The 123,979-nt window shown below is 56.6% G+C and overlaps 4 protein-coding genes across 10 annotated transcripts; 1 reads left to right on the top strand and 3 right to left on the bottom strand.

Annotated features, from left to right (window-relative positions):
- Nucleotides 1–4,318: 4,318 nt before the first annotated feature.
- CEP131 (centrosomal protein 131) lies at nucleotides 4,319–20,497 on the bottom strand. 2 transcript variants are annotated; one of them, XM_068977247.1, is made up of 26 exons: nucleotides 20,470–20,497; nucleotides 17,819–18,007; nucleotides 16,934–17,043; nucleotides 16,346–16,460; nucleotides 15,921–16,048; nucleotides 15,583–15,699; nucleotides 14,922–15,077; nucleotides 13,540–13,657; nucleotides 13,073–13,189; nucleotides 12,722–12,872; nucleotides 12,106–12,200; nucleotides 11,456–11,638; nucleotides 10,913–11,089; nucleotides 10,710–10,835; nucleotides 10,475–10,600; nucleotides 9,307–9,423; nucleotides 8,792–8,894; nucleotides 7,901–8,102; nucleotides 7,453–7,560; nucleotides 7,223–7,340; nucleotides 6,850–6,924; nucleotides 5,835–5,977; nucleotides 5,578–5,755; nucleotides 5,287–5,483; nucleotides 4,512–4,572; nucleotides 4,319–4,428 (listed from the first exon to the last, which is right to left on the bottom strand). In XM_068977247.1, exons 2-26 carry the CDS (start codon nucleotides 17,990–17,992, stop codon nucleotides 4,354–4,356), a joined length of 3,270 nt encoding a protein of 1,089 aa, XP_068833348.1. In that variant the 5' UTR covers nucleotides 17,993–18,007; nucleotides 20,470–20,497; the 3' UTR covers nucleotides 4,319–4,353. The 2 variants fall into 2 exon arrangements, with proteins under 2 accessions (XP_068833348.1, XP_068833349.1); XM_068977248.1 differs by lacking the exons at nucleotides 4,319–4,428; nucleotides 4,512–4,572; nucleotides 5,287–5,483; nucleotides 5,578–5,755; nucleotides 5,835–5,977 and adding an exon at nucleotides 6,376–6,500.
- Nucleotides 20,498–26,127: 5,630 nt separating this feature from the next.
- Nucleotides 26,128–36,994, bottom strand: TEPSIN (TEPSIN adaptor related protein complex 4 accessory protein). Of its 3 annotated transcripts, none has more exons than XM_068977769.1 (13): nucleotides 36,945–36,994; nucleotides 35,168–35,240; nucleotides 34,748–34,839; nucleotides 34,483–34,576; nucleotides 32,078–32,145; nucleotides 31,847–31,925; nucleotides 31,653–31,724; nucleotides 30,636–30,839; nucleotides 29,523–29,700; nucleotides 29,284–29,397; nucleotides 29,081–29,159; nucleotides 28,761–28,895; nucleotides 26,128–27,880 (listed from the first exon to the last, which is right to left on the bottom strand). In XM_068977769.1, exons 1-13 carry the CDS (start codon nucleotides 36,990–36,992, stop codon nucleotides 27,320–27,322), a joined length of 1,797 nt encoding a protein of 598 aa, XP_068833870.1. In that variant the 5' UTR covers nucleotides 36,993–36,994; the 3' UTR covers nucleotides 26,128–27,319. The 3 variants fall into 3 exon arrangements, with proteins under 3 accessions (XP_068833870.1, XP_068833871.1, XP_068833872.1); XM_068977770.1 differs by having other exon boundaries at nucleotides 29,523–29,697; XM_068977771.1 differs by lacking the exon at nucleotides 30,636–30,839.
- Nucleotides 36,995–37,163: 169 nt separating this feature from the next.
- Nucleotides 37,164–39,211, top strand: NDUFAF8 (NADH:ubiquinone oxidoreductase complex assembly factor 8). The gene is made up of 3 exons (XM_068978825.1): nucleotides 37,164–37,436; nucleotides 37,603–37,713; nucleotides 38,993–39,211. The coding sequence occupies exons 1-3, from the start codon at nucleotides 37,353–37,355 to the stop codon at nucleotides 39,020–39,022; spliced, it is 225 nt and encodes a 74-aa protein (XP_068834926.1). The 5' UTR covers nucleotides 37,164–37,352; the 3' UTR covers nucleotides 39,023–39,211.
- A 2,215-nt stretch (nucleotides 39,212–41,426) lies between these two features.
- SLC38A10 (solute carrier family 38 member 10) lies at nucleotides 41,427–81,669 on the bottom strand. 4 transcript variants are annotated; one of them, XM_068976081.1, is made up of 17 exons: nucleotides 81,277–81,669; nucleotides 78,406–78,523; nucleotides 73,834–73,879; nucleotides 72,929–73,022; nucleotides 72,568–72,711; nucleotides 71,574–71,698; nucleotides 68,891–68,993; nucleotides 67,897–68,079; nucleotides 65,553–65,664; nucleotides 64,609–64,715; nucleotides 53,787–53,943; nucleotides 48,471–48,638; nucleotides 47,824–48,282; nucleotides 47,171–47,290; nucleotides 44,141–44,302; nucleotides 43,729–43,743; nucleotides 41,427–43,511 (listed from the first exon to the last, which is right to left on the bottom strand). In XM_068976081.1, the coding sequence occupies exons 1-17, from the start codon at nucleotides 81,373–81,375 to the stop codon at nucleotides 42,466–42,468; spliced, it is 3,258 nt and encodes a 1,085-aa protein (XP_068832182.1). In that variant the 5' UTR covers nucleotides 81,376–81,669; the 3' UTR covers nucleotides 41,427–42,465. The 4 variants fall into 4 exon arrangements, with proteins under 4 accessions (XP_068832182.1, XP_068832180.1, XP_068832181.1 ...); XM_068976079.1 differs by lacking the exon at nucleotides 43,729–43,743 and having other exon boundaries at nucleotides 44,132–44,302; nucleotides 47,830–48,282; XM_068976080.1 differs by lacking the exon at nucleotides 43,729–43,743 and having other exon boundaries at nucleotides 44,132–44,299; nucleotides 47,830–48,282.
- Between the last annotated feature and the right edge of the window lie 42,310 nt (nucleotides 81,670–123,979).

The following is a 123,979-nucleotide window of genomic DNA, read 5'->3' as shown; positions in this document are numbered from 1 at the left end:
AAAGCTATGACAAACCTATACAACGTATTAAAAACCAGAGCCATCACTTTGCCAACAAAGGCCTGTGTAGTCAAAGCTATGATTTTCCCAGTAGTCATGTCTAGATGTGAGAGTCAGACCATAAAGAAGGCTGAGTGCCAAAGAATTGATGCTTTCAAACTGTGGTGCTGCAGAAGACTCTTGAGAGTCCCTTGGACAACAAGGAGATCAAACCAGTCAATCCTAAAGGAAATCAACCCTGAATATTCATTGGAAGGACTGACGCTAAAGCTGAAGCTCCAATACTTTGGCCACCTGACGTGAAGAGCCAACTCATTGGAAAAGACCCTGATTCGAGGAAACACTGAGGGCAGGAGGAGAAGGGGACAACAGAGGATGAGACGATGGCATCACTGATTCAATGGAAATGAGTCTGAGCAAACTCTGGGGATGGTGAAGGACAGGGAAGCCTGGCATGCTGCTGTTCATGGGGTCGTAGAGTCGGACACGACTGAGTGGCTGAACAACAGTGAGGGAAAGGCTGAGTGGCTGAGGAGAGTATCCAGTAGTCTCCTGGGTCTTCAATATCTACTAGAGAGGACGGTCTTTGCTTCTGGGTCCTATGGGGCTAGGAGTGAGGGGTGAGGACAGGGGTACCAGGTCAGTCCTCATGGAGATGAGCCCAGCCTCAGCCAGACCAGTCCCTGTCCTAACTGCTACCAGAGCAAAAGGAATTCCCCTGAACTGAGGTCCAAATTCAGCTCAATACAGACCACACCTGACCACACTTATTTGTCTGCATGTCTATGGCTGGTTTCATGCTATGCTTAACTAGAAGGTCACAGAAAGGCTTAAAAAAAAATCGCAAAGATACAACATGCAAATCCCATGTAGAGCAAGTTGGTGTGGCTGCTGCCATCAGATGAAGGATACTTTAAGGCAAGATGCACTGCTAGGCAAAGAGGGATGGTTTGTAAAGATAAAGGGTCAACAACTCACACACTGCTCTAAATTTGTATGGACCTGATAACATAGCGTCCGAATGCATAAAGCAAAAATGGACCAACTAATATGAAAAAGAGATGATGCAAAATCACTGTTGGCAAGTTTAGCATTCCTCTCTTAGGAACTGATAGAGCAAGTAGGAAAGAAACCAGTAAGGGTAAACACAATGAATTAACCAGAGGAGCTAGAAAGCCAAAGGGATTTTTCTTTGGAGGCTGGGGCCTAAGAGATGACCCCCCCGCCCAGGGTATAGTGCCACCCAGCCCACTATCCCTACCCCAGGGAACAGGAATGGCACCTCATTCCCCCTTCTTTGAGGCACATCTGAGCAGGTGGAACAGTCCCAGCAAGGCAGTCCCCCCACCCCACCCCCACCATTGTAGCCTCTCAGGGACACGTTTTCACCAGCTGGGATGTGTGGGATGCCACCACAAGGCCAATGGGCAGGTTATGGGCAGGACAGAGACCCTGGATGACACAAAGGCCCAAACCAGTTAATGTCAGGAACAAATTACTATGGGCAACAACAAAAACTTGAATAAAAGTAAAGTGAAGAGCTCAAATAATATTAGTTTGGTGCAATGTAATTGTGGTTTCAGACCATGAATTTTAAATTATAACTAGGCTCAAACACATCTTTATTAATCAAAATAGCAACCATTACAATCAACACATTTCTGCCAATGAGAAATAAGTTTGTTTATTCACATGGCATAAAAATCCGGGCTTCAGATTCGACGACCTCTTACAAAGCATTTTCTACCTCCTGTTGGTTGTGAAAGCATTCTCCCTGCAAAAAGTTGTCAAGACCCTTGAAGAAGTGGTGGTTGGTTGGTGAGAGATCAGGTGAATATGGTGGACGAGGCAAAACTTTGTAGCCCAATTCGTTCAACTTTTGGAGTGTTGGTTTTGTGACATGCAGTCAAGTGTTGTGCAGAAGAACTGAGACCTTTCTGTTGAGCAATGCCAGCTGCAGGCATTGTAGTTTTCAGTGCATCTCATCAATTTGCTGAGTATACTTCTCAGATGTAATGGTTTCACCAAGATTCAAAAAGCTGTAGTGGATAAGCTGGGCCACAAACTGCTAAACATTCACCGTGACCTTTTTTGGTCCAAGTTTGGCTTTGGGAAGTGCTTTGGAGCTTCTTCTCAGTCTAACCACTGAGCTGGTCATCACCAGTTGTCATATAAAACCCATTTTTTGTCGCACATCACAATCTGATCATGAAATGGTTCATTGTTGTTGGGTAGAGTAAGAGAAGATGACATTTCAAAACAACGATTTTTTTGATTTGTGGTCAGCTCGTGAGGCACCCACTTATCCAGCTTTCACCTTTCCAATTTGCTTCAAATGCTGAATGACCAGAGAATGGTTGACATTGAGTTCTTCGGCAACTTCTCATGTAGTTGTAAAAGGATCAGCTTCTATGATCCTCTCAATTGGTTGTTGTTAACTTCTGATGGCCAGCCCCTGCACGCCTCATCTTCAAGGCTCTCATCTCCTTTGCAAAACTTTTTAAACCACTTCTGCACTGTACATTTGTTAGGAATTCCTGGGCCAAATGCATTGTTGATGTTGCAAATTGTCTCTGCTGCTTTACAACTCATTTTGAAATCAAATAAGAAAATTGCTCAAATTTGCTCTCTAATACCACTTCCCTAGTCTAAAATAAATATAAAATAAATAGCAACTAATGTCATTAGCAAAAAAAAAAGTGAGAAATGTGCATTAAAATGATATATAACATAACTACATTTATTTAAGAATGTATTCCAATATCAAACAGCAACATTCAACAATGTAAAACCGCAATTACTTTTGCACCAACCTAATAGAAGCGGTAAGGGAATGTAAGATGCAGAAACCGGTACAGAAGGGCACCCAGCCTGCTCTCTGAACAGATAACTGAATGGATAAATGAATGGATGGATGGACGAACAAGTAAATGAACAGATGAATGAAAAGCTGCAAGTCAGGATGTGGGAAGTCAGGCACCATCCTCTTCATGGGAAAGCCACCACTGTCCATTTCCTGGCTGCCTCTCTGGCTGTCAAGAAAGCCATGCCCCTGTCCCACCAACTCTCTCTGAAAGCCACCCCCAAGTGTCTGTCTTCCTTTGTGTTGGAAACCTCGTCTGCAAAAATACTGTAGTTTAGTAATTTACAGCCGTTTCCCCCTAGCAACTCCCAAAAACAGCTTCAGCTAAAACTACATTTTGGGGGAGGATCAGAGGACCCAAAGGTGTGTCAGAACAGGCTGCTTCTCCCGGAGCTGGTCCCTGCCCAGTCCCCAGGGCCCCCGGCCTGGAGACCAGCAAGCAACCAGCTCCCTCTGCTTGTGTGGCCGCTTGTTGGGGAGGGGAGGCAGGCCCAGCATCTGAAGCCAGGAGGGCCCTGGCCCAGGGCGGCCCTGCTCTTTCACTGCTGCATCTGGCTCCAGCCCCAAGTTCTGCGAGCAATCAGCTCTGGCACAAAGGAAGGAAGCAGCCATCCTGTGCAGATGAGGAAACTGGGGCCCCGACACCCCAAGGCAGGGACAGGGGTGCCAGGAGGGCCCTCAGGTCAGCGCTCCTGTGAGCTGCTTCAGGCTCGTGGGAAGTCCGGCTCTGCCCTTGTGGCCATCGAGACTGAGAGTGACTGCTGCTGGAACCTATGCTAGTGAGAGTCCAACCCCCAGGACCTTCTGAGAGTGCAAGAGGGGCAACACCTCCACCAGGGCCAGCCCCTGCGACCCCATAAGTGCCAGCTCTCCCCAGTGGCCTGGCCTAGCACCCTCGGCCAGGGCAGTTGCGGTGACAGAGTGCCTGGTAGGCAGGTAGGGGAGGTGCCCTCTAGCTCCCTTGCCCGGTCCTTCCAGGATAGGTCTCTACCCTTCTCAGGGCAAGGCTGGTCCCAGGCCCATTTCTCGAGGGCTCCAGGCTGTCACACCCCCAGGGAGTGTCCTGACTCAGGGAAGGAAGGACAGGGCCTCAGGGAAGCTGGCTGGTTTCTAGCCATGTGCAGGGGTTGGGGAGGGGCTCAGAGGGCTTTCCCTGTGGGTGGGGGGGTTGCGGCAAGGGGGCACAAGGGTCACAGGGCTCGTCCAGGCTCAGGCCAGAACAGGGGGCCACTCCCTCTGCTTGGGGCCTAGGGCCCGAGCTGGGGAACTGCAGGGCCAGGCAGGAAATGTCGGGGTAGGGGGGCAGATCGAGAGCAAAGCTGGGTTGGGTACCCCACACCTGGGCTCGAGGAGCCTCCATCCCCACCACCCCAGGCCCCAGACCAGGAGAGACGAGTCAGGGTCACGCAAAGCAATAAAAGACGCCTCTTTACTGTCACCACACAGCCTCAGTGTCCCGCAGGGCAGCCGCAGCCTGCGGCAGTCGGTGGTCACTTGGCGCTCGGAAATGGCCGCCTGCACTGCTCCAGCAGCTCCTCCAGGTGGTCAGCCCGCTTCATCGCGGCCTGCAACACCCGGTGCACCCTGGTCAGGCCAGGGCCACCCCACCCCACCCCACCCCTCAGGCAGGCCAGCAGCGGGGACCCACCTGGTGCTGTTTCCGGAGGCTGCTCACAGCCTCCTCCTTCTTTGCCAGAGCCATCTTCACCCTGTGGGGGAGTGCACAGTGAGCTTCTGTGCAGGGTCCGAGCCAGACCCCCAGGCCAGCCTGCAGCTGAGTGCGTCAGGGTGGGTGGTGGGAGATCTCCATCCCCGCCCCGCTCCCTCCAAAGAGCAGGAGGAGCCACTGTCTGGCCCAGCCCATCCCAGTCCTGCTGACTGGGGCACTGCGCCACCTGGAGGAGCTGACAACAGGATCTGTAACCCCACAGCTGACCCCATGTGAAGCCATGCCCTTTGGGAAGGGCTCCCTGCTGAGAGGAGGCCAGGAAGCCCCCACCACATGCCTGCTTCAAAGAGCACCCACGGAGCAGGGGCGAGAGGCCAGAGACCTGGGAAGGACTAAGGGATCGCTGGCGGGGAGGGGAGGAGAGCGGTCAGCCTATTCGCACAGCACCCACTCCACCCGGTCCCCAGGGGCCAAGGGCCAGGGAGCTCCTCTCTGGACACCCACAGGTGGGGCACCTGCCCTGGTTTGGGATGGCTTCCTCCAAGGCCCTGGAGCCAGCATCACACAGAGAGGACAACCGAACCTCAAGCAGGGAGCCCCCGGCTGCAGCTGATGGACGCATTCCGCATCAGTGGGAAGGAGGGAGCGCAGCCGTTCACCGTCCTTGGCCCAGAATCCTCTTTGGAGCCACAGGGTCCTGCCTGCCTTCCCCAGCCCTCTGCTCCCCAGGAGCCCTGTCAACCCGGAAGCCCACCTCCCATGAACCTCCTCCAGCTCCGCTTGCTTCTCCCGCGTGAGCTGCTCCAGCTCCAGCCGCTGGCGGGCCCGCAGCTCAGCCAGCTCGGCCTTGATCTGCCGGTTCTCCTCCTCGGATGTTGCCAGCCGGTCGGCGAACTCCTGGCGAAGGACCTGGGCGAGGCTGCTGCGCTCGCCAGTCAGCTGCTCATTCACCTGGGGGACATAGGGGACGACAGGGACAGTGTGAGTGGATGGCGGGGGCTGGGGGCCAGGGGCCAGGGCTCAGGTGCCTGATCCGCCCGCTCACCGCTTTCACGTCCGCCAGCTCCTTCTCCTTCTGTCGCACCAGGCCCTGCAGACGCACGTTCTCCCCTTCGGCCTCCCCGAGGCGCCCCTTCAGCTCCGCACACCGCTCCTGGAGCTTCCGCTCTGACTGCTCCAGCTCCGAGAGCTCCGCCTCGTACTTATCCCGGAGGCGCTTGACCCTGGCAGCAGGAGGAGCCGGGTCAGGGGCAGCTCTGTGGTCCATCTCCGGGCCTTGCTCCGGGATTCTTGGGGCCTCACCGGTTCTCTGCGGCCCGTTCGCTCTCCTCCCTGGCCTGCGTCATGTCAGCCTCCAGCCGGTGGATGACCAGCTCAATCTCCTTGTCCCGGCCTTTCCGGATCTCCTCCTTTAGCTCCCGTTCTCGGTTCAGCAACCATGCTTCCTGCAGGGGAGGCAGAGGGGGGCTAGGGGAGCTGGCTGAGGGTAGCAGAGGAGGCTGAGGACCTCACCTGTCCTCACGGGGGAGGGCCATGCCCCGTCATCAGGACCCAGCACGGGACCCCAGCAGGGGCCTGAGTGGGAACTGTCAGCACAGCCTAGTTCTCCCACTCAGAGACGATGTCTGCTGCCAAACTGGTCCTGATAAAAGAAGGGACCTCATCTGGCTGCTGAGGGCAGGGTGGGCCACCCACACGGCCGGGGGCCCCCACCCGGGAATGAGAGCATCAACGGGGCAGCCTCTGGGAAAGCAACCTGGAAATCCCATCTAGCTGAAGACACCACGCCCTCTGACTCAGCCAAGTCTGGGAACATACCCCACAGATACGAGGACCCCTCCATGCGTGGCTGTGGGAAGTGGACAGGGTGGCCACTGGGCCACTACTCAGGCTTTGTCCCCTAGTTGATGGCTTGCGTGGCCCCTCTGTGCCTTTCTACCACCAAGAGAGCGTGGTGCCACAGCCTATCTGGAGAATGGCATGAGAGGATAAGGGGAGATCTGCTCCCAAGTGGGACCCTCACACTGGTTTCAGGTCAGCCTGTCAACTTTCAGAACAGTCAGCTGGGCGAGGGGAGGGGGAGGAACATCCACCACCATCCTCTGGGGTCCACTCCAGCCCCCCACTCTCTCCCATGCCCAGCTAGAAGTTCACTCAACTATGGCCAGAAGCACACTGCCAACCCCAGGCAGCCAGAACCCACACCCACCCAAGGGGAGGACACTGACGTAGGGCCTACAGGCCTGCTTTGAGGCTGGGCAGGAGGGGAGAGGGAAGGAAGCCCCCACCCTCTGTCCCGGCCTCACCCGCCTCCCACCTCCTTCTTGGCGGAGTTGGCTTCCCACATCTGTCTCTCCACCTCCAGCTGGTCCTTCAGGGCCTTCAGCTCCATCTGGGGACAGGCAACAGTGTGGCAGCAGCCTTGCCTGGCTGCTCCCCACCCAGAGCTGGGTCTGCCAGGGCCTGGACGGGCCTGAGGTCAACCTGAGGGTTTGTGGTGAGCTGGCTGGGGAGACCCCTAGTGTGAAACCAGGCTCAGCACAGTGCTTCAGGCAGCTGCTACCCTTGCAGGTGGGACGCTGGCACCGGCAGTTGCCCTCCTCCACCCCTGGCGGGTGCTTTCCTGCTAGACAGGCCCAGAGGGATGCAGTGGGGCCGGGGGCAGGGCCTGGGCCGGGGGCGGGGCTGACCTGGTGCCTGCGCTCCTGCTCCTCTTTCCCCTTCTCAAACTCGGCCCTCAGGGCCCGGCCCCCCGCCGAGCTGCTCTCCTCTAGCTGCCGCCTCAGCTCATCCAGCTCTGCCCGCTGCCTGCAGGTGAGCAGGAGTCAGTCCTGGGAGGCTAGATGAGGCTGGGCAGGGCAGGGCAGGGCAGGGCAGGGCTGGGCAGGGCTGGGCAGGGCTAGACCCCGCCCCGCAGTACCTGGCGGCCTGCTGACCCAGCCGCTCCTTCTCCTCCGCAACCTCGTTGTAGAGCCGCCGCCGCTGCTGCTGCAGAGCCCGCTGCTCCTGCTCCAGGTGCTGCTCGAAGCTGTGGACACAGGACTCACTGGCAGGGGTCGGGGGTGGGGCGGACACAGGAGGACCTCGCACCACAGGGGCCCAGGACAGGCGCAGCCAGGACAAGCTCAGAACCCAGCAGCGGCCCCCGCGCCGTCCATCCCAGCCGGCCCCCAGAGCGCATCCTAGGAACTGAACTGCCCGGTACAGCTACAGCTGTCCTGCCCCTTGGCGTCCTGCACTAACCACCTCCCCCACCCCAGATTTCTCTGGCCCTGGAGGGAGGCCGCCAGGGAGCAGGTACTGCTCACTCTGGGAGTCTGTGCACACACCAGGCCTCGCTCCCCTACCCGTGTCCCCAGGACCCCCACCGCTGCTGGGCTCGCTCCCACTCCTGCCGGCCCAGCGCCTCCTTCTCGCGCTCCAGGTGCTCGCGGAGCTCCTCCGCCTGCCGTCCGTAGTGCTGCGCCGCGCGCTCCTCTGCCTGCTGCAGCTCTGTCGCATGCAGACCCTTGAGCTTCTTTACCTCCTGCTTGTGCTTTGCGATCAGCTTCTGGATCTCAGGCTCCAGGCCTGGGGGTTGGGGGGAGTACTGTGCTGTGGGACCTCTATCCACCACTGCGCTGCAGGGGCCCTGGCCTGCGCCTGCCTGAACGGTAAGGACCACTGACCTCTGCCCATTGGGACACCAGGGCTGCAGACCAGCCAGGAGACCCCCTCCAGGGGCTCCAGCCCGAAGCACAGCTGAGCCCACCAGTGCCCACAGCGCCACTCCCTGCCTGCCGCACTGAGGCTCCCCCCTTGGTGCTCTGGCCTGCAGAGTCTCCCTGGAAGAAGGGGTCACTGAAGAGGAGGGTGTCCTGGGCAGGAGGGCCACGTGTGGGCAGGCACAGTTGGGGCTGTCCCACCAGTCCTTAGAGGGTTCCATGAGTGGGAGACGAGCAGCGATGCTGCTGGCAGCCATCCTCCCCTGACCAAGACCACCCCTCACCCCACCCCACTCACTCCCCTGGGAGCTGGAGGAGGCAAGAAGACCCGTCAAAGGGAGCCCGGGCCCCCAACCTGGACGGGGCCCTGTGTCAGGACACTGGTCTGTGGCCAAGCTCGTGTGCTGCCAGCCTCGAACCAGTGGGGCCCACCCCTGGGTCTCACTGCTTCCTAGGAAGTCTCTGTGCCACACATGCGACTGGAACTATTGTCCTTACTCGAGACCCCCATGACTGTCCCGCCCACGTGGTGACTCCCAGCACAACGGCCCCCACCTTTGACCGTGATCTCCTTGATCTTCCGGGTTTTCTCATTGATCCACTTCTCTCTGCGGACTTTCTCCGTGGCGCTCATGAGTTCTTTGAGTTTCTTAATCTCCTATCAACAAGGAAACAGAGGAGCTGTAGGAAGCGGGAGGATGCAAAGACACCCTGCTCCCGGCTGCCCCATGGGTCTCAGGAGGCGGTCTTTCAACAGTGACCATGGACAAAGCAGAAGGGACTGCCATCCTTGTCTGATGAAAGCTGGGAGGAGTCAGTGGGGTCCCTCTGATCAGGGACCAGCGCTGTAGTAGGTCCCCGGTCACCTCCTCTGAACTACACTTCCTTATCTGTGACACAGGAGGAGTCTCCAAAGTCCCTTGGCCCCCACCCCAGGGTCGGCCACTTGCCAAGCTTTAGGGAAGCAGCTCGGAGGCCGAGGAATGAGGCGCCGGGGGCCACCTGTCCTGGGGTCCCTCCCACAGGGCCTCCAGGCCTGGGCCAGGTGGTGGGAGGGCAAAGGGGTTCACCAGCTCATGCTGCTCCTGCAGCTGGGCCTCCCTGTCCTTGCGCCTCTGGTCCCCCAGCTTCAGCTCGGACACCAGGGCCTCGCACTTCTCACCCAGAGCCTTCTTGTCTTCGATCAGCTGCAACCAGGGGTGGAGGTGAGGCTGCTGCCCTGTGAGGCCAGAAGGCCCAGCCTCCCCTCACCCAGGAGCTCTGCACACCAAATCCTGAGCCTTGCTTCGCCCCCTGGTCTGAGGGAGGATCCTGGGTCCTGGGGAGCACACGTGTGGACAAGGGCGACAGCTGCCCAGGCGTCGATCCCCCTGGGACCTGGCTGGTGTCAGCAGCACTCGGACAGTGACGGTGCCTTGGCTACAAGGCCCTGACTATGGCCACACCAGAAGCTTCCTGGAACGGGGGTCATTCTGTCAACCCCGTCACTTGGCCTGTGGAGAAGGGCCTGCCCACTGCCTGCCAAGGTGTCTCCACAAAGCCCCCAAGACAGCCTTATCGAGGACTCCAGGCAGACCCCTGATTTGCAGACACCTATGGCCGCCAAGCAGAGTGTAGCTGGTGGTCACCGGAGGCCCCTCGGTTCCTCTGGGCTCTGTCCTCTCTCCACAGACCCCTCACACAGAGTTTTCCTCAGGAAAGGACCCGACAGGAGCTCAGCTGAGCACAGGGTGGGTGTGTAGCTTCCACCACCCTGTCAGGGGAGCTCTGGCTGCCCCGCCAGCCCCAGCAGACCAGGAGTGGCCTCCCCAGGAGAGTCCAAAAGTGCAGGAAAGTTCAGAGTCTGTCCTGCTGGGTGTGTCCTCAGGCCCCCAGAGGACCAACTGGTCCTGAGTGACCCCACAGGGCTGGACCCCACCTTGGACGTTCTCTGCCCACCCGCTCCTGCTGCCTGCCCACCCTGCTGGGTCGAGGAGCGTGGCCATGGGTCAGGGGAGGGTCATGGCTGTGGGGAGCATCATTGAGGAGGGTGGGGGGGCAGCACCGTGGGGCTGGTATGTGTTGGATCAGCCCCGGTCTCCACAGAGGGAGCTGCTATCTGTTTCTACAGAGGGAGAAGAAGGCCCACAGGGGAGGCCTGTGGGTCCAGAAACTCCCACCAAGCCTGAGCTGGTCTGGAACCCAGTCCCGTCCTCCTCCTGACCGCCTTGCCAAGCCCCGCCGGCCAGGCACCGCCACCTGGTCGATGAAGGACAGATGCCGCTGTATGGTGGCCTCGTAGTGCTCCTTCTGCTGCCGCAGCTGCCGACCCAGCTCCCTCTCCGTCTCTTTGACCCGCCGGAAGGTGAGGTCTCGCTGTTGTGCCTGTAGCGGGTGCGGGAGAAGCGACGGAGACGAGGCCCTCAAGGGTCAGGCTGGGGGCTTGCTCCGGCTGGGGCCCCGGGGACAGACGCAGTGCCGATGGGGACGTTACCAGCGCCCTCTGCAGCAGCACCATCGCCTGCTTCTTCTCCTCCACCTCCAGCTGTAGCCGCATCACTGATGTGCTGGCCTCAGACGCAGGCTCCAGGCGCCCCAGCCCCTCCTCCGGCATAGGGCCCTGCGAACGTGGCTGTGTCAGCAGGCCATGGTCGCCCGCTGACGACCTGCTGCCCCCCCTCAAGACCCCTTCCACACCTGAGGGGCTGAGGCCAGCTGGCCCTGCCCAGACTTCTCCATCTCATCCAAGAAGTTCATGATGCTCTGCAGCTTGGCCTCTGAAAGCAAGGTCCCAGCCTCAGGGGGGCCAGTGGCTGCACTCAGCTTCCCAAATTTCTCCAGGTTGTCCGCTGTCAGGGAGCTGGCATCGTCCTCCTGCGTGGGAGGGGTGCAGTGTTAGGGGCTGTTGGGACAGTTGAGGACTCTGGGTCGGCCTTCCAGAAGCTGCTCAGGGTCCCCTGGGGTAGAGGAAGGCCTGGTCTGGAGGGAGGGCCTCTCAAGCTCCCCAGACCCTGGCAGGGGGTACCAGTGGCAGAGAGATAGTACCTACCCCACCTCCACCCCTGGGTTCTTCCGAGGGTCCTAACCCTTAGTGAGCCCTGGGATAACTGGGGAGATTCAATCAGGTCCCATCTGGCCCTCCTTAGGGTGCTTACTAGAGCAGAGAGGAGACTGGTGGACTTCCCTGGCCCCCAAAGCACCCCTGGGACCTGAATGGGCAGTGCCAGGGCCCATGGTCACCTCATCGGTCCAGGCATATTTGTCCTTGTGGTAGGCCCGGGGGCAAGGCAGCGGTTCAGGTTCCTGCTCCAGCAGCTTCAGCGTGTCCAGCAGCTCGTCCAGGGTTGCCTTTGACTTGGCCCTGCTCCCAGCTGGGCCCATGCCCTCCAGGCCCTCACCAGGCACATCCTGGAGGCTGGCATCCTGCAGTAGATGGGCCATTAGAGGCAGAGACCACCAGAGAACAGAAGGGTGAAGCTTTCTCCACATGAGCACATGCCTGCCCAGCCACGTGGACTAAACTTGACCCGCCCCGCCCCGCGCCCCCGGCCCCTGACCCACCTCCAGGAAAACAAAAAGGGTGGCTTGGTGGGAGGGGTCTCTAGAGGCTGGAGGCTTTGGCGAATGCCTAACCTGAGCGTCCAGCTCTTTTCTATAGGCCTGTAGAGGTGCCACCCCAGCATCCATGAATACCCAGAGAGATTCCAGAGCAACCATTGAGACCTCATCCTTCCGCTGGATCGACAAGACCCATCCTGGGTGGCCTTTCCTGGTGTGAGTGACCCCACAGCCAGGGAGGGGCAGTGAAGGGGTAGGTACCAACCACCCCGGCACCGATGCTCCCCAGAGCCGAAGGCAGGCAGGCAGGGTGGAAAGGGCTGGGCCGAGACCTGAGGCTTGTCCTCTGAGAGCTGCCGGGGCTCTGGGGATGAGCTGAGGGCAGGCTGGCCGGCATCCTTCAAGTCTGCAGTGTGGAAGCTGGCCCCTGCACAACAGAACACAGCGTCAGCCCACCAGGGGGCTGCAGACATGGAGGAGCCCTTGGGAAGAAGCCAGGCAAAGGGGAGGCAGGCCTGGGACAGCACGTGCCATGGCGGACCTCATGGAGCAGTGGGGACACTGGGGAGCCCTGACCTTCTGGAGGGCGAGGTCACAGAGCTGGTGCAGCTGCTGCGAAAGAACCCTGTGTCCAGGCCCAGAGGAACTGGGACAGGAGTGGAGGAGCAGGGCCTGGTATCCGCTGATAGCAGCACTCCCAGTCATGAGTGGGAGCTGCCAACGGGGCAGTGGCAGAGGGCGCCAGGGGACGTTGGCAGAGGCTGCACCTTCTTAGCCAGGAGCCTCCCTGAGGCAGAGGGATGGGGAAGGATGCGGAGGTCTAGGCAGGGGGCATCTGCCTTTAGGGATAACTCCAGGGGAGTCACCATATCGGGGTGCCCGCACACAGAGCCAGAGGCGGTGGTAGGTGGACGGCAGGGTAGCCTCTGGCCTCTCAGCCCTGCTCACCAGTGTTATTGGCCTTGCGGGTCTGCTGAGAGGTGCTCCCTGGCCTCATGGCTGGCTCCTGGGTGGGCTGGGGCTTCTCCATCTCCCCCATCCCCTTCAGCGGCCCAAGGTCAGTGTTGCCTGATTTCTGGGCTCGCTTCTGTTGCAGTTCCTGTTGTGGGGAGCCCCTGTGAGCACCCGGGGCCAGGGGAGAGGGCCGCCCCTCATCCTCCCCGAGTCACACTTCCCAAGGCCCTGTGCCCAGGGTCTTGGAGAAGGGGGCAGTAGGGCCCCCAGGAACACAAGTGGTCTTGGCACAGAGGGTGCTCCCTCAGCGCCAGGCTCCCCACGCGGCTCAGGCCACCCCCTCACTTGGATGGCTGCCCTCCGGGCCTGGCGCGCCTTCTCCTCCCGGGCCTTCCTCCTGGCTGCCTCCTTCTGTTGGTGTTGGTCCAGGAGGGTCCCCTCTCCCAGCTGCTGCCGCTGCCCCTGCAGAAGCCAAGCCACAGTGGGTTTGACTGGAGAGACGGGGTGGCCCCATCCTGCCATTTCTCTGCCCCACAGAGGACAAGCCCCCTCTCTGAGGTGGTCAGCGGCTCCTGCAGATGGGAAATGTCTTTGCCTCTCAGCCAGAAACCCACCCCACGTTTCAGTAGGGGTGACCCGGCACCCAGGTCCTGTGACCGAGCAATTCGGGAGGGAGGAAGCTGACCCCCTAGATGAAGTGGACTCATGGGGCAATTCTAGGTTCAAGCCCACTGGTCAGAAATCTTGCCGTGCACAGCGGGAGCCCTGGGATTCACGCCCACCCCTTGGTTGGCTCGCACACCCACACTGACCTCTCGCTTGGACGCCAGCAGGCGCTCCAGGCGGGCGGCTCCAGCTCGGCGCAGCTGCACCTGGTGTCGGTACCAGCGCTGGATGGTGACAGCGGCCTGGTTTACCTGGTGGATGAACCTGCCAGAGAGGGGGGTCAGGGTGGAGGCGGCTGAGGCACAGCCTCCCTCCCCGGGTCTCCAGGAGGCCCGGCGGGCAGAGAAGCGGCGGTGCACGCGGCCCTTCTTCAAGTGCCAGCAGTCCCCAGGGAAATGGAAAAGCTCATCCCCAGACTACTTATGATCAATAGAAACTGAAAGGAACCCAGTGGCACACCACCACCTGTGGGCGAACACTGTGCTCCTGACGGTGCACTGCTCAGAGACAAAGAGCAACAAGTTAGAGGCCCTGCAGGCCGAGCACAGGGGCCACATGCCGGGGCTCCAGGCACAGCCCACCAGGGAAAGCAAACTAGAGGGCACAGGCTGGTGTGGCCAGGATTTTGGCCAGGAGGGGCTGGGTGAGGGGCACGTGAGGGGATCCCGGCGTAGAGGGTGATGTTGTTCTGACTACACACGCATTGAATTCATAAACCTGTGCCCTAAGAGGGGCATCCTGTTGCGTGTACATTTTACTCAGTAAGGCAGGTTAAACCCAAAGCCTTCATCTGGGCTCCCGGGACTGCTTGTCAATTCACTTGGCAAAGGTGCTAATGGACCATACAGGATGTCAGTGGTCACCGGCCGTGGGACATGCACCCAGAGGGGTGTCCCAGTGGGGACACCTGAGCCTTGCCCAGCTCCTCCCGCTCGCCCATTTCCAGGGCCCGGTTCTGAGCTCTGTTGGGACAGCTGTGATGACTGCTCAGCCAGGTGAGGCTCTCAGAGCCCAGGCTCTGATCACTACGTGGTTCCTGACCAAGCACGTCACAGACCTGCGGCCACAGCAGAAGATCCCACCATGCCCACACCCTGCCCTCCCCCGGGGCGGCCGGATTCCAGGGGCAGCCCCATCAGTGTTCTGACCTTTGCAGTTTTATATCTTCCTTCTGTTTAATGTTTTTTTACTTAGCAGTTTACTGAAGTGATTACATACTTATAAAACTTACCCATTTGGAATATATCATTCAATGATTTTTAGTAAATTGAGAGAGCTGTATGACCACCAGCATGATCCAGTTCTAGAATGTTTCCACTGATCCTAAAAGACCCCCTCTGCACTCCTCTGGCCCCAGCCAGCCACTTCTCTACTTTCTGATTCTGTAGATTTGCTTTTTTTGATGCTTTGTATAAAGAGAACTATACAACGTGTGGCCTTTTCAGCCTGCATCATCTTAAAACAATTCTTAAGTGGAGATTTCTCTCCCTGGCACCGCAGGCCTCCTCCCAGCCCCGGGGGTGGTCACCTCTCAGCCTCCTCCTCGGTCACCTCCTTCCGTCTGAGCAGGCCGGTGGTACCCCCTGAGTTATTCTGGACCACGTGGTTGCTGCGGGCCACATTCTTCTGCGGCTTCCCAAGGCTGCTGCCTTCGCCCTCGTCCGTGGCTGCCTTAATGATGTTGCTGACCAGGAGGGTGGAGAAAGATTCATGGCCACCTAACATGGCCCCCCTCTCCCGGCTCCCAGGGGATGGCTATGTCTGTGGCTCGGAGAGCCGCCTTAGCCTTGTCCCAGGGCCTGAGGACCCCAGGAGCGGGTGAGGTCCTGTTCTGACATGCTGGTCATCCTCAGGGTCACCTACTCCCCCACCAGTCCTCATCTGGTGGCACCCAGGGTTAAAGGGCTCCACACTGAAAACAGCAGGATCCCAGAGCTGGATGGTGACTCGACACCCATAGGCCGTCCCTGACCTGAGCATGCTAGGCACTGGACATGCGGGTGAGGGACTAGGGGTGGGGCTGCTCTGCTCAGCCTGCTCAAGGTCCCCCTTGGCTATGGTCTCAGATGGGGACTGGAGACTTGGGGGGCAGCTGTGGTTTCCTCGGTGGAACCCCAGATCAAGATGAGCCTGGGCTTGCCTGTGCAGCCCAGGTCACGCACTGTGGGAGGCTGCAGCCAGGGCCTTACTTGAGGGAGGGAGCCGTGTGGTTGGAGCTCTTGGGGGGCGGCGGCACCTTTTCTGAGGGGGTGTAGTGGTTGTGCACCATGGTGGTGACGCAGTTGCCCACGGCACCCTTGTTGCTCCTGCCGGGAGAGATGGGGGTGGGAGTGGCTTCAGGCTCTGGAAAGGACCCCCGATTCACGTAGTTGGCGCCAGGGCTCACTGTGGCACTGTCCCAGTGTCCCTGCCGGGCCCCCTCCACAACCACCATGCCCGAAGGTGGGGCCCTTCTCAGGACCCAGGGAAGCTCCATCAGGGTGTTCGGCCAAGAGGAACCCAAGCTGTGAGGCTGCAGCCAACACACCGGTTGTTGGCGGTAAAGCTGGGGGCCAGAGGCACCGTGCACTCTCTCCTCCTCGGGCCCACTGGCACATCGAGGGCTCCAGGACTCTGGGCGTCGGATGGCAAGGTAAAGGCCCTGGGCCGGTCGTCCTGTCGGTACACACAAGCGACAGTCCATCACCCTGCTGCACACGCCTCTGACGTGGGGCCCCTGCCCTGCCCCCACCGCCTCACCCACACATGGGGAGCTGTGAGATGACCCAGGGGCCAGGACGGTCTTTGCTCCTCCTCACATTGACCGCTGTGGTCAAAGCTACTAACTAACACTGATGCCCCCTGCCCCCCACCAGCCCGTCCTGCAGGGCAGTGAGAACAAAGTCGGAACCAGGCGTCAGCCCCAGTGAAACAGCCTGATGGCCTGTCGACTCAGCTCAGCTGCATCCTCACCAGCACATTCCACGTGGCTCCCTTCTCACTGGAGGCTTTGCTCAGACTGGCTGGCCTTTTTCTCCCACTGGGGCTGCCCTCGAAGAGAGTCAGGAAGTCTGGGGGCTCCGCCGGCCTGAGTCACAGAGAGGATGGCAAGCAAGGTCAGTCACAGGGCGTGGGGAGCCCGGCTTTAGGAATCCAGATGAGAACTCGTCTTACAAGGGGCCAGGAGGGGCCAGGTCACTGATGGGGTCTCCTACTCCCAAGCTTGCGGCATGAAATATCACTTCTCAGCCCCGCTCTGACAACCACGCCTGGAAGAGACGCTCGCACCCTGTTCTGTGGCCACCGTGACAGCCCCAGGGAAAGTGCAACAAAGACAAGGGAGAGGGGCAGGCTGGGGGGGTGTGGGGGGGGGGTGCGGGGGGCGGTGGGCAGCCTTGAGGTTCACATCTCTGCATAGGAAATGACAGGTCAAGACTCATCCTGCCTACCTTGCCCCGCACTGGTCCCTCTGTTCAGCTGGCGCTCACGCCAGTGAGGCTGGGAGAAGGACTGACCAAGGCAGGAAAGCAGGACGGGAGTACCTGGGGGGTCAGAGGTTACCTGAAGGGGCTGGGCCATGCCTGGTTGGCTTGTGGCTGGTTGACCTGCGTGGCGCTGTTAGATCTGCGAAGGTTGTTGATGGCCCGGGAGCCTCCGGGCCCTGGGTTCTCCTGCAAAAAGGGGGGAAGCAACTGACCGTGTGGCAGAGGTTTCAGACGCTTGAGAGTCCACTCAGGGCCAGGCCAGGCTTGGACCCAGATTGAGTGAGAGGCTCTCCTGGGTCACACGTAGACAGGTGAGCAGGGGGAGCAGGTGACAGGTGGGCGGGGGAACACCCTGGGGGCCCTGGGTTTGCCTGGCTGAGGCGGGGCAGGTCCCCGGCCTCTCACATGAAATGGGAGCGCCTCACCCCTGGCAGGTGGAAGGTCCAAGGGGAGGCATGTGACTCCTGCCCAGGCACCACAGCAAAGGCTACCATCCTCCTCATCACCTTCTCACCAATGAGCCTGGCCGTTCACTCCCCATGGCAGCTCTTGTCCCAGAGTTCCTGTTGCCATCCAGCTGCCCACCTGCCGCCTACTGCCTGCCCTGCACAGTATCTCCAAGGCCACCAGGAGCCCCTCCTTCCCCACACATCAACCTCATTTATAGAGGAATCATACAAATCCAAATGTTGCTGGAACAGGAGGGATGAAGGGCTTGGTGCTGGCAGGATCTAGGCTCTATGTGGGGCCAGGTGACCCTCGCAGCAACCTATTGGGGAGTCAGCTCCCTAGTCTATCAGCCAGAGTACTTCCTGCCCCCGGATAGCCCCAGGGATGAATGGGATAATGGACATGAAGGTGCCTGTTGAGGTGTGCATCTCAGACGCCAGGAGTCAGACGCCACCCCAAGACAGGGGGCCCTGAATAGCCCCCAGACCTGACACCCAGCTCTGATACTCACCAGCATCTTCCTCCTTGGCTCACTGCCCGTGACCACGGAGATGGAGCGGGTGATGGGCTTGGTGGCGGAAGCACTATTGGGGCGCCGGTTCATGGGTGGAGGGAGGCCTGTCAGACTCAAGTCCACACCTTCCAGGCTGCCCTCAGGGAGGCTGAGGGCCCTGGAGCCTTTCATGGTGGACAGGTGGCCCTGAGAAGAGAATAAGGGAGGTGAGCAGGCGTCCTCCGAGGGCCCAGGCAGCACGCACACCCTCTCCAGCTCAGCCCCAACGACCCAGGGCTGAGGGTCCAAGTCTGCATGCCGCTCAGCTCCCCAGAGGCCTGCCGTGCCCACCACCCTTGTTGCTCAGTGGCTGTCTCCTTATCAGGAGCAGAAGCGAGTGGCAGAGCAGGAAGCTGAGCATTAACAGCAAAAGGAGGTTTCCTGGGGTCAAGATGACCCTCCCTGGAAGGGCACTGCAGGGGATGACCCTGGGCTGCTGAAAGTCATAGGTATGAGCCCTCGTCCCATGACAGGTACTCTACCTGCCTAGGCCCCATATTCCTCATCTGTAAAATGGGCCTTCAAAAGTGCCTCCTCACAGGGTATCATGAGGTTCAGACGAGGCGGCCACGAGGCTGGCCTGTGGTGAGCACCCCACAGGCGATATTCAAACTGGGATTTGTTAAAGCCCCTAAACTTACCTGGCCACGGAACTCTCCCTCTGTCTCCTTAGAGCCATCCAGAATACCCAAGAGCTCCTGGGAGGCAGCATCTACTCTCCTGTCCAGGTTCCCCTTCCTCCCCTCCTAGGGTGGCACTTCCACAGTGTATGTTGCTGGCCCTTCCCCATCCGACTGCTCAGCCCTGGGCCTCTTCCCTCCATCCTAGGGGACAGCCTCTGGCCTCCTGGCGTCAAACACCATCTCTGCATGGCCGGTTCCCACAGGCATATCTCTCACCACCCCCTTATGCCCTAGTTCCCAGCTTGGCTGACCATGGAGTACATGGCACCTCAGACCCAAACAGACTCCTGACTGCCACCTCCAGCTGCCCCTCCCCAGTGGGTGTTTTCTGAAACTGGCTCAGACCAAAGATTCAAGTCTCGTCCTGACCTCTTCCGCCTCTCACCTCCGCCCCTGCCCCCTCAGGCACCCGGCTGGTACCCCTTTCCCATCAGTCCCTTCCCTCCACAACCCCCGTCTGAGCCCCCATCTCTTCAAACTGAAAAACCATGGCAACCCCTCCTCTGGCCCTGCCTGACCAGCCTAGCCTCTCCCCACACAGCAGCCTCAGCTGATCTTTCTGAATCGGGTCTCAGATCAGGGTGGGAGGACACTCAGGCAGGGGGAATAAAGTCACCAGGCCTGGACTGAGAACAACGCCCCTCAGACCTGACCCTGCTCTCTGTGACCTCCTCACTGCCTCCCTTGCCCTCCTTCGATCTGCTTGAGCCTCCCCTGGGATGTCATGAGGCGCCCCCGCCCCTCCCACTCAGAGGACTGCCCGTCCCTGTCACTCCTCGCTCCCTCATCCTGCTTCACTTGTCTCCCTTGGCCACCTGCCCACACAGGTTGGTCTGTGCACTGCCTGATGCCCTTGTAAGAATGTAAGGTCCACGAGGGTGGGGACCCTGCAACTCCAGGATCTGGCATGTGGCACGTGCTCAGGTAACCAGAGGGGATGAGCTGGCACCAGGAGGGACCAGGAGGGAATGAGCATAGCCCTCCATGGCATGGAGGACTCTGGTGGGCCAGCGGGCACACACCATCGTCACCCAGGGTCAGCACTGCAGCCTCCATCAGCCCCAACAGCCACAGCAGAGGCTTTGGTGCCTATTCTCCAGAGTGAAGGCAGAGGCTGTCCCTGCCACTCACTAGGCCAGTGTCCTCGGGTATGTGTTTCCGGTAGTGTGAGTGAAATTTAACACCCTCCTCTCCTCCAGGCACCAGCCACACCCAGCCTAACTGGGCCCACTGGAGGGGCTGGCACCCTTGAGCAGCAAGGAGTGTGGGGGGCTCTGGGATGGTAAACAAAGCCTCTCCGTGGAACCCTCCAGACTAGATCTCATCTTGCATACAGAGGTGTCCCTCCCAGGATCTGAAGGTGGTGTCCAGAGCCTCCACCTGGACCTCTCAGGATGAGCTGTCCCAAAACCCAGGGAAGCTTCCCTGCAGGCAGCTCCCCATGCCCCTGGGGTTTGGCTCAAGGCAGGAAGAGCATCCTCCCAGGAAGGCGGTAGGAGCTCACGGACCCTGGGGCATGAGCCCCTCCTCACCTGTGTGGGGGCGCTGAGGGGCCCTTACCTGCACCTTCCCCCTCTCTGAGTACCCTCAACTGCACGAGAACCCCCCTCATCTGCACGAGAACCCCCCTCATCTGCATGGACCCCTTCACCTGTATGAGTGCCAGGCCCTCTCACCTGCGCTGGCCTCCCCGCCTAGGCGGGCCCAGGACCACCTCACCGGCGCGGGGACGCCCTCACCGGCACGAGCCCCCTCTCACTGGCACGAGGCCCACTCACCGGCACGTTCCACCTCATCTGCACAGCCCGGGATGCCCCTCCCTGCGCGGGCCAGGATCCCCTCATCTGCGTAGGCCAGCCCTTGTGCGCCGGTCCTGGAGATTCTTCACCTGCGGGGGCCACCCCAACTACACAGGGACCCTCTCACCTGCGTGAGGCGGGCCTGGAACTCGGGGCCTGTAGGACCGAACGGCGAGGGATGCGCGGGGCCCTCCAAGTGGAGACACGGGGAGCCTAGGCTTCGGGCCGACGACCTCGGGACCTCGCGCCCTCGCGCCCCCGGCCCCGGCGCCGACTACGAGGCCCGGTGACAATGAAGCGGTCGGGCGAGCGGCGGCAGCTAGCAACCAAACAGCCTGGCACCTCCTCCCCGTCCGTCACGGAGGCCCGCCTTTCCTGCCCGCGCCCCTTCTGGATTGGCCCTCCGGCCGCCCACTCCGGCGTCCCGGGAGTTCATTGGGTGGCTCGGCTGTCCTTCGAGAAGTTCAACCGTGGGAGGAGCCACAGGGAGCTGGGGTGGGGCCTGTGGTAGCGGCGGGCTGCCGATTGGATATGGCCACAGGAGGCGGGGTCTCGGCTGCGGTGGGGTGGGCCCTAGGCGGAGCCTCTGAGGAGGGGTGGGCGAGGAGGAGAAAGGGACTGCGCGTGGGGAGGGCCGTAGATCGCGCAGGGTAGCTCCGCGCTTCTTCTTACCGTGGGCCCAGCCAGCCTTCCGGGCTCCCACTCAGTCCCAGGCCGCGTCGTCCCCCTGGCTCCCATGCCGTCCCGCGGATCCCACACGGTCCCTGGGCTCTTGCGCGGTACTCGAGCTCCCTCCTTGCCCAGGCTCGTCTGGACACCTGGGTCCAGTTACCCTCTGAAAGCTCCGTTTTGGGATCTGGACCCGCGAGTCCCAGGGAGGCCCGCTGTGAAGCTGTCAATAGGGGCCCTTGCTCGGGCGACCCTGACACCTACCCTCACCCTTAATGCCCGCTCCCCTCCTTACACCCAAGACCGCGCGGTGGCGACGTTGTCCTTTTTTTTTTTTTCATGTCCTTTTCCTGTCTTGATAATGCCATCCTCCCCACCCCCCGTTTTTTTTTTTTTTTTTTTTGCCTCCTTCTCCGAAGTTTTAATCCACCACTTCCACTCCCCCCCGCACCCCCGCCCCCACGCCTGGAGGTTGTTTTCTATCGTTTCTCACGTCCAGACCACTGTCCCCGCTGGCTCTCCTCTTTGGCATCCTGCGTGTTTCCCTACCTGCACTGTGCGCCCTTCCCAGCGCGCAGGTGGACCCGGCACACCCAGCTCAGCGCTACCCAGTAGCTACCCTACGCCCCCAATCTGTGATCCCTTCACCAGGAAAGCCCCCTCTCTTCCACGAACTTTCTGGTCTCGCCAACATTTTTCCCTTCAAAATAACAAATAGCACATTGCTCATTTTTGTCCCGTTTTTATAAATCAAATACTATTTTTACTTCAAAAAATTCTAATTTATATCAATAAAAATCATATTTTTGGGTGTACAGCTGAGTTTTGACAATGCAGAGAGCTGTTTAGGTTTCCCTGGTGGCTCAGATGGAAAGAATCCCCCTGCAATGCCTTCAACTCAGGGTTCAATCCCTGGGTTGGGAAGATCCCTGGAGAAAGACATGGCAACTTGTATTCTTGCCTGGAGAATCCCCACAGACAGAGAAGCCTGGTCATCTACAGTCCATGGGGTCGCTGAGTCAGAATTGACTGAGCAACTAAGTACACACACAGAGAGCTGTTTTACCACCACCACAAACAAGGCACAGAACATTCACTCCCCTCTCCAAACCATGGGCTGCCTTTCTGTAGCCATATCCTCCCCACCCCTTGTCCCAGTCACTTCCAACCTGCCGTCTGTCAGTCTGTCACTATGGTTTTGCCTTTTCCAGAGCCTTGGAAATGCAGTCCTGTGCTGTGTACCATTTTGAGTCTGGTTTCCTTCACTTAGTCACATGAGTCTTCCCTATTCCTCTTTTCTTCATTGCTAACTAGTATTCCACGGTGTGGGTGAACCATCCTTTATTACACAGCAACCAAGGGCTTAAGGGTTGTTTCAGGTTCGGGGCAATTATGAATGGAACTGTTGTAAACATTCACTTTTAAACATTTGTGTGAACTTAAGTTTTCATGTCACTTCGGTAAATACTTAGGAAGGGACTGCTGAATTGTATGGTAGGTAGGTAGGTGTTTATCTTTCTAAGATACTGCCAAACTTTTCCCAAAGGCAATGTACCTTTTTATTATGCTGCATTCTCACCAGCAGCCTGTGAATTCCATTTGATCCCCCTTGGCCTTACACTTGGTATTACTGGATTTTTATTTTTAATTAATACTAATATTAATGGGTGTCAGGACTTCCCTGGTGGTCCAATGGTTAAGAATCCTCTTTGCAATGAAGGGGACACAGGTTTGATCCCTTGTCAAGGGAGATCCCACAGGCCTTGGAGCCAACTAAATCCACACACCGTATCAAAAGATCTTAACACAATGAAGAGACCGGATGCTGCAACTAAAATAAATATTCTTAAAAAATAATACTAACAGGTGTGTAGTGGTATTCCACATGGTCTTCAACGGCATTTCCCTAACAATGTTGAGAAACTATCTGTGTGCTTCTCTGTCCAATATCCATATACCTCCTTTGGCAAAGTGTCCGTCCACATCTTTCACCCACTTTGTACATCGAGTTTGGAGTGTTCCTTCTATGTTCTTGATATAAATCCTTCCTGAGAGTTATGATTTGCAAATGCCTCCAGTCTGTAGCTTGTCTTTTTGTTCTTGTCATTCAAAGTAAAGTTCTTCAACTTTGATGATGCCTAGTTTTTTCTACTAGTTTGTGCTTTTTCTCTCTCATAGAAGCCTTTGCCTAATCCATGGACAGAACATTTTCTGCTAGGTTTTCTTCTGGAAGTTTAACTTCTAGGTAGGGTTATGGCTAACTTTAAATACTGTGTAAGATATGAGAAGGAGCCAAGGTTCATTCTTTTCTTCCAGTTGTTTCAATACTATGTGTTGAAAGTCTATCCTTTCTCCATTGAATTACCTTGACACCTGTGGAAAACCAACTGACCATATCCATGTGGCTGTTTCTGAATTGTCTATACTGGCCCACTGATCTATGTCTAAACTTTCACACATCCCACAGTGTTGACTAGTGCTTCTTGACAGTATGTTTTCAAAGTAGGTACTGTGAGCCCTCTGTGTGCTTTTTCAAAATCACCTTAGCTATTCTAATTGCTTTGACTTTGGTTGTAGCTTTTAGGATCAGTTTGTTTCCATTTACCCCCCCAAAAAAAAAAATCTAGATGGGAATTATGTTAAACCTGCAGATCAATTTGGGAAAAATTGACATCTTAACAGTAAAACTCTTCCAATCTATAGTGTCTCTCTCCATTTACGTAGGTCTTCATTGTGTTCTTTCATCAGTCTTTTGTACTTTTCAGCATACAGATCCTATATATACACACAGTTAGATTTATACCTAACTATTTCAGTTTTGGGATGCTATCATAGAGTATCTATTTCGGGCCACACTGGGTCTTCGTTGCTGCGTGTGGGCTTTCTCTAGCTGTAGTGGGCAGGGGGTACTCTTCCTTGCGTTCTCATGGTGGCGGCCCCGCTTGCTGTGGAGCACAGGCTCCAGACGCGCAGGCTTCAGCTGCCGTGGCACGCGGGCCCTAGAGCATGGGGTCGGTAGCTGTGGCACAAGGGCTTAGCTGCTCCGAGGCATGTGGAATCCTCCTATACCAGGGACGCCCCAATAACAGATTTTACAATGTAAATGTCCAATCGTATATCGCTCGTATATGAAAATACAATTCAGTTTTACTCAACAGCCTGTGTTCTTGCCAAACAGTCATAGGATTTTTTGGTGTAATCTATGCGATTTTCGACATAAATAATCATGCTTTCTGTGGTTAGTTAAGTTTTATTTCTTCCTTTGTATTTGTCTTTTCCCCCATTGTTTCACTGAAGTGGCTGGCGCTTCCAGGACAATGCTAAACAAAAGTGGTGAGTGTGGACATTCCCGTCTTGTTCCCAATCTTGGAGGGAAATCACTCAGCCTTTTGACATTAAGTATGGTGTTGCAGAGTTGGACACGACTGAAGCAACTGTGTACACACACAAGCACTCAGTCCATCCCCTTTACTGGGTGAAAGAAATTCTTATATTTCTAGTTTGCTGAGTTTTTTTTTTTTTAATCATGAATGTTGAAATTTCTCTCTTGCTTTTTTCTGTATAAAATAATGAGATTTGTTCTTTAGTGTGTTAATATAGTGAATATGGATATGTTTTGCTAATAGTCTGTTGAGGACTTTTTTTTTAATCTATGTTCATGAAGGAGATTGGTGTGCAGTTCTCCAAATCAAGTGCGCATGGAACATTCACCAAGAGAGACTATATCCTGGGCCACTAAACAAACTTAAGTAAAAGCTTGAAATCTTTATAATGAAAGTCTTATATGTTCTCTTACAATATAAAGTACTAATAAAAAATGCATTTTATTTGATCCAGGGGTCAAGACTCCACATTTCCACTGCAGGAGGCACGGGTTTGATCTCTAGTTAGTCCAGGAGGTTTCACATTCTCCCTGGTGCTGTGACCCCCAATAAAAGTCAGACAAAAAGGAAGTCTTATGGGAAATTAGAAAATATTTTGAGCTGAATAAATACTAAAATGCTATCAGAGTTCATGGGATGTAGCTGAAAGTGTCTAGAGGAAAATGTACAGCATTAAAAACGTTTCCATTAGGACTTCCCTGGTCGTACAGCGGGTAAGAATCTACCTGCCAATGCAGGCAACATGGGCGTGATCCCTGATCTGGGAAGATTCCACATGCCACGGAGCAACTAATCCCACGAATCACAGCTACTGAGCCTGCGCTCTAGCACCCGCAAGCTGCTGCTACTGCGCCCACAAGCTGCAACCACTGAAGCCGCTGTGCCTAGAGCCTGTGCTCCACCATAAAAGAGGCCACCCCAATGAGAAGCCTGTGAACTGTGGTGGAGAGAAGCTCCCACTCTCTGCCACTAGAGAAAGCCTGCACGCAGCAAGACCTACTGCAACCAAAAATAAGATAAAAAATTTTAAATGCTTATATTAAAAAAAGAAAAAAGGTCTTAGATCAATAATCTAAGCGTTCACCTTTAAAAAGCTAGAAAAAGAAAAAAATCCACAGCAGGAAGAATGAAATAGTAAAGAGCAGAAGTCAATAAAATAGGAAACATAAAATCAGTAAGAAATATAAAACCAAAAGTTAGTTCTTTGAAAAGGTCAGTAATATCAATAAACTTCTAATCAGACTAGCCAAGAAAGGGGAAAAAACCATTAGTATCAGAAATGAAAGGTGGGACACTATAGAAATTGGAAGAACAAAGAAAGTAGGCTGAAAAAACTCTAGCCATATTCGCAACTGACCAATTCCTTGAAAGACACAAATTACTGAAACTCACAAGGAAATAGATAACCCAGATAGTCCTTAAATCTACTTAAGAAATTGAATTTCGTAGTTAGAAACTTTGCAATTAAGAAAATTACAGGACAAGATAGTTCCACTGGGGAGTCCTTCCAAACATCTAAGGAAGAACTGATACCTGTCCCTGCTTTCAGAAGGCTCTACCTGTGCCCCTTAGGGGCTCGGCCCCTGTGCCGTTTCCTCTCCTCTCTCTCACACACACACAGATAGAAAATGAAAAGGCGATCAGTGCAGCTTCCTGTGAACAGCAGTGTTTATGTGGGAAGTGTGACCCCAGGCTGTCCCCAGTTCTCCCCAGAGCAACCACAGCCCTAGCTCTGAGGTGGCTGCGCAGTCTGCAGGCAGAGGTCACGGCAGGGGGAGCTGACACAGGCCACACAGGGACCTGATGCTGCCCTAACCCTACCCAGACCCCAATCCTGATGGACGAGAAGCCAGGAGGCTGCTTAGGACTCCCCTCTCCCCCAGAGGGAGGGATCTGAGCTCAAAAACAAAGACCCAAGCAGTGGTTCCACGTCAACCTTGTTTCTGAGGGCCAGGAAGGCAGGGGTTTCCCCAGGGGACCCCGAGGTCAGTGCTTGCAAAGCTCTGTGCCTGCCTGCCTGCTGCTACAGGAATTCAAGTCCAAATGGCCAGTCTCTGGCCAAGGAGACAGCAGGGTGGGGCAGAGGAATGACTGAGGTGGCCCTGGGATCCTCCTCGCAGGATTGTCACCTGGAAACAGCAGAAGCTTGGCTGGAAGCTGGGTCTGGGCTCAGCCTGCAGGTGGGTTCTCTCCGTCTTCCCCTGGTGCCCTTCTTTGTGTGCCCATAAGGACCCGAGGGACTCGGGCCAGTTCCAAGGGGTGTGTGGTCTCCAAGCTCAGTCACCAAGTCTCCTCTCCCATGAGCTCCCCTCCAGTGCCCTCTGGGCAAGCCACGTTACGCTGTCTGCCCCACTGCCCTCCCTTCGTCCCTCTGGCAGATGGGAGAAACATCCCGCCAAAGCAGATGGCCATGAGGTGGGAGATCCGGCACCCCAGGGACCACCAGCTGCTCAGCTCCTCTTTCTGGGCCTGCCTTGCCCTCCCTGCAAGACCTGCAGGGTGCTCGGGGGCGCTGCTCCTGGGCCATCAAACCCAGGGGGCAGGCTGTAAGCTGGGGGTCCTGCCTCCCAGCAGAAAAACAGAGAACCCACCTTAGGGGCAAAGTTGGGGAGCAGCTCCCATGGGCACCTCATTACCACAGTGGTGGTCTGGCTCTGACTGGTGCATGGACTTCTAAAATATCCATGGGTTTTACTGGTGGCCATTCTCATCCCTGGGTGGGCCGTCCACTCTAAGCTTGCCTTGCTGCACGGCTGTCCACACCCAAGGCCTCAGTGGGTGAGGGGAAGAGGCCAGGCGAGGGCGAGGCCAACCACAGAAAGGGGAATTGCGGGCTGTGGGCATAGGGGACAGCACCAAGTCACAGGGTCCTGGGAGTCACGGGCTAGGGAGCACACAGACTGCATATGGCCCAGGCAGACAAGATCATGAGTTTAAGAATGCGAAAGCCGACGGCTCAGAGCCGCAAGGCTCTTTTGCTGCCAGCCTCTGTGACAACGTCCAGGGAGTCTGGTGGGCTGGGAGGGGCTCCTCTGCAGCAGTCCCGGCCCCCACCAGGCGGGGACAAGCCACCAGTTCCATGCCAGCAAATAAGGAGCTGCAGCTGTGGCTGGGGCCCAGGCTGATCTCTGGTCCTCCCTTTGGGGTGTCCATGCAGAGCGGGCCCTGCTCAGATGCAGCCGCCTGGTCTGTGGAACCTGCCAGCCTGGTCTCAGCCTCCCTGGCAGCCCCAGGGACGGGAAGCGGGCAGCTGTCCGGGGACACTGGGGGCACAGGGCTGGGCTGCATCCCTGATGGGGGTGTGCTGCCCTTGGGCAAAAACAGAGCTGAACTCAGAGGCTGCAGGAAGGCTGGGCCTCCGGTGAAAGGCAGGGCATCGGTCAACAGGTCTGATGGGCCCACATGGGCAGCTGCAGGGCCAGGCTCAGCTGGGGGCCTCCGGGCAGGGGGCCACTGTCGGCAGGAGGCTTCAAAGTGTCTCAGGATCTGAACAAGGGAAGAGGGGAAATGGTGAGGGCTTTTACACTCCTCCAGGAATCAGAGGACATGGTGCTCCCGGGCGCCCTCCTCAATGTCGCTGGCCAGAGCACGGGGCAGGACCACTGGCCGCTCACAATTCTGTCATCCCCCGGCAGCAGCACTGCCGCTCTCCACCAGCTGTCATACAGATGCTTTCCCCCACATCAAGCTGCCATGCGGCCTGCCAGAGTGGAAGAGCGCCCCCTCCCGGTCAAGTGCCACACAAGCACCTGACACACACACAGGGAACAGATGCGGCTGAAGCACCAAGTCCCACCCAGGTGTCATCCCTAATAGCTGGCCTCCTGGGTCCTTCTCAGGTTTTAGGGGACTAAGCATCTGAATTTTCAGCTGCCATACAGAAAACTGGAAGCTGAGGGAGGCCAACAGCGGGCCCCCAGAGAAGACTGCAGGTGGCCTCCCCACATTCATCAGTGGGAAGAGGACTCAGACAAACAACCATTTCTGCTTTCCCAGGGTGGGGCATATGGGAGCAGAGCGTAGACCCATGACACAGAGTACAGGAAGAGAGCCATCCAAACAGTCAAGGAGGGCTTCCCGCAGGAGGACGGCTTCCTGGAGGAGACAGCCACAAGGGAGAAGGCACTGCCCAAAGGGCAGATCTGCTGGGCAGAAGGTCAGGGAAACCAGGGGAAGGTTGGGGAAACCTGGGGGTCCCAAGTATGGGAAGAGGCCAGGCCACCAACTGCAGTTCTAAGGGGATGACTTGTGCCAGCCGCAGGAGCAGGAGGGGGCGTGTCTAGGGAAGGCAGCGGGGGATGGGGAGACGGTGTGGGACTGCAGGGGTATCCTGCACCCTCTCCTCTTGGCCCTGGAGGCTGCCCACCTTTGTGGCCTTGTTGGTCACGGGTCCAGGGCTGCCCTCACTGAGCTCCTGCAGCCGAGGCCGGGTGAGGAGCAGGACTCGCTCCTGGGAGAGCAGGTCGGTGCACCCGAGGGAGGCGATGGCACCCAGGGCTCTCTGTGGGGTGGGTGGGCTTGATGTCAGCTGGTTCCCCCTCCAAGGGAGGTCTGTGTGACCGGCTCCCTCCCTCCCTCCTCTCAGCACTCAGCAGACAATCGACTGGGCGACTGGGCGTCCTGTGCTTCTTCTCCCCACTCCCCATGCCTGGGCACACCCCCAGCCCCACCCACTCCCCTCCTCACCATCTGAACACGCTCACTGGTGGCACGCAGGTGGCCGATGAGCAGCTCCAGCACAGCCTCACAGTTGAGGAGGCCACACCTGCAGGAAGGGGGCACCGTGCAACAGGGCTGGGACGTGGGGCAAGGGGTGTGTCTGCAGAGGCAGGGCGAGGGATGGGGGCGGGGTGCGGGGGTGAGGGGGCCTGGAACAGGCCAGGGCTCACTCTTTGACGAAGTGCTGCACCTCCTCTCGGCTCAGGAAGGTGTGCTGCCCCTGGGTCACAGTCCGGACCAGGCTCAGCTCCTGCTGGCAGTCACTCAGGGTCACAGCCTCAACCCTGCCAGGTGCACACGGGTCAGGACAAAGGGTGGGCTCCCTTACGCCAGGAGGGGTGAGCCCCCTCCAAGTCACCTCTCGCCCATCAGGGTAGGGAGGGAGGGGAGCCCTGGGGTGCTGGATCACCTTTCTGCCAGGTCACTAGGTGCCCGGCTGGCCCCCGAGGGGCTGTCGCTGCCCGACCGACTACCCGAGTCCGAGGCCTTGCCCAGATCATCGTTCTCCTGGGAAGAATCCTGAGAGCTGGGACTGCTGTCCAGCTCATCCCAGCCGCCTCCGGCCTGCCCAGGCTGGTGTCTCGCTGCTGGAAGAAACACCGACTGAGGGGCAGACCCTTGGGGGCCTCAGATTGGCCCCACGTCTGTCTCCCCAGGAGCCCTGGACAGGGAGATCCAGGGAAGAGCCTATGGGCTGGGTTCTGGGATGTGGACACATAGCTGCCTGGGTTCCAGCTCCGGGAAACACCACCTGCGAGGAAATGGGGCAGAACAGGGCACACCCTCACTCAGGGCCAGGGTGGGGGGCCCGCACAGGACACGCCTGCCCAGAAAGCAGCGTCAGGCACCAGATGCCAGGGCAGTGGGGACAGCGCCCAGCACAGCAGCTCTCAAGTCCCGGCGAGCACTGACATCCTTCCTCCGAGCCAGGCAAATGGGGCAGCACTTCTGGGAGAGGTGGAGGTGGAGGGCGTGGGCAGCCGTCGCTCCCTCCTATATCACAGCGCACCGCTAGAACACACATGGCATGGAGCCTGGCCCCTGCGGAGGGATTCCCTGTTGCCCCTGGGCCCTGACGGGCTGCAAAGCTGCTTGAAGGCGCCGGATGAACACACGAGAGCTGGGGATGGCTGCTGTCCCAGCTCTAAGCTTCCACATCTGAGCAGCTGGGATCCTGGGCAGACCCCACCTCTCGTGGGGCCGTAATACCTGAGCTCCCACCCAGAGCAGACTGACAGAGAGCACTGGACGTGGAGGTCAAGGCAGGGTTGCCCTATGTGCACCGCCGCAGAGGCCGCAGGGAGTCTCGTGGGCGGCTGGCTCTGCGAGCTTGTCACGTGCTGGCTCTGGGAGGTGTCGCGGGACCGGCAGGGTGGGGCTCCAGCCCCCTGCCCCCACCAGGAGTGAGCTGCTTTCTTCCTCCTCCCTCGTCTGCTCCCGCCCAGCCCCAGCAGGTGACTAGAAGCCCAGGGCCCCCAGGAGGGGGAAGCCAGCATCCCAAGGGAGGAGTCCAGCTCAATACCTCGGGCTCCTGGGCTGGCCGCAGGGAGAGAGCTCCCGGAGGCAGGGGTGCCGAGGCTGGTTGAAGGTGTCACAGCCGGCTGGTAGGCGTCACCCCGCGGAAGGGACCTCTGGCAGCTGGGGCTCTCAGGCCCAGGGCGCACGGCGCTGGCCACCACCTCTGCGGCTTTCTGGATGGTGGACAGGAAGGCTTCACCTGCAGAGCCTGCAGCAGAGAGAGGGGAGACGGCACAGCCCCCTCAGTCCCACCCTGTGTTCCCAGGATGAGGTGCCCATGGCTGCTGCTCACCCAGGACCCAAGAGGTTGGGACACAAGATGCAGTCACAGAGCAGAGGCCCTGTGGAGGAACAGGGCCCGCCCAGAAGCTTCTGCGGTGAATTCACTTCAATGCATCTGGCCCCGTGGAGCTTGGATGAGCGGCAGTTCACAGCAAAGCTGTACCGCTCGCCCTCCTGGGTCCCCACCTCAGAGTAGGGGGCCACCTAAGGTGGTTATCCTGAGAACCACAATCTCCCTGGCCACTTAAGGAGTGCTCACATCCTGCGCTAGGGGCTTTCCCACGGAGTGCCCCATGGAGAGTGATCTGGCAGTCACCCCTAGGTTAGGAACAGGTGGGCTCTAAGGCCGACCCACTTTAGGAATCACAAGGGCCAGGGAACTAGGAGCCACGGCTGGAGTGGTCAGCACATCAGCTGGACCTGGCCCAGAGCCCTCGAGAGGCTCGCGTGGCCCTGGGGGGCTTCAGGCTCTCCCAGCAAGCAGGGCTGGCACGGTGCCAGCTCCAAGTCACCTCTATCACAGACAGGACCACTGCCCTCTGCGCTCGGCTCCCTGAAGGAGCCCAGGGCCGATGGCCCAAGTGTGGGGTTGACCGTCAGCCTGGCTTCTCACCAGCCAGGTAAGGAGAGCCGACTGCACCTCCCCAGCAGCCCCGGGGTGGGACAGAAGTCAGTGAGGGGCACACAGGTCCCATCCGCCCCTCACCCTCAGCCTGGGCCCCAGTCCCACAGCACTCACCTGTGTGACCCCGCTCCTTGCTGTAGCCGAAGCCCTGCAGGGCGCTCTGGGGCCTGGACTGGGAGCCCATGCCTGCGGGGAGGCGCACGTCAGCAGCAGTGGGGACCCGACCCTCAACCCTGGACGTTTGTGGGAGGAGAGGCTTCGGGCCCGCCCAGAGTAACCCGGTGACAGGGCTGGGCATACTTGCATACCTGCTGGGGGCAGGGTCCTGGGAGGCTGGGAGGGAGGTGGAGGTGACAAGGCGTCGGAGTACAAGGCAGCTCCCAAGTCCTAGACGAGGCAAAGGGCACTCAGCGCCGCAAGCCCACGGTTCCCCCACCCCTCCTTCTTCCCTGAGGACCACTCAGGGGCTCTGTCCTGCAGAGAGTGGAGCCAGGGCCCTGGGCAGGGAGAGCAGGGAGTGACCTGGGTCCTGGGCTCACCTGGGCGGCCGCCCGCACCTTCTGGTACAGGCTGTTCCCGTGGAGAGGATCCGGGGGCCCTGCGAAAACTGCGCGACAGATGGGAGGAGAGTTGAGCTGGGCAACGCCAACCAACAAGCCTCAAAGCCCACACCCAACACAGGCGGTGAGCCCTGGCCTTGCCTGGCACCCCCTGAAGCCCCCAGCTCAGCCCCCTCAACCAAGTGCCTCGGGGCTTCCTAAAGCACAGATGCACCACCATCCCCAGGCCTGGGGTGGCTGTGCCCTCACAGCCCCTTGGCGTCCCCTGGCCCACACCCCCAGCCGTGAGGCTGCAACTCAACCTCCAGAACACCAGGGCCACTCCCCAACCCAAGGCTGCCCCTCACCCGACCCTCTGCAACAGCAGCCTCGCTGCCTCCCCCTCAACACCATCTCCACCCAGAGGAGACCGGAGGAGGCCCTCAGTGCGGGGGTGGAACCCAGGTCTCCCACACTGCAGGCGGATTCTTTACCAGCTGAGCCACCAGGGAAGCCCAAGAATACTGGAATGGGTAGCCTACCCCTTCTCCAGCGGATCTTCCCGACCTAGGAATCGAACCAGGGTCTCCTGCATTGCAGGTGGATTCTTTACCAATTGAGCTATCAGGGAAGCCCGAGGAGGCTCTAGTCCAGCTGAAGAGCTTCCAAAGGCCTGACCATAATGCAGGTTCCTTATCACAGCCTGACAGGGCTCCTGCTCATAGAGCTCCAGCTGTGGCCCATCAGATAAGCTTGTGTGCACCAAGTCCCTTCAGTCATGTCTGACTGTGACCCCATGGACTACAGCCCAGCAGGCTCCTCTGTCCGTGGAAGAATATTGGAGTGGGTTGCCATGCCCTCCTCCAGGAGATCTTCCCAACCCAGGGATCAAATCCGTCTCCAGCGTCTCCTGAATTGGCAGGTGGGCTCTTTACCACCAGCACCACCTAGGAAGCTTGCGTGCGTGCACGCATGTCCGACTCTCTGCAACACTATGGACCATGGCCTGCCAGGCTCCTCTGTTCATGGGATTCTCCAGGCGAGGAACTGGGTGGGTTGCCATTTCCTTCTCCAACCTGGGAAGCTTATGTCTCATTAAACCTCGCTGGCTCCTCCTGCCTTAGGGTGCTGAGACCAGCCAGGGTGGGGTACCTCCCCGCCGTCCTGCCACAGCTCCCACCCTCCCTGTGGGAGTCACAGGGAACCCCCCCCGCCAGGCCCCCAAAGTTGGGCCAAGCTTTGTGTGCCCCCCACCCCCGCCTCCAGGATTAGCTCCTCTCACAGCCCCATCTATCTGGGCACTCGTCCTCTGGGGACAGTGCTCAGAGCTTGAGAGACGGTGGTGCTAATAGAGAACCACAGTCAGCTGCCCCCCTCTGCTTCCTCTGCCCTCTTCGGAGACCAGGACAGAGGCGAGGCCCAGCGCTGGCCACAGCTGTGTGAGCCGAGCAGCGGGACAGGCCCGTTCTGACCCTTCGGCTGGTGAGAATGAACCAGCCATGCTGCTTCAGTGCACAAACTCCAGGGAGCTGGGCTGTGACGAGTGCGCCCCCAGCCCCCTGGGCGCCTCTAGGAATCTGCCAAGTAATGGTCTGCACCCCCTCCAAGGCCACTCACTGTCTCCAAGGCGCCTGCATGGACCCCAGGGCCCACAGGCAGCCCAGCCCCAGCCTGGCCTCAGTGCGCCTGAAGTAAAGGGAAGACAGTGGATTGGGGGTGCAGCGGCAGGGCACACTAAAGAGTCTCCAACAAGCAAGCGGTGCCCGGAGGACTCAATCTCTCCGTGGCACTGCCCTCTCGGGGACAGCTTGGCGGGGTGGGTTCTGGCCTGAAGGCCATGGCCTTCCTATTCAGTTCTCCCCACCCAAGGAGAAGACCTCAGGCCACGACCCTCCACCAGTTCCTGTTAACAAGAGACTCATGAACACCTCTGGCCTGGGGGCAGGTGAGGGACGGGGCTCTACCCCAGACCCACCTGTCACCTGGATCCCCACAGGCCAGGGCCCCACTTTTCACTATAGCCTCATTAGTCCCGTCCCCCACCCTCCCAGCCCTTCTGAGAATGGAGGGCTTCCTAGGGTCCAGAGGAGCAGCTCTGGGGAGAAGAGGGAACCCAAGGCAGGGACAGACAGGAAAGGTCCAGGCTGCAAAGGCCCAGCAGAGCTCACGGACAGACACCAGCGATTCCACGCAATGTGCTGGCCTGGCCTGGTGGGGAGGAGGGGAGGAGCTGACACAGAGGGAAGGGAAGGGAGGAGGTGGCAGTGAAGGACAGTGTGGACGGAGCACAGACTGGGGAGCACGGGTATGAGACAGGGAGGCAGGGGCTCGGGTTAAGGGATCTGGCAGAGACCTGCCCTGGCCACCTTCCTCCCACGCCTCCTGTAGGCAGTGCTGGCCCGTACCCGCGGCTTCCTGGATGAAGGCAGGGTTGCGCTTCAGGATGAGCAGAAAGGAAGAGGAGCCATGACCACACAGGTGCAGCAGGATCTTCAGCACCTGGGGCAGCAGGGATAGGGGGGTGGGCAGAGCTGGGTCCACAGAAGGGTGCCCCACCCGACACAGCCCCCCATGCCCCCAGCTCATCCCTCCCCTCCAGCCTCACCACCAGGGGCAGGACAGGGCCCTGACTTAACCCCCGGGCAGGCATCTGGAGCCACTCGGACTCACCTTGAGCTTCACGCGGCCAGAGCCGCTGTGCAGACGGTTCAGCAGGTACTCCAGGAGACACTGGCTGCTGCCCAGGGATTCATGGGAGATCTCTGGGAGGCACTCAGTTAGGGAAGGGGAGAGCTAACCCTGGGCCACACAATGCTCTGGCCAGGGAGAGAAGCCGGGCCTTCTTGCCATCGAACTCCTCAGTGTGGCCCCCTCTACCACAGGCATCCACCCCAGGCCCTGGTTTCAGGAACACCCGGCTTCCAGGGCCTCCTAAGCCTCCAGTCATCAGTTAGGTGACTTTCAGAGCCACACACCTAGCTGCTATGGGAAAGGTGCCAGGGCCCCCTCAGGGTAGGAGAAGCCCGGGACCTTGGGAGATGGGGCAGCAGAGGCTACAGGGGCCCCAGAGGTATCCACAAGGAAGGATACTGGCAATCTCCTCAAACAGGTAGCCCGGACACGGGACATCATCATCCGACGTTCCCTTCAGGAGAATCGGGAGCTGAAAGGGAGCGAGAGCCCAGCCCACAGTGAGTGGCCACAGGAGCCCTCATTCTTGGGGATCCCAGTTTCAGAAGCTTATAGTTGGCGTGACACAGGGTCAGGGGACCCAAAGAGAAGAGCAACGGTCCCACTGGCCACAGGGAGCCTGCAGAAGCCTCCCTTCTGGAGGCCAGGATGAACGCCTGGGAAGAGGAAATGGGTGGTGGTCTCCATGGTGACAGGCCCTAAAGGTCACGATTCAGCAGGGCCCCCCAGGCCCTTACACCTACAGCCACACAACTTAAAAGTGCCTTTAGTATACCAACTTACAGACTGGCAAAAAAAAAATACTCCTCAGGTGAACCCCTGTGACACAATCATTCACCCTGACAGACCTACAGCGCCACTTCCAGGAAGGGATCCCACAGAAACAACTCAAAACAAGAACAACCGACTCAGCTGTGTGTCTCACGCTTATGTGTCAGCACAAAGGTGTTTACACTGAGTTGACTCAGCACAAAGATGTACAATTTCTAGGGATAAAAACCAGAAACACCCATTCCACCTCATGGCACATCTGGAGGGTATGAGCCTAGTGTAGACAGGACAAGAAACCTCAGGTGCAGTTTCTGAGGTGCTGGCCACAGACACAGTTGACCTGAATGTTGCAAGAGGCTGTTCACGCTATTTGTCCACCAAGACCCAGAGGGAAGCTGGAAAGGTCTGCAGGACCATAGCATGTTCGGCACATAGGGAAACCTCTGCTCAAAGAGAACTGACCTGTCTTTCAGCAGCATGAGGGTGAACCCGTCACCCCCCTCACCCCTGCCGCCTGCCTGTGGAAGCTCATAGTGCCAGAATTCACTGTTCATTCTGGCCTATTTCTGGTGACAGACTCCAACCTCCTTTTCTTGACCCTGGACTTTTGGACTGGTTCAGGCTCACTTCAGGAGCATTTTCTACAATTGGGAACCCAGACCTCCTACAACTTAGGAGAGTCTTTCTCAAGGAACTGAAGGCCACTCCTTGAAATCTAACCACCAGGAGGGACAGGGTCTGTCCCCCAGTTCCTACCATACGATGGGATCTTAGCTTCTGTAACCACCAGTTATCAGCACAGCAGCCGTATCCCACCGAAGCCGCCCAAACGCCTGCCATTTTTCACTTGAACTCCACCCTTCTGTCCTGTCCTGAAAACGCCCAGTCCTCTCCGCACAATTTGAACTGGAATTCAGGGCTTCCCCCACTGCCTGGACCACTTAATAAAAGGTTTTCTGCCGCTCTTCGAATCAGCGCCTGGTTATCTCGGCCAGAGTTCGGGGGATCACTGTTTCTTTTTCTGTAAAGCTACTTTAAGCTGGGTAAGAAAACAGAAAAACTTGGGATTTTGTTCAAGGGGGTCACTCTTCCCCGTGGACCTGATACAGGGATGGCCTGACTTGCCGCCCCCCAAGGCTGTGGGGTCCCCCAGCCTCGGGAGGGGCCGAAGGGTAGGATTTGAGATGAGCAGTGTTCTAGGATGTTGAAGCGGCCGGAAAACAGGGAAAGAGGCGAGAGGGGACGGAGGGGGACGAAGGGGACGCCAAGCCTGCCAGCAGCCGGAGGGCACGGGGCGCGGGGATCCCGCGGGGGCAGTGCGCAGCCAGGGAGGCGGTCGGCCTGGGCCGGGGGTGAGGCCAGGAGGCGGCGCGTGGTGGGACCAGGGCCGCCAGCACTCACTCACCCGGTGCAGAAAGCTCAGGCGGTCCCGCAGCGGCGGCGTGGCCGCCATGGTGCCGGCCACCTTCCGGCCCCGCCCCGCTTCCGCCAGGCCCGGGCCCCCGCCAATCACTGCGTGAGCCTGACCCCGCGGGCCAATTACCCGAGTGAGGAGGGCCTTGCGGCCGACTTCGGGAAACAGTTTGCGCGTGAACCAATACAAAGTCCAAGGACAGCGACCGACAACGAGCCAACTGCAGGGCTCTGGGAGACTGAGAGCGGTTCCGGAGAGGCAAAGGCGAGGGCTAAGCCTGACCAAGTGACAAAGCGCAAGAAAGATTGTGGGCGGAAGTGCCTGCCGGTTAAGCTGTTGGGCGCCGGAAGAGGCCGGACCTAAGATGGCGGCGCCCACAGGTGCCGGGAGGAGCCGCTCATGTCGGGGAACGGAGCTGTGTGGGGTCGCGTGCGAAGCCGCCTCCGCGCTTTTCCCGAGTGTCTAGCTGCCTGTGGGGCCGAGGTGCGGAGTCTTCAGGCCGGGCAGGAAGGGCCGCGCGAGGCGGGGTGCAGGCTGGCGGGGGGCGGGTAGTGGTGACCCGGGAGCGGCGGCGGCGGCGGGGTCCGCCCCGGGTAATCAGCGGGCGCGGGGACCGTGGCGACCCTCGCCCGTCTCCGTCCGCCCCCAGGCCGCGGCCTACGGCAGGTGCGTGCAGGCGTCCACGGCCCCGGGCGGCTGCTTGAAGAAGGATCTGTGCGCGCAGGAGTTCGAGGCTTTGCGGAGCTGCTTCGCTGCTGCGGTAAGTGAACGCCAGCCTCGCCCGGGGGTGGGACCCTAGGGGGCGGGGACCCACGTTACCCGCTTGGGAAACGGGCTTCCTTTTCTTCTGTATTCGATGATGGGCTCCAACAGGTGCTTCAACGGGGCACAGCCCCACACCAGCCGGCGCGACCCCCGCCGCCACGGAGGCTGCCTGTAATGAGGCTAGCACAAGGTTTTGAGCTGGTGCCCAAGATGTCAAGGTCCTGGGTTCCCTCGACTCGGTGGGTCTGGGGTGGGCCACGATCCCCACAGTCAGTTCTGTTCACCAGAGCTGCTGGTGCTGAGTACTGGACCTGAGAGGGGGCAGTTGGGTCAGCTCACCAGAATTTAGGGAATCCAAGGAACCCCTATGATCCAGGGTGGAGAATGCATGGGCCACACTTCATTTCCCGGAGGGCTCAAAGAACCCCTTGCATCTTCCTAGCAATCATTGTGGCTGGGATATGCAGCTTCCGCCCTTGTCACCAATCTCCAATCTGACATGTTTCATCCAAGATGCACGTGTCGCTTGGACTTGCTTCCTGGCTCTTGGCAGCTTCCCTGCTTTACTCAGAGCACTCCCTCGGGGAGGTACAAACCTTCATCCTGTGGTCAGTGGTTGGAAGGATTCACATGTAAAATAAAGATCACACACTCCTGGCCAAACCAGGCTTTTCCCTACCGCCTGTGGTTATTACTCAGGATCACAGGTATCCTGTGAATCCTCTCTGGACGGAATCCTCTCTGATTCCTTACGCTCCTTTGCCCCTGTCATGTTGTCTTGCCCCCCGGGAGCGTGTGGCTGCCTCTCCTGCTGTTTTCCATTGAGGGCAACCTAACCATAGGCCCCAGGCACTGGAAGTTCAGAACAGGGAACCTGGGGATTTCTCATTTAAAGACACAAGCCATTTTGTCTACTCTGCCTGCACCCTGAGGCTCTGTGGGGGTGCATGAGGAGGCAGGAGGGGAGCCTGTGTTTCAACATCTCTGACTTAGAGATTCCTTTATAGAAGGGGGAGGACTAAATGGGACTCGTTGGTGGCACAGTGCCTGGCAGGGTGGGAGAGGCCACAGAGCAGGTTGAGCCCAGCCCCAGGCTCCCCAGTGCCCCAACCAGCCTGGCCCCATGCTGCACACTCGTGGCCAAGCTCTTTGTCACTTATTTGCCAGGAGGTGGCTTCTGGGGTGGTAGTTTTCTTAACTTTGAAACCATGTCTAACTTGTCTAACCATGTCTAACTAAAGCAACCCATTCAGACACAGCCCTTTGTCTTCCAGGCCAAGAAGACCCTGACAGGAGGCCATTAGGAAGGACTGCAAGCTCCAGTGCACGTCCCTGGGTGCCTGGCACTGATGGCCTCAAGGGGCAAGCGTCTAAAACCTTAAAAGCTCTTGGGGCTAAAAGGACTGGAAACACATTAGGCATGCATGAGCAGGAGAATGGGTTTTCCAGCCTTACACACCTAAGGATTTGGGGAGAATAAGATGCAGTGAACCCACAATAAAGATCAGATCAGATACTGTAAGATTTGTTTTGTCATCTGCAGAATGAGTGCATGGGCTGTGAACAACCTGCCTTGCGAGTCTCGTTCTTTAAAGAATTCTCACCAAGGCACGTCATCTGAGTCTGGCGAAGCATCCAGAAGTAACTACCAGGTTACAGCACAGACCAAAGAAAAAACAGTGACACCGTGAGGGAAAAGTCCGAGCTGTAGGAACCTGATACTGATGGGGTTTTTTTCTTAGAAAAAAAAAGGTGGGGGTTGCTCTTCAGACAAAGGGGTGAAGAACCCAGGGAAGATCTGGTTTTAGGAACCCAGTGCCTGTGAGACTTGCTCCATGGGGTTGCCCCACCCTCCTTTCCACAGCCTCTGGAGTCTGAGCCCAGGTCCATCCTGGCCAGGCTCCTGCTCACTCTGGTCCCACCCCTCATCCTGATTCGGTAAGGCTGCAGCAGCACACATGCTGGAGCTCCAGGGAGACCCAGTGGGACCCAGGAAGATTTCAGCATCCTGAGTGCTGCCTGCTGGGCGTGTCATCCCAGAGCCTCCTTCCCCAGGGTATGGAGGTCACATTGTCCTCTGGCTCCACCGAGGCCCTGCTGTCCCAGAGCACCCGTGCCCTGAGGCCTGGAGCTGTTCCCTCTTATAAAGGCTCCTCCACTTCCCCCACAAAGTGCTGAAACCCCTTATTTCCGAGCTATCATCCCAGTGAAACGCAGTTCCCTGGGCAGCCTTGGAGGGGAGCCATACGCCACTCAAGGGCTTTAGAACTGTTCAAAGACTGGCTGGCTAAGCAGTCATGTTTCACAGTCACCACTGGAATGCAGGACCAGACATCACTGACGTGACCCCCATCCCGGCCAGGGGTGATGGCCCCTCAGATTGGCTGAGGGCAGGAGGGAGGAGTGGGCCAGGAAAACAGACTTGCTGAGAATGCCGCCCCCTTCCCTGTCTGCCGAGACAGTGTGCGCACCCAGCAGGTGCCTCCTGCCTGAGGATGGCCTCTTTCTGACCCTCTGTGCTCTCTGCACTTTGGCAGCCTGCTGGCTAGAGCTTCTGGCATCTCTGCTGTGCACAGGCGCTCTGGTCGCTTCCAGAACTGTCCCACCCAGTGCTCTCCTAACATCCTTTCAGATTCCAGTTCACGGAGGCAGATGAGGCCACAAGCCACATCTCAGGTCCAGGGCTGCGGACGTGATCCACTGGCTAGGCCAGGCCACTTACCACACACTGAAGTCAGCTCACGGACCTCCCTGGCTCCCCTCCCCAAACTCAACCTGTCTTCAAAACTGTTTATGGGAGGGAGTTCAACCGAGTTGTGTCAGGATGCAGGAAAAATGGTTCCTTCTGCTTCTTCAGCTGTGTCACCAGGAGGCAGTCACCCTGTGTGGCGCCACCTGTCTTGGCCTCGGACTCAGGGCTCAGCTGCACCATGGGAGGCCATACCCAGCCTCGACCTTGGCCTCTTCCCACCCCGGGCTGGGCTTGGGGGCCCCATTCCAGAACGGGAGTACAGACAGGGCCCTGTCCCAGTCACCTCGGCCATCCAGGCCTTGTGTCTGCCAAGTGTATCGGCCAGCACAGAGGGTCACTCCTGGCGGCCCGGTGTGCTGCACTGGCCACATCTACCAGCCAAGGGACCCAGCTGGAGGGATGGCCTGTGGTCAGAAAGCAAGGCACTGTCTCCCGGACCCTCATGGCTCCCTGCAGTACTGGTCATGGTGACCCCACCCAGAGGTCTGCCCCGAGCTTTCCCGAAGGAGAGGACTGGAGAGGCGAGTGGAGCGGAGAACCCGGAGAAGACAAGCACTAACTGGGACAGAGGACCCTGAGTGCCCGGAGGTGCAGGAATGGCAGGCGATGGCAGAGGCTGAACTGCCGCTCTCAGACGGCTGTGGCCCCTGCTCTGAGGAGGAAGCTATCTTTGCAGAAATCCAGAGGCTAGAACACTGGGTCAAGGTGAGAGATTCAGGTAGAGAGGGCTGGACACGCAATCCCACCCCAAAACAACAAACGGTATTCCAACCTGAGGGAAACTTCCAGCCGGTACAGTTTGCTTGGAATTGTTTTTAGTTAAGAATGGAGGGACCCGGATGCTTTTTACTGAGCTCCCCTCTGTGTGAGCAGTGCCCAGGGTTCGTGGGGAATCAGCTTGGCTTCCAGAGGATTCCACTCCTTTTATTATTCATTTTGAGGCTTCAAGATGACATAGAAATCACAGTAAACAATAAAACCATTTCAAAAGGCACAGGGGAGAGGTGAGCGGAGACCAAGGCTGGAGCTGTCACGTGGCCTGGGCAGCCCTGGCTAGCGGTCAGTGACTGGCTCCCCACCATGGACCCCTTGGGGCAGGGTCTGGAGCGGCCCCCACCCCCAGCAGGGACGAGGCACACAGCCCAAAGCACAAAGCAGGTGAAGGCCCCAGGCTCTTGAGGGCACAGCCAAGCATGTCAGGCCACCTGCTGACTAGCCCAGGTTGGGGATGACCACTGGCCTCTCTGCCCCTTGAAACAAAGTACAACAAAAAACACCACAAAAACCCTCCCAACAGATGAGTCCCGAGGGTGTAAACCCAGAGGAGACGCTGCCCTGGAAGAAGTGAGAAGCGGTGAGAAGTGAGGTCGTGCACCCCTCCCTACTGGGCCTGGAACCCAGGTTTCATGGTCAGGGCCTCGGTCTGTGGCGTGGGAGCCTTTGGGTGATTCACCATGGCACCAACCAGACAGCAGTGGTCTGTTTTACTTTTTAAATCTCACAGCCACTCGATGGGCAGACCGAAGCATGCAGAGCAGAGCGCCAGGGCGGAGGCGGCTGGACCCACAGGCCTGTCCAGCCTCTCAGACGACGCAGCATTTGCTGTGAGACGGGGTGAAGCCAGAAACATTTTCAGGCTTTGTACTGACAGTCACAGAGAACATCAATAAGGAATTAAAGTTTGGGATAACGCTGCCTCTCATGGCAGCCAGGCGGCCAGGGCTGCAGTCAGCACTCAGAGCCCCAACATCTCCACCTGAACCCCAGTGGCTCCCACGGCCACACGGGAGGTGGCAGGTCGTGTTTCCTGGTCTCAGGGAGTGGCTGTTTTTCCTCCTCAAGGCTGCAGGAAGGGAGCTGAATCATGAAAGAGTCAGCCTGGAAGTGGCCGCAGCTGCAGAGCCGTCACTCCACCCTGGGCCTGACTTCTGGGGCTTGGCACCCACCGTGGTCCAGGTTCACCAGCTGACTGGAGCACCCTGGCCTTACTGGGGCTCAGGGCTCCTCCAGGGCCCCAGGTAGCTGTTTGATCTGGCGGCCTGGGACCACCCGCAGGGCGCCTCCAGCAGCCTGGTGCAGCTGGGTCTCCAGGGCGCTGCGGAGGTCATTGACCTGCACGTCGGGCAGTGAATTGAAGCTGATGATGACCCCGTCCTTCGGGGCCGGCCCTGCCTCTGCCAGAGGAGCTACGTCCCGCCGTCTCCTCCGAAGGTCGGAGCCGGCCTGGACTTTCAAGTCCCGGTTGGGTTTGGCGTTGTCCAGCTTCTGATCTCCAGGTATGGCAGGTTTGGGCCCAAGCTCAGGGTCTGGCCTCTGCTCGGGCTCCTGGCCGGCGGTGCCCTCCCGGGGAGCAGGCACGTGCTCCCTGCCGGGGGCCTCCTTCCTCATCTCCGCATGACCACCCTGCCACCCGCCCTGTCCTCCAGCAGGGTCGGCCTGGTGTTCTGGCTGATGTAACACAACCTGGGCCTGGGGGGCTGCTACCCCCAACCTGCCTCCAGGTGCCCGGTCTCGGCTCGCTTGCTGGGACTTTACCTGAGGGGCCCCAACCGCTGCCCCCACCCCCGGCACATCTGCCTCCTGAGCGTCCGCACCAGCAGCTGCTGCCTCCTTCCCGGGTTTCTTCTTCTCATGGGTGCCTCCACCAAAAACATCCCGACTCTGCCCGGGGACACCCCCAGCTCCATGCTGCTCTGGGCTCCCGGGCACCCTGGCAGCCTCCAGCACAGGGAGCCGCTCTTGCACGCCAGCACCCTCAGCCTCAGGCGCAGCGCCCTGCCGGCCTTCCCTTGGCTCAGCCGGAGCTGCCCAGGGCTGCGGGTCAGCACCGCCGGGAGGTGCAGCTGGGGCTCTGCCCGCTGCCCCCTCAGGTTCCTCCAAGGAGCGCTGGCTGTGCCCCTGCGGAGGAGCGGGGGGATGCCCAGGAGCGCCGGGCAGGACTTCCACAGGCTGCGGCGGGGGACGCTCCGCCATCCCTGCGTCGTGGACCTCCTGCTCCTTACCTCTGGGTGCGGCCACCCCCAACTCAGGCTGTGCGTCCGCTGCAAATGAAGTCAGGCACCTGTTTAGCTACAGAGATGAGCAGAAGCTACCGACGCAGTGACTAAGTGAAGCCAGCTTGCCAGCAATCAAGGAATACAAACACCTGCTTAAGTTCGCCCAGCAGGACTCTAGACCACAGAGCCACAGATCCAGCGGGGATGGGGGGCAGGAGGAGGCGGTGGGGCAGGAGACCCTGGCTTTCATGCATTAAGGGACAACCCCTGGGCTTCCCTGGTGGCTCAGTGGTAAAGAATCTGTCTGCCAATGCAGGAGACATGGGTTTGATCCCTGATCTAGGAAGATCCCATGTGACGTGGAACCACCAAGCCCATCCACCACAAGCACTGAGCCTATGCTCTTGAGCTCAGGAGCCACGACTGAGCCCACGTGCTGCCGCCACTGCCTAGAGCCCGTGCTCTGCAACAGGAGAGGCCAGCATGCCACCATGGGAGAGCAGCCCCGCTCTCTGCAGCTAGGAAAAGCCCGTGCAGCAATGAGGGCCCAGCACAGCCACAGATAAACACACACATACATAAACAAGCACAATTCTTTTCAAAAAGTGACAACCCCTCTTCCCTGAGCGGGGGCAGCAACCTCCCCCGCCCTCCCCCAGACTTGCCGTCCTCGCCTTCCTGGCCGTCCTGCCTCTGCTGGTGGATCTCCTTATGCTGCTCTTCGATCACCGCGAGCAGCTTCTCCTGCTGGTCCAGGAGGCGCTTCTGCTGCACCTGCTGTTCCTTGATCACTTGCAGTAGCACGGCGTGGTCCAGCATCTCCGCCCGGCCGGCTGCTGGTGCAGAAAACACAGGCGGTCAGAGCCTGGGGGCTACAAAGGCGCTTGGCTGGGCTGAGGGCAGTATGATGCGTGCGGGGAGCCCAAGGTGGCCTGTGGGCCCCTCCCTTGGACACCTCCTGGGCACTCCCCTGTACCCGGCGGAGCCAGCACCCACATGCTGTAACCACAAATGGCAGTGATCTGGGCTGGTGACTCGAACTATCAACTATTCTAAAAAAGAATATTGGTTTTTTAAGAAAGTTTCTTCCAAGGTGAGAATTTTAAAGACAAACAGAACCATCTTCCCCTTCAGCAGCGACAAGAGCTGGGACCTCAGTGAGAAGGCTACGCCAGTGCTCCCGCCGGCCTCGCCTCCCCCAGGAAGCTGGCTGCAGCTGGCAGGGAAGGAGCGCCAGGTGAGCTGGGAGCAGGCCAGCTGCAGCAGGTGTGTGTAGGAAGGGCCCCCACAGACTGTGGACCGAGAAGAGGCCCCAAGGCTGAATACCTTGGGTGTGGAAAGCTCATAACGCACTGCAAACACGTCAGCACTGGGTCAGCTCTGTAGAGCCAGCAGTCCGGGCTTAAGGAACTTTTATAACACGTGTCTTTAAACAGGAAGCTTTGAAAGATGATGTAACTGTACAGGTTGTCAGATGGAAAAGCTTGAATCCGAAGAAAGGAGAACATTTTGGGAGTGGCGAGAGCTAACATCCCAGCGAGGGGCCCCCATGCTGGGCACATGCAGGTGTGCTGGCCTGTCCTCCCCAGCAGTGACCTGTGACCCCCCAGAACAGGGCAAGGTTGGCCTTCTCCCAGGGACTGCCATGGCTCCCCCCCAGAGGCCAGTGCCCATGAAGAACATGCTGAGGCTAAGCACGGAGGATGGGTCCCTTGGCCAGCCCGGGTGATCCAGGCCCCTGCTCTCCACCAGACACACATCCAGACATCCTAAGGTGACCAAGACGCCTGCCTGAGAAAGCCTACATCCCGTGGATCATCTCGGGGCTCCCCATACCCCCTTTAGACAAGGGAAGTGCACAGCGCCATCCCAGAGTTCCAGACCAGCTCCCTCGCCCATGACCATGCTCCCAATACCACCTGTCCCCAAGGGAGGGTTCCTAAAGAGCAGCCCCCCCCAACTCACTGGCTCCTCGGAGGACTAGCCCTAGCCCAAGGCTGGGGTCGGGGGGAAGTGTGCCATGTCCAGCCAGAAGCAACATGGGACAGATGGGAAGCAGAATGGAGGTGATAAACTGAGCCCCCAGTTGGAGCTCCGTGTACAACTGCTCGGCCCACCAGGACCACAGGGATCAGACTCATGGATGGGATGAGCGCTGCACAGATATTCACACACGTGCAGAGCACAATAATACCAGGCCATGCACACGGCGGAAGTCACACGCAGGCTCCGCCCTGTCTCTGGGAGTGCCCGGGTGCTTACAGGCTGCACCTGGCTGTCCTGTGGTGGCGCCCCACGGCGGAGCCCCAGTGGGGCTAAGGGGCACCAGGGCATGTGGACTAGAAGCGAGCGGGTTGGGGCATCAGGGGGGACCCCACCTGAGGGGCTGTGGCTGAGCCCAGTTGGGGGACAGACCACTTGTGGATCCCGGGCTCTGACCCCATGCAAGGCACTACCGGGCTCAGTGTTCACACTGTCTGCTGTCTCGTCTTTAAACCCCCACAGAAACCTTCACTGTGATGCTCCTCCCGACGCCTACCTGCCACCATCTTTCTGATTTCAGCTGTGCATCCCATTGAGAGGCGTTTGGAGAAAGGCAGAATAGGAAACCATCAAAGTTCTTTTCAGAAAAGAAAAAGTCAAAGAATCAAACAGGATTAGGTAACAGATTGTAAGAACCAGGACCAGTAAACAGACTGAAACCAAAGACAGCAACATGCAGAACTCCATGGCATCTGAGCTATCGGAAACCCCAGGACCTTCAGCTCTGCCTTCCTGGCCTCTGAGTGCAGAGGCTCGGCTGGCTTCCCGGGCCTGGTGCTCTGGGCCGGCTATCTCAAGGCTGCAGGACCTTCTGGGAAGCAGCTCGTGGGGCAGCAAGGCATGAGCATCCCATGAACCCACCTGAGTGCAGAACCATGATCCCCATGTACAGACCCAGATTCTCAGAGCACACAGTGAAACACCAGGGGGCTGCTCTGTGGACACTGCTAGCAAATAGGGTGACCCCACAGGGTCTCAGGTGGGGACCAAAGAAACAAGAAGAGTGATCATTTGCTGGGAGAGCTGCCACCACCTCCTTTAGTGCAGGGCAGTGCCTGACCAGGTGGGGCTGTGAGGAGGGGGGCATCAAAAGCAGAGAGCGAGAAGCATCCCAAAATGGGCATGAAGGTCTGGAGGAGGGTGCAGAGCAAATTATGTTCACTGGAGAGAAAAGATTAAACGAGCTTTCGCTTTGGGACAGGTGCTAGGTCTTCACCACAGCTGGGTACAAAGGTCCCCACCTAGCCCCAGCTAAGACGGGGCGGGAGCTGCTGCCACAGTGGCCGGGGAGCTAAGATAGCAGTGAGTCACCAGCCCTCCCACCCTCGCTAATGCCCCCTACACCTGGCCAGCTTGTTGGAAATATTAACGTGTCTATTTCGAAATGAGATACAAACGGGAATACAAAGTCACGTGACAGTGACAGGTTTGTTGTTTTTTTCTAAAGGGGGAGAAAAGAAGATAAAAACATTCCTAGGGAAGTGAAAAGGGAGGAGAGAAGGCTGTTGGTTGGCAGGGGAGCTATTTAAGATCTTTCCTCAACAGGAAACTGGCAAGACTACGGGCTCCTGTGTCTCCTCCTGGGCCACATTCCACTTCCAGAAGGAAGCAGCAGTATCTCCAGGCCTTGGGAGGACGCAGGGAGAAAGCAAAGGCCTTACCCTCCAGCTTGCTGCCAGCATGCTCCCCTCCCTGTCCCTCCTCGGTCCTCTGCTCTCGAGGCTCTGCCTGCGGCGCTGCCCCCGGGCCTGGCTTCTCCTCCGGGAGGGGAGCCTTCGCATCTGCACACAAGGCAAAGACTCAGGAGGCTTGCAGGAAAACTCAGAAGAAGGTAGAGTGGGGACAAGAGGAGGAGGCCGATATTTCCTAAAATCACCCTCCACGTTGGCCCTCCCTCCCTGGTACTGTATATTCAACCTGAGGAGTACCAGGGAGGTAATAAAAAAATAATATTTAACATCTCACAGTCTGGTGGCAGGGAGCCAGTGTCAACTACCTTCGTCAATTAGCATGCGGGGACCGTCGTCAGTAGCTCTGAGATGGCACTTAACAGGGAGCTACCCGTCAGGCCCGCGCCGTGCCCCGTGTGCGCCCAGACATGCAGGAGCAGCTCAGCACCTGGCACTTATGGGTCTGGCGAACAAGTGTGTGACAAATGCCAGAGGAGCTGCCAAGCCCCGACAGCTGCACCAGGGCTGCTACACAGACAAGCTCATCTCGCAAGAAAAGAAAGGCCGTGCGACCGAAGGGAGGATGGTCAGTGTCTCCTGCCCTGTCCCCAGCCTCTCCCGGGCCCCGCAAGGATGGAGCCTACACCCACCAGGCTCTTTCTTCTCCTCCGGCTTGCCCATGGCCCCCACGGCATGGCCAAGCAGCAAGGCACCGTCTGCTCTGGCCCCTGCGCCTGCCACCAGGACGTCCTGCCCCTCAGGGAGCACTGCCTGGGGCCCTGGATGCACGCCCCTGTCGCCCAGCCCCAGGTCCTCCTTCACAGGCTCAATGGCTGGCTGACCATTTTCTTCTGGAACCTTCTGGGAATCTTTGGGAAGACCGCCCGCTGCCTCCAAAGCCTGGTCCTGTCTGAGTCTCTCTCGTCCTGAATCCAGCAGGGGTGGTACCATTTGACCCTTGCCCCCCAGGGCCCTTTCATCCATGTGTTTGGATGGCCGCTCCTTCTCCAGTCCTTCTTGGTCTTGACCTTCATCCACTACCACCTCGTCGTGAGGCACAGGGGGTTCATGACGGTGGGCCTCGCCCAGAGGTACTGCAACTCCTGGAAGGAGACGGATGATGTTGGGGAGTGGGGATGGGGATGGGGGAGGGGGGTGACTCAGCCTTCCCTCCCAGGGCGGCTTTCCCTCTTCAGGTCTGTGAACCAACCAACCACATGACTGATGTCCAGCTGAGGTCCCGCCCCCATGGACACAGCCCCCCACACCCCCACCCAGGCAGTCGTAGCACCTTGACCAGGGCGATCCAGCTGTGCCGCCTCCTGCTTCTCCTTGGCCTCTTCCCTTGGGGGCACATTCACGGGGCCCTTAATCTGGGCCTGCTCCATCTCATCTTTCTCATTTGGCAGCTTCGGCTTATCTCGGCCGTCCTCAGCCACGTCCACAATTGGATTCTGGCCTGTAAGCACGGCACAGATAATTGAGCGGTGTTTCCACATGGCTACACCGCCAATCAGCATGGCAACTGGGCGGTTTTCCCTGGATTGTAATCACATTTCCCAGTCGAATGGCAGAGCCTAAGCAGTTATTTTTTTTTCCTGTTCAATCATTAGCAGCTAAGTAGCATAGAAAACTGTCATTTTTCATGTGTATTCATAACAAAAATATGTCAAAATGCAATTTACACCTAACTGGGTGCAGAAGAACGATACCCCACATAAAGCTGGCCGTCACCACCAGGTGGCAGCACGAACCCACCATTTGAAGTCTGGGAACAGGAAGTGCCCAACATCATCCCTCCTGGGGACAATCACCCTCCCTAAGCCCGGCCAACCCCTCGCTGCAGGCCAAGGGGGAAGGGGAGGAGAGAAATGCTTAAGGAAAATGCCTATGGGAGGTTGATTTGCAATTCTGTCAACTTCTTGCTGCAGAAGTAAAAATTCCTATCAAAAGGAAGGTGAGAAAGAGGCACCGCCCACAAAGCTGGCCTCCTACACACACCTGTATCCCACGGGCCTCCTCATCCTCCCGGAAACCCAGTAGCTCAGTCATGGCGGGCCCTCGGGCAGAGGGCCACGAGGGTGGCCCAAGTGGAGCCCCTTAGGAAACTCTCTCCATGAACAAAACCACTCTCTACCTGTTAGGCAAAAGTGGCAGAAACTAAAACACGATCTGGCGGGGAAGAAAAGCTTTAAAAAGAGCCATTTCATCCCAGTGGCCCGAAGCAACCGCTTTCCGCCTTCAGGGCACAAGCTGCCTGCAAGAGGGGAGGCAGAAGCCCCCGAAGTCGTGGGACCCCCAAAGGGGCTCTGGGGGGATTCACGACAGTCCTGTTCAGGCGGGCTTGCTCCTTCCCCCAGAGGAGAAGGGACCTGGGCTGACCTGCCATGCTCGCCGGTGGTCACCTGCAGCAGCTGAGGTTTAGTATCCAAAGCAAAGTAGAGGGGAGATGGCGCTGGGCAGGAGCGGGACGCAGGACTCCACAGTTCAATCAAGCGACTGATTCGCGTGAGTGTGTGGTGTCTGCTCCACACCACAGGTAACACCCCTGTCTCCAGCCCCCAGAGGCCCCTGGAGGTCAAAATCAAGAGGTGCTGTCTAGTGGAGGACCAAGTTAAGACAGAGGGCCAGGAAGGGAAGGAAAATTACAACAGAACAAATATGGCCGTCATGTTGCAGGACCAACTTGAAATCTATCCATCATCAGTCAAAGGAATGACCAGGGGACTCGGGTGAGCAAGGGGCACGGGTCCACAACGTGGCCACCCTGCCCACAGTGGCCGGGCCTCGGGCACTTCACAGCTGTTCTCGGCACTGGACACAGTGCTTTCTAAAACGAACCAGAGCTTCTCGTGAGGACAGTTTGCCAGCAATGCCTCTGGGCCACAGTAAAACTAACACCAAACTTCCTAATTAGCAACTGAAGAACAGCCCACACTCACCCAGGGTGGTCACCCCAGGGAAGGATGAAGGCCAGGCAGGGGCTTGGCCTGTTTCGCCTTCCAGAGGCAGCAGCAAATCAGAGGGAGTGGCCAGCAGAGGGCGCCGCGGCCTGGAAGGGCCTCCTCTCAGCCTCAAGGTTGTGGCCTCCACTCTTCAAAGTGGGCACCACGCAGGGAAATTCCATGTTTGCTTCAGTTCTGCTGGGCGGGGAGCTTTCTAAACTGCCTGGCCCCATCCACACTCAGACCCTCCTGATGGTGCTTCTACCAGGAGCTCCTGGGAAGACTGTTGGCCAACAGTCACTCGTCTAGTGTGGACACCAGGTGGTTCTGTGACTGACTCAGGGAGACACAGGACCCAAGTTCAGTTCAGCTGCTCAATCGTGTGCAACTCTTTGCAACCCCATAGACTGCTGCGCACTAGGCCTCTCTGTCCACCAACTCCCTGAGTTTACTCAAACTCATGACCATCAAGTCGGTGACGCCATCCAACCATCTCATCCTCTGTCGTCCCCTTCTCCTCCTGCCTTCAATCTTTCCCAGCAACAGGATCTTTTCAAATGAGTCGGTTCTTTGCCTCAGGTGGCCAAAGTATTGGAGTTTCAGCTTCAGCATCAGTCCTTCCAATGAATATTCAGGACTGATTTCCTTTAGGATGGACTGGTTGGATCTCTTTGCAGTCCAAGGGACTCTCAAGAGTCTTCTCCGACACCAGAGTTCAAAAGCATGAATTCTTCAGTGCTCAGACAACCACAGGTCTGAAACCTGGGAACATGCGGCCGTTTGGGGGTGCAACATCCAGAACAGGCCTGTCCACAGCAACGAGAATCTGCCTTCGAGACTACTTCCACCTCAGAAGACAGGGTCTGGGCCAGGGGCTCCTCTTCCTCGACTCTCCCCTGCAGGACCCCATTCTGAGTCTGGAGGCATCTCTCTGTATCCTGTGATCAGTGAAGATGGAAGCAGTCCTCTGACTGCCAAGCACAAAAGTAAAGTGTCTCTTAAAATCACACCTGAGTTCCACAAATGGAATCCTGTTGATTGGACGTAAACCCCAAATTCAGGAGATGTAAGGGACCCCAGGGCCATGCAGAGAGCAGGAGCAGCCACCAACAGTCCTTTAAAAAGGCCAGGTGCTGCTTCTGAGTACCTTTCCTGACAACCTTCGAAGTGCCTCCCTCACTGCCTCTGTGGGAAAGTCCACTTGGGAACCCCTGCTCTTCTTGACTTAGGCAGCAAGGGAAACCCTGTCTAGCACACTCTACTGGATGTGCAGGAATCCCAATGGGTCCCTGGACCCAAAGCCCCAGCTGGGTGGCTGGGTGGCCCCATCTGGCTCACTCATCACACTCTCCTGCAGATGGGCACATCTGCCCACGGGCAGCAGGTGGAGGAGCCATGGGCCGGTCCCTCAGGGCTGGACACGGGAGGCAGCATCCCTCCTTCCCCTGAGGAGTCCTTCCAGATTCGGCTGCGGCTGGCATGGTTATCTTAGCACCGGTGAGACAAGCTCACAGCCGCGTCTGACACACAGGCAGAAAAACTGAGAAGTCACGTGGCACAGGGGTGTTAACTGCTCCTTCTTGGCGGGGACCAAGTAGGGAGGCAGGCCTGTAGCCGGGCACACTGCCCCTCCCCACAGGCACGCTGGCATCGGTCGCAGGCGGTCAGACGCTTTCCTGCCCGTGTGCACCAGCGCCCGGCACAGCAGCACAAGGGACGCGTACTCAGAAGAGAAACTTAGGAAGGAGATAGGGGAGGGTGAGCTCCCACTCAGGCCTGTGACCACTCTCTGCCAGCTATGTCCCTGCACCAGCGTGCTGCTGCCCACAGGCCCCATCTGGGCCCTTCCCATTCTTTCCCACCCAGCAGAAGCAGGGCCAGGTCCCCGATGGGGGACAGACAAGCTGTACAAGGTGTGTGGCCAAGGCGGCTCCTGACACCGAGAGAAGCCACGGGCTGGGGGAGAGAGGAAGAAACGGGATGAGGCCACGCTCAGAGGAGGAGCTGAAAAGCACGAACTCCAAACCCACTCACCAGACCCGCGAGGGGGCTGCCAGCCTTATAGTGAGTGGCCTCCTAGCCTTTCCTGAAGGCCTGCCCACCTCTTCTGTCCACACCAGGCATGTCACAGGCCCTGCACTTGCTGAGAGCGCCAGGCTGGGGGTGGCCAGGCCCGTGTGTCCCCAGGAGGGCAGGACTCCCCCAGTCCGAAGCTCAGCTCGGGCTCTGGGGAAAGTTGGTACTGTTTTGGCCTCTTCAACATCAAAGAGAACAATAAACCTGCCTCACACACTGATGGGCGGACGGCTGCGGGGCACGCGGCCCAGGCCCCACGGGCCCAACTCTGCTTCAACGAGGCAACCCATCAATGACGGGGAGGCCAGGGGCGAGAAACACGGAGACTTGAGTTAAACAAACGGCATGTGGTTCCGAGAGGGGCCGTGTGTTTGTTACAGACTCGTGGAAGAAATGGAAACCAGATGTGGCCGCAGCGGCTCCAGGTGAGCCCGGGGCCCACCTCCCCGACAGGATGCAGCTGCTCGCGCCGGCAGTGGGCTGGAGGCCGCCCAGCGCTGTGGGGACAGGCAGCCCGGTGCCGGCTGCGTCAGTTGATGCCGAGAAGCCCACTACCGGGCGGGCCGGCAGCCAGCTGAGACGTGAAACCAGTGTCCGAGTTGTGTTTTGCTGGGGGCGTCCCCAAAGCACCAGAGGCCAGGACCCCCGGGGGTGAGGGACCTGGTGGGGCTGCCTAACAGGGGTGGAGGGGCGACATCTCCCTCCCTCCTCCAGGAAGCTTTTTTCCATCCAAGTTACTAAATCCGTGCAACCACTGTGGCGACACCCAAGCTGTTTCTGACCACTCCAATTAATATTTCTGCTGAGCGCCGTTATCCCCAGGGGTCCTCTCTGCAGGGGACTCCCAAAGGGGGCGTCTTCTTGCTGGCCCTCACCATCCGAGGAAGGCAGAAGAGAGCATGCCCCATTACTCTGGCCTCAGGGCTCCCCTAAAAGAGCCCCAGGAGAGACTGGTCTTCTGCAGGAAGTTGGTGTGGGGTGCTATAACTGCAGAGGCTCTCTGAGCACAGACAGGTAAGTCTGGAACAGAGACGGCAACACGTCTGAGAGGCCCGAGCCTCTAACCACAGGCGGCCCAGCCCCGCAAGCACCTCCGTGGACACACCTGCCTCCCTGGACAGCCCTTGGGAGCTTTCCTTCTGTCGCTCACAGTAGGCAGGGAGACCAGTACTCCCACCTGGGCTTATCAGTCATCACCACCCACAGGGACCTGGAATCGACCAGCAGAAGGCCGGGCAGGCAGCAGGGAACAAAGCTGAGGGGCATCACTGACTCGGTCCAAGAAAATCTGGCTTAAAATTTACATCCTTACTACAGGCAAACGTTGAGTGACACCCGCAAGCTCACTTACCTGCTGGTGCTCTGAATGGGGGTGGGGGAGGGGTTGAGACCTCCGCCCTGCTGTCTTCAGCCTGTCCCCGCACGCAGGCGGCACATGCACGTGGCTGCACACAGCAGCCCCCAGAAGCCCCCCTGCCCCCTCCATCACCCGGATAGGCCGGAGGCAGCTGGGCAGGTGCATCCCCACGACCCACGGTGACGCTGAGAAGGCTGCGGGCCCGTGTGCGTACCTGGGAGCCACGTACCTGGGAGCTGGGCTGCCTCTACCTTCACTGCGCCTGCGGCCGCTCCAAGCCTGCCACCCTCAGCCTCCTTTGCCAAGTCCATGGGGGTCTCCTGGCTCACGGACAGGGTGGTGTGCGTGCTGATCACCAGGATGCCCAGGCCGACCCAGAGCACCACCTGGATGAGACAAATACCCCAAGAGCTAAAGGAGTCAAGCAGTCCCGGGGCCCCTGCCCTTCCTGTGGGTGGGGTACAGCCCACAGAGGCCCCAACCACACTGACCACTGGTCACTAACTCATCAGTGTGACAGAATCGTGGGCCACATCCGCAGGAGCCACTCGGCAATGGGGCTGGGGAGCGGGGCAGGGCGTGAGGGAGCCTGAAGGCAGCAGGGGCATGAGTGTGACGGGGAGGGGCCTGCTGGCCAGAGAGACTCCGGCCCACCAACCAGGCAGCCTGGAGAGCCTGGCAGCCATATATGCCCACACCTACTGCTGCAGAGATTGGGCCCCTTGATGGTTCTCACCAGAAGAGCAAGAATCTCAAGGCCTCAACCCGGCTTAAAGTGGGCTCTTGCTTGTCCCACTCCCTCACCCAGAAGAGGGCGCAGGCCACTGGGTGCCTGGCTACCAATGACTAGTCCCAACATCACCCATCAGGCTAGACACGCCTGCAGCTGCAGGGCACAGACGGGACGGCTGTGAGGAGGTGGCTCCTCGCCCCCTCTGGCAGTCGGTGCCCATCGGTGCTACCCAGCAAGCTGAGCTGGATGCACTGCTGCTCACTGAGGGGGCTTGTCCCCACCCCATCCCTCCTGTGATGGCCCTGAGGCTGATCATAAATAAGTGCTGCCCTCAGCGACTCAGGACGGGAACCACGTGGGGCCCACCGATGCTCTCCATGTGACTTCCGCTGTGACGGCAGTGGGCGCAGCTCGTTCTGCCCTTCCCAGCCTGGCCCACCGGCTCTCCCCAGGGAGCAGTAACTCCTGGTTCCTCGGAGAAGAGCCACAAGGCAGCCTGCCCGAGGAGCTGGGGATCCTCACCACCCACCTCCATGCACTCTCAGAGCCAGAACTCAAACCTTTCCTGAAAGGCACGTTGACTCTTTAAAAAAATATCAGTTCAAAAGAACCAGTGAGACTTTCCCAGGCTCAATACAACTGCAGAAGAAAGATTTTTGACAGAAAGAAAGGCCCTGTGCTCCTGAAGGTGGATGCCAACCAACGTGGAGAACCTCAGAGAGAAAGTCTATTTTCTCCACTGTCACTCTGGAAACACTGAGCTGGTTTGGGGCTCACAGAGGCAAAATGCTGGCCATGCTCCAGGGTCCGTGATGCTTCAGAGAGGCCTGGTCAGTGCCCCTCCAGTACTGACCACCAGCCAGCCTCAGTCAGGTACACTTGGGGATGTTTTTGGGTTTGAGCCCCTGGTGTCTGAGCAGCACTGAACACTGAGCACAGTGTGGGGTCAAGAGCTCCCGACTCTTGTCCCCCACTTCAAATAATTTTCTTGAAAACATGTGGATGCCAGCTTCAGCTGTGAGTTCAAAGAGCAGCACATTACACCCGCTCACCACAAAGGGAAGGTTCGAGAAGCAACAGCAGACACCACCAAAGTAGCTTTTTAAACATAAAAAAGAAACTTTAAATCCCTTGCATCTTGTATTTCTTTAGCTGACAGCTGAGAAAATAACAAAAAGAACTTCACGTCCCACCTTGGACCCTGTGGCACCGACAGGACGAGGGCAAGACCGAGTGAGCGCCCTACTGAAGCACTCAAACGGCCGAAGTGGCTCTGCCTGCAAGGCTGGCCAGAGCGGGAGGGGAGCTCCAGCACGGCCCCCAGGACAGAGCCAGGTGAGCCTGGGCTTCACCAACAGAAGCCCGTCCCCTCTAGGCCCTGATTTGGGCGGCCCCTAAAATGGTTTTGACATAGAGATGAAGATAGCTGGTTGGTCGTTTCTGTGTTGGGTTATTTTTACAGGGACATCACTGAACATTCCACAGGAGACCGACAAGCCAAAGGCAACATTTCATCCATGGCTTTGAATGATTTATTTCAACCCTCGGCTTTTTGGCCTTAAAGAAACAAATCGCACACAAAATAAAAAACGTTAACTCCATCAATGCTGGAAGACAGCAAGCTAAAAAAGGCCATGAAAGTGTCAACTTACAAGTTCAACTTACAAAGAAGAGCCTGCACCGTGCCAGGAAGCACTGCATGGCGCCACACACACACCTGTCTCTGCCTCCAGCCCAGACATCTCATGACCCCACCAGCAAAGTGTGTTTCCTGTCTCCACCTTGTCCATGAAGACACCCACCTCTGCTCCCCTACTCAGCAGCTGTCTCCACCCCACCCTTTGCTGGGAACCCCCTCGTCCCCTGACACACCTGGCATTTGAGCTGCCCAGGGTTCTGTGGGGTACTCATCAGCCGACCACTGTCTTAAGCATGAGCAGCCTGCTGGCCCCTCCAGAGCAGTTATAACAGATCCCAGCTCTCCACTCTAACCCTTTCTTTTAAAGAAACGCCACAGGTCCATGAAAACCCCCAGGCAGGGGAGCCAAAGCCACCCCAGCTTGAAGAGGGCAGAGGATTAATGCCAGGCCGGCATCAGTGAGGACGTGGGAGCGCCATGCCAGACACCGAGGGGGTCTGGGTCCACGGGCGGTGCTGCTGCAGTGACCAGATCACAGTCTGCCGGCAGGCACGTGTTGGGAGGCGACAGTCCGCACCAGGGCAGGAACACGGCCCCCACGGCAGATGCTCCAGGCGGGCCGGACTTTGTTTAGTCGCTAAGTCATATCTGCCTCTTTTGTGACCCTGTGTACTGCAGACCACCAGGCTCCTCTGTCCACAGGATTTCCCAGGCAAGAATACTGAAGTGGTTGCCATTTCCTCTTCCAGAGGATCTTCCCCATTCAGGGATCAAACCTGGGTCTCCTGCATTGCAGGGGGATTCTTTACCTCTGAGCCTCCAGTGAAGTCCTTTGGGCCCAACTTTGCAAAGGGTACAGATGTTGGCCAAGTCCCTGGGGGCAGCATGACCAGTATGCACTGACCACAGACCCCCAGCCCCACCAAAGGCCTGAGGCATCCGGTAGGCCCCAAGGTCATAAGAGGCCAGAACTCTTGGGTCGCCGCTCTGCCATGAAGTGTGGAAGGCTGGGGCCACATGTGTGTGAACAGGGATGACCACCCATCCCCCAAAATTTCTGCAAGAAAGAGACGCTGCTCCCAGAAGAAGGATCCACAGCCGAGGTCTGCACCACGCCAAACAGCCGTGCTGGAGTGACACAGCGGAAGCCAGCAGGGGTACCGGGCTGCGACAGCCTCAGGACAGGGGCAGGAGGGGCTCATGCCTGCAAAACCCATCTTTTAGGTACAACTTCTGCAAATCCAAGAGCTCCTTCAAAATGGGACAAGATGGGTGAGTGAACCCGGGGCACTAGACATCTGATCATGCAGCCCTGACTTCTGTTCTTCTTAACCAGGTACAGAGCTGCCAGGAGGAGAAATGCAAATACATCCTGACGTCTCAGCCCCAGTATTTATGACAAAACCACGCACTTGTCCTGGGGACCATGTGTGACACCCCAGGGCCCCCAGTCTGCTGGGATCCCCAACTCAGAACAAGAGAGAGGCACCAGCCCAGAGTGAAGGTGTCCCCTTTCACTGCTCACACCTGAGCCTGAAGACGTACATGTTCAAACACGGCTCATACCTCGAGGCAGGGGATCCGGAGTCTGCTGCGTGCACCCCATTCCAGGTCTTCAGTGCAGTGGGATCAGGGCATGGCAGGCACCCCAGCCCTGAGGCGGAGGCGTCACATTCTGGGCGAGGTCCCAGTGGGCATCTACATCCCTGTGTCAGGAGCACAGTAGTGCCTTCCGACCCTCCTGTGGAGGCTGGCACAGCTCTGGCTCAGGGCTCCACTGCCTCCCACCAGCCACCAGTTCCAGGCGGCCCTGCTCCCCCTGCTGGCTCCCAGCCACGGTGTCAGTTCTGGGTGGCAAACCCACCCCTCTAACTCAGCCCTACTGAAGAGCTTCTCCAGGTTCCTGAATTTTCAACATAAAGGATGAACTGGTGGTGACAGGTAGGGTTTCTTTTCACCTAGCTGAGGGCCAGTAGTGTTTCCACGGCCACTGCTTATTCTTCTGAGGATGTTTCTCAGAACACTCTTTGGTGCCTTTCTCCAGCACAGCTACAATTGGCCCATAACCTGCACCCCCCTACCTTCCCTGCCTCTTCTGGAGGGCCAGGGCCAGGAACAAGCACCTCAGTGCTGGCAACACTCAGGCAAGTGGGGCAAGTGGACTCGGGCTGACACCAGGTCTGTGCCATCCAGGAAAGCAGCAGCCAGGCTCCCGGGACAGCAGGGATGCACCCCAAGCAGGTGCCCTCCAGGCCCGAGGTCTGCACACCAGACTCCAGCCACATTTCTGAGTGTGCCCCTTGCAAACCTCATTTTTCTCAAAACATGAAAACTCCACATTCAGAAGTAAAACAGCAACACATACAAACGGTATGCCACAGTCAGATGGTCCACCCCAGGACTGATCCACAACGCACCTCACCAGAACACTAAGTCCAGTGGGGAAACCTACCATCTTCTCTGCACATGGTCGGAAGGCAGTTAATATGATTCAATGTGCTTTCCAGTTTCAACAATCCATATTAAAACAGGCACGGAGAGATGCCACTTTAACGTGATTCTAAGTGTGTTCACGTCTACAGAAATGTGGGGGCGTTTGAATGCGCATGTTCATTTCTGTACATGAAGCCAAAGCCAGCATTACATGTGACGATTCGACACCACAAGCTGTCCCAGTTCAGCTGGGAAGATAACGAGCTGGCCCCTCACCCCCAAGTGCCACGGAGAGAGGCACAAGAGGACACAGACGAGAAACAACCAGAAAGAGGAGGTGAAATTACCAAGAGGGGCCGTAAGGTCAGTGGGTAAAACTTCGATAAATGCGAATCTACAGCCTGCCTACGTACAAACAGTTGGAAAAGCCAGAGGAAAGGGAGGTCCCAGTACCCCCGGCATACGTAGCAGACAGAAGCTGGTCCAGCAGATGGAGATGGGGAAGGTGGGCTGAGAGCAGCCGTGACAACTGAGCGCCACTCCCCATTATCACACTGGGAGGCTCACAAATATACTCCGCAGATCAGCCGGAGTGTCAAGGGAATGATTCTTCCTAAATTCATCCACAGCTTCAACGAATTCCAAGTAGACCAAAACCAAAAACGTGGATTTATTTTTGTTAAGAGTCAGATCGGCTGATTGGAACATTCACATAGAAAGTAAACAGGGAGTTCCCTGGTGGCCTAGTGGTTAGGATTCTGGGTTTTCACTGCCATGACCTGAGTTCAGTTTCTGCGTAGGGAACTGAGATCCCGGAAGCCGTGTGGCACAGCCAAAAAAAAAAAAAAAAAGAAATAAAGTCATCAAGAACAACCAGAAACATCATTAATGAAAGAAGAGAGATTAGAATTAAAACATTTTCAGAGCCACACGACAAGGCAAGGGAGTAACCATCGCAAGGCTGGGTAATTACAACAGTACAGATGGCCACATCACTGGACAGAACAGGAGGGAAATTGAGATGCAAGTCCCAAACAAGCCCAGATACATACAGGGATTTAATACACAGAAGCAGTAACATTTCATACCAGTGACGGACTCACAGTGTTCTTACAACTAGGCAGTCAGCTAGAAAAAACTGAGGATACCTATTTTGTTTCTTACACCAAAATAGAATATAGATGAGTCAAAGATTAAATGGGGGACTTCCCTGGTGGCCCAGGGGTAACGACTCGCCACTCCCACTACAGGGAGCAGAGGTTCAATCCCTGGTCTGGCAACTAAGATCCCATGCGCCATGTGGCACAGGAAAAAAAAGTAAAAGATTTAAATGGAAAAATGAAGTTCTGGAATTACTACAGGAACTGATGAAAAAGCTCCTTAAAATAACACTGCCGTAGGAGGGTCATTTTAATAATGACTTTTTTCTCTCCTAAAAAGAGTCTGATAGACTAAAACACTGGGACTTCACAAACTGGGAAAAACATTTGCCATTTGGCAGGTAATGAACTAACTGCCTCATATTATAAGGAGCTCCTAAAAGTCACTAAAATCTTCAATTGAAGGCACGGGTGAACCACTTCGGCAGCTGAGACTTGAGGAGTGAGAATCCAGAGAACAGAGACAAGCACCACCCACCAGGGCAGGCTTTTCCTGGCCAGCAGTGCTGCGCACCGGGACAGCAGAGCAGGAGCCTGGAGCTGGCAGACACACGGGGCGAGCCCCGGGCTCCCCACAGCCAGAACTGGATCCTGTAGAAGAGGAACCCTCCAGGAGGCACCCACGTTCTGTGAGCAGCTCTCCCCAAGGCACATGCCAGCCACCAGCTGCGCCGAGTCGTGCAGAGAGCAGCTGCCAAGAGGATGAAAGCTAAGCAGAGAATTTAGCAACCTGACTCAGGAAGGGCTACACCCTTGCCTGTGTCAAGGCAAACCTGACACAGATTGCTTGCAAGTGGACACAGGCCTTCTGCCCGTCCTCTGTCTGCTGGACACAGGACATCACCATCCAGGGATGATTTCTCATACTCACCTCCATAAACTACCAAGCATACCAGGGGATGGGACCAGGCCCCAGAAAACCAAGAGGGTGCAAAGGACCAAAATAAACAAACATCAACTATCTGAAAAACAGAAACAATGTCTCGTAATGTTTAAAATACACATAAAATTAAAACACATAAAAACAATAGCACTGAAGGCCGAAGACAAAGATAAATGGAGTTAAAATATTGTTGGATGATTACTTCATCTGGGAATTAGTAAAAGAAAAACAACTAATTTATGGTCAACTCTAATAAACCAAGGTTTCATATTAAACTGCCTCATATAACCACTAGCAGAACAGAAATGTACAACACCAGCTAAGAGAATAGAGAACAAATACTTTAAAATGCTTGATTTATCCAAAAGGCAGCAAGAAAGAAATACACAGAAAAAAGAACAGATGGAACAAATAAAAAACAGAGTACGACGGAGGCTTTAATCCCCACCCCCCAAATCGGTATTAACTGTAAACAGTCTTAAATACTCCTATTAACAGATTGGATCAAAACAAAACAAAAGCAAACTATATGCTCTTACCCAAGACATAACCTTAAATATAAAGGTACAGAGACATCAAATGAGAAAGGATAACAAAAACGATATTGTGCAAATATAAACCCAGAACAAACCTGGATTAGCTACACTGTATCAGACAAGGCTGCCTTTAAGGAGAAAAGCATCTCCAAAGACAAAAAGGGACATTTCATCCAGAAAAGGGTCAGTTTAATAAGATATAACCATCTTAAAACTCTAAGCTCCTAGTAACATAGCTTCAGGACAAAAAGCAAAGCTTGACAGAACTAAACGACACATGAACCTTTAAGTAATTCAAATGGAAACTGTCATATCTTTCTCATAACTGATACACAAGGAGATTAAAAAAATCAGTAAGAATACATAAAAATCTAAAAAAATCACAGTTAGCAAACTCAACCCAACCACACACGGGATGCGCTCAGCATGCAACAACTGCAGACGGCCAGACAGCTGAACATCCATCGGAATCAACCACCTGCTGGGCCCCAGCAAACGTCCGAGGACTGAAGTTCTTCAGCTCAGTTCTCTAACCACACTGGAACTGTGCTTGAAATCAATCAAAAAGAGTACTAGGAAAGCCCCCAAAGTTTGGAAATCTAGAGAAACCACTGGTGAATATCAGATGGAGTCCCCAGAGGGCTACAGACGGAGGGGCTTCCAATAAGGAAAGGTCTGAGACCTGCCTCAAGAGAAGCAGGGCAGTCAAGAGCAAAGCTGGTTACCTAATATGTAGGACCACTGAAAAATAAAGACGTGGGGTCTTTGATCCAAAAATCAGGTAAACAGTACCATTAAAAGTACTAAGATCTTTTCCCTTTTTTCTGTGGTTTCTCCCCCAACTTATTACAGTGTTTTTTGTTACTTAATGCTTTTCTAGGAAAAATTAAAGTTTTAGTGTTAAATAAGCCACTGGTGAAAGGAGAAATAAGGATGGAAATTAGGAAAAGTCGCAAAGTGAATGATGATGTCAAGTCTTCAATCAACAGTTTGATGTAACCCCAGTCAAACACCAACAGCTGAGAAGCCACTTCTAAAACTGAGTTGGGGGACTCTCCTGGCAGCCCAGTGGTTAAAGACTCCTGGCTTCCACTGCAGGGAGCATGGGTTCAATCCCTGGTTGGGGAATTAAGATCCCACGTGTTTCACGGTGCAGCCAAAAAAGATTTTTTTTTTAATTAAAAAAAAAATTGAGTTGGAAATGCAAAGGACTAATAATAGGTAAAACCACCCTGAAGAAGAATAAAGCTGCCAGCATCAAGACTCATTAAAAAGCCTCCGCAATCAACACAGGTAGCGCTAGTGTGGGAGAGACGGACAGACCAGGGACAGGAGCTCCCACTCTCACACATACACAGGTGACTGACCACAATGGTGCCGGAGCAAAAGGGTGCTGCTCAACTGGACAGCCACCCAGAACATGACCCCTGACCCTGCCACACACCAGGCACTCCAGATGGGCATGGCTCTAAATGTGAAAGAGAAAACAAAAAGCTTCTACAATATGACAGAGCACACTGTCTTCAGGACCTGGGGATAAGCAAAAATTTCTTAAATAGTACATCAAAAGCACACAGCAAGGGACTTCCCTGGTAATCCAGTGGCTAAGATTCTGTGCTATTACAGAAGGCCCAGGTTTGATCCCTGGTCAGGGAACTAGATCCCATGTGCTGCAAATAAGACCTGGTACAGTCAAATAAAAAATTTTTTAAGCACAAAGCAAATGAAAAACTCAAAAAACTGAACTACACTAAAATTAAGAATATCTGTTGACCAGAAGAAAGTGAAAAGGCAGCCAAGAGTGAGAGAAAACATTTGTAATACACATGTCTGAAAAAAGTCTTGTATCTCAAATCTTTAACAAACCTCCACAAATCAATAAGAAAAAGACAACTCATAGATAAAAAATGGGCAAGACTTGAAAGGCACAAAAGAAGAAACCCACACAGCTAACAAGAGCATGAAAAGGTGTTCAATGTCATCAGTCACCTGAAAATCACAAATTAAAACCCAAACGAGGGACCGCTATACATCCAGTGGAAGGGCTAGAGACTGAAAAAGGGAACGTAGATGTCAATGTAATTAAAATTCCAATATGGTGCCCGAGGACCACTTTGGAAAAATCTACCAAAACTGGACAGACATAACCCCGGGACCCAACAATTCCACACCTAAGAGAACTGCCAACCAAAGTGCACACGGGCTGCACCAGAAGAAACAGGCAGAGCAGCCCATCCAGGACACTCAGCTCTGGGTGACCGTAGACTCCTACGTGGAGAAGCATATGGCAGGGAGGATAGGCAGACCACCCCTGGCCACCCAGCAGTAACTTGGGAACTCGGGCGTGAAGCTAAGGAAGGAGGCCAGACACTCACCAATACTTCCTGTCAGGCTCCATTTTTACCAACTTGAAAGGCAGGCAAAATTATTCCAAAACATAAGAAGACAGGCAGTAATCTCTGTGGAGGAAAGACTAGGGCGCCCCAGGGAAGCTTTGCCTGCTGGAATGTTTTGTATCTGCCCTTGAGGTGGTTCTGACTGTGTTCACTTAGCCACACCCTCTGGTGCCTCAGATGGAAAACAATCTGCCTGCAATCTGAGAGACCTGGGTTCGACCCCTGGGTTGGGAAGATCCCCTGGCAGAGGGAATAGCTACCCACTCCAGTATTCTTGCCTGGAGAATTCCATGGACAGAGGAGCCTGGCGGGCTACAGTCCATGAGGTCCTGAAGAGTCAGACATGACTGAGCAGCTAACACTCACATTTTTCATTTCACTTAGCCCACATATATCAAGCTGTATGTGAGATTTATGCTTTGCCTTACGTATACTATGTTCCCAAAGAATTTACCAAAAGCTCAACAACTCCATAAAAGGTGAGCAAAAAGCACAGACAGTTCATGGAAAGAGAAATGCCCACCTTCACTCCAGGGAAGCCAAGACTTGCCATCACCCTCGGGCCAATGGAGAGGAGAGGCCGAGCTCAGCTGCGGAGCTACAGCGCTGACCCGCACATGGGTCCTTGAGGAGCAGCTCCTGCTCTCTGATACAGGGATCCCAGACCCAGGTAGCTTCCTACAGTACTTTCTCAAATGCATAGAAATGCTTGTGTACACACATATTCACTGTGGCTTTGTCCGTAACAATGAAAGCCTGGAGAGACGACACCAACAAGACAGTCCCCAAGGACTTCCTGGTGGTCCAGCAGTTAAGACTCCACACTCCCAGTGCAGGGGGGGCCTGGCTTTGATCCCTGATCGTGCACGCTGCAACTAAAGATCCCACATGTCAGATAACTAAGACCCGGGTCAGCCTAATAAATTTAAAAAAAAAACCCAGAGTCCCAGCAAGACAGTTGTGGGTGACCTCAGCAGAGGATGGCGTCAGGGTCGTGGAACACGAGAGGCACACGCGGATAATCCAGTCACCAGACAGACAGGCAGGGAAAAGCTGTTCAGTACTTAACGCTCAGATAAGCCTGGCTCAGTTCGGTGGCCCTGGGGTACAAGGCTGCTCACCGTGGCGTGGACCCACGTCTCCCAGACCTGTGGGACCACAGTCCTTTTGTGTAAGGAATACAACTAGTTCCCAGTGGCCATCAGGGAACATGCCCTCCTGCTCTGCCCGACCCAGCCCCGCCAGGGGTGGGGTGACAACGCCGCACGCACCTGGGAGGAAAGTGAGTTCTTGTGGGTCTTCTTGTAGATCAGCGTCGGGCAGATGAAGCAGATGAGGCTTCCCATGGTGGCTCCCGTGAGCCCCAGGATTGTCTCCACTGGCAGGAGAGTGACAGGGAGGGGTGAGCTTCCAGCGAGCAGGGTGAGGAGCCATCTTCCCACGAGGACCCTTCGGCGCGTGCTGCTGGACAGCAGCAGGGAGCAGGGCACAGCCTGCTGTGCTCACAAAGACAGCGGGGCTGTCCACCCTGACACCGTGATGAAGGGCTGCATGGGGCCAGCCTCCGGCGGGCCCTCCCTCTCTGAACCTCGGCTTCCCTGCCAGCGAGGTGAGCTTAACAGCACCTCCTGCCCCATGCTAGGCCCACATCACTGCTCCTGCTCCTTGTAGAGTGTCCGGGCACCCAGCGGGGGTCTCTGGGCCAGCTCATTTTACATCACCCCACCTGGTGCCCAGCGAGTGACCCAGCAGAGCCTGTCCTGGTTTGTGGGGAAGCCAGGAGTGTGGGGGGCCTCGGGGTTGCTGCCTGGAGGGCATGTGGGGCCCACTGGATGTCTGAGGACAATAAGCTTTATCTGTGCTGGAGCAGGGCCCTGCCCTTTTCCCTCAGTGACGTGTCAACAAAATCAGGAGTCAGAAGTAAGGAAGGAACTGCTTGGTAACTGCTAACTCACACATCAGGCCTGGCAGCTCCACCCACGTGTTTGTGGTCCCATCAAGCTGCAGCGTTTTCTCCCTAGCCTTTCTCAGGGCGTCAAAGAAAAGAGAACCCAAGAGTCTCTGGACCTGTTTTTTTGACCAGAGAGGATGGTGGCAAGACTCTGAGTGTCTTGGTTGAACACCAAAGAGGCAGGGGCGCACAACAGCAGGACGGGGTCAGGGAGGGTGGGGTAAGCCGGTGGGAGGCTGGTCCTGGAGCAGCCCCCCGCCTTACCGTTTGGGATCATCATTCCACCAACCATGGTTCCGAACACAACCGAGAGGGTGAGGGCTTTAAACCGCAGGGGCGGCATGTAGCCTCCAGCGGCGAAGGTCCCGTCTTTTTGCTATATGAAAGAAAATAAAAACAAGATTTAGAAATGACCAATTTCCTCTCCACTCTCCTGTAAGCACGTCCCTAAAGGGCTCTGCCAACACCCCAGGTGGGTCGGCCTGGGAGGCGGTGGGTGAGCACTCCCAGCACAGGCAGCTGAGCCTGAATGTGAACCTGCAACCAGAAGCTTGGAGCCCCAGAAGGCCCAGGCTGCTCCTCACAGCAGCTATGGGGGTAACTTCGTTCTGAGAAACTCGGAACAAACCCTTCCGTCCTCCTTTTAGAGCAGTGCTGTGACAGAGATTTTTTAAAGCACCGCCTGGCACAGGAGGCAGAGCACAGCCCCACTCACAGTAACACATAGCAGTTTCAGGGTGCGGTGGGCCCCCCATGTGCACAGACAGGCTCAGCTTTGCCATCCTTGCCTCCAGCAGGTGAGTCCAGGAAGAAGACAAGGGGAGAAGTCACAACATGCTACAGTCAAGCCCAAGAGACCATCTCTGGCCTCGGCCTCTGCACCCAAAGGCACAGGGGCACCGGAAGCATCTCATCAGGCTGTGGTGGGAGGTGATGGGAGAGAAGCTTCTAGAACAGTGCTGTGCACACAGGAAGGGCCGACCGTGATTACTCTTGCTGGGCTAGGAAAACACCACTCAAGTGAAGCTTCAACCCTTCTCGAACTACAGTTTGGAGGCACCCAACATCCAGAATTGACTTGCAGTGGTGGCTTTCTCAGAACGGACTAGAGAGGGTGGGTGTTAGGTCTATACCTTCTGGCTCAGCATCCTGCAGAAATTTCCCCAGGAAACACTCTAAAAGGAGGAGAAACAAGCAGCTACGTGCATCAAGGGGTCACAGGAGTTATCTGCGAAAGGTCAAGGGTGACCAGGAGACATCGAGCAACGACTAGGAGGTGAGAGCAAAGGTGCAGTGATGCTGGGGGTTTCTATGGATACACGTGGACTGGAGACAGGAGAAAATGCAGCGAGAGGAAATCTGCAGAGATGCACACAGACACTGAGGGGAGCAGAGGTCATTCGCGTGAGGATGGAGACATGCAGGTAAGCTTCCCACTCGAGTTAACATTGCCTTTATCATCGGTACTGATTTTGTAATTTTAAAAATGATAAAAATGGGTTACATACAGAGACACAAATGCTTCTCAGATATGAAGCACACATGTGCATCAAATGAGGACCCCAGGGCTCCATGAGCTAGCCTGCTGTGCCCCCCAAGGGGACAGAGCCTCGTGTGGTGCCCAGGCGCCTGGACAGCCAATCGGGGCGGGGGTCGGCAGCCAGCTTTTCAGGGCAGGGGCTCTGCCTCAAGGTGCTGGCCTTGGTGGCAGAATCCGAGGGAGGCTGACTCGACCACGTGCCAGCCACTAGACCACAAGCCTGGTTCCAGCTGTCCTAAGCAGCCACCTTCCCTGCCTGCCTGCTGGACTCTCCCTTCCCCGCCTCTGTGGCCTAAGAGTTCAACTGACCACCAGGAGTCCAGGCTCAAGGACTTGGGCAGGAACACAAGAACCACCACAGAGAGACGGGGCCAACTCCATGCCCTCACCCTGGGGCATGAGCTACCACACCTGTACCACCTATTGTCAGCTGGGCAGCAGTTAGTGGGGGAGTCCGGGTTCCAACTGTACATTTGAAAACTGCTCACACAGGACTACATGGAGCTGGGCCTACACATACGACAGCAAACGAAACAGCCTCTCTCAGGGCTCAGATGTCTTCTGTCAAACTGTTAAAACTTTCTGTTACACGAACCTAAAGAGAACGGTGGCCTGACCCCAGCACCGATCGGCCCACCTGGCCGGCCATTACACATGCCTGTCAGTCAAGCCGGCTCTCCTGAGTTCCCACCTGCTCCTCTCCCACAGGTTCATGCTGCAGCAAGCCCCCGATTCCCACGACTCCCCCAACGGAGGACAGCAGGGCAATCACAGGACACGGGCCTAAGCTGCTTGGGCGCTGAGCCTGACTCCACGCCTCCTGCAGGAACCAACCTGGCTGATCTGGCACTCTTTTCTCCAAAGTTGGTTGGTTTAAAAAAAAAAAAAAAACCCTATTAAAAGATTCCATCTTAACTGGAGTTTCTGATTTTTAACTAGAAAAAGCTCTGCCTGCTACTGCCCAGGAAAACAAGGAACTAGCAAAAGCCACTTGAGGACAATGTAACTGAGGCCAGGACAGCAAGGATTCTGGGCAGAACGCCAGCCGAGGGGCCCTGAGCACCTTACCTGCTGCTCGAAGAGCAGAGTGTTCAAGGCCTGTCTGCAGGGCAGGATCATCATGGGGAAGCCCACGGCCACGGACATCATGAAGCCCACACGGATCATCTCGGTCACCAGGTTGGAGGGGAAATGCATGAGCACGTTGCCCTCGGTGGCCTCGGTGAAGCTCACGTAGCCGAAGAAGCCCACCTGCAGGGGGGCCGACAGCAGGGGACACGTGGCGGGAGAGGCACACCCTCTCGGGAACGGCCTCGAACCTCGCCACAGGCAGCTGTAGCAGGACCAGGGCCCACCAGCTCCTGACTCATACAAGTCCTCTCTGATGAACAGAGGCGGAAGCCCTGAAGCTGAGACTCCCACGTGGCTTCTCCCTGCTTGGACAGAGAGGCACCAAGAGAAGGGAGCTGCCTGCTTGGAAAGTGAGCAGAGGCATGCCCCCACGAGCCCCACGGAGGAGCTGAATTTAATGTGGCTCAAAACCCAAACTTGGGAACCGAGGGGTAAACTGCGGTCCCCACAGGATGAATGAACAACAATCTGATGGACCATTCGGAAAAACCGACAAGAGTGGGGGAACCACAAGGTTCAGGAAAACAAGTCAGACTCTCGACGAATTTATAACTCTATCTGCCATGTAAAAAAACAATGAAGAGAATTAAGAAGACTGGAGGGGACCATCTACTGAAACGTGAGCTGCATCTGCGTCCACGGGCTGGAGCTTGCGATTTTCTTGCTCTGCTGTTTCTCGAGTTCCCCACTGCTGCACCACCTTTCTCCAGTGAGTCAGCAGAGGTCGTGCAGAGGCTCCAGGCCCTGGGTTGAGGTGCCCACGCTCCTCCGGGGATGGGGACACCAACACCACCTGGAGAGTCAGCTCCCTGCCGGCCCTAGAGCTGAGTGGAGCTGCCCTTCGGCCACCGGGATGGGAAGAAGCAAGGACAGGCCTGCACTGGGGACTGGAGGAGCTGGGGGAGGGGAAGGGGCATGAACGGGTTCCTACCGTGACGTAGAAGGTAGTGACCACGTTGAGGGAGGAGGCAAAGATAGAGCTCATGGTTTTCACTGATGGCTCATCCAGGCTGTCGTACGTGGGCAGGACCTGGCTGTAAAAATAACGAGCAACTTCGTGGAGCAGACTTGCCTCTCCCAGGCCCCCAGCCAAGTCTCCAACACCTGCCTTCCCACGACGCTGGCCGCCACCAGCGCTGAGGCCGGGCTCACACAATACTACGGACGGCACTCGGCGCGTTCCCCGCACGCACTCTCTGTAAACATTTCAGAAGTGCCACAGGATGAAAGGCCGTTTGTTCCACTGCAGCAGGAGCGTGACCGCTCCAGGGAGCTCCGGGCTGGGCTAAGCAGCCCGTGTTTACAGGGGAAGCAGGAAGCGGTTCAGAGCGTCGCTGTCAAAAGAATGGAAAGTTAAACAAACAAGCCGGGCCGCCTGCCCATCTCAGCGCCTCAGTAAGGGGCTCAGAGCCGGCATGGACCCAGCTCTGGGATGGAGAGCGGCTGTAGCCCCACGGCCCAGGGCCAGCAGGGCAGTGCTGCCGGGTGAGGGACGGATGCGTCCGCGTGGGCTCTCTGCAAACAGCAGGCAGGGAGCCGGCACCTGAGAGAGGCGGGCCACACGGAGGCAGAGAGGGAGGGGCGGGCACCCTGTGCAGCTCTGAGAGGAGACAGCAGGGTAACGCTGTGCTGAGGGCTCAGGCTTGGCACCCAGGGAGCCGGGGCCGGCGGTCATGCCACACGGGAGGCCGGGAGGGGGCGCAGCAGGATGTTAAGTGAAAAGCACGACAGTCAGCAGAGCCAAACCCCAAAACCAACTTAAAAAAAGGTGAAAGGAGAACAAAGAGGACCCACTTATGTTACTAACAGCAAATGACAAGGATGGGGGAGGCCTGGCTGGCAGAAGCTGGCACCGTCCCTGGCCCTGCACTGTCCCACTGGCCACTGCTGGTGGGCAAGAGTCACCGTGGACAGCTGTCCCCACCTCGGTCCTACAGAGGGGCAGTCAGCGGCCACATGCACACACACCCATTTAGACCAGGGAGGTGGCAGAGGACCTGCAGGGGGACTGCCCAACTCCTAGGGCCAGGGCCAGGGCCACGCCAGGGAGCCCCAGCACCAGATCTCAGGGCAGGGGCATCCCCAGCACACACGGGGGGAAGCCCCTGCCCAGGAGCCGCTGAGGGGAGGTGCTGTGCCCACATGTGGGGATGGATGGGTGTGGCAAGGCTGTGGGGCCCGCCTTCCTCAATCCTGCTTGTGGCACCCGCAGAGCACCTGCTCATCTCACCAAGCAGCCCGTGACTCGGTTTACCTGAGTCAGAGGTGTCTGCCTGCCCCGCACAGCCTGGGCCTCCACGCACTCTGTGCTCTCTCTGAGCTGCACTGGGGGCCTGCTGGTCCTGTGCCGCCCTGTACTCATCTACCTCGAAGTCAGACCAGGGAGGGCTGCACAATGACGGCCCAGCAGAGGCCCAGTCCATCCAGGGTGGGGAGACCAGCCATGCAGCGGGGCCCATGGCCACCTGGCAAGGGCAGCAGACCTCCCAGCCTGCATGCACTTCGGGACCAGATATGCGGGGAAGAGCCCCAGCTCTGGACCCTCGGCTCCACTCCCCAGGGTATATGGGCACATCCCCAGGCCCCGCGCCTTCCGTGAGCTGCAGACAGAATATGAGCTCACAATCCGCCCCTCTCCGGAACCCATAACTCAACCTGAGAACCAAGCCCAAGAGACCCACTTGATAACAGAGCAGCCCCCACCAGAAAGCCAGACCAAACCCACAGGAAAAAAGGACAATCGGTAACTAGGTACACGGCAAAAGGATGTAGCTTCTGTCACCAACTAACAGGGACGTTAAACAGCAAGAGCGGAGTGTGCTCTGGCGGAAACCGAGCTGCCAAGCGAGACGAGAAGTGGGAACGACGATTTGGATCTCGAGTGTGGGTGTAAACACAGCAGTCGGAACAAGTCTCATCTGTCACGTTAGTTTACAACTGGCACGGTTCACACCCGTGGAGCTGCAGGGGGCTGCTCTGCCAGACCCCCGCCACCGACGGTCCTTTCCTGTCCCGGCCGGATTTACGCCTCTTTTGAGCAGGGTTACCACCCGACCAGGCATGGATCGTAGGCTCCTGTCATTTGGTGGAGAAGGTAAGGCTGCTGGAATTATGGAAATCACTGCTCTGCATTTACAGAGCCCCAAGTGCCAGAGCGCACGCCTGCTCAAACGCACACACGTGTGCGCGCACACAGGCACACACACGCGCCTCTAAAAGCGTCCCAGCAGCAGTCTGAAGTCAATGTTTGTGCAATTCCCTCTTAAATATTCTCACACGAACAGCTAAACTCTGGCAAAACGCTTGGGACTCTGTGAGTCAGATGGTTCGGGGCTGTGCTATGCTCCCCACAGCCAACTCTGCTCGTGGGGGATTTGGCAAACTGGGCGTTGTCGCCAACAGTGCCGGCAACACATCTCAGGAACAGTCAATTTCTCTCCTGGTAAATACAGAACTCCCGCCCTGAACCCGGAGCGGGAGAGGCCACGGTGAAGAACACCTTCCTCCTCATGGCCTGGATCACCCACTGAAAGAAACGGTGCTTCCTGCCCCCAGGATGGCAGCCTCCCCTTGCAACACTCACCCCCAGGGCCCCAGGAGCAGGTAGTACTTACGACTGGCAGGCAAAGGACATGCCAAAGATGGGGATGCAGCGGAAGACGCCCTCCCAGCGGATGTAACTGACCCGCTGCAGCCACTGCCCACTGAAGAGGCCGTGCTTGAAGGAGGAGAGCACGATCTGGGAGGAGAAGGAAGCGGGACTCGGCACAGGGCAGCACACACAGGTGTGACTCGGGCCAGGGCCGGGCAGGGCACCGAGGCAGCCGGCACCACAGTGCAGGCCCCGCACAGGGCAGCCTGTTGCCGCCGGCTGGAGGGGCTGGGGGGGCTGCAGGGGCTGGGAGTGGTGCGTGGCCCCAGGGTTTCGGCTCTCTGCTGTGCCACCAGCTGGCCAGGTGCTGCCCAGAGGAGCTGTGGGGCCTCCTGGCACCGGGGGCGGCTGCCCGTCCAGGGCTACAGATGGTAAGCAATGAGGCCCATCTGCTGTGCACACCCCAGTTGCCTCCAGGTCAGGACAGTCCCCCAAGCTGGCAGGTCCTTGCCAGTCCTGCACAGACATAATTTAAAAGACAGACCCATCAAGGACAGGGCTGCCTGGAGAAGCAGAGGAAGGGTCACTGGGCCGGCCCTCAGAGCTGAGGGGCACTGGAGACACCACCCGGGGCTCGGTCTTCTAAGGAGAGCCCACTGCACAGACTCTCCCATTCTGCTCCCACCGGAGTGGTCAGGGGCTCAGGCCCAGGGGCTCCCAAGGGGCGCCCTGAGTATCAACTCCAGACTGCACCCCCCTGCCCCCTCAACAGTCAGTGAAAAACACTCATTAGACAACAACTGCTCTCACCTCGTCATGACAAAAGGCTGGCCTCCTGACTCTTGGCCACAAAGCCCACATAAAAGGCCTTCCGTGAACTGGGGAGCATCACGCTTTCACTCCCTGCCTCAGAGCACTCCCCTCCCCTGCGGCCCCATCTGGCCACTGGGCTCCTGTGGCGGATTCTACATCACGCTCCCGTCAACCTCAGCGGCAGCTGGCGGCCTGACACTCACCACGAACATGAACACGGTGTAGAAGATGAGGGCCATGGCGCTGAAGGACTGGATGGAGGCCATCATGTTCCTCTGCAGGCTGAGCGGGAGTACGATGCACAGGGACACCGCGAAGAGCAGGAGCATGCGGAAGGTGCCTGTGACCTGGGCGGAGCGCCAGGTGTTGGCCCAGGGACGGCCCGGGCTTCCCACCCCAAGCCCCAGAACTGACTGGGGCCCAGCACGCTTCGCCTCTTGGCGTGCTGGTCTCAGAGCCCCTCCCACCACTCTCCGTCCGAGATGTGGACTCAAACAGTTCCCAGGCTGCCACTCGAGCAGCCGTGAGGTTTCCGACGTACCACACACCTGCAGATGTCCTTACCTGAAACCCAAACAGCCGAGCAAAGAAGTTGGACCCCAGGTCGCCAATCACAACGTAGAAGGCAATGCACGTTCCCAGCATCAGCCCAATCATGCTGCAAGGAAGGCGGGCAAGCTTGAGAGTTGAGCACCAGGGGTCCCAGACACACCCGCATCCCCCTGGCCGCTGACATGCAACAACCCAAGGGAGGGGTCGAACAGGAGACACAGTGTCAACATTCAACAGTTTCCAGGGTTTGGCTGCAGAGTTCGGAGTTTGCTATTTTACTCAGAATGAATATTGAGCAACACTAAACTCTTCTTCATGTGGTATTACATTTTTCTCTCGGCAGGAGGTTCTAAAAGTTCTTTCAGGTGGTACAAAAATGCACTGTGATGTTAAGACAAGTTAAAAGAACAATCAACTCCTTCAGAAAAGGGTTATTCTTTTCAGTTTGCAATTCCCTAATTTAGAAGCCTAAAAGTGCAATTTCGCAACCCTTTTTTTTCATCTCATAAAATTTTACTCCAAAGGGAGAATATGACATTTCCAGTTTAATGCCATCTTTATGCAACAGTGTTCAGGGCAAGGGGCGGGATGGGGGGGGCATCTGAGTTTCAGGAACAGAACCCAGAGATGAAGTACAGCCGAGGGAGCGCCCCCTCGCTGTGCTCCCTGGGTTTTCCATTTTTATATTTTTCTTAGTAAGCCTTAAATAAGGCTTTCAGGCTTGACACTAATCATTTTAAGGGTACAATAAATTAAACTTTCAACTATTTAGTAAGTAACACTTCAGAGAAATATTTTAAGCTATGAACCAATCCACGTCTGAAACATCCAGCTCACTGTGTAACAACCCTCCTGTTTCTCTTTGGTCACAAGTGAAGGACAGAGAGAATTACCCCCAAAAGAACGGCACCACCTACCTGGTCTCCACCAGCATCTTCCCTGCTTTCCCGTAGGCGTGCAATGCTAGTGCAGGGAGGGAAAAAGAGAATGAACGCTCAGTCTAAACTGAGAGAAGCACATCAGTAAAAATATTACCTGTGAAAGGCAATGTGACAAAAACCTGTGGGTCTGGAGTTCTATGGGTATAAGGGGATATTTGAAAATTTTGGTCCCATGCTTTTTTTAGATCTACCTTCAACAAATAAGAATCACCGAAAATAAGAACAAAGCTAGGGTGGGTCACCTTTCATACTCACACATCCACAAAGAAAAGGAAAGGAAAGAAAAAAAAAAAAAAGAAAAATGGTCCCAGGGAAGCAACAGTCTCCCTCTGGGCAAGCTAGGCTGCCAATAAGGAGGCCGAGGGAGGCCTGCCTGGGTCGGGGGCTGCCTGGGACAGGGTGCAGGGTGCCTGGGGAGGGCGGTCAGCCCAGCCCCAGCACATCTGGTTTTCCCAGACATAACAAGGGGACCTGGCTAAGGGCCTTCATGTTCACACTATGGTTTTAGCAGAAAGTCTCGAGCAAGGTGCTTTGGGACAGGAGGGGGACAAGTGCACACAAGCCTGGAGGAGCCCCTCTGCCCATCCTTCCTGACAGTGGAGCTATTTCCAGCAGAGGAGAGATTAAAAGCTGACTCAGCAGGCCCCTCCCTGGACCTCACAGAAGCCGGGAACCCCTGCAACACAGCCCCGTGGTGAGCCGGACGAGGGCCGAGAGAAGCTCTGATCCCCCAGGAGCAAGCAGGAGGGGGGGCGCGACAGCACAGCCCCCTCCCTCATACGGGCAGAGCCGTCCAGGAGACCAGAGAGCACGGAACACACAGGCCGCCTGACGTGAACGAGTCCAAAAAACATGACTTTACCTTCAAACTACTCAGGAAAAAGCACAGCACTGCCAAAAGCCGGTGAACATGGAAACCCTGGGCTACATGGCCACAGGGCAGGTGGCCTTGGGAAGCAAACCGGGGCTCATTCCAGCCCAGGCCTGTCCAACGACCACATGGACACTTGCACCTCGGGGTCCTCTGAGACACAAGGTCCAGTGCCCCTAACGTGAAGGTGTCCGGGGCCCAGCCATCCCATTCCTTTTCCTTCTCCAAAAGCTGAGCATCTACAGCATATTCTAAGTGCTCAGGGCACCCTGCCAGAGAGAGTTCCAGAACACACCCACATTCTGGACAAAGGAAACTAAAGTTGCTCTAGGAAGCCAGAAAAAAGTCATGAGGCAGCACCTTTTCACCCAGAAAGACCTGACCGGTTCCCAGAAGGACGATCCTAGTGCTGCTGCCCCCGCCTGTGCTGAGGCCTGTGGTTCCCACCCGGCTCTCAGCCAGGACAGCCCCACACACACCCCACACATCGTTCCAAGCGTCCGGCCCTCAGCCTCTTGCCTGGAAAGCCAGAGATTGCCCTCCCGCCCCTCTGGACCAGAACCACAGCACCAGACCTGCCCCGTGAGACTGGATGGCATCTGCTGGATGGTTTCCAAGAGGCAGGTCCCTTCCCCATGCTCCTGGGTCGGCCCTCCCCTCTCCACCTGTGGCAGGCTCGCTGCAGCTCATGGGCTGGGCCCTGCGGGGACCCGGAGCTGGCACTCCTGCCAGGCGTGCAGCAGGTGTGCTGTCAGGAGGGGCTCCCCAGTCTCCCCAGAGAGGCTGGCTCAGGGCTTTTTCCTGGGGCCACAGCCGGGCCCACAGCTCTGTGGTCACCAGGCACGCAGAACTGACTCTCAGGCCACCTCGTGGAACTCGGGCCCCAGCCCTACCCCACGCTCTCTGCCCACAGTCCGCAGCCTCCACTTATCAGGCAGAGATGGAGAAGCACACACCAAACTGTGCTATTCACACGGAGGGCAGTGACCTCAACCCAGCCCTCCCCAGAGCCAGCCACCTGACTCCCGCTGCCATCTGCCTGGGACGTATGATGACCATTTGCTGGATAAACAAGCGGTGGGGAGTGCAGAGAATCCTGGGTGTCAGAAAGGATGGTTTTATGACCCTCATTTCCCAAGCCAAGTGACCACAGATGCCGGTCACACAACTTGGGACAGGTAGGGAGGAACAGGCCCTCTGCCGGCCCCACCCAGCCATGATCGGGCAGGCTGACCAGGGCCACAGAAACCTGGGCAGGTAGATGACAGGACCACAGACGCGATGCCAGAGCAGCTGCTGCACACGGCTGAGCGCTCCGAGGCGGCAGCAAGGCCTGGTCACCTCTGCAGGCAGGGCCTGGGTCAGAGTGGCCTCATGGGGCCATGACTTCTAGGGACAGCTGACTATCTGGTATAGCTTTATGTCTTCTGAAAATGGGGTTTGAAAAGTCTATTTGAAAGTCAGCCATACAAGGAACAGCAGATAAAAAGTAGATAAAATTCACAGAACTGGGTCTACAAGCAGCAAACAGAACACCACAAAACACCAACAGAAAACACAAGATACACCAGGGCTGTATTTCCCCAGACTGGCAAAGTTCGTTCTCCAGTGATGTCTACGCATAGGCCAGGACAGGGAGGGCAGCCCTGTGGTCACTTCCAGGGATGAACCAAACTGAGAAATGTCGCAAACTCAAACTTGAGAAAACCACCCTCCCGTTCTTGGAGGGCAGATGGCTTAAAAAGGTTATCTGTTGAGGATGCCTCTGCCATTCAGCAGCTTCTACACTCTGCACTGCACTGTCTCCAGGCTTGTCCGTCTCCTCCAGAAGACCTACAAGCAGCGGAAACGGCCCAGGAGGTGTGGGATGATTGCTGGTCCACGGGGTCCGAGAGACTCCCGTCTCGTCCTGTGTAGGGCTCCAAGTCGGGGGGTCTCTCCATTTTAGAGATGGTGCCAAGACGGAGCCAGGACAAAGGGCAGCTGATGCTGCAGGCTGGGCCTGGGGGGCCTGTGGGAGTTCACACAAATGCACCATCTTGTTTGGTACCAAAGGCATAATCAGAGACCACGGGTGGTTTCAGATCTTTTTTGGGCTCCAGCCCACAGGCAGTTAAAGGTGGGAGCCCCAGCCAACCACGCAGGAGGGTGTCCACAGGTGGTTTTCTTCAAGCTTTCACACCTCGTCAAACCAGTCTGCCTTCTCAAGGACTTTCTAAGAATGTTCAGATGGACAGCTGTCAAAAACCACAGCCTCCCCAGTCCAGGGTCACTCATCCTCTTTCAGGGAACAGCCAAGCATTTCATGGGAACCCTGAGCAGGGAGAAAGAGTCACCCCAAAAGCCACAGCCTCGCAGGAGGAAGGGACCTGCCCTGGTGCACATATCATCCCAAGTAGAATTTGGTCTCACGGGAGCGAGTCAAATCTAGCCGCTATATTTTACTTCCCCATGTGACTCCAACAGCAATGAAAGAGTCTGACAGCACCACTCTTATCAGAATGGAGAGAGAAGGAAGCAGTCCTTCAGTTTTGAGGTCAGAACAAATGCGAGTATCTCGGTGCCAATGCAAAGTAGGCAGACTGGAAGGAAACCAGAGGTCACGCTGCCAAAAGCCCACGCGTGGGGCTCACAGATGTTTTTATTTTCTTTGGCCCCAGGAACTCTGCACACCGTTTCCTCTTGGCACCTCCTCCCTGCTGTGAGAGCTGGGAGCCGAGGGCCCACCAGGGTCTCTGCGAGCGGACCCAACATCCGGGCCACACACTAGCTGGATGGTCAGGGGGTCCCAGCCAGAGGATGGGAGTCTTCCCCAGACGTGCATAGGGCAGCCTCTGAGACCACGTGTACTGGTATTTCAACACCCACACCACATATTCCCAGAATGCAACGTGGAGTCGAAAGGTCCAAGGTGGCGGAGAGAATGCAGCCTTCGCACACCAGCCTGAGGCGGGCGGCAGAGTGGGGGCCCTGCCCTCAGAGACAGGCTGCCCAGGAAATAGATCAAACTGAAAGGAGGTGGAAAGCACAGCCTTCTTTGCCTCAGCTGAAATCAAAAGAAGAAAGAACTAGAGGAAACAAGACTGCAACCAACAGCAACAGGACATAGAGGATGCCGCAGAGGAGATGATGACTTGCTGCCACTACAAGCCTGAGCCCAAGGACGGGCTGCCCATGGCATTCAAAGTGAAGACGTGCAGCAATATCTGGGTCAGGCAGCTTGGAAGGAAGGCTCTGGGGCCGCAGGCATAGGAACAGAAGCTGCCAAGGCTGCCTGAACCGGGAGGGCCTCTCTGTGTGGATGTGCATAAAGAGAAGGCAGGAGGACAAGCATTAACTCAATTTTAAAACGTGTTGATGTTAACAGCTTTGTTTTTTTTAACTGCATTAAATTTTAAAATAAGAAAAGAAACTGCTGCTCAAAGGACTCTTTAAGAATAAAGCACTGGCAGTCCCGTGGTTAAGAGTCTATGCTTCCAGTGCACAGGGTGTGGGTTCGATCCCTGGTCAGGGAAAGAATATCCCTCATGCTGTGCGGCATGACCAAAAAAAAAAAATAATAAAGTGAAAGAAAAGTACTTAAAAGACTAAGGCAAACACCCCCAGATCCAGATGCTGCACTTTTTAAGAAGGTGCTGAGAAAGGTCCTGCCCCTCTCAGGGAGGCAATGCACTCACCCAGGCCAGCGTAAGTCCTCCGCTTGCTCAGGCTGGCAGCTTTCACCAGGAACATGCAGGACTGGTGCGTCATCCAAGAACAGAAGACCAAGAGCAAGGCCCCCAGGACAATGCCACACTGGAGTGTTGGGACAAAAGAGAGACGTTAACAAAATAAATGGGGTCACAAAGAGTCGGACACGACTGAGCAACTGAACTGAACAGCATCGTTATCTCACACACTGAACACAGGTGAATAGCACAAGCGATGACCAAAAGCCCTCCCCTTGGCCCCCGCTCCCTAGACTTGAGGCCCCAGCTCTACTTTGTCCCCACGCCAGTGAGTAACAGTTCCTGGATGAAGCAGTCAACACGTTCTGTCCAGGGACATAAAGCGTATACATGTCCCCAAAAGAGCACCAGGGACCCCGTTGCCTTCCCAGAGTCTCAAGGAATGGTAAGGGGTTGCCAGTCTCCCCAGTTCCCTGCAGACACCCTACGGCAAACCACCTTCCAGCCACTTGGATCAACAGCTACGAGTGATAAACACATTCTGGAAGGACGAGATTAAAAATGACATTTACGCCTTTCTTATAAGTTAAACAGACACTCACCATCTGACCAGCAATTGCACTCCTAGGTATTTACCCAAAAGAAATGAAAACATGTGTTCATGCACAAACCTGCATGCCAATGTTTACAGCAGGTTTATCTGTAATCCAAAAACTGAAGAAACAACCAACTGTCCTACTAGCATCTAGCAGAGCGGAATACACACACGGCCCACCAGCCAGCTCTCCTGCGCGCAGGTCACCACCCCACAGGACAGGTCCATGTGGTCAAACCCCGTGCATGTGTTCCTAACTGCTCCAAATAGGAAATGCCACGCCTGCCTAGCAAAGGTTAAAAAACAGATAAACGGAGCAATGCTAGCCAGACACCTACGACATGATGCATCCACATACAGTTAAAACCTGGCAACACTGACCAGTGGGGTCTGGGGGTGGGAGGGCGACCCTCAGTAAGAAGGCAGGGGTGAGGGGTGCTGGCAATGCTGTATTCCTCAGTCTGGGAGCTGGCTATATGTGTTTGTTAATATTATGAAAATCCATCAAGAGGACACCTAAAATGAGTTCACTTTTCGGTATGCATGTTACACTTTAATAAATTGCTATTTTTTTGGAAAAGTACCCCAAATTATTAAAACCAAACAAACAAAAAATGCAAACAAAACTTTGAAGTGACCTGGCTACCAGATAAAAACACACATCTCCAAATTGCCTCTTGGCCTCACATGGTGTTCTTGCCAAGGAGCTTCTCACAGAGAAGATGCTGAGTCTGAGTGATGAGTGACAGCATGTCCTAACTTGGCCAGGCCCTCGGGGCAGGGCAAACCACTTCCAGGTCTTTGCTTGCAAGAGGGCACCCACCGATAAGCTCTCCCCCCACACAACTCAGCCTGGCCCATTTTTAAATGCTCTGACAGGGGACTCATGCCCAGCACAAAGTAAGACACTCAAATCTGAATCACCAGAGCCCTGCCACAGCGGCACTTGGCAGAGAGGAGTCAAGGAAGGCAGCACTGCATTTACAGACTCAGGACCAGCCAACTACACATCCCAGGATGCAGTTCTGTGCCAGGCAAGTCGCAATGCACGCTGGGACACGTAGTACTTCCAATACCCAGAGGTGGCTGGCCCATGCTGGGATTCATAAGCCAAGACACAGGTGTTGCTTCTTGAAGCCACCAGCGTGGCCTTCTACACAGCCCTGCAGTCTCCATCCTCCCACCAACATGCTCACCAACCAAGTCAGATCAACCACTCACATGGAACACTACATGTATTTTCTTTTTGCTATTCTTATCCAAAAAGATGCTAAATGTGAAAAATGCAGCGTTACTCTAAAATTAAACGCTGACGCCAATTTTCAGTTCCAAAATATCCATCTTATTTTCATTTTCCCACCTATTTGGTCTCATCATGTAAGACTGGTCTTTGAGGCCTTGTTGGCCACCTGTCCTTCCCTGGTGTCCCTCTCCTCCTCCACCCTCGAGCAGCCTAGCTAGTAGACAGCTCCTGCCCCAAGAAGCAGAGGTAACAGTATCTCCAGCATGGCACACAGTAAGCTAAGAAGTTCATTTTTAGGAAAGAAGTTACCCAATTTGATAATTCTATCACCTTTTTCTACCATACCAAATGCCTGTTTATTTGTGAATTAAACAGAAGCCAAATGAACCCACACCTCAAAAATGGTGAGTTTCTTTCACGCAGTATTTAATGCTGGGATGACACCAATTTTTTAATATTTTGGATTTTTTCAATCAAGGTAATATTTGCATATGGTGAAATGCACAAATTTTAAGCATACAATCTGGAGAATGGAGTCATTACCTTGTAACCAACACCCTAAACTAGTTCCAAGGCCTGGGGGTTTGACTGATGTCCTTCTGAATACAAGTGCAGTTAGGTCAGAGTTTTTAGAAATAATAACGAAGAAAAATAACACTGAATCCTGTGGTCACTTTCCATTTTTAAAAGATCATATTACTTTGCTAATTTGCACTTTGATCTGAAGTTATTAACTGTTCTTAACCTTTTCCTTGAGAAAAGAGGATAAGATGGTTGGATGGCATCACCTACTCGATGGACATGAGTTTAAGCAAGCTCCGGGAGTTGGTGATGGGCAGGGAAGCCTGGTGTGCTGCAGTCCATGGGGTCACAAAGAGTCGGACAGGACTGAGCGACTGAAGCTTTTCGTCGAGGGAATTCCCTCAATTTCTCTTGCAGCCACGGGGCAGGCGAGCCGCAGAGCCGCCTCCCCAAGTCCTAGTTCCCGTGAGGGGGTGAGCCCGGGGCGGCGAGGGGGGTGACCACTGCCTGCTGGACTCACCTGTTTGAAGCAGAAGGGCATGGTGAGGACACTGACCCCTACTATGCTGTTCACTATGTTCGTGATCAGCCCCCAGTTGGAGGCGGCGGCCGCAGTCATAGCGCGGGGTCTAGAGGCCCGGGAGCCCCAGTTCAAGGCGCCGGGACGACGGTGGGGCGTGAGACCCTGAGGGAGACGGGTGGCTGGCTGCCTGGAGGAGGCAGCCTCTTGGGAAGGCGGCAGGGGCAGTCAACCTCCAGACCCCGCCAGACCCCACGGCCGCCTCATGTCTTCCTCCCCCGCTGGTTCTCGCCGGCCACCTCCGTGTCCCCACGCACAGACCCGGAAGAATTGCGGGGTGCCAGCCAGGAACACCTCAGCCCGGCTTCGCAGCCACCCTGACACACACTTCCTCCTTCCGCGGGCTCCTCTGCCCGGAAGTGACGGCGAATAGGCGATGCTCAAGCAGGGCTCTTACGGAGAGAGGCGGACCTAGTGGGGAGGGGTTTGGTGGGAAGCAAACCAATGAGAGGTGGGCTGGGTCTGTGGGGCGGGACCTGTGGGCAGGGCCCGGTGTCTGAGCACCTGTTCCAGCACCCAGCTAATAATCATCCTCCTGAGGACCTGGTATCCTGAGCCCTTTCTTTCAGGACCTGGAGCACAAGGAACTCGCCACAGTTCTACACTGTCACATACATACGGTATCATCAGTTAGGCTAATCTGGTGAATACAATGGAATCACACTGTGGTTTTTATTTTTTAATCTTTAATATTTATTTATTTGGCTGCATGGGATCTTAGATGCAGAATCTTCAGTTGTGGCATGCTAACTCTTAGTTTTGGTATGTGGGATCTAGCTCCCTGACCAGGGATAGAGCCCAAGTCCCCTGCATTGGGAGTGAAGAGTCTTAGCCTCTGGACCACCAGGGAAGTTCCTCACTGTGGTTTTTAATTTGTTCCCCCAGTTACAAATGAGGTAAATCATCTACTCCTATTTCTATTGTCCATTCATATTTCTTCTCAAAATGCTTATTCATTTTTGCCCATTTTTCTAATTAGCTATTTGATCTCATGAATTTTGCATTCTTTCAATGTGCTTGATAACTAACCCTGTGTCCCTCAATTGGGGTTTTTCTGATGCCTCCTCGTTGTATTAGTTTTTCATAGCTAGAGTAACAAATCACCACAAATTTAGCAGCTTAACCAACACAAACCTGTTCTTTATGGTTCTGTGGGTCAAAAGTCCAGAATGCATCTCACTGGGCTGAAATCAAGATGTGGGCAGGTCACCCCCTTTATGGAAGTTCTCGGGGAGATTCCATTTCCTGCTCATTGGTAGCTGGCAGAATTCAATTTGTTTGGGTGGTAGGACCAAGGCCCCCATTGTCTTGCAAACTGAAAACTGAGGCCTCCTCTCAGTTTCTAGAGGCCACTTTCCCTGGCTCATCGCCCCCTTCCTCCAACTTCAAAGTCAGCAACAGCGGAGAAGGGGTCAACTCCCTCTCACTTCACATATCTGAGCCACCCAGGAAAAGTTTTCCAATTTTAAGTATTCATGTGATTAGATTGAGTCCATCCGGATAATCCAGGATAATCTCCCCATCTCAAGGTCTGTAACCTTAATCACAGCTGCAAAATCCCTTTTGGCATGTAAGGTAACATATTCACAGGTTCCCTGGATTAAGGGGGTGCACATCTTTGTGGGGAGCCAGTATTCTGCCTACCCACACTCATGGTGAAGTTCAAGTTACATTTCTTTGGCGCAAATATCGTGGATGTGCTGCTGTGTTTCCACTGAATCCTATCAGATGCCCTACGATTCTGATTTGTCCCATTCCTGGCTATATTCTCTCTGATTGCTTGATTAGATAGTTTGTCTTTCTCCTTAGTAAATAATGAGTGGTTTGTGGGGAGGTACTTTGAAACTAAATGTCCTGGTCCTTGTCAAACTTGCAACCTATTAATGTATCGACAGCACTGTGGACTCCTGGTTTCCTGTTGTATTCAGTGGGTTGTCATCCATTATTATCATGAGTTACTTTGATGTGCCAATTTCCTAGACTTGGACAGTGAGAGCCCCTTCAGCTGGCCCCTTTGTCCTGTGCTGGGTCCCTGTCATTCTCTGAGTACTTCCTTGCTTTCTTGCATGATAAGCTGTTCCTAGCTCATCGTGTACTTTTCAAGAATCAATCCTTTCTCCAAGAACTCCAAGGAGTCCTTTCAGTGGAGACTAGTCATTGAGACCAAGATCTGGGCCCTGGTCCTGGCCACTGTTCCTCAATGGGCAGAACTAGAAGACACATGTGTGTACCACACTCACGACTAGATTTCTTCCTAGGTTCATGAACATACTGAAAGCCACACGTTCACAGCAGTATCTCCAAACACTGCTGGCGGTCCAGGGCCACAGTCTTCATCCTGATATTCTCCCCTTCGATTCTTGTAATGCCTGAGTTGATGCTCTCCACCTCACTTAGGCTCCCATACCCTCCCCTGGGCTGCCCCACCGCCATCCCAGACTCCCTCTCCACCCAACTCTGGTTCTGAGTGCCCCCCCCCAGCAATTCCCACTGGCACAGACACTCACCTCACCTTGCACCACCTAAAGGTTTTAGGACTGATGTGTAAAGCAGAGAGTCAGGGTCATGGCCATTTCTGAACCTGCACCCCTTCCATTCTCGCTGCCCACATGTGAGTTCAATCAGCAGAGCTGATGTGATGCCGCTGTTCCATGGGAGCCTTCTGAGGCACAAAGGCTGTGTGACCCTGGGCATGTTCGAGACCCTCTCTGAGCACCAATTATTGGGGCATCCATCACTGAAGAGTCAGCAACTTTCCATTTGGTTGCTGGAGGTGACAGCCATGGGCACCATCTGGGGAAGGAGGCGGAGGGGGCTGGACTAGGGTCCCACCTCTGGATGCTGGCGACTCAAGACTTCAGACAGAGGAGGATGTTGACCCCACCTGGCACACCTGTATTAGGGTGACAGATCCTGCTTCTTCCACACCGGTGCCTGCTTTCCCAAGGGGGAACCCCTCTACCACCCCTTCCCCCTCCCTCCCTCTCCCCCACCTCAACCCTCACCAAAGACATTCAGGGACCCAGCCTGGGTTAAATCTCCCTGACAGTTGTGGCTGCTTTAGAGAAGGGCTCCTGGAGAAGGTGGCCTGGGCCCGGAAGGCAGCTGTGGGCAGAACCAGAGCTGTGGTACTGGCTGTGACCTGGCTACCAGAACACTGGATCAATCCTCAGTGTTTTCAGTTGTAAAATGGGGCTGATGACCCTGCTCTGCAAGTCTCTGTGAGGTCACAGGTGCAATCCCTTTTCTCCAGGAGAGCATCATTGTTTTTTTTAGCAATCTTCTGCTTTTTCAGGGCTTCCCAGGTGCATGTCACCTGTGCTAAGTCACCTCAGTTGTGTCCAACTTTTTGTGACCCTGTGGACTGTGGCCTACCAGGCTCCTCTGTCCATGGGATTCTCCAGGCAAGAATACTGGTGTGGGTTGCCATGCCCTCTTCCAAGGGGTTTTCTAGGTGTGGCTAGTGGTAAAGAACCTGCCTGCCATTGCAGAAGACCTGGGTTCAATCCCTGGGCCAGGAAGATCCCCTGGAGAAGGAAATGGCAACCCACTCCAGTATTCTTGCTGGGATATTCCCACAGACAGAGGAGTCTGGCAGGCTACAGTCCATGGGGTCCAAAGAGTCAGACAGGACTGAAGCGACTGAGCATACACACAGCTTTTTCATCGGTCTCCAGTTTCCAAACTGGAGGCATGATGGAGGCCAGGATGGTCCCTCGGAAATGAACACTGGGGGGCTCTGGGCAGTTGGGACAAGATGGGCATCAGGAACCCTGCCTGGTATGGAGCCTGAGATTTCATCACCCCAGCAAGCAGGACTTAAATGTTCACTCCAGCCCAGTGGCTGAACTGTCCAGAAGCCCGTTTCCATACCCCTCTCTGGTTGGATCCTCACTCTTTCAGGCTGTCTTGTGTAGGAGCAGAGCCTGGAGGCTGTCCTGAGCCCAGGGAGGTGGCTGAGGGAAGGAAGAGGGAACCCAGGCCTGGTGGCCCTGACTCCCTGCACGCTCCTCCCGCTGTTTATATAACCCCAGAGCCATAAAACTGACAACAGTTCCAGCAGACAGGATTGAATCTTATTTAGCATCCGCTGGGCGGGGCGTCATCGGATCATGTGCTGCGGAGGAATCCACCAAACCACCCCTAACCTCCCGCTGCCAGGCTGCCTCCTCAGAGGAAAGGGTAGTGCAAAAACTACGCAGAAGGACCAGGTTCACAGGGAGATTCGGGGCTGCACCCACCCCCTACACACACACACACACACACACACACACACACGGCCCTGACCTTGGTTTTCTGGGTGTGGGCAGTCAGGCCTTAACGAAGTGTAAAGGGAGAGAGGGTCAGTGTCACACACACACACACACACACACACACACACCCCGACCTTGGGAGAGAGGGTCAGTCCTGGTGTCACACACACACACACACACACACACACACCCTGACCTTGGGAGAGAGGGTCAGTCCTGGTGTCACACACACACACACACACACCCCGACCTTGGGAGAGAGGGTCAGTCCTGGTGTCACACACACACACACACACACACACACACCCCGACCTTGGGAGAGAGGGCCAGTCCTGGTGACACACACACACACACACACACACACACACACACACACACCCCAACCTTGGGAGAGAGGGTCAGTCCTGGTGTCTTCCAAAATGCACTTAGTCCATCCACGTTATACTCCCCTTGTGATGGGGGAGGGGAGAGCACGAGGAGAGGGAGGTGGGGCTGGCCCCACTGTGGTCTAGAGGAAGGTTATGTCCCCCCATCCTCTGTCAGGGCCCCCCCAAGTTGGAGATGCCTGGGGAGTTGCCCAGGTGCAAGGGGGCTTTCCTGGGGCTGACAAGGGGGAGCTGGCTGGGCCACCCTTAGTCCCCCACTGAATGGGCCCAGCTCTGAGTCTCCGTCCTTGGCCTCAACCCCTAAAGCCAGGGACCAAGGGTTTTTCCCGCAGCTCAAGCCACTGGTGACCCCTGGGCTGTTGGCTCAGGTTCTGGGAGGAGGGCTGGGGGCCAGGTGCCCAGGAGAAGGCAGGAGAGTAGCTGCTGTTGGGCACCTAGGCTGGGTGGGCCTGGGAGATCCTAGGGGGCCCAGCAGGGTCTTCCAGGGATTTTAACACTGCCTCCCTCCGCCTCAGGGGCCTCTCTCTTGAGCAGGGACAGCCATAAGACCCTCTGTTGGGAAAACCACAGACTAAACATCCAATCCTCCAGGGGCCCCCCCACCCAGGCCCCAAATTCCCAGAGACTAGGAAAGCTAGAAGCCTGGCAAGCAGAGGCCAGGCCAGCTGACCCAGCCCTGAGGGAGACCAGAAGCCAGCTGGGCCAAGAGTGGACCAGGCCTCCCCGACCCCAGGTGGCTCTGGGACCCAGGCGGGGGCTTCCCAGGGAGGCCCACCCTCCAGCCTTTCCTGGAAGGCAGGAAGCCAGAATGGGGTGCTGGGGAGAGGCACCTAATTTTCTCCCACCCGGCAGCCTGGCCCAGGTGCCCTCCCTTCATCCTCCCCAGGGGACCCCACTGGGCTGACCCATCCCAGGATGCCTGGTGGGGAGGGAGAGGGCCAAGAGGTGTTTTCTACAAGGAACTGAGAAACAGCCGTCAGCAGAGCTGCCTCTCAATGCCCCACCAGTGAGGGCCTGCAACTGCCCAAGCCGAGGGCCACAGCTGCCAAGGCCACCCTCACCTTCTCTCCTTGCAGGTTTAAGGTGAGTGTGAGGCCACCCCCCTATTCACGTGTGCTTTCCTAACCCCTGTCCCTCAGCATGTAGGGGGCCCTGATCCATTATGACTGGTGTCCTTACAAAAACGGGAAATTTGGGCACAAGCACCCACGGGAGCGAACACCTGTGAACACTGGCAGAGATTGGTATGATTCGTCTACAAGCCAAGGAACGCCGGGAGCCACTGTCAGCACCAGGAGCTGGGAGAGGGACATGGAGCAGATTCTCTCTGAGAAAGAACCGACCATGCTGACACCCTGATATCAGGCTTCTGGCTCCAGAACTGGGAGAGAATACATTTCTGTTAAATCTATAAGAACTTTATTCCATCAGCCCCAGGATGTGAAAGTCACCATACTGCACTTTCTGGACACTCTCGGGTTTCAGGACCCTCAGTGTCCACACGCTACAGCCCCGGCCACAGCCTCGCCTGCTCCATCTGACATGCTCATCTTTCCCCTCCTTGACCAGTGGTCCCCTGGTGCCCTTCGCTGCCACTTCTCCCAAGCCTTGGCCCTGTCTCTTCCTTGCATCTGGACACCCCTCGATGCATGAGCCAACTATGACCTCCTCCAGGGTCAAGTTCACCACACCACCTAATTTGCAGCACTCACCCTGGAGAACCACAGGATTTGGAGCCATTAAAGTGTGTGCCCAGGTGAAATTCCTGCCTAATTCCTGCAGGTAGAGAGGGTCCATGGGACATCCTCCCTGGCCCAGGTCATCAGACTGTATCTGTTCCAACCCTTCTCACAGGGCAAATTCTGGACTTCTTGCTAGAGGCAGTCAATGGCAATCCCTAACTATTGCCCTCCCCATTTTACAGAAGGGAAAACTGAGGCTCAGAGAGGTGAGGTGATTTGCTCAAGACCATGTAACTCCTAAGTTACATGGCCTGGACCCAGGTCATAGTGGTCATAGTGGCCCCATAACTCCTTGCTCTCAGGGCCACTGGCCTCTGCCTGCTGAGCTGAGCTGAGGGAGGCAGCATCTTCTAGCTGGTGGTCAAGTCCAGCACCATGCTGTGGGGCTGGCTCCTGGGGACGCTTTTGGCCATATTAGGGGAGAAAGGACACAAGGAAAACAATTGCACCACTCCAGACGAACCCCAAGCTCACCTGCGCACAACCTTTGGGGTCTCATGTGGCCTCTGCAGACCTGTTTCCCACCAAGGCCTCCCCTGTCCCTGGTCTGACGGGGGAGCCCTTGACCAGGTCCTATCCAGCAACCGGGAACAGGAAGTGTGTCCCCATAGGGAAAGCCTTCTGTGCAGCCAGGGTGAGCTGGAAGGACAGTATGACCTTTGTGGTGTCCCTGGTCTCAGACAAAAGCTTCAGATTATCATCTTGGCCACCAGGAGAAAACTCCCCCTGAATCTCATTATCATCTTGTAATTAGAGGGGGTGGTTGAGAATTCAACAAGATGGAAAACCTGCTTTCATCTACTTTTTTTTTTACCCTTTTCTAAAAATTCCAGACACGAGGCGAGAGCTGCCTGGGCCCACAGGTGCAGCATCACACGTCCAGACACAAGGAGCCGCGTGCACAGGCCCCAGGCCCCCTCCCCACAGCCTCTTCAGGGCAAGTGGGTTCCCCACCTCGGTCCCTGGGAACTTTGCAAGTGATTTCTCTTCTGTTGAGGCTGGAGGTAGATCTGGGGGTGCAGGAAAGGCAAGGTCATGTCTAAGTTCATTCTCCTGATGCACCAAGCAGGTTAAGAGCTGGCACTTGACTCCACTAGCTCTGGAGCCTCAACCAGCGAACCATGTGCTCCCCTGCCTGCCCTGGGCCTCCATCCTCCCTAAGTAGGGATGCCAAGCTGTCCCATGGCCACTGTTCGCTCAGCCTCAGTCTGGCAGGCTGGGGACAAAGTCAGGCTGAGACCCCAGCATGCACTCAGCCCACCCTCCTCCTTGCGCCATGGATCCTCTGTGGGGCAGGCCAGTGAGGCACACGAGGCCTCACCCCTGCTCCCCAGGCTGCATCTCAGGAGTGGGGACAAATGGTAGGATGTTCTGGCTGCAGATGTACGAGCCCCAGGCTTGCCAGGGTGAGAGGCCTCAGAGGCTCTGTGAGCCAGTAGGAAACTGCCATTTCATGCTCCAGAAAAGGGAAGGCCAGTAGTGGTGGCCCGAGCCTGGAAAATGCACCTTTCAGGGGCAGGGAAGGACCTGGGAGACCTGCTGGCCTTCCTCTTCAGCCCCTTCTATATCTGGCCTCCCAGGCCATAAAAGTGGGGAGATCTCCCAGGGATCAAACCCCTTCCAGAACAGTGGCCCTAGGATCAAAAATATCACTTCTCTCCCCTAAAAGGTGTGCCCCAAACAGGGCTTGCCCAGTCACCTCAGAGCCCGGGGTCCCCACTCAGGCTCCAGGGAAGGCTGTGACCCACGGGGTGGGAGGTGACACGGCAAAGTCAAGTGGCCCCCTTCAAGTGGGGGAAGTCTTGCCCTTGCCCTCGTCATTAGAACACTGAGCTCCTCCAGATGGCCCCAGCGGACCCTGAGGGATACATTTCTGACTTCTCTTTGCTGGGTTGGGGGACAGGACTGGAATGGTAGGGGGTGAGAGAGACACAGCTGGGAGTCCCGGGGCACAGTTGGGCCATATCCAGCTCCCCCATCGAACAGCTGCAGCCCCCCAGGCTCCCTGCACCCGTGGCTGCCCTGCAGTCGGCAGGACAGTGGGCTGCGGGGCGGGATGCAGGAATGTGACATGCCTGGGCGTGGGGCTAGGCTTCTGAGAGCTTTCCCAGCTGTGCAGAGGCCCCAGCAGATGGAGCCTGGGTAATCAGAGCCAGTGACAGCCGAGGGCTGATGGAGACAAGGCAGGTGGGGGCTCTAGAATGGGCTCTGCCTGGGAACCCGGCCCCTCCACTCAGGCAGAGGGCCAGAGGTGGGGGTGGGTGTGAAGCTCAGCCTTCATGGACACAAGGGTCCCGGGCAGTGGTGGGAAGGGCAGAGGGCAGTGGATCTGTCTGGGCCCTCCGGATCCACGCCCAGGCTTTGTCTAATCTTCAGCAGCCCCCACGTGATAAGGAGCAGTTTCTGCTCCCACAGGAGCTGGGGGACCCCCACCTGGCCCTCGGCTGGAATAGACTCAGTCTTCATCTCTCCTTCAGAGGAGCTGCGGCTGCTGGCAGGGCTGTAGGCACCAGGCAACATTCAAATCCCTTCTCCATCTTCCAGCCAGTGGGCTGGGCATCTTCATCTAGCCTCGGTTTCCTCACCTGAAATATACTGTTACACACGCACACGCACACGCACACGCACACACACACCCCCCTCCATGGCCACGTATGTTAATCATGTATTAGTAGCTCAGTCGTATCCGACTCTTTGCGACCCCATGGACTGTAGCTCACCAGTCTCCTCTGTCCATGGGGTTTTCCAGGCAAGAATACTAGAGTGGGTTGCCATTCCCTTCTACAGGGGACCTTCCTGACCCAGGGATCAAACCTAGATCCCCTGCACTGCAGGCAGATTCTTTACCCTCTGAGCCACCAGGGAACCCCCAGGTAAATCACAGAGGGCCACAGAGGGCCTGGTCCACAACAGGCGCTCCAGTCCCCTTCCTCCAGCACTGCCCACCCCTTCCTCTGGAAGTGGCCACGGCGGGCCTTGCCGCCATCTCTGCAGGTAAAAGGCCGGCCTCTGCTTGTGGACACTTGGCAGCTCACAGGACCTCGGCCCCAGGGACAGCAGGGCGGTCAGCACACCTGCTGTGTCAGGTGCCATGGAGAAGGAGTGGGTCCTGCATATGGGAAGCAGCAGGTGAGCGTGGGACGTGGCCACCGTCCCTGCCAGCTGGTGTTGGTACTGTTGCTTAGGTGCCCAAACACAGGCTGGGTTTTCAGGTAACAGAGGAGCTAATGAAATCCCAGGCCAGAGGGTGCTGAGCCCCAAGCTTGGCACCCGTTGCAAGTCCAGACTGGCACTGGCATCAGAGACAGGCACTGATGACAAGGGCCACCAGGCTCAGATTCCAGCCAGGCTCCTCCAGCTGTCCCTACACTACCGAGGGGTGTGACCTCTTCCCTCAGTGCAGGGACAGCAGTCGGACTGGGCGAGTACAGCTCCTGGAGGGTTCAGAGCACACAGCCTTCCGTCACACATCACCCCAGCTCCCAGCCTGTCCAGGCTCTGCACAGACAACTCTCTTGTGCTCCACATCCCTGGGGGTGGAGGCAGCCAAGCTGGGGAGAATAGAGGGGGCAAGTAGGGGTGAGGTCCAAGCAGGAGGAAGGCAGTCACAGGACAGACCCGCAGCATGCTTCCTCCACCCTCCTGAGGTCCCCTAGCCCCCAGCAGGGATCTTGAAAGGATCCCTTTGTGTGGTGAGCTCCTCTCTGGGGCCTGGGCCATAAGATCACCTCAATTCCCAGCTGACAGGAACTGAAGTCACCCATGTTCAAGGCTATGGTGGCAGGAGTTACCCCAGCGGGCCGGGCCTTCCTAACACTGTACCCCCAACCCCCAGGGAATAGTAAGCCCCCTCTATGATCTGCAGGTCCTGCTACATAACCTGTGAGGCCTGGTTAAAAGAGAGTGTGGGCCCTGCTCAAAAGTCGGGGGAAAGCATAAACTTTTCCCGTTCTTCCATGGTCTCTCCACTTGTCCTGGTGTTTTTTTTATTTGTTATTTAATGTCACTCTCAGTAAAGAAAAATTTAAATCGTTAGCACGCATTTTACATTCATCTTTATAAGAGGTGGTGCCTATTTGAAACGGAAACATAGGCAGAATCGCTGAAATCACGCAACTCATGTTTTATAGCTGGTACCTGCTCTCGTTTTCTATTGTCACAAACACAGTACAGACAGACCACAAAACTAACTCCACTGTTTTTATTTCACTTCCTGCTGTGCCTGATGGGGGAAGGGCGGGAAGAGGGGCCTTGTCCCCCCTTTCTTTCCACATCATCATTTCCAGCGGGAGTATTGGGCTGACACTGGAGGGAGCGCCGGGAAGAAAGGACGTGTTGGGTTCCTTGGTCGGTGGTCACGCCTCCCCCCTTCCCAGATGGCCTGGGAATGAGGCCTGTCACCTCAGCTCTGCAGCTGTGGCTCACTTCCTGCCTGGCTCTCAGCCCCCTACCCTGGTCTCCAGCCTCCTGGAGCAACCCACCTTTCCTGGCCTCTGCCCAGCAGGCCCTTCCTCACTACCCACCTTGAAACTCCATAGACGCCTCCTCCTGGAAGCCTGCCAGGCCCTCTCCTTCCCCTAAGTGGGCTCATGTCCCCAGATCTCCCTGGATTTACATGCCGTCTCTTCCACCAGATGGGAACTAATGCAAGCTCTCATGTACTGTTGTGGCCCCGGTACCTGGTACCAGGCCTGGAATACTGTGAGTGCTCCTCACAAGAAAGTGGCTTGCTGGAGGGGGAACAGTTAGATAAAGGATGGATGAGCAGAGGAATGGACACTTGGATGCGTGGGTCGCTGAACAAGTAAATGAATAAGTGGATGATGGGCAGATGGGTGGATGAAACGGGGGAGCTGGTCGATTGGTGAGTGAGTGACAGATGACTGAGTAAATGTACATGTGATGGATGGATAAAAGGATGGGTTGGTGGGCCTGATCTGGGCTACAGTCCTCTCCAAGAGGAACCTCAAGTCCCAACGCTATTAGTTTCACCTTGGTGGGTCTTAAATCAGCCAAATGTTTTCAGTCAGTTTTTGGAGACAAAAACCAGCACTGGTCTCACCATTAAACAGGATAAGATTGGAAGGATAACGGGATCTCACAGCTGAAACAGGTGGCTGGAAACTGGAGCCAGGAAACTGGGCCTCCTGGGGAGGCAAGAAGCAGGAAGAATGTTACCCACCTTTGGGCAGGCAGGTGACTTGTTCAGGGGCCAAGCTCCAGAGCCAGGGAGAGTCTGCTGGTCAAGATCTGGGTCACACACAGGTCCTGGCTACCAGAGAAAGGGTACCCAGTGTCTGGGCTTCCTGTGGGGGCAGAGACCACACAGGGTGGGGGTCCTTCCTTAGCAAGAATCACGCATGGTCCCTACCAGTCTCGAGGGAGAGCCCACTGCTCAGGAGCGGGGTCCACCAGGAGGCTGTCTGCTCATGCTGGCCTCCCAGTATGCCGTGTTTGCATCTCCCCACTTTGGGGGCCCCTGGTGGGCAAGGCAGGACCCACCCTCTTCTTCGAGATGCCCACACAGATCCGGGCTTAAGGTTCTTGACCCACTTACTTGTTTGATCACAGTCAAGTGGTCGTGGGCCCCTGGGGGCCAGCTGGCACCCCCCGACACGGGAGTGAGCCCCGGGCATCGGTGGGAACAGGAGGGCAGCGTCCAGCCTGTATGCTAGCCATGGTCACCTCGGTTAGCACCTGGAGCACGTGACGAAATCACATAGAACCCGAGGGCCGTATGGAGAAAGATGCCTCAGTCCCAAGTTCCCAGACTCCTCCTGGGGAGGGATGGGGGGTGGCACCTGGCAGAGGAAGGGGCGGGTCAGGAGCCAAGAGCTGTTTTCACTTGGAATGTCCGTTAACATTCTTCTAAACAGACTCCGTGCCATTTTATAAAAGACTGAGAACTCATCAATGGTACACAAAAGATTTTTGTTATTTCAGAAGGTGGCTGCTATAAAATCCTCCAACTGCCACCTCCCACAGAGGAGAGCAGGGGAGAGGCCCCCATCTCCCCTTGTCTCCATGCATGCTGAGACACCAGGGAAGAGCTCAGTTTGAGAAACAGAAGTCAACTTAACATGTAAAGAGCACAGTTACCCCAACCGTCCCTCCCTTCCAAACCCAGAAGTGCTGCTAGGGGATATAGCCCTCCTGTCCAAGTCCAGACGCGGCTCCCCATCCTTCTCCCCAGGACGCCACTCCCCACACTGCAAGTGATAAGAGGCTGATGGGGAGCAGCCCCTCTACCAGGCAATCTGAAGCGCCCCGAGACCATCCCCCTCCCAGGAAACGCCGCTTGGGACCCTCTGGCCAGAGTCAGAGGTGCACTCAGGCTGGGTCAGTCCCGGTACCCAGGAGGAGGCGACTGTGGGGTCCCCCGGGGAGGAACATGGGAGGCCTGGACACTTGGACAGGCTCAGCCCTGCAGAGCACGGGACTGAGCCGGCTTGTGAGCAAAGACCAGGTAAGGACATAAATCAGCCACCGGATCACATTTCCTGCTCTGAAAGGTCCTGTAAAACACGGGAGAAAATTGACCTGTCAGGGGGATAGATGGGCAGCGATAGTGGCCGCCAGCCGGGGGCCAGATCCCCCTCTACCCTCAGGATCCCACCTGCGCCGGGTTCCCCCCCGAACCCCCCCAGCCTGGCCCTACCAAGGGTTGGGTGCCCATGGCCTGAGCAGCCCTGAAGCAGAAGTCAGCTGGGGAGGGAGGGGGAGGAGGTGCGTCTATAAGCCTCCCCTGGGGGGATCTGGCTCCTCACCACCCCCAACATACACATACACACACACACACACACACACACACACACACTGCACGGCCTGACAGCTAAGCCCAGCTGCCTGAACCGGCAGGCTATAAAACGGATGGAGACCAGAGATGGTGTCAGCAGACAGCTAGAGTACCTTTTAAAAAATGTAATCTCTTTTTATTTCCCTTCCCCCGGCCCCCTCCTCCCTCCATACCCGTAACCTCCTGGTCACCCCTCTCCCTTCCTGCGGACTGGCAGTGACCTTGGAGGCTGGACCTTGGCGTGGGGCTGCCGGAGCCCTCAAGGACGCCCTCTTCACCTTGAGAAGCTTTCTGTGCTGGCAAGAGCACGGCGGCCAGCCAGCAGGTGGGGGTGGGGGGAGCAAGCCGGGCTCCAAGGTCACCCCGCCACCTGCAACTCCAGCAGCCCTGGGCTGATGCAGGACGTGGGCCCCTGCGGCTGCCAGCTCAAGAGGAAGGGCAGGAGCCCGTCTGCCGTCTGCTCACACGGGGGGCACTCTGGCCTCCTCCACACACCAGCCTGCAGCCACTGGTCTCAGGCAGTCCTTGTACGGCTCCTGGGGCCTCCCATTCTCGCTGGTCCTGAGCCACTCCTCTGGCCCACAGGACTGGGGAGAAGACAGCGGGAGAACCACACACGTCCTTCTGCAACAAGGGGCAGAAAAAGGTACAAACATCCCCATCCTCTGGGAGCTAAGGGTCCAGGTGAGCACCAGCCTTCAAGGATCTCTGGAAGGCACCAGGGTGTTGGGAGGTGGGATGGGCACAGAGACCTGAAAGCCAGGGAGCAGGTCAGGATGCCAGGGATGGGCATGCCCGAGCAAGGTGGCAACACAGGCTGAGGATCAGGGGCCAGGCCTCCCGTGGGAGACTGTCACCTAGGGCGCAGACCTCTACACAGTGCATTCCTTCTGTCCCTCCAGCAGACTGACTGCCCTGGAGGATGTGCTTTTGGGGGCATAGTGGAAAGGGGGCACAAGGATGGAGAGATACCCAGAGACAGACAGACAGGAAGGAGAGACCAGGAGGACAAAGGCCAGGCAGGGCAGAGGGCAGAGGCCAACAGCTGTGTGCTGAGCAGAGCAAGGCAGAAACCATCCCAGCCCTGTCCTGGTCCCGGGCTGCCGGGGAAGTCAATAATCTGATGTCATTTTCCAGGGTCTCAGCTAGGCCAGAGGCTCCAGGGGGCTTGGGCTCTCGACTTGCGACTTGTAGCAGCCAACTCTCCCTCCAGCAGAGAATAGGGGAGGCGGCCCCTGAATTCAGGCCTCACTCTAAGCACTGGCCCAGGGTCCCCGCTGGCCCCCCAGGCACAGGTGGCCCTGGGGAGTATCCTGAGTGTGGCCCAGCCCAGGCCCTTGGGTCTGACCCTGACTGACTGACCGAAGGCTCCTGTCCCCATGCACTTCTCCTTCATCCCCTCTGGAACAATGACTCTTTTAGCTCGTGGGCAAGAGGCCACTGGCTGGCAGAGGCAGGCCTGGCTGGGGTCCCAGGGGCTGGCCCTGTGGCCTGTCGGTGAGCAGGCGGATGACTGATAAGGCAGAAGAGAGAGTAAGAAGATACCGGCCAGTCCCAAGGAAGGTGGGGTCCCCTGGTGCCCTAGATCCCTGGGATGGCGGACACCTGGAGGTTGGAGGCAGCTAAGAGGGGGCGGGACTCAGCTGGTCCCTCTGAGCTGCACTCCATTCTCAAGATTTGGGGGACTGCAAGGGGGTTCCTGAAGGTCAGGAGGGTTGGTGAGCCTGAGGGGCCTGGTGTAATGGTAAAAAAGCAAAAGCTGGGGAGCACTGGTGCAGGGCAGAGTTGTGGGGGGGGGCCCTCTTTGCAAGACCCTCCCCAGCACCTAGGCAGCCCATCACCCGCCAGCCCTCTCTTCACTTCCCCCAGGCTGAGGCTCCAGCTCCCTGCCACTGCCCAGCTCTCCTCTTGCTGGCCTCTGCGCTTCCAGCTACCTTCCCACCCTTGTGTCTCCCTCTCCTGGGATCTCCCAGGGTTGCTGTGGCCCCAGCCATTGCAACTACTCTCCCACCCTGGGATTCCTTCCTGCTCTTGCTGAAGACCCAAGATCACACCCTTGGGGCTTCCCAGGTGGCTCAGTGGTAAAGAATCTGCCTGCCAATGCAGGAGACTGCCAATGCAGGAGACGCAGGAGATGAAGGTTCCATCCCTGGGTCAGGAAGATCTCCTGAAGGAGGAAATGGCAACCCACTCCAGTATTCTTGGCTGGAAAATCCTATGGACAGAGGAGCCTGGCTGGCTGTAGTGCATGGGGTCGCAAAGAATCGGGCACGACTGAGAGACTGAACGCAGAAGATTTCATATCCTGAATGGAGGTGGTGATCCATTTCCAAGCAGCCTCACCCATCACTTGAACACACACTATGGGGTCTGGGAGCACATGCCTCAGGCTCCCAAGGACATGGGGGCAGGCAGTGGGAGTTGGCATGGATCCTGTCTGTGGATAGTACATGCACACACATACTCACCACAGTGTGCACGCACTGGTATCCATGCACGTGGCCCTTTCCCACCCACCCTGTCAGTCTGTGGCTCCAGGCTCTTGAAGGGGATGAGAGTCCCAGGGAGTGAGGGTTTGTCTCCCAGCTGCCACAGGCGCAGCAAGTTTGGGGTGCTGGTGGGGTAATGAAGGTTATGAGAGGGTAAAGTTCGTACACACACCCCAAGGTGCCATCTTCCCCTTAGGTCACCCTGCGATGGTCCCTCTCCAGGCCAGGGGGGACTCCCTGCCTCATCTCAGTTCCCCCCACAGTCCTTGGGAACCTCTGAGGACCCCTCTGTACAGCCTGCCCAGGTTGGCCCTCTCTTCAGCTTGTCCTGGGTCCACTAGGACCCAGGTTGGTCTGCCACCGGGGAGAGAGGGGTTAACTCTCTTTGTTTTTTTTAAATCTGTATTGTGGTTTCAGTCTCCACTGTGCCAGCCCTGGAAGTAGGGGGCCCTGGCTGTGCCTTAGGGTTGCCCTCCCCACCCCCTATCCCTTGCTTAGCCTGAGTCTCTTCCCGATTATCTGTCCACCACTGACTGGTTTTATATTTTCTGGCCAGTGACCTGGCCCAGTGACCCTGGACATCCTGCCCAGCAGCAGCCTGTCTGACTGCCCCTCAGGTCCCACCCCTTCCTCCTCCTCTTCCTCATCCCGCCTGAAATCCTCCATATTAAGTGCTGGGTCCCCGGCGGCCCAGGCACACAGGCTTATGTAGGACAGTCCCCGGCTCCCCGGGGGTGACAGACTCAGAAAAGCAGGTTACAGCCAGAGAGCCTCAGGGCCCGCACGTTCTTAAGAAGCATCAGGAAACGCGAGTGGGCACTGTCAGGCCTCCAGGGCCTCCCCTGCATCTCGGGGGCAGCTGGAAGGTTTTTATTCAGCTAAGTAAACAATTGCCAATGTCATTTAGGATCCTAGCATGCAGGGGCTCTGGGCCTGCAAAGGGCTGCAGAAAGAGCAAGCATCAGATATATTCCCATTTAGGCCCCCATTTTGCTGGCATGGTTTCTTTTAATACGCTTAATTTTTCCATGTCTTCGAAAAATTGTTTCTTAAAAAAGAAAAAAATTAAGTTTCTTAACTCTAATGAGATGAAGAGAAAATTCACGAAGCCGAGGAGAGGTTAGGTGCTCACATCTGGATTGGCATGTGCTGGGCCGCCCACTGTCCGGAGGGGGACTTACAGAGCCATGAATTATTTGGGAATAAAAATTCAAGAGGGGGATGTGCATTGGGGACCCTGGGGCTGGGGAACCCCAGCTGGTCCTGCTGCATGTGTCGAGCTCCGCGGTTCCTCTTCATTATCTTTCAGGGCTCCCTCCCCGAGAGACTTGACTTGACCACCCGGGTCCCCCCTGCCTGTTCACACCTGAGCCCAGGCCCCCAGGCTAGCCGGGAAGGACCGCAGCTCCCCTCTCCTGAACACACCTCTCTCTCCCACAAAATAATTTAATGCAACTTAATGGCTTGAAGTTGATGTAAAAATTACAGGCGTGTGAGGGTGGGGTGGGGTGGGGGCCTCGTAAGAAATCCTTTTGAAAATATAATTGAGTTAATGGAGCCATAACTGTGTCTCATTTTGGGGGGGTAATTGGCCTGCTTTTTGTCACTCTGTCCATTTACATACTCCTGTTTTCTTTGAGCTATTGATTTTTTTTCTTTATAAAGTGGGCCACTTTACTGCAATTTTTAAAGCCCCAGTGATGAATAAAAACCTCATCTTCCTACTCATTAAGACACAGGAATTAGCCAGGCTCAGGGCCCCACCAGTCAATTTGCGTAACAATCCTGAGCTGCTGGTGTTTTGGTTGGGGCCCAGGGGCTGCTTGCTAATGGCTAGGGATTCAAAGGCAGCAAGAGGGGCTGAGTCAGTTTCCGGAAGGTGGGTCTTGGGTAAGGGGCCTGGACGACTGAAGGGATCTCCTAAGCCCTGATCTAAAGGTGCCCCTTTCACCTCTCCCCTTCTGGTTTTCTTCCCCGGCTGCCCACAGCCTCGGGCCCCTCCCTTGACCTGCACCTGACTTCTTGTGACTGTAATTTAGAGGCCCCACCTATCTGCCTTTGACTTTAGATCAAGGTCACACACACAGACCAAGGTCACCTGTCCTTTAATATATATATACATAAATATATTCATATATTCATATATATATACATTTAAAGTCTTTATTGAATTTGTTACAATATTGTTTTATGTTTTGTTTTTTTGGCTGCGAGGCATGTGGGATCTTAGCTCCCAGATCAGGGATCAAACTTGCACCCCCTGCATTGGAAGGCAAAGTCTTAACCACTGGACCACTAGGGATATCCTCTGGAATATGTTTTTTAAATTACAAAACCCATGAGTGTTAGTCACTCAGTCGTGTCCGACTCTTTGCAACCCCACAGACTATAGCCTGTCAGGTTCCTCTGTCCATGGAATTTTCCAGGTAAGAATACTGGAGTGGGTTGCCATTCCCTTTTCCAGCACAAAACCCATACACACACAAAATAAAGGAGGCCAATGGGTTCCAAGCGCAAAGGGTTACAAAGAGAAAGTAGTATCCTCCAGAGCCTCAATCTCCAGAGGCAATGTCTGTGGACCGCCCCATGCCACCTGCAGCTTGATTATTTGATCTCACTCAGTGTCTTGGGCATCTTGCCCGTTGGCCCTAGTAAACCCGCCGGTCATTTTTCCTGACTTCCTAGTACTCCCTTGCCTGTCTATACTGTGGTGTGTCCCAGTCTGAGGGGGCGTGGGATCCCAGGATGTGGCAATGTCAGTGCTAATGCCAGAATGGTCCCAGGGAAACTGAGACAGTTAGGGTGCGTCAGCTTTCATGTATTCGGCCAGTGGCTACTGTTGGATATTTCAGTTGCTGCTAGTTTCTCAACCTGACAAAGGACATCTCTGTTCACATATCTTTGTGCCCTTATGCACATGTGTCTAGAAGATAAAATTCCTAGAAGAGAAACTGCTAGGTGAAAAGCATGCATATTTCAAATTTTGATTGCTATTGCCAAACCACTGGGCAAGTGTGTGTGCCAATAGACACACTTGCAGCAAGTGGGAAAGCTCACGCTTCCCTCCATCCTTGATAAAGCTGGAGACAATCGTTTAGGCCTCTGTCATTTGATAGGTGACAAGTAGTGTCTGGTAGGATTTTTTTAGAAACGAGCTATAAGTCTTAGATAACAATAAAAGCGCTAATTTCAAGCGTCCAGTTTGATGAGCTTTCACAAATCGGTACAGTTGTGTAACCACCCCCAAAGTCAAGATGCAGAACATCCCTAGCAGCCCCAGGAAAGTTCCTTCAGGCCCCTGATCAATCCCCATCTCCCGCCCAGTCTCAGCCTCGGGCCACCATGACCCGCCCTTTCCGTCCCTGTAGGATAGTTTTGCGTTTTCTAGGATTTCGCGTAAATGGAACCACGTGAAATGCACCCGTTGCTTTGCTCAGCAAATCACTTTGAGATTCATCCAGACGTTGTCACCTGTGTCCTGTTCACTGCCAGGTAGGGTCCACTGCCTGGGGGCCGTGTCTGCACCATTCACCTGTTGCTTAGACACTTGGGCCGGTCCAGTTTAGTGTGTTAATGAGCCAGGCTGCTGTGAACACTCAAGTACAAGTATGTGAATGTGTTTCAACTCCTGGGCAAACACCTGAGTGCAGAACAACTGGGTCACAGGGCAAGTGGACAAGACCTTTCCTGAGCTGTCTCTTATTTCCCAACCCCTATCCCCAGGCTGCCCTGCTTTCCATTCCCCCAGGTAGAGCAAGAGGCCTTCCGCACCCTCTCCAGCATCTGACACCAACTGCTTGTTGCGTTCAGTCCCACGGGGAGGTGTGCAGTGGCATCTCTTTGTGGCTGTAACTTGTTATTTCCCAGGTCAGTTCTGCTGTGTTTGGCATTTGTTAATAACGATGTTTTTATTGTGGAGAAATTTCAAACATTTTGTGTAATACATTTCTCTTTCTGTTTGTGGTTTTGGGGTTTTGTCACAATTTCCTTTTATACCCCAAGTGTGATGGCTTCAGCCCCCAGAAATGGTTCCCTCAGGGTGACCCTCCTTCTTTTAAGGGGTTTCCAAAGTAATGGAACCTATACCCAGGTTCACAAACTCCCCATCTCCCCAAGCCTGGCTTGAGTCCTCATCTAGAACAATAGGATTTGACCAGGGTCGCAGGACACAGGCACACGACCACCAGCCATCGTCCTTACTGTACTGAGCAGAGACCCTCAGGCAGGAAGACTCTGAGAAACCCCTGCCTGGCGCGAACAAGGGCTGAGCAGGACAGGGTCAGAGGCCACTCCCTGGCCCTCATGACCCCTCTGCAATCCTGTCCCAGGGAGGGCTCTGGTCCACATGGGACCGGAGGCTGGGAGAGCAGAGGGCCAGTGTCCCCTCTGCCAGGCCTCCCAGGATGGATGGAGGAGGCTGCAGTAGGGTGTGTGGGTGTGTGTGTGTGTGTATGTGTGAATTTTCCACGCCCTGTGCCCTAGTTGGGGCCCACTCACCAGCTCCCGGGCTTGCCAGGTCACCTCACAGACACCAGACACACCTGACGTTTCAGCCCCTGGACCTGTATTCCCATCTGTTTTGCGTCATAAGTTAAGAGTCACTGGGAAGCGTGAAGCCACCCCAGGCTGGAGCAGAGGCCGTGCAGACAGTCTCAGGTCCGGGGAAGGAACAGCACGGGCTGAAGTGGGAAAGTGAGCCGAACCCCAGGAAAATCCCATTCGGAAACATTTCTCTCAAGTATTCAGAAAGCATTAGATTCATAGCAACTGCTAACGATCTTTATTCGAATTAAACTGGAAACTCCACAGACTCTGTGATCCTGTTGCAGAAAGCAAATCCTCCCCTTAATTCAGTTCTCTGAACTCGCCCGCACCCCTATCTCAACACAGGTCCCGGGCAATGATGCAGGCAGGAAGGGGAAGTGGTCGGACCTCCAGCAGGCTGTCTGAGGGCTGGGGAGACTGAGAAGTGGAGCCCCAGAGACATTTCCCCACCCACCTGGGGCGGCCCTGCCACCAGCCTGGCTCCACCCCCACCCCAGAGGCTGTCCCAGAATGCTTTGGGCCAGGGCTATTGCCTGAAGTGTGGCCTGAGCTTCCCCAGAAGAGCGGGAGACACCACATCACACCTCCACTCCACCCCCCCACCCCCACTCTGCACAAGTCCCCAGACTCACACAGGTTTGGGGTAACATCTGAGTTGAAACATCTGCAGACCCCAGCCCTGCAACGTGGCCCTGCCCAGGGGTGCATGCGTGCTTCCTAAGTCACTCCAGTCATGCCCAGCTCTTTGCGACCCCAGGGACTGTATAGCCCTCCAGGCTCTTCTGTCCATGGGATTCTCCAGGCAAGAACACTAGAGTAGGTTGCCCTGCCCTCCTCCAGGGGATCCTCCCAACCCAGGGATCGAACCTGTGTCTCCTGTGGCTCCTGCCTTGCAGGCAGATTCTTTAATGCTGAGCCACTAGGGAAGCCCCCTGCCCAGCGGTGCTGCTGGCTCTTTGGGAGGTGGGCAGGTTCTTGGGTCCCACTCTGCTCCCATGTGTTTGGGCCTTGTCAACCATCCCCTTCCTGAGCCTGAGCCTGGCCCCAGGGGCCCCCTTGAAGTCCCTCACCCCTCAAATGATGGGCCATGAGCCCTCAGCACTTCCCAGGAGGGTGGGTAAGCAGCATGGCCCCCCTCAATGTGAGTGATATAACCTGGCATCCAGCCCTCTCTGCCTATTGTGTGGGGTGAGAGGGGTGGTCAGGACAAGAGATTCCCCCGCCCAGCAGCCGGACAGACCTGGCCTTGGGTTCTGCTCCTGGATCATGCAGTCTGGGGGGTGCTGTTTGTGGGGGGCATGGGGGTGCTCAGAGCACTTCTTTGCCGGGTAGGAAAGGGATGCACTGAGATAATGTTGAGGGGAAGGGGGTGGCCTTGCTGCCTAGAAGTCCCACTCTGGGTCCTCCAGGCCCCCAACCCACCCCCACCACCCCCACCAGACCTGGGGAATCTCCTGGCAACTGTTTTCTGGAACAACTAGAGGCTGCGGTCAGCGGGAGGCCAGTGGGGAGAGCCCTGGTAGGGCTGAGAATGGGAGGCCCTGCCCCCAGCACGAGGGCCCCCTTCCCCTTGCCTTGCGCCCCAGGGCCCCAGGAAGCCTGGGGTGGCCCGGCCAGCCCAGGAGCCGCAAAGGGCATGAGGAGTGCAGCACTGGGGCGAGCTGCCAGCAGGGCCAAGACAATGTGGTTTCAATCTAATTGTCCCAAAATATTGTTACAACACAAACCACGTGCCATCCACTCACCTGCAACTAATCAGCGGCAAAGCTACCGAATAAATCGGTTCCACACCCGTGGGGCCAGGCAGCCCAGCGCGCGAACCCAGGCACCCAGGCCAAGGCCACCGCCTCGGGGCCTGCTTCCTGTGGCGGGTGAGAACCGTCAAGGGGCTCCTCCTGTCTCTGTGACCCCCACCGCACTCTGGAGGGCAAAGCTGGAAGGCCCAGGCCCTCCCATCACACCCGTTCAGGTCTGAGAATGTCGACAAGGACCTGGAGCTAAAAAGCCAGGTCAGTCAAGATCTTACCAGGGTCAGAGGGCCCAGCAAGTCCGCAGCTTCCTCTCTCCACCCTGACCATCCCATCTCAAGACCGGGGCCTTGGGGACTTCACTCCTCTGGGAAATACTGGCAGGCCCATTGCAATAATGATGCAACTGCCTTCTAAGGCACTGAGGCCTTTTGGTAAATATGATTGAGAGATTTCTGCAGCACCCATGGGAGCTAAGGACATTCTCCATTTAGCTGGCCAGGAAACCCAAGCTCACAGAGGACCCCTGATGTGCCAGGACCCATTGCTGGTGGGCTGGGGCACCAGGACCCTCACTTTGTTCTTCCTGAGATCCCTGTTCCCAGCTGACACTTTGCACACTGCCAGCCAGTTGGACTGGACACAAGCCCTCTGGGATGGGCTTGGACCCTGAACACCATGGGACAGGACAAAGCACAATCTGAGTGCTGGAGTAGCTGGCGGCTCTGACCCCTTCCCAGAGCCTGGAAGGCCCCCAGGGCAGCCCTTGAGCCCAGCCTTGAGGGCAAACAGTGTGTCCAAGGGCAGGAAAGATGGCGCAAGAGTGAGCTCCAGGGACCCACCCTCAGTGGGGTATTGCGGGGGAGGTTGGCAAAGACTTTCTTTCCAAATAAGGTCACAGTCATGGGTTTCAGGTAGGCGTATCTTTGTTTCTCAGAGGCGGAGGTTGTTACCATTTGACCCCTGACACGGTGGCAGCCTCACCCCATCTACCCTTGAGAGCACAGTCTGTATTAGTTACCATGTAAATAAGCATTTGCCCACATTCATTTTCACAACATTTCTGGGATGTGGATGTTATTATCCTACTTTATAAGTAAGAAACTGAGGTTCAGAGATATTAAGCAGCCTCCCGGAAGTAGCACAGCTTGGGAAAAGTGGAGCCCATTCTAACAACACCTGGGCTCTTCCTATAGGACACTGTGCTCTCTTATAGAATAAAGCCTGAAAAATGGCAATAAGGCCTCGTGACAGCCAAACACACACCAAAATGCCCCTCAAGGAGGACCACCAACCAGAATACCACCGCCGGGAGCATCACCGCTGGGAGCATCAGCACGTACCACCATGAGCCGGCAACTCCTGCTCACGTGGGGAGATGACTGATTGTTCCTTGCACATCTCCTGGGTGACTCCATGTAGAATCAGTGGCCCAGAGAGGTCACAAGTATTCCCAATGCCACACAGCCAGCAGCTGCAGAAATAGTCTTAACTCAGGTGCACACTGAGCCTAGCAGCAGGGCGGCGGGGATCCCCCCAGGACAGGTTTTCCTGGCAGCAGGGGGCGGGGAGGGGAGCACTGGTAGAGGGGATACTGCCCCCTGAAACCAGGCATAGAGGATGGCGGCATCAACCCCGGCTCCTGGCAGCTCACCCTGCAACGGGTGCAGGACGTGAGAACCCCATGTAAGATCCCCACACCACATATGTGCCGATGGTATCAACTTCTCCTCCACCCCTCTTTGGATAAGAAGCAAAGTAGACAGAATTGCTGTTTATCTCCTGTTAAGCTGGGCCTATCTGGCAGGGGAGCAGCCAAGGAGGTGGACTCTGACCCTCAGAGGGATGGGGAGGCCCCAGGGGGCCCCCTACATGTCTCTCTCTGGGCCCCTCCCCTAACAAAATGTTTTTATTGTGGAAAAATACCTATAACATAAAAGTAGATATTTTAAGTATTCTTTTAAAGTGCGCCATTCAGGGCCTTTAGCTACATTCACCACGCTGTGCAGCCATCACCACTATCAAATTCTAAAACTTTCATCATCCCAAACAGAAAATCTACTCATTAAGCAATAACTCCCCTTTCCTCCCTCCCCCAGCCCCTGGTAACCTCTAATCTACTTTCTGTAGCGAAAGTAGCCCATTCTTTCTGGCCCATTCTAAGAACCTCATATGCATGCGTGCATGCTAAGCCTCTTGAGTTGTTTCTGACTCTTTGCGACCCTATGGACTATGGCCCGCCAGGCTCCTCTGTCCATGCGGGCTCTCCAGGCAAGAACACTGGAGTGGGCTGCCATGCTCTCCTCCAGGGGATCTTCCTGACCCAGGGATCAAAACTGCGTCTCATATCTCCTGCGTTGGCTGGCGGGTTCTATACCACTAATGCCACCTGGAAAGCCCAAGAACCCATATAAGTGAGGTCAAACAATATTTGTCCTTTTTGTCTGAATACTTAGCATAATGTCTTCAATTACCCATGTTGTAGCATGTATCAGAACTCCTTTCCTTTTTATTCCTCTGTACGGACAGAGCACACTTTATTTACCCTTCATCAGTCAGTAGACACTTGGATTGCTTCCCCCTTTCAGCTGCTCTGAAAGCCAGCGTGCAAATGGCACTACTGCGTTATGTGGTGATTCTTTTCCTTTCGACCACACTGCACAGCTTGCAGGATCTTAGTTCCCCGACCCAGGATGGAAGCTGTGCCCCCTGCAGTGGAAACACGGATCCCTAACCACTGGACCACCAGGTGATTCTCTGTTTGGAGAACCAACAGATACTCCTTTCTTTTCCAACTCAGATTTTAATCTTTCACAGGAAAAGATTTTGTCTCCATTCCCTCCCCGGAGCCAGAGGGGAATGTGTGAGGGTGAGAAACGCCCGGGGAGCTGCTGCAGTGGGTGAGGGGGCCTAGAAAGCTGTTTGGCCAGGACCCAAAACAACAGAGGGACCCTGGCAGCCTGGGCCGTGCAGGTTGCAGCTCTGAGTCCCACCTCTGAAGCTCTGGGGCTGCTGCAAGGCCTGAGTAGGTGGTTCCATCACTGGGTGCTTTGCTTTCCTTGTCTGTCAAAAATGCATAGAACGACACCTACCTCTTAAGAGGCTCTGAGCAAGGAGGCAGGTACAATGTGCAGGCCAGCACTAGTGTGTTGGAAGCACTCGAGAATATCAGCCCTCAATGCCCACAGCCTCACTCTGGGGGAGACAGGCCAAGGTGGGCTGTCCTAGCCCACCCTGCACCTGGCCCATATCTCAAGGACCCTATCAGCTCATCTCCTCCCTCCAAACTGTTCCCGAGGGCCCCAGGGCAGGGACTGAGCTCACAGCCCCCTGGAAGGAAGACCTACCAGCTGCCTGAAGGAGGGACCTTGGGGGCAATGTCGTAAGCAGAGGAGACGGGGCCTCCTGTGTCCTCCTCTGCCTGCCTGGCATCAGGGCTGGGGTCAGGGGTGGGGGGAGGTGCATGCCATGTAGGTTCTCTCCAGTAGAGGGCGTCCTCTGCATTTCGGCCTCTCCCTTGCTTTTCCTGAGGGGTTGCAGTAACCCTTTCCTGGTCCAGTGATGGACAGCTGGCAGTGGCCTGGGCCAGGCCCTGCGGGGCCTGGCCATGTGGGGCTCTCTTAGCTGCAGGGTTCTCAAGGGCTGAGGCCTGCCTAGGGGGAGGGCCCTGGAATGGAGGGGCAGCCCAAAGAGATGAGCCCAAGGGAGGTATGGTCAGTGTGAAACCGACTAGGTCTCCCTTGGGGTGTCCCTGGCCTTTCACACTGTTCCCAATGGAGAGGGGACTCCAGGCTGCCTGCAGAGGCTGCTTCTAGTGTCCAGGCCTGTTGAAGATAGGGTTGAGGGGGCTCTGAACTGGACTCAAAGCCACAGCCTTCATGCTCTGGGGCTGCCCTGGGGAGAGCCCCTTCCCAGATCGTCTCAGTTGCAGCCGGACCCCCTCTGGCTCTGCAGCTTCCAAAGGAAGGGTTGGCCTTCCCCCAGGCCGGTTGTGCCTGACTTGATCCACAGATGGTCCCAAAAAACTTTTCGAAACGCGTGATTTCTTTTAGCGTCTGTCAGAAGAAACAAAATCAACAGATCAAGCCCGCGATTTCACAGATCTTAACGATGCCTGGGACAAGATCAGGTAAAAAACGAGCCGTGAAATTTCAGAACTCAGTTGAATAAGCAATGGGATGGGGTCTAGTGATGGCCAGGCCCAGACTGACTCAGGTTTGGGAGGTCCACCTTTCCCACCACGCAGAGGCCTGGGCAGCCCTCGGCTCCTGGCCCAGCTAGAGTAGGGAGGGAGATGCTAGGCTGGGCGGGAGGGGGCCCCTGCCACCCCACCCCAACACTGCCCCAGGCCCAGTGAGGATGCTCCCAGCCTGGCCCCTTCCCGCAGGTTTTTCCCGTCTGGCAGGAGCCCTGGCAGGCAGGCCGGCAGTCTGGGCGGGGACTCGTGGCTGGCCGGGGCCCGTGTGCCCTGCAGCCTGCCTCAGGGTGAAGCGAGAAGCCTGACCAGGTTCCAGCACAGATGGGAAACCCCACCCCAGGGCCCGCGGCGGGACAGGTGTGGCTGGGCGTCGGGCTCCCTCCCACACCCACACAGGCCTTGGGCCAGGGCGTCTGAGCCTGGTTTGGCAACGTCCCCGCACTGACACAGCAGCTGCCACTCCCAGGCCTGGAACCCAAGATCCAGGCCATTTTCCGGGTGAGCTCAGCTCAGGAGCGCTGTCCTGGCGGGGGGGAACACCTGCTCTGGTGGCAGGGCTGAGGAACTGGGGTGCCCAGGAATGGATGTCAAGTGAGGGATGGGAGGACGTTGGTCCCGACCAGGAAGAAGGCCGAGGAGGGGGAGGCGTATGTGGGCAGTTACGTCCACATCTGCAGGTGGGCCCAGCAGAATCAGGGCCTGGGACAGCCACCAGCCTGGAGCTGGGCAGAGGCTGCGATGTGAACTCTGGGACCAAGCCCACCCCCTCACCTGTTCTGGGAAGGCTTTCTGAGTGGCTCAACCTCAGGCTGAGCAGGGGCTGCAGAGGGTGAGTGAGCTGGACTCAGAGCCCCGGCCTCATCCTCATCCTCCGTCTGGTCCTCTCCACAAGGACCCTCAGCTACCTGCTGGGGGCAGAGATCTCATTCACACATAGGAAAACAAGTCAAAAGCAGGCCCCTGGCCTCCACACAGCCCTGGGGAGGCTGAGCAGAATTCTGCAGGCTGATCACGATCTCGAGGAGCAGGAGATGGGAAGGCCAGGATCTAACGAGCCAAGGTGACAAGGAGACTCTGACGCACAGTGGGCCTGAGAACAGTGCAGAAGGCCTGGGCTGCCTGAGCCACAGCTGGCTCACTGCACCCACCTCTCAGGGACGAACCCTTGTCCCCAGTGGCACAGGCCTGGAGCTGCGGAGCACAGGGGATGTCTGCAGTTCTAGGGGATCCAAGTCAGCCTAACAAGCCTGTTTCCTCTTCTGGGGTTTGCACTTTGCCATCTTGAGATGCCACGTGCACAAGTCAGTAACACACATGGCCCAGTGCAGGACCCAGAGCAAGGTCCTCTGGGCAGGGGTCCCTCCATCTCCTCCTGGAGGCGTGTGTGTGCCTGCATAGGTCTGCAGGTCTCCACTGCAGGAATGTCCCCAAGTCTGTGTCTGTGCAGCAGGGGCTTGGACTGGCCACACCCAGCTCCCCTTTCCCTGGCTGGGGCTTTGGTCTCGGTGTTTAAATGCCTTACACCTCAACTTTCTCATCTGAGAAATGGGGATCATTTTCAACACCTTTCTCACAGCATTATTGTGAGGGTCAGACGAGGCCATGTTCTAGAGGTCTATACATAGTGAAGGTTAAATCAGCGGCAGCTGCTGTGTCCCTTCCCCCGAGTTTTACTCTTTCTTAGCCTCAGTTTCCTTATTTAAAAATGGGTTAAAAACAGCAAACTCCCAGTGGCCACTGGGACCCAGTACATCAGTGTTTGAGATGGGACTTTGCGACAGTTTCATCTTCCAACAACTTCCTGTGAGCCCCAGGAGTCTCTGTGTCTCAGGGTGCAAGGACAGGAGCCCAGGGAGATTCAAGAGCTCCTTCCAGGAACATCTGAGCAAACGGATCCCATCCCCTCCCTGCCTGGACACAGTGTAAACACCAGCACAGTGCTGGGCTGGGTGTGGCTCTTGCTTGTCCTCTCTGGGCACCTCCCAAGGTCCCCAGGGCACGGCAACAGTGGGGTGGGGTCTCGGGGAAGCACAGGGGGTCTGGCCTCTCCAAACCTCAGAAGATATCTTTTTTTAAGTGTATATAAATAAAATATATTTGTGTATATTGACTCTTTTTTTAACAGCTTTATTTAAGCAATACTGTTGCCTTTGCTCTCTCTCTCTTCCTTTATACAAAACTGCTGAACTATTTGGGAGCCAGTTGCAGACACTGTGACACTTCACCCCTAAATACTTTAGCATCTCAAGTCCAAGAAGGGCTTTCTAACTTCATCATGCACTGGAAACGTAGCTGGCATGATCTCTCAGATTCTACGCAGCCCGTGTGCAAAATTCCCCGCTTCTCTCTGAAACCCTTCAGAGGTGAATCCCACACCAGGCTTTTTTTTTTTTTCCTTAACATGGACCATTTTGAAGCATCCAGAGCAGTTGTTCTGCTGAATGTCTTCCAATGTGGGTTTCCTTTATTCTTCCCTTGTGACTCAACTCAGGTTAAGCGTCCTGGACAAAAGCATCTCAGAGGTGACACCGTGAACCACCTGGAGGAAACTGAGGCTCAGAGATGGAGTGGCAGGATCATCACTGCCAGGCCTGGCTGCTCACCTGCTGCTGTGGGGGCTCCAGTGGGTGCTGTCGGCCACCTGCAGGTCTGGATGGCAAGGTTCCCCCTTGCACCAGCAGCCATCTGCTCAAGGATCTTTCTCTTTTGGGGACTGGGGGCTCCTTGAGGGGGCACCTGCCTTTTGCTTCACCTCTGAGCTGGCCAGGAGCCAGCAGGGAGCAGAGGGGATGCAGGATGGCTGGCAGCAAAGGGTGGGGTCCCCAAGGAGCTTGTCGAGGGTGTCCCCAGGGTGCCTGAATCTCAGACCAAGACATGTGTGGGGCTCAAGCCAGATCTTGGAGGACTGTGGGCAGAGCGGAGCCAGGAAAAGTCCAGACTGGAATCAGCACATCTTTTTCCTAAGAAGAGACTCAAGAAGGATACAAAAGGCCCAGGATGAGGCCCCTGGGATATAGGTGGGCCTGCCGTCTAGCTGGGACCAGCCTGTGTTCCTCCCCTGCAGCCCCCGAGCCCAGAAAGGAGGTGGGGGCAGGGATTGTATCTCCAGTTTTCCAAGGTCTTCTCTGAGGGCAGAATCCCAAAGGTGACCTGTGTGGCTGAAAACAGGAGGGAGCCCTGTCAGCTTGGCCTAGGGGGTCTGAGGCCTCTGGGGAGCCTTCACAGAAGTGTCTCTAAGGTGGTCCAAGTGTGTGGGGCCACCACAACTCAAGACAGCCAGCACCCCTCCACTTTCATGCTTTTGCTCACCACCCTGATGACATTCTCAGGTCCAAGGACCACGCCAGAACAGCAGCATCAGCAACATATCCCTAAGTCCGTGGAAACTTCTCCTCAGCTTTCTTGAGGCCAGGACACCATTACCTGCAGGGACCAGGACAGGGCCCCAGGCCAGGTGCACTGAGGCCTCCAGTCATGCTGGCGGTCGTGGGGAGAGGAGAGGAGGGCACTCATATCAGAACCAAATGGGTTGTCAGTCGCTCAGTCACGTCTGACTCTTTTGTGACCCAATGGACTGTAGCCTGCCAAGCTCCTCTTTCCATGGAATTCTCCAGGCAAGAATACTGGAGTGGGTAGCCATTCCCTTTTCCAGGGGATCTTCCCAGCCCAGAGATTGAACCCAGGTCTCCTGCACTGCAGGCAGATTCACCATCTGAGCCACCAGGGAGTGGCCAAAGGGTCGCTGCAAAACTTAGAGAGCAAACAACAGGTCCGATGTGACTTCACCAGAGCTGGAACGCCAGAGCTGGAGCGTATCTGTGCTTCAAAGGGCTACATTCCCATAAGGGTGCAAAGAAGCATCAGACTAGTGAGTCCAATGCTGACGTTACCCAGGCACCCAGGGAGGCTCTGTCGGATGGGGGCTAGTCAGCGTGAAGAGGGAGATAAGGTCCCAGACAGGAGGTACCCCCTTTTCTAGGGATGTCCTTAAAGTGGAGCCTCCCCCCTCCCCACCCCGTCCCCCATTTCCCCTCCCCCATGGCCCTGGCTGGCTCCAGGCCCCAGAGCTGTGTGGTGAGGCATGAGCGCCTTGCCCTCAGAAGCTGCTTAGCTCGGGAAGCTGGGTCAGCTGTCTGGCTCTGGGCCACAGACATGGGCTCAGGTGGGGGTGGGTGGGGGTCACCATTAGGTGCCCTGCTGGGCTGACGACTTTAATTAATCTGCAATATGTCCTGTTTTGGACAAAGGCAGTCTTCCCAGGCAGACAGGGCTGGTTCAAATCCGCTGTGTCCCCTTAGGCACACAGTGAGCCTCTCTGGGCCTCTCCATCTTTACTGTGCTACAGCTGTCCAGTGACAACAGATCCAGCTTCTTTCTCTTCCTTCTCCTTTTCTTCCTCCCCCGTGTCCCTGCTGCCTTGGGTCAAAGTTATTTGGCAGTCCCCATAGGGTGCCCGTGGCAGACAGTGTGGGGCCAGCCCAAGCCCACCAAGCCCAAGGAGAGGTCTACACCTGCCAGATGGGTAGAAAGGCCCTGACCAGCTGTGGCAGTCAGCCTGGAGCCAATTCCACCAGGACAAGTGGAACTTACCCTCTTCTCTCATCGCTTCCTTTATCTACACTATCCTTCTCTCCTTAATCATATCCCAGTTCCTCCAGCTTCATTTTGGTCCCATTTCACCAGCCTGCAGATGCTGGGGTGGTGTGGTCGTAAATGGGGGTAGACTGCATCCCAGGCCCCTCTATGTGCCCCTGCCCTTATCAAGGAGAGGGTCTTTCTTTTGTCCCTTGTGAGCTTGGTCACTGCAGGGAAGACGCCAAGTGGCCCTCTCAACCCTCCCCACCTCATCTTTCTCCCTAGGGGTTTGCTCTGATCTCTGATTCTCCAAAGAAAATTTCTGGGTGGAGCCAGTTTAGTCAGCTCTGCCACCAACAGGCTGTGGAGGCTGAAAAGGCCAAGGAAATCATTTTTGTGCCTGGTGAAACATTATCATCCATCTATCCATCATTCGTTCATCCAACAAAACATTTCTTGTGTGAAGAGCCCCCTGTCCCGCCTGCCTCATATCACTGACTGCAGCCTGTCCAGGCCTCCTGGGCAGTAGCTGGGCTGCCTGAGCCAGAATCATCTGGGGTACGTGCTGGTCATGCCCACATTTCCCAGGCCACTGTCCGCCATGGGCTTTCGCTGAGGGCCCCGAGAAGCCCTCACTGTGGTGAAGTGCTGTTGAGGACCCAGCCATCGGGCACTGTTTCCTCGCTGCTCCCAGGGATGCAAAGTCCTGAGCAGAGGCCTGTTTTGTCCAAGCACTGATTCTCCACCCAGCCCCAACAGGATGAGGCCCAGAGATCTACAATGATAGCGATGGGGACTGTGCCTCTTTACAGGACAGGAGTCCCGGGAGCAAGGTTCCCAAGCATGAGGCACCCTCTGCCTTGGGTAGACCAGCAAGACCTCGGTCATCTTCAAAAAAAGAGCTCTAAAGTGGAGGAGGTGGCCGTGTTGCCACCTGCAGCCCCCATGGCCATTCTCTCCTCTCTCTCTTTTCAGGGCCCCTTCCCCCAACAGGTCTCGAAGTATACAGTCAGGGTTCCCCTTCTCACACCTCTGCTGTGTAAGAGAACCCAGCTGGAAGCACCCCAGTGGACTCCGTGGGGCCCAGGTAACATGGCAAGACTTGGGTGGGAGTGTATAGGTGGCTCAAACCCTCCCCAAGCACCTTCTCCACTGCCAGCACTGTACTCAGCACTGGGGCTGCAAAGCTCCTAAATTGCGTAAGGGACCCCCCCAGCCCCAGCACATATCATTCATGCTAGTGGTTTTCAGCCGTGCCCCCCGCACCCTATCAGCCTTCACCCAGGCCCCGTCCTCCCAGCTGGCATGATTAGCAATGACTGTATCGTTGGGAAAATTATTAATTTCCATCCATCAAGTTTACTTCTGGGAAAGTTTGCCAATTAACTCAGCAGGCCAAGGTGCCCAGAACAAAAGAGAGAGGGAGGCAGAGGCCTGGGACAATCTTTGCAGGGGCGGGTGGAGTCCATGAGCCTTAGGAGTCTGGAGGGTGAGGAGGAATTAGGAGGCTGCTCCCCAGCCCCTGGGCACCCACCCATGGGATTGAGCAGCAGAAGGGGCCAAGGCTGCCTCTCTCCTGGTCTTTCTGGCTGTGTGCTAAAATCGGGCTCTGTGTGTGTGTGTGTGCATGTGTGCGCACGCATGCATGCACATGTTGGGGGTGGGGAGGTTGACAAGCTGGGCTGGGAACCCTGGCTTTGACAGTGTCCACGACAAAGTCACTCGTCTAACACTGGGTCTGAAAGGCAGAGGCCGATGGCCCAGGATCCCATGACCACCAGGGATGGAATGGGTTTCAGGCTTTGCGATGTTCTGCACAACAGTCCCCAGCCATGGTCCTTCCCATACTTTCTTTCCTGTTTTTTGTCTGAAGCCAGGGCCCTCCACCTTCGAGGCCGACTTCCAAACTCTCCCGCAGGTGTCCTCACCTCTCAAGTGTCCGCTGCGGTCTGTGGCTGGGCTCGGAATGTTGCTGTCATAATCCTGGGTTCTCTAAGTGCCTGAGGACTGTCTGTGGGTGGAGGGTGAAGGGGTGCAGAAGGAAACCAGGGAGACACACCTACAGAGAGTGTCTGGGCCCTCAGGCCTTAGCAGTGCATGTGGTGTCTGGGTTAGGCACACAGCGCTGGGACAGGACAGCTGGACCCTCCAGAGGCTGTAGAAACGGACATCTGACCCACTCATAAGGGTAGGAAAAGGGGGACAGAGCCATAGCTAGGCTCCTGACACAAGGAGCCTCCAAAGGCAACAGGCAGGCTACTTCGGGACCTGAGGAACCTGCCCAGCCGTGAGTGGGGCGGGGTGGGGAAGCCTCTGTGCCCAAGGTCCCAAGGGTCCCCGGAGACAGTCTTGCCCAGCACGCTTCTGGATGTTTGGCTCAGGAGTGCTTCCCCAGCCCACTCTGCAGCAGCCAGGGACAGAAGGGCGAGGCCTTGGAGTCAGTTTCCACTGCTTTGTAAAAGGCAGCCCAGAATGTCCAGCTCTCGCCAACTTAAAGCCAGGGCCCACTCCTTCAGTCTCCTCTGTATTTTCTGCTGCTCCAGGTCTCATTTCATCTCAGTTACTCCCTGTCCCTCCAAATGGATGGGCGGCGGCCCCAACCCCCTCAGTGATACCCAAGCTGCCCCCCTCCGTGAAACCCCATAAATACTTAGAAACATAAATTAAAATAAATTGCATTTTTAAATTGCAAAATCAGGGCCATTTTATCGCTTTTATTGCATAACAACCATTAATGAACTATAGTCCCTGCCACCTTAATTGCCTGGAGACTAAAGTTCAGTTCCTGTCTTCGTGCAGGCTGGGGACCCTGCGTCACAGAAGCCACGCACCTGGTGTCACACAAGGGTAAATACATTTACGGGCAGGATGAGGGGCTTCAAGAAAGGTCCTGGGGGCTCTGTGGTACGGCCCCTCCTGAGTGAGGGGTCCAGTGTTCCTGGGGACCACTGGACACGAAGAGGCCTCTTCCCCTGGCCCCCCTCCCCTTTCTATGGAAGGACGGGGGTTGGGGGGGGGGGGAATGCAGGCCCAGGCTGGGCTGTGTAATAGCTCCCAGCAGCCCCTTCTACCTTTACCACCACACCTCCAGTGCCAGAGAAGCCCGGTGAGGCTGATACAGGGAGACCCAGACCAGCCACACACACTGCAACACCTGCTGGCCAGCCTGGCTTTCCCTGGCCTCTCCTGGGCTCGGCCTCAGCCATTTTTCTGGGATTCTTGCCCCAGTTGGGGAGGGGGCCAGGAGGGTCAGAGTTCCCCTCTGCTTTCCACTCCAGGTAGCGGGAGTCCCTAGGAGTGAAGCTGGAATTGGGGTCATGTGTATAGTTAGCAGCCAGAGTTACGTTGCCCCCCCCCCCCCCGCCCCGCACCTCCTCCCGGGTCAGACAGGTGGGCCCCAGACTGCTGCTGTCCGCTTGAAGCCAAGGTTCAGCCCTAATGGTGGGGGAGCAGCATCAGGGAACAGGACTTCATGCCCAGCACAGAGAGTGCAGAGGCCAGCAGGGGACTGATGGCCCAGGGAGGGACCAGACTCCCTCCTCAGCCCCCTCATCCCATCCCCCAGGGCCCAGGCCCATTAATCTTTAACAGCCTGTGGTCTATAGCTGACCCCCAAAGCAAACAGGGATAGGATTCCAGGGGACAAGACACCCGCCTCCCTGCCCCCAGTGCAGGGGGCGGTGCTAGAAAGCCCTACCTCTTGTCCCTACCCCCACGGATGCTGGGGGAGACTACTCCCCAGTTCAGAGCTGTGACCTCTCCCAGGAGTAATGGGGGCAAGGGCAAGACCCCAAGGTAGATTTGGGAGTCAGACTCGAGGTAGATTTGAGAGGCTCTGAGGGCCGAGGAGGGGGCTGGGACCAGAGAAGGGGAATTGGTTCCCACTCCCCACAGAAGTCTAGCATCCTGAGGGCAGAAGCGTCCCTGGAGAAAACAAGGGAGGGGGCACTTCCTCCAGAAATCCGCCAGGCTATTGTTACGCTTTCTGAGACGAGGGAATTTTTCCAAGAGGTTGCGACAACCAAAAATAATAATAATAACGCCCCTCCCCCAGCAGCAGGAATTCTGGAAAAAAAAAAAAAAACCAGCTGCTGCCGCTATCAGGCCGAGGAAAAAACAAGGTCAGACGCTGCGGAGATTTAATTTAAGGCGCGCACCCACAGCCCGCCAGCCACGCACCCGAACGCAGGCCGTCCTCTGAGCGCAGGGTGCGGGGTTCCCGGCCTCGCGGACGCCAAGCGGAGCTCCCGGGGGCGCCCGGGAACACGGGCTCGCGCCTGGCTCCCCCGTTGGAGGCTGGGTCTCGGGTCAGAGATCGACCTGGTAAAAGGTGGACCGCACTCAGGGCTGCCTTCCGCCCCCGATCCTCGGGGAGGGAGTGGGGGCTCATTCTGGGCTAAAACCACCCAGTAAATGGGGGATGGGGGAGAGAGGAGAAGGGGACGATGCGGTCGGGAGAATAGAGCCCGATCGTAATAAGAAGTGACAGCAGAATGGGCCGCGGGGCTGGCGGGCCAGGCCCGGGCAGGGCCACCAAGTCCCCCATCCCCCCACGGTCCTCCGCCAGCCAGGCGGGCCGCGCCGGTCTCCGCCGCCGGGAGCGACTGTCAACTGCTGGACGCGGAGGGGGCGGCCTCCGGGATCTGCACGGAGGCAGGGGGTGGCGGGCCCTAGACAGTCCTGCGCGTGATGCCTACTCCCCACAGGACAAGGCGGGTCCCGGAGCCAGCCTCTGCGGTTGCCCTAGGCCAGACCTTGTGGTCGAGGCGGGCGCGGAGTGGGCCCAGCGGGAGTGCAGTTGTTTTGCACAAAGTAGCGTGAGACTGTTCCATTCCCGGTGTCCCGCCGCGGGCTCTGCCAGGGGAACGCGCACCTGGCTTTCCAAGGGGCGCTTTCTCCATCCCACCAGCGCTGTCGGGGGAGGCTGTCCGGTGCCGGGGGCAAGCGGAGGCTTCGGCCCTCCGCGGGAGCTCCGAGGGCCCCAAGACTGTGGTGCCTGGGCCGGCATTTCGACTTTTCCAAGGACTCCGAGGAGCGGGGCCCCCATCCTTTCCGGGTAAATGGCACTGCGTGCGCGCCACCAGCGAGGCCCGCCGGCTGGACGGCCGGCACGGGGGCGATGAAGCTGGCTGCTTCGCGGAGCCCCTGGCCGGGTCGCGAGTGGCTTTTCCCTGACCTCCCCCTCCCGAGTGTGAGTTCCTGTTTCACCCGCAGAAATCAACAAATAATTCCCGGTATTTCCCAAACTGGGGAACCGAGGGTGATGAAGAAGGATGGAGAACAGAGGGGACAGGGTCGAACCTGTTGTTTTTTTACTTTAAAAATTATATATTTTATGTCACAATCGCTTTTCCTTAAGACCACAAACATCCAATTTGGCTTGGCGTAATAAAATCAGCCGGAGCTCCCTTAAACGGAGCCATTCCGGTGAATTAAGTTGTGAAATCTAATCTATTATATCCATAAAGGAGAATGCTTTCATTGTAAATTCAGGTTATAAAGAAACTATACCTGGGCAGCCAGCTCTCCTTTCGGATTTGCTACTCGAAGCCTTATCAAATTACCTCAGAATGTTGGGCTACCCTCTCCATATCTCATGGCAATAGAAATTAAACGTTGCAACATTTCTTATAATGCTATGAAAAGGTCAAAAACTGCCACAAGGCGGTATACTTAAAAAAAAAAAAAGACCCCCCCCCAACCACTTCCCCGAATTGGAAAGCTCGGTTACTATTTTCCCAATTAATTCGAGTTTTTAAAACGATCTAAAGGGGCTTCTTTCACGTTCTCTCCCACCCAGGCTGGTCGGGGGCACAGCTCCCGGGTGGATCGCACGTGGGCCCCAAGACCTCAGATGCTAGGACCTCTGGAGAAGGGTGCAGAGATCTCCAGGCTCAGCTGAACCTGCATCAGCGGTCCCCACCCACAGCAGACACACCTGAGCCAGGGAGGGGGTCCTCAGAAGCCAGGCTGGCTCTCCCGACTTTGGTGCCTAGCGCACAGGCCAGGATGCCACTTGTCTCAGCAGTGGACGGGCCAGACAAAGGAGTCGCTAGCGAGGGGTTAATGCCCCCCCAACACATGCCCTTTTTTGTCCTCCCCACCACACCCCTCCTAAGGCAGTTCAGGTAGAGGAATACAGCACCTTGTAATATTTAGTTAGCAAAATGGGTGAGGGTATTTGCTGCCCTTCCTCGGATGGGGGTCTTGGGCCCTGGTCACTCGCTGGCCAGACCACCCCATTCCCCTACCACACCTTCATCCATTTCTGAGAACTCTGAGCCAGGCAGAAATTAAGGCCCCTGAGGGCTCTGTGAGAAGGAGATCGGTAAGTTCCCAAATTCCCAGGGAACCAGAGGACACAGCTTTTGTCAGGCCCGTGAAGATTTATGAGGCTCCACCAGAGTGTCGGCCAGGCCTCACTGAGGCCGCCAGCCAGCGTGCCCCGTCTAATCTTTGATTTCCATCTAATTATTTTTTTCCTGCCACTTTCAACTCAGAGTCCGGAGTGGCGAACAAAGAGAAGATGGGGGATGGGGCCTTCAGATAGTGGCGTGGGGTCGGTTCGGGATCCCTCAGGACTGTTGGGGGGGGGGCCCTCAATGCCCCAGGCAGGCAGATGAGGGTGACTACTGGAGCTGGGACCATGGAGGGACTTGCTCTCTGGCTAGGCTCACCCCCAGTCACTGGGCCAGAGTTAGTGGGAGTAGGATTCTGAACCCCAAGCAATCCGCAGGGAAACTAGTGCACCATGGGGAAGTGCTTCAGGGGAAGAATACCTGTTAACGATCACAGAAAGAAAAAAAATACTTTCCCCTAAGCTGCAATTAAGGGGGCTATGGAGGGGTTCCAGGTCCAGTATACCCAGCCAGAGGACACAGAGAAGGCAGAAGGAGGCCGGATTTTTCTTCCCTAACGGAAAAATGCCTGCCCAAGCCGGTAAGAAAAAGTGAAGCTCGCATTTTTCATGTTAAAATAAAAAAATCCAAATGGAAAATGATTTTAGTGGTCACCACCCATAAGTCAACTAAAAACAGGCATAATTAGAGTGTGGGGAATCCAGGGGACCATAAATCTTCGTTGCCTTTTCCACTCGAATCGGGAGCCTTTTATGGCTTGTTGAGTTTTAAGTATTTCGAGAGAAGTGAGGTCCCGGGTTTTGGTGGATGCGGGTCTATGTCGGGAGCGCCATGCCGGGCGAGCGGGGACGGGCGCCGCCGGGACACCGCGAACCTCTCGGTTCTTCCGGGGAAGGTGGAAGCTGAAACTGCGTTTTATCCCCAGGAGAGGCCTTTCCCGCCCACCGGGTCCCTCGCTCCCGAGCTCGTAATCAGGCTTCCCCAGAGCGGTGGAGGCTCGCGAACTGGGTATTGGTACACATGAGGACTCTGGGGAGTTGATTCCTTTTCTTTCCAACCCAAACTCCGATGGGAATATTCGCTGGTGCGCGGGAACTGGGAGGTTTTTACTTCGGGCCCGATTTGAATCCTTTCACCTGGGCCCTTTGTTCCGACTTATGGCGGGGTGGGGGTGGGGGTGGGGGAGCGGGCACCGTAGAAAATGACACAAAATTAACCCCTCCCTTTTAACCATCAAATCCCTAATTTTCAGTCTTCCCTTAAAGGGCAAGCAATACGTTTCACTCCATGGGGTATTTTTCCCCACCGGGTGGAGACCAAATTGCCAATTTCTCATCGATCTAGCCCTCTGCTTTTCCTGAAACAGTCTCCAAACAAAAATATCCCATATCCAAACATCACCTAAAACTCCATTAATCAGGTAAGAAAATGGGAAGAAAGTGAAATGTGCATTCTCTCTCTCAAAGTCTCCCTAAATAAAAGCGCGCCCTTTCCTTCAACTGTCTCCAACCTTCCCCTTTGTGTAAAGGCTGTCCCATCCTAAGAACTGGGGCGGGGGAAAACTATACATTCACATTCGGAAGAGTTCTCCCCAGGAAACGATTCTCCTAAGACTTCTTTTGTTTGAAGTGGGCATGCGGGAGGGGAGGGAGTCCGCCCCAGGCCAGCTAAAGGGCCTCCCCAAACCACCAAAAAGCAAAGCCCAAGGGCCTCCCCTAACAGACAAGTCTGGGACTTGTGTGGCTAACTACTGGACAAGGGGACCTGTCCGCCTAGCGAGGGACCAAGGTCGGGTTTCCCCATCCCGAGTTTCCAGCGATCGTCTCTCAGAACTGAGCGGCCCCGCTTGAAAATTCCTTGGGTTCCACGGGGTACGGTTGGGAGAGACTGCACAAAGCCCCGTAGCCCCAGCCCCGGGGCCGAGGAAGGGCGCGTGGTCTCCTCGGCAAATTAAACGCAACCTAGAGGAAAAGGGACAGGCATTTGCAAAGAGACATTTGCTCCGAGCCCCAAGGTGGAGTAGGGAACAGTCCTCTGACCGAGCCCACAGGCACAGACTAGGCCAGTGTGTACCCCGACTTCACCGGCCCTCCCCGAGCCCTGCAGAAAGACACGTGTGCAGCGAAAGGCTCTTACACACCAGCCGGGTTTTTATTCGTTTCCTACCCGGAGTGCGCTCTGGGCGCGCGGGAAAAAACGAAAACGCACGTACCTGGCGGCGCTCAGAGGGCGGCCTCGCGGGCCCGCCGCTGGCGAGGGGGCCCCCAGAAGCCACTCCCCGCCCGGCCGGTCGCCCCACGGCCCATCCCTCCCTCCCAGGCGACGCACCCCGCCGAGCCAACTCTCCAGGAAGCGCGCCGAGCTTCCCGTCCGCGCGCCGAGCTTCCCGTCCGCGCGCCGAGCTTCCCGTCCGCGCGACGGACACGTCTTCCAGCGCCAGGGCCCGCATCTCCTCCCTGCGAGCGGACGCGCAGAGGAACCCTGAGGCCCGACAGTCCCGGAGAGGGGCTACGAGGCCAAGGGGCAGCGCGTCCCGCCGCTAGGCTGCGGCTCCGGTTGCACGTCCAGACCTGGGTCCGGGCGCGTCCTTCTCGACCCAGGTTCCCGCTTTCCCATGTTCGCGGCTGAGCTAGCGGAGACGGACGCGGAACCCTCGGGGAAGACAAGGAGGCAGCGGCGGCCGCGGTCGGCGCAGGAGCCCCGGGGCGGGAGGGGTGCTGGGCGGAGGGGCGGGCGGGCTCCCGCCGCCCCTCGCCCTGCCGCCGCCGCCCTCCAGGAGCGCTCGGCCCCGCCCTCGCGGAGGGGCCCCGCCCCCGCCTCCACCCGGCTTTGGAGTCCTCCCCCTCGAACACCCCCGCACTCTCCCTCCTCGCCTTAAACCCCTCGCCTCTCCCCGCTCCCCGCCCCCGACCTCGAGCCCCCCTGTCCTCCCCTTCCAGCGCGGTTCCGCGCCCCCGCCCCTCGCTGCTTACCCCCCCATCCTCGCTCTTCCACCCCTCCCCCACTCGCTGTCCTCCCGCCCCGCCTTCCCCTGCTCTGTCCGCGCCCCCGCCCCCGCCTCCGCCCCCGCCTCCACCCCCGCCTGCGCGGGTGTTCCCCCGGTTCCGGCCCCAGCTCTCTTTCTCCCCTCCCCTCTGGCCCCCTCCACGCCTTCCTTATCCGTTCCCGGCCCAATCGCCGCCCGCCGCCGCCGCTCCCTTTGTCTAAGCCGCGGCCGCCGGCCAATGGGGTCTCGCGGCGACGCGGGCGGTGCGCGTCTGAGCCAATGGGCTGGCCGGGCGGGTCGAGGAGGAAGGCGCCGCGGACCCCGAGTCCTGCGCTGCTGGATCGCGTCGGGCAGGCCTGCGCCGGGGCCCAAGCGGAGCTTCGAAAACGGCTGACTCGCCGCCCAAGACCCCCGCGCTTTGTACCTCCGAATCCGCCCTCCGGAAAAATGCCCTGGAGTGCAGAGGGGGTGGGGGTGACACCGCGTGGCGGCTCCGGAGCAGGGGGCCCAGGGGATTTGCCTAAGAACCGCCCGTCGCCTTCTGCCCCGGGGTCCGCCCCCATATCGCTCCGGGGACTTGAAATGCAGCACTCTGGAAGGGAAAGAGGATGCCCTGAGAGCGTCCCGGGGCTCCGGAGTGGGGCGCTACTCAGGGGCTTCGCCACCCGGAACTGTCCCCTGGGATAGGGTTGGGGCCCAGGAGCCAGTCCTGGCCTCACTTCTTGCCTGGCGTCTGTCTCAGGGTCACCGCAAATGAGGGGTGGCCCCTGTCGTCCCGGGCTGGGTCATACTGAAGGGAGGAAAGACGCCGCCCCGGGACTCTGAGATATGGACCCTCCACGGCTGGGGCTGCAGATCTGCTGCTCTTTGCACTCTGCCCACAGGTGGGGTTCTTCCCAGCTTACGGGTGGAGGAGGGGTCACAGCCAGGGCCTCTGCCTCTGCCCTCACCTGAGCCCTATGGGGATGAGCATAGTTCTCACCCTTTAATTACTTCCCTGCTGCCGCCCCAGAAAGGAGAAAGGTAATCCCAAATTACTAGTTCCCATCTTTTCATAAAAAGCAGGTTGGCTTGCTTTTAGAGAAGTTGAGCCCAGTGCAGTCCTGCACATTCTTTGAAAGCACCAGAAAGACAGGAGAAGGAAATACAACCGGTGGTCCCAGGCCTCAGGAAGGGTGGTTTCTAAACTTTTCTTGGTCTCCAAGTAAGTAAGTATTAGTTGCTCAGTCGTGCGCGACTTGGCGATCCCATGGACTGTAGCCCACCAGGCTCCTCTCTCCATGAGATTTTCCAAGCAAGGATAGTGGAGTGGGTTGCCATTTCCTTCTCCAGGGCATCTTCCCAACCCAGGGATCAAACCCGGGTCTCCTGCACTGCAGGCAGATTGTTTACCTACTGAGCTACAAGAGAAGCCCTTGGTTTCCAAACCTCTGTTCAAATTTTGATGACAAATAAGAGTAGGAACTGAAGCAAAAGAGCTGAGCTGAACCTTATGTGTGGGTAAGATGGCAATGGCAGAGGGACCTGCCCTGTCACAAATGTCCTGGGACCTGCTGGGTTTGGCTTGAGAATTGTCAGTGTCCACATCACTGGGCTGCTGCCACCAAAGTTATGGTTCAATTCCCTGTTGCTAAAGCCACTAGTCAGTGACCATCAAGGCACCATCTTGGAGTTCTCCCAGTGACCCTTAAGGCACCACCTTGGGGTTCCTCCCGCCAGGGGTCATGGGGATCCCGAACTAGGCCTCAGGAGGCCAGCAACAGCCAGGTGGAAGCAGGCAGCCCCTTCCAGCAGCCTGCCCTGGTCCAGACCCAGGTCCTGTAACCGGCAGACCCATCACAGGTCCTTGGAAATTCTGCTCCCAGGAACTAAGCATCCAAGGCTTGAGAACTGGACTGGTTTAGATGCCTCAAAGAGGTTAAAAATCAAGTTGATGGTCCAGATGCTTCCTAACAGTCTGTACTCTACCCTCAATCCCTAGAAATGACAGAAAAATGAAAAAAACTCACTAGAACCAGGAGAACAGGAACGGTTCCCTTGAAGCCCAGATAGCCCAAGAAATCCTAGGGGTGGTGGGTGGTTGCTCTGGCTCCAGGGAAGAAACTGCTGGCAGGTGATGGGTGGCTTTGAGGCAGCAGCTGAAGGGTTAGCAGCAGACAGTAGACAGAGGAAATCACATTAATGAACAATACCTAGAAGAGCAGGGAACCACATGTCCCCAGAACTGTCACTGATGCCCCCAGAAGCTGGTCAGACCCACAAACACAATTTCAAGGCCAGTAACCACTTGTTGACAAACAGGAAAGCTTGCATATGAAGAGCAAGCCACAAATGAAGGATTTCGCACGAGGTGGGGCTGAGATTGCAGCTGTCCACCCCCTGCCCCCTTCCTCCCAAATTCCTTCCCATGTGCTAATGGGACACCACTGGTCCAAGGAGGGTGAGGGAGCCCTGGAGCAGTCCTAAACCCACCCACACCTACTCTCAGAGCCGTGAGTGTGAGCATCAATGATTGTTGTTTAAGACACGGAAGCTTTGGAGTGGTTTGTTATGCAGCATTGTTGTG

This window comes from Capricornis sumatraensis, chromosome 8, assembly GCF_032405125.1.
Source record: "Capricornis sumatraensis isolate serow.1 chromosome 8, serow.2, whole genome shotgun sequence".
Classification (NCBI taxonomy): domain Eukaryota; kingdom Metazoa; phylum Chordata; class Mammalia; order Artiodactyla; family Bovidae; genus Capricornis; species Capricornis sumatraensis.
This window is presented reverse-complemented; position numbering and strand designations above follow the sequence as displayed.

Coding starts and splice junctions, on each gene's coding strand:
- CEP131 (XM_068977247.1), bottom strand. CDS start 17,992: ATGAAAGGCTCCAGGGCCCTCAGCCTCCCTGAGGGCAGCCTGGAAGGT. Junction 17,044..17,818: donor AGCCAAGGAGGAAGATGCTG/GTGAGTATCAGA, acceptor CCCTTTTTGCAG/GAGAACCCAGGGCCCGGAGG. Junction 12,201..12,721: donor CCGCAAGGCCAATAACACTG/GTGAGCAGGGCT, acceptor TCTGTTGTGCAG/GGGCCAGCTTCCACACTGCA.
- TEPSIN (XM_068977769.1), bottom strand. CDS start 36,992: ATGGCGGCCACGCCGCCGCTGCGGGACCGCCTGAGCTTTCTGCACCGG. Junction 30,840..31,652: donor CAAGGAGCGGGGTCACACAG/GTGAGTGCTGTG, acceptor TCTCTGCTGCAG/GCTCTGCAGGTGAAGCCTTC. Junction 28,896..29,080: donor CCAGTGAGCGTGTTCAGATG/GTGAGGAGGGGA, acceptor CCCACCCCACAG/AGAGCCCTGGGTGCCATCGC.
- NDUFAF8 (XM_068978825.1), top strand. CDS start 37,353: ATGTCGGGGAACGGAGCTGTGTGGGGTCGCGTGCGAAGCCGCCTCCGC. Junction 37,437..37,602: donor TAGCTGCCTGTGGGGCCGAG/GTGCGGAGTCTT, acceptor GTCCGCCCCCAG/GCCGCGGCCTACGGCAGGTG. Junction 37,714..38,992: donor GGAGCTGCTTCGCTGCTGCG/GTAAGTGAACGC, acceptor TTTGTCTTCCAG/GCCAAGAAGACCCTGACAGG.
- SLC38A10 (XM_068976081.1), bottom strand. CDS start 81,375: ATGACTGCGGCCGCCGCCTCCAACTGGGGGCTGATCACGAACATAGTG. Junction 78,524..81,276: donor TGCCCTTCTGCTTCAAACAG/GTGAGTCCAGCA, acceptor CCAACACTCCAG/TGTGGCATTGTCCTGGGGGC. Junction 48,639..53,786: donor AGAGGCAGCCCAGCTCCCAG/GTACGTGGCTCC, acceptor CCGTGCTTACAG/GCCAGAATCCAATTGTGGAC.